Genomic DNA, 133,726 nt, shown 5'->3' on the forward strand with positions numbered 1-133,726 from the left:
TCTTGGCACTACAAAGCTACATCTCTATGATTTATGGCACCAAGTTCTATAGTGCCTTCTCATTCAAACGATGCCAAATGGTGCATCCTTTTAACAACCTTGACACGATATGGTGATAGACAGAAACCATATCATCAGGTTCTTCAGTCCCAAAGTCCAGATGGATTACATTTTGCCTCTTTCTGATTATTAGGTTTCCTCAGGAAACACCGATCATTAATCATTCTTAGTGCCAAATCACAAAAAGTAAATATTACCGCAAGAAAAACTTATTGTTTGTAGTATAAACAACTTTTTCACCAACTGGTATGAGAATGCACAAGAAAGTTCATCATGAACCGTTGGTGGTTTCTGAATTCCTCAATGAGTGAAGACGTCTCACATATTTTCCAGGAATTCGCAAGATTGAGCAATAGAGGTCATTCATTTCTGCAGAAGGAACTTTATGCACAAACTGGGCATGATTCCCAATACCAAATTAACATCAAATTCAAACCCAATACAACATTGTGGTCATCTCTAATTAACCAGATAATGCAGATTTTGTATCATAGCATTTATTTTCTAACAGACGAGTAAACATCAAACATGGCCTTTGAAAAGATATCTCATATGCAGACCAATTAACAGAAAACGATATGCCTCGTTTCAGGAAAACTTTTATGTATAGCAAATGTATATGGTGGTTGTCCACGAATATTCATAACAGTTCGTGCATAAATGACAAACAAAGGATATAATAGTCTGTATAAAACCTAGCAGGCTTCAAACATCGAAGACCAAAACTTCGCTAGTTATCCTCATAACCAACACTGGTATATAAACAGAACGTAACCACGAAATGAAGGCATGCATAAATGTCCAAGTCAATCTAAATATGAGTCTAAATGCCGCAACTATTAACGTCAGTTAGCAAAGCATTCATATAAATAAATAATATGTAGTAAGTTGTCTAATAAAGTAACCGCATGCACCACTTCAAACATGCTTTCAGAAACAAGAACAATAACAGTAGCATTCGCAAAAGATACAATACCTTTTGGATTAGACAGGACATTTGCAGTTATATAGTAGTTGCCACTTTTAAGTTATATGTCCTAACAACCTCATGCCATTTCAATTTACAAATGGACTTGCATAATCATTCATCAAGAATGTGCAGTATAAGGCAGCGGTGCTGCACTTTCAATGTCGGATTTATACATTTTTTTTTTTGGACAAACAAAGTAAATTTCATTTAAAGAGAAAGTCAATACAAGATAAGGACAACTCCAAAAGAAAGTCCAACATAGCCAAGCAAGAGCCCAACTCCTTAAACGAAAACTACAATGAGGAGGGCCCAAAGTGAGCAGACCATAGCAGCAACCAAACTAAAATACCTAGACGGCCACCTCCACCAAAACAGTTGCACCGCCACCACAGATCCGTCACCACCACCTGGAAGAAGGGCCAAAGAACCAAATGGATGAATGAAAAATAGGGGTAGGCAAGCTACCCGCGCTAGGAGCGCTCCTATAATCCTACCAAATAGTGCAAAATGCACTTTAAAAGGGTAGCTGGTAGAAGATTCACGGTGAGAAGCAATGTTTGGAGAGGAACAAGGCAAAGAAAACATATCTGAGATAAACTCAGGAAAGACTAAGACCAAACTCAGAGCAACCTAAGACACAAAATGCTCAGACAGAAAACAAACGAAAGTTAAAAGCAAATACAGATAATCTAAATCTCCAATCATGGTGGCTTGGAGAGGGAAAAACTGTGGTGGAGTTGGAGGAAAGTGAGGGAGAGAAAAGGAGAAAGTAAGGAAACAAGGGTGGAAAAAGAAGAAGAGGAAGAAGGGTGAAGATCAGGGAGAGATGGGAGATAGTGATGAAATAGGGGGTGGACAAAAGAGGAAAAGAGAGGAGGGTGAGGAGGGAAGGGTTAGGCTGCTGCCGACCTCAAGCCGCAGCAAGAGGCCAACGGCAGAGAAGGTTTCAGAGGTTTAGGTGCTGTATTTCGGGGGAAGGAACAGATTTATACATATTTAGTAATTAGACTTTTTTCCAAAATTTGTCACTGCAATTCATTTAAAAGTATAAAATTAAACAGTTTCAAAGAAAAGAAAACTGGGCACTGACATATACATGTAATAAGAAGTGACGTGAAATGGAACATATCTGTCCGATCCACTTCATAACAATGATATCCAATCCACTTTATTCTTAATTAAACATATACCACGTGATATGCAGAATTCAAGCATAAAGATATTTGTAATTCTCATTACTAAACCAATTAATCAAACATTTAGAATTTTGTCTATTCATATTTCTTATTGTTCCATTGTGTCTTTAGATTGTTGGAATAATACTAGAAAATATGGGAAAAACAATATAATTCCATTGATAATATTCATAAAGAAATTCACAACATCACATGTGTACAAAATTAATATAAACAACTAGAGAGAAAATTAGAAAAACTGACATATTTGGAGATTGAGACTTACATAAATGCAATGTCCTAAAGACAAAATTTCGCCCCTACTCTTGTGCTTGTAGTTCGGTAAACGTCTCTCTCCTAGGATTCAACAATCTATAATCTGAAGTCAAAGCACTTCAATCTTCAGACTTTGATGAACTTCATATATTCCGTACTCTCAAGACACAATTCGGATTTTTACTTTAGACATTGGAGAGAAAACTCCTCTTAATTCTATTAGATAGGTGGGATGCTTGAGTTTATATAGAACTCAAGCCACCATTTTTGAAACATTATGACTGTTGCCTAAAGTTCCAACGAATATATATAACTCATGAATTTGAATTCAACTATGACACTTGACTATTATTTTTCATTCATACAAAAATTAAATATTATAATATTAATTATAATCTATAATTTCCAACATAAGCCTTAGTCAAGTGAGGCATGGTGTTTGAAATATGTTCACCACTCTTGTGAAGTCACTTTAAGCACACTCTAATGCCATCTCCAACCGAAGGCTGGCCAAATGGCTCGTTTAAGCCCTCTGACCCTCCAAGAAATTAATATTTTAATCAACAGTGTAGGGCCATGTTTCTTACCATCTCCAACCGAGGGGCCAGAGGGCCATAGGCTAAACATAGCCTTGTGAAAAAAAGTCATCTCCAACTGAGGGCTAAAGGGCCATAGGTCCAAACATAATTTATTATTTTTATTGAACTACTATGGTTACTTAAATTAAATTACCTCAATAATTTTATGTTATGAATTGTCAATAATTTTCATGTTGTTAAATGTTTTTAAAAATGTTGTTTAAGTTTCATGTTGTTAATTTTTTTTTTATGTTGTATAATGTTACTTAATGTTATTTAATGTTGTTTAATATTGTTTAATGTTGTTTCATGTTACTTAATGTTATTTAATGTTGTTGTTTAATGACTTAGGAAGTTATAGAAAAAAAAAATAGAACTTTTAAATTTTGTAAAAAAAAAAAGAAAAATCAAATATGACATCAGCATAGGGCCCCGCTCAGGGCCGATTGGCTGGCTACTTTGGGTCAACCAATTGGCCCTTTGGCCTTTTTTTGTCCAGTAGGGCCCAAAAGCCCTTTGGTCTAGCCCTTGGTTGGAGACAGTTTTCGGACTATTTTTGGCCTTCTGGCATTTTGGACCCTTCGGTTGGAGTTGGCCTAAGCCCCTCCAGTTAGTAAAGGCGCCCCACAAGCAAAAAAATGAATTTGTTTCTTGATTTCAGATTACTCATGTGTTTACTAACTATATCCAAATAAAAGCACAAGTAGAGCTCACACAATATCAATGACACAGCACGAAGCAAGTGGGATACGAACGTAAGCCCTCAAATAACACGATTGCTGGAATCTGCCAGATTTTGGTTGAAAACCCAAAGGTTGTTTTGTTTAATTGATAACTTGATGCTTATAAATGAACAACCAAATGGATAAAATAAACATAATACATATGTTGGGACAACTCAAAGGACTATTACATAAATTCAAACGACAAACAAAAAGTCCAAAATTTTATTACGTGCTTAAAACTGTATTTTGGAGGATGAAACAACCTCGGCTGACCAAAATCCATAGTACATCATGGCAAATCGGTCTATTGGACTCGCGGCGTGATTTTCTTTTTGAAAAGGTATCATGGGCCCAAATCGAAGCTCGGACGCCAAATCTCCAAATTTCCGCTGCGTTATTTTGTCTTCCGATAGTCAATTTCTTCTTCGATCCATTCTGTCATTTACTTTACATTGATCAATTATTCAAAATTTTGATTTTGGTGGAAATAAACTCCTGAATTCTCCGAGAAACAACTCATAAGGATATTGGTTATTTACCCAATATACCATCACTTTTTCTAAACTTGACTTTATTTAAAACAAGTTTCAATTTCGATTCGTGTGAATTAGCAGATAAATTATACGAAATCAATGTCATTCTTACTCAAATTCTTGATAGTTTAGTAAGCAAAACTAAACTCATCCTCAATCAAATTCCTCTTCCTTTCAATTCATTTCCCTTTATTCATTTATGTAAGAGAAAAATTAACCAAAAAAAAGGTTCAAATATCTTTCAATTTAGGTTTAAAATCGTTGATTACATGTGTCTAAATACGAATTATAATAGATTTTTCACAGAAAAATATATTTTAAAAGACATGAATATGATAGTTTGTTGTAATGGTAAGAGAAATAAAAGAAAAAATTAACAAAAATGATTAAAATGCTTCATTTTTGTTAAACAAAAAATTTTCTTTTATTTCTCTTACCACTACAACAAAATGTCATATTCATGTTCTTCAAAATATACTTTTATGTGCGTGAAGCCTGACTTGTTTTCTGAGCACCGCCTCGTTCTGCGTGCATTGAGCCCACCTCTTCTTGTGTGTTTGGGTTGGCATCATTCTGCAAGTGAGGTGTTTGCATCATTTTACATGCCAGAAGCCCTCCATTTTTTGCATCCATGGAGCCGCATCATTTTGGCGTGCATGAAGTTAGCCTCGTTTTTCGTGCGCAGGGTTGGCCTCGATTTGTGTGACGTATGCTGCCTGTTATTTGTGCGACGTATCTCGGCTCGTTTTTCGTGCGCAAAGCTTGCCTCGTTTTGCATGCCAGAAATCTGCCTCATTTTCTGTGAGCGAAGCCCACCTTGTTTTGTGTGTCACGGTTCACCTTGTTTTGCGTGAGCTAAGTCTACCTCGTTTTGCGTGCATCTAGCCCACCTAACACCCATGTTTTTTTACAACAATGCAATTTTTTTATTTTCGCAAAATATTGAGCATTAAGTTGAACTTTTTAAGGAATTTGGAAGCAGTTTTACAGTTTATTGAGCAACAAATGTATATTTAGTAAAATATTTAAGCCGAAAACTAAAAAAATAAGTGAAAAATATAGTAGTGAGGCCCATAACATTGTCAAATGGGGTTCTACATTCAAAAATCTCTACGGAAAGTCTCACTTTAATTTTCAAAACTTCACAGTGAGGTGAAGGGGAAAATAAATAGATTGAACGGTGATTTATGTACGAATTTGCAAAACCGACTGAAAACCGTGAATGCTAATCCACGTTTTTTTGTCAAAAATGCAAATTTTTTATTTTCTCGAAATATTTTCTGTTAAGGATTAAGGAAATCTCTATAATGCATTTGGAAACGGATTTACGATTTATTGAGCAACAAGTGTATATTTAGTAGAATATTTAATCCAAAATGTAAAAAAGTAAGTGAAAAATATAGAGATGTTAAAATTTATATTTAGTGTATATATATTTTTTTAAAATTAGAAATGTTCAAATCACTTGTAGGTGATGCTTAAATAAAAAATAGCAAAACTTTGTTTTGTTAAAGAGTCTTTCACTCTCTTTTGGTTGACAAAGAGGGTTCTATTAATATGTAGTTTAGATTTAGATGAGAGAAAAATTTACAAAAAAAATGTTCAAATATCTTTAAATTTAGGTTTAAAATTGTTGATTACAAGTGTTTAAATACAAATTATAATAGATTTTGCACGGAAAAATATATTTTGAAGAAGGGAATTTTTATTTAAACTCATGTAACATCTTTTTACATTCAACTTAAATTTTAAATGTTAATTGTCTATTTTACCCTATTGCATAATTACTATTAAGTACAAAATGAAATTAATAATAAAACTCAAATTTCTCAATAAACCCAGACACTATAATCAAACCCTAGCATCACCCTTTGTTTATCTTACGTCCATTCCAGCTAAAACCCTAATAGTTCTGATAGATAAAAACAAGCTTTTTTATTGATAAATAGTGATTTTGAAGTTTTGAATCCTCCAACTAAGGTATGACTTGATTTATGGATATTTTGTTTGTTTACTTCTTCTTTGGATTAAATTTCATACTTATTATATTATATTGTGTTTGTTTTTCTCTACTGTTTGTCTGCCCCCAAAGCACCATCGCAAGGACTTTTGATTAGTAGTGCAAAGACATATAACTTGATTCTTAGTGCAAATAACGATTGCCCAACCTCATAAACCTTGACCACTCACTAGCGGGTGGCATGTCTCCATCCAAATCCAAAGCATTAAGGTCAAATGTTTTTCTGGCAAAGTGATGGACTGAACTGGAACTTGCATTGCATTCTGTAGCAAATTCAAATCTATGGAAGGATCTCTTGGATCTCAAGTCTATGGATGGGTTTGGTAGCAGAAAAAAAAAAAAACAGCCATGGAAATGCTAGTCATATGCAATTATACAGGGGCAAAGGATGCCTACTTGAAGAAAAAAACATTTAGTTAAAGATGTTATTTTATAAAGGGAATGAGTGTAAAGATAACTTTACATTTTGAATTGGGTTTGAGAGGATAGTTTAGATTATAAACTTGGGTTTAAAGAGATATTAATTCTTTAATTAAAAAAATATGGATAAAAAAAGTAAATTAAATGTAGAAATAGGTTAGATGGATTCAAATAAAATTTCCTTTTAAGAATATGAAGTTATGAACCTGAAAGTAGTTTAGATTTTAGTCTTTATTCACAATGTTGGGCCGTGGACGACATGTCGTCCATGGAATCTAACGGTCGTGTCGGCGCACTGTTTCAATTTTAAAGCAAAACAAATCATCAAAATCTTCTACCAAGAGGGAGCCCGCAGATATATTTCGAAAACCCTAAACCCCCTTTCCGCTCTGCTCCGCCTGGCTTCGCGCCACCTTCACCGCCTCCGCCACCACAGCGTTCTCTTCTCTCCATCAGGTAACTAACGTAACTTTTTCTATATCTAATTTTTCAGCAATGTTTTTTTTTTTTGTTTTTTAATTTGCGATTTGTCTCTTTTAGGTTGTTCGAATTGCTAAAATATCTTAATGCGAAGTAAATCGATGATTAATTAAAGACTGAAGCTTTTTCTAGTTAGTGTGCGATTCGGAGAGAAATTTTAACCCTTTTGTTTTTCCTTCAGGTCTTTTTTTTTTTTTTTTTTTTGGTCTTTTGGGACTTTGGATTTTACAGTTCAATCGTTATATGCACGATATGTAGCGTTTTTTTACAGCTTTTTTTTCTTTTTTCCATGAAATTTAGCGCTGTGCAGGTGGAGAATTCATCATATGATTTTGATGAATTTTTGGTTTTGGGTTATCGGTTTTTATTGTTGATTATGGCTTTGGAATTTCCAGACTAGTAATTGATTATATGTTGCGACGGATGACAGGTATAAAATGCCGAAGGTGAAGACTAACCGAGTCAATTACCCAGAAGGTTGGGAACTGATTGAGCCTACTCTACGCGAACTACAAGCTACGATGAGAGAAGGTATAAACGTCCCATGTTGTTATTACATTGTTTGTTGAAGTTTGGAACATCAATGTGTTTCAGAGCCCGAAAGGATTTTGATGTGTATTTGGTTTTAAACTTTTTGGCAGCCGAGAATGATACTCATGATGGTAAGAGAAAATGTGAGACCTTGTGGCCTATTTTCAAAGTTGCACATCAAAAGAGCCGCTACATTTTTGACCTTTACCACCGGAGAAATGAAATTTCCAAGGAGTTATATGAGTTTTGCCTGGACCAAGGCTATGCTGACCGCAATCTAATTGCAAAATGGAAAAAGGTTTGTCTTAGATCTCTTCTACCTCAATTTGCAACAAGTGTTCTAGTATTATTCACTTGGAATTGGAGCTTAATTATTCATCATGAAAAACCTGTATATAAGATTAACAGAACATAACCATGAATATTATATTAAACTGAGTAAACATAGACATCGGACATGGGTAGTTATGAACTTATGACATTGAGTTGTGATGACAAAGATCAATGTGCTAATATAATACATACGTTCCTTCAACATTGCTTGAAGCCACGTTCTCCTGCTACATGTATTGGCGTTGCATCTTTAGCTATATGACTCAGGGATTGTCAATGGGTGTCCATGGATACTCCATATATCACCATCACAGGCACAAACTCCACCACTCACCACCACAATAACACATATCTACGCTTAAACGGACCTCCATTTAACTAAATGGGCATTGACCATGTATCAGTATGATGAAGGAACTTCTGTACTATACTTGCAGGTCGTACGTAAAACTGTTGGATTACTTTAATTTGGATACTGAAAGGAAAATATTGCATACTCAAGTAGCTTGTGTCTTTTTATCTGAAGTTCTACGGTCTATTGTTTTATAACTTAACTCTAATGACATGTGATGACATATGGTTTGTGTTTGAAATGCAGCCTGGTTATGAACGGCTCTGCTGTTTAAGATGCATGCAGCCCCGGGACCATAACTTTGCCACCACATGCGTTTGCCGAGTTCCCAAGCATCTGAGGGAGGAGAAGGTTATAGAGTGTGTGCACTGCGGCTGTCGGGGCTGCGCCAGTGGAGATTGATTAGTGGTCGAGTCCGTTTTACAAAATGTAATTCTAGTTATGGTTGAACCAGGTTATCATTGGTACCATGAACTGTTAGGAATTTGTAACATGTAGCTGATCGTAATCTTCCCGAATCTCGAATGGTATTAGTATGTCTCCCTTGTTTTGAACAACTGTTGTGAGCTTCAACTTAACTGCAACTTGTAAGCTGAAAGAAGGAATACTTAGGAGTTTGCCATGGATGAGTTTTAGTGTTCCTAACTGTTTTGTTGTTTCGGAAACTTCTGCCAACGTACATTGGAGCAAATCTCTAATGGAGAGATGCAAATTTGAGATGTAAAATCACAATTAAATACGGTTTTTGCTTCAGTAGGGAGATGTAAATTTAAATTTTGGCCTACATCCTCTTGAACACATTCTTTATTCTTGGACACAAGGAGGATTGGCTCCTTCAGCAGTGTTTTGTCATGGATTTATTGTTGGATTGTGAGCATCCGATAGAGGGCCAGACTTGCGGTCAAGGATTTAACAGTCAAGAATCTCAGTGTATACTTTAACACCGGTATTCATGGTCAAGGATTTAACAGCCAAGGATCCCAATGTATGCTATAACACCGGTTAAAAGTATAACCATAGATAGTGGATTTGTTTTTGTCTTTTGTTGAATCTTTTTCATGGCTCGATAGATAATTTAATAAGCCAATGTTTTTTTTTCCGTATTTCAGAATACGGTTAACCAACATTTTAACTAATCAATAATGATAAATTGGATCATATTTTGCAGTTTTTTTCTTCTGCAGTACCTCGACGTGACATGAGCATGAAGGGTTATAACTTAATCAAAAAGCCTAAGAGTCATCCAAGAGAGTAATTGAATACCAAAGTTAGATTTGTTATGTCGCTTAAGAAAAACACATCTCCAACAAAGTTAGCAACCCAACTGACAAATTAAAGAATTAGACATTTCTTGCCCCGCACAAAGAAAAAGAGGGAACAAAGTAGCCATTGTGGACCCTACATATAGTGTCCAAGTCTCATGAAAAAGTCCTAAATCCAATAATTGTAAATCTGACGATGTGTGCAGTGGAATAAATAAACAAGACACAAAATTTACGAGATTCCTTTACAGTCAATGTGACTAGAGTACATCCTCGGGGCAGCAGTGGTGCTTTCCACTATAATCTAGAATAATAAGATTACAAAGATAACTCTTTCTGTTATCTCCTTTCTTCTCTCTTCCTCTACCAGTTGTATGTCTATCTATTTCTGTGTCTGTCTGCTATCCTTCTTCTCATTAATTTTATAGGCAAAACTTTAGACAAAGTTGCAGTGGGAGGACTGTAAAGTGGGATGAGTGGGATTGTAGTGGGTTGGGTGGCCATCCAAAATGAATGGCCTGTAAATTACAACACTCCCCCTTGGATAACCACAAGTCTTCAATTGACTCGAGAGCAATGCTAGGTAAGCAATCAAGAAAGTTTCCATGCAATCGATTCCTGAATGGAAATTTGATTTCAAGTTTCGACTGATTGCTTTCTTTCTCCTTAGTCCTCCAGGTGAGAATAAGGACAAAGAAAAAGACAGGGAGATTGCATGATATGAGATATTTTTGCTCTCGTCCCTGATGATATGAGATATTCTTGTTTTGGTGTGACTTATTTGAAGAGGTATTCTCGGGGAGGAAGAAAACTGAGTATTTCGAGATGCTTTGTTAAAGATGTATTCTCGAAGAGGAAGAAGAGTTAGATATTTTTGTAGGTCTGCCTTGTTATGGAAGATAGAGGTCGACATATATATATATATATATATATATATATATATATATAGGGATTTCCTAATAACAAGTAGTGGTGTTGTGCCTTTACTCTTGTTAGCAACTGTGGTGTAATTAGAACAGTAAAATTCACGCGTTTTCAAATTTATCAGAGATCTTTGACAAAGTTGCACGTGATATCCAAAAGTTGAGATTGCGTCTGAGAAATGTTGACGAACTTTATCCTGAAAATCTAGCTTTTGAAATTCGGAGAGCGGTGTCTCTTTGATTTTTGAACAAGTGGCCCTATTGCTTCTTTTTTTATAGAGGCATCAATTGTGCTCAAAATGTATGCTCGAAAAAACTGATGCCTGTAAAATTTTCTCTTTCTTGCACTTCTGAGATTTTATCTGACCTCATTTTTCTTCCATCATTTCTGAAAATGGCTTGCCCATCTAACCTTTGTTTAGATTTGAGTCTCGGGAAAGATATAGATGAGCTGCATCAGGATAATATATGGCACCCGTCCTTCTTCTCTTCTAATGGTCATCTTACGGTTGAGGACTCTGTGATGAAGAATAACCTAACCGCTACAGTGGTAACTAGGAATCTTCTCACTCCCAAGGATAATAGAATCTTTTCAAACCGATCTGATGAGTCGGTCGTTCAAGACTCCTTGGCTCTCAGTATTCAGTGTGCGGGCTCTGTTTCTAATATGGGCCAACGTCTACTTGCTCGAACTCACCAAGTTGAATCATTGATGACTGAGGTGGCAAGTCTTAAACAAGAGATTAGAGGGCTCAAGCACGAGAATAGAGCGTTACACATGCTTGCAAATAATTACTCGACGAACATGAAAAGAAAGCTCGATCAGCTACTGGAATCCAAAGGTCGAATTCAAAATGACAATCAAGGGTTCGAGTCTTTATTCCAAAGAGACCTATTGTCTCAGCTGTCTGGAGTTTCACCAAGTACTGAGTCTCCAAATAATCAACCTCTACTGCCTTCCCCTTTTGGGGTACTTCCGAGTACTGAGGCTTCACATGAGCAATCTTTGTGAAGGTTCCCTCCTGTTTGTTTGTTTTAACTCATGTGTATGTAATTTCTCAGATATATTAATAGATAAGCTTTATTTCATACAATGTATTGTGCCAAATACAATAAAGCATATACTTCACTAAGATGTGGTACTTCTGGACCAAATATCAATTTATCTTTACCTTCACGAAGATAAATGATCATTCTTAGTGTCTAAATAATTTGAGTATTCAACTCATAATCTTCAATCCATATGATTCTTTATAAACATCATGGATAAACTTCGTGTTAGCATATTGTTCGATTCTGCAGTTTGAGACAATATCTCTCTCAACACTTTATAAACTTTCTAGACTCTTCAGGAGTCTAAATCTAATATTATCGACTCTTGCAAGAGATTTTAGTATGTTACAACAATATCATAATGATAGTACTCATTAAGGCAATTTATATCATCCATTGGTATTTAAGTACATATTTTATGTTTTACCCTTCCAGGGCTTACTTCAAGCAATTTGAATCCTTCAGGGATTTTCCACACTTCATGACACATTTTCCTTTGGAATTTATACAGAGCAACTTGCTTCCATGTATACTTAAGGGATTTACTTGTGGAGATATGATGTGGATGACTCATAACCCTTCGTATATAATTCTCCATTCATATGAACTTGTTTATAAGAGCATAATTTCAGGTTTCAATTAGTAACCTTGTGTCATATCATGTGAGTGTAATTCACTGTATTACAAATGTCCATATGTAACCTCATTTGGTTCAACATCTTTTGGCTATTTGTATTATATATATATATATATAGGTTCATTTTTCCACATTCTTAAAAGATTGTAATGGAATTGCCTTTATCCATTTTTGGCAAATAATATTTCATTTCGTCGACGAACAAAAGAACGTGACTCAATATCAATACAACTCATTGATGAATTTAGTAGCTACTTGTAAAAACCAAAATTACCATTGGTTGTCATCAATCATTGATCCCATATTCTCATGTGCATGCACATGCATAAAAGCTTTTCATTTCTTTGGATATCCATTGCCTCTTCAAGGGCATTACACTATTTCTTCCAAGATAGTCATAATTTAGATAATGCGGATCATAACCTCCTCTAGAGCGTTATAGAGCTGGGATTTTAATCCCCACTTCCGGGAGTTGAGTCATTGGAACTTATATGTCTATCATGCTTCATGCATGAGGCATCAACATTCCCATGTCTACGGATTATCCTTTTTGGGACACGTATACGGCGACTGTCATGCTTCCAGCATGCAATAGTTATGCTTTGGGAATGCAATAGTTCAGTAGTGTCATATTCTTCTTCTTTCGAAGTACTAAACCTTTTGAATCTAAGGGTCTGCCACGCTTCAGGTGTGTAACAGATAAATCATTTGCTACCACATTATTTTGTTCAACAGGAACATCAATTCATGAAGGCACATTTGCAACAAGCATATGTGATTTTATTACTTTCGTTGCATCATTAAATGCATCTGGCATTTGATTTGCATATCATTGCATCATTCAATTATTCTCACTTCATTTTTATATTGATTGCTTCATGAATCAAAATAAGACAAATTCTCTTCGTTTTTCTGGAATGGTCTTTCCTCATCATTCTTCTGGAATGATATTTTCTCATCCTTCTTTTGGAACGATGTTATTTTCTCCCTCTAATAGCGGGAAAACTGTCTTATCAAAATCATAATCCGTAAATTATGCGGTAAATATATCCCCAGTCAAGGGTTCCAAATATTGAATCATAAATGGTGAATCAAATCCAACCTAAATTCCCAGTTTGTATTGATGCCTTATTTTAGTACGTTGTGGCAGTACAACAGGCACATAGATAACACAACCAAAAACTCGTAAGTGTGTAATGTTTGGTTGGTGCCCAAACACGAGTTGTACTGAGAAATATTGATGGTTGGCAACTGGTCTCCACCGAACTTAATAACGAATTATGTAAAATGGTATGTACCCATCTTGCAATTTCTTTTTCATGAACAGAGCATGGGTAATCAATTTCATCCGCTTACTAAATGCTTCTGCTAAACCATTTTTGGGTATGGACATGAGGAACATGGCGGTCAACATCAATGCCCAGTGATATGCAATAACATCAAGACTTTGAGATGTAAACTCTTCAGCAAATATGCATTATATCATCATTTACATATATCAAGGAACTTCTAGTCCTTATTTAATAGTTTATGGACTGAGACTCTTATGTCCTTTATTACAATTAAGTTGTGGCACTTCAGCTCTTCAAACTTAAGGTACTCATTAAGGAACTTCATGTCCGATCTTGAGAATCTAAAGACTTCATGCCTGATCTTTTTGCATGATAGAACTTCGGGTCTAATCATTTTATGTGATGAGGATCAAGAAACTTCAGGTCTAATATGCACTCATCGTAACAAAAAAAAAATACAATAAATAAATTAAAGCAGTAGGCGGTAATTCCAACCATGATAAATAAATTACTTTTAAGTAAATAAAGCTTGTGACAAGGGCTTTGATTCAGCACCATTCGCATAAATATCAAAGCTTTAAAGCAAAAGGTAATAATTCTACCCACTATAAATAAATAGAACTTATGATAGGCTTTAAACCAACATCATGCACATAAATATACCAAAACAGAAAATGCAATGATTAAGTCCTTATCTTTTGCTTTTTTCTTTTTCTTGGTTTGCCATTTTCTTTTATTTCATCCCTTTTACTTTTATTATTATTTCACAATTCGAAGTCATTTTAGTTATCCAAGAAATAATACTGACACTAATTTCCAATTGGTGTTCCTCCTCTGGTGAGTTTCGAAAAAATCGAAACAGTTCCCATAAGTTTTGGAGTCAAGAGTGTCATTGTAATTTTCTGAAAATTTGATATGTTGTAGGTACTAGGCGGATGAACAACTTTGAAGAAGAAAGTATTTCAATTCGAGGTCTGCAAGTTGGAGTTCCGAGGCTGTTTACATGGCTGTCAGATTTTTTACGAATTTTGAGTTTGTACTTTTTTGCTTCTGCAAAGGATTATATACAGTCATACAACAACATATATATATTTGCTTCAGGGAAATCAGTAGTACAAAGATTTTATGATGAAATGAAAAGATTTTCTTATCTGTGAGATTCCAGGCAACATAGGTGAACATGATTTGTGGCTTTGTGCTTTCCACTGACATGAAAGCTTCTCATGCTGATAACGTGTTGTAAAACTGACGATGTGTGCAGTGGAATAAATAAATAAGACACAAAATTTATGAGGTTCCTCTACAGTTAGTGTGACTGGAGTACGTCCTCGGGGCAGCAATGGTGTTTTCCATTATAATCTGGAATAATAAGATTACAAAGATAACTCTTTCTATTATATCCACAATGAATGGCATGTGAATTACAACAAAATCGTATAATTGTGGTATTTGGGTTGGATAAGGGACATTTGGAAATCCAAACCAAGATTTTGCACAACGATTTTTTTTTTTTAGGCAAAACGATAGGGGTTTTATTAGCATTTTAAGAAAAAATACAAACTTTAAATAGGACATCCTGAATTAAATCTGAAGAATCTTCAACAAAAAGGACTCTAAAATAAAAAATAAGGCCAACTTGGCCAATCTAATAGCCACCATATTGGTAGATCTTTTAGTGTAACAAGCACAAGAACACATCCAGCAATCCAAGGCCAAAGGAATTTTGATCCCGACAACTAGAAATTCAATCACTTCATCATCAGCTATATAAGAAATTTTACGCACAAAATCATCAACAAACTGGTAAAATAACATTTTTTAAATAAATTAATTACGCACTCGTTATTAGGAAATTCAAATTTAAGGCCTGAGATTATCACTTTAGACTTTGGAAAGAGATGTATCAACGTATTGATGACTAGTGCCCAATCCATAGTTGACGAAGAAAATAAAAGGTTAGGTCCGATCCCAAAAAGGCAACAACCATGCCGTATACTACTACTTATAATCATGGTTGGAGATGGAATTGTCAAGTTTCTAGTCCCAGTGTGTTTCTTCCTTTTACTATTTTTTATCTTTTTCTTTTGTTCAATAATGACAATCATCGTCTCATTGACCAACTTTAGCATATGGTTAACGTTCTTTCAGTTATAAAAAATAAAAAATAAAAAATAAAATCTCAGGCAGACAGCGGTTGAAACTGAATCACACATCGAGGAAAGAAGAGATCTTGTATATGCTTTTATATGGTGGTTCTATTCACACATCTCTTTCTACCTCTCACACACACTCTCAATTTTCAGTCGTTAGATTGAATGAATTGAAAAATATTAAATAACAAAAATTAACAAAGGCTCAATTTCCAAACTGTCGGATGAGATGAATTAAATAAGATCAAATGATAGAAATTAACAAGAGATGTGTGAGATGTAAAAAAAAAGGTGTATAGATAGCACTACTTTATTTTTATAGTGAAACCTCAACATTTTTCACTGTCAATTCCAATACAATCAAATAAACAATTAAACTTAATCTCAGCAAGAAGTCTTTTATTCCAAATTTGAGGATCTTGCTAGTAATGGCGTTGTTGAGAGCCTTCTCTCTCAAAGGTTTTAGCCAATGGCAATTAGAGACTGGTGAAAGTCCAAGTTGAGTGTTGGAATGCTAGGCATGCCACAATTGGTTCCTGCCAACAAACAATTAGTGATTAGTTAGGTATTTATTAATATTACTTGCACCACACACGTTATTTACCTTCTAATAAAAGGACGGTCAAGAATCGAATACCGGCTCATTCTTAATTCTTTTCTATGTGTTGTAAGCGAAGGATTATGATAAGAGGACTCTTTGAAAAGTGAAATTCTTCATAGACTTTTCGTCACTTCATATTATTGACATAATATTTTATAATATTGGTTCGGAAGTTGACGTTAAACAATGAAGTGTCAAAGAGTTCATGAAAAGTCTCACTTTTAGAAAATCCCCTTAGCATTTCTTACTTTTTGTAGTTGGTTTCACTGTTCATCTTTTGCAAAAAATACAGGCCTATAGTACAGGATCCAAATTAAAATAGAGAGGGAGGGATGGAATAAACATCTTAGTGCTTGCTAATGAGAAAGACCAAATAAAAGCAATCGAATCATACAATGAACCCTGCTGGATTGAAAAGCGGTAAACATGCGTGAGCACCCAAATAATTGGTTTTCGTGTTGTTGGGGGTTAGGTTTGGTTTGGTTTGGTTTGATTTGTCTAGACAATAATAGATTTGGATCTCATTCGGATTCAAATTGTGGGAATTCTAGGGATCCTCACATCTTAGTCATTCATCGTGCATTGTGCGGTCAGAAATCATTTGACTGCTTTTATTTAAAATTAAACACAAATAGTACTTAATGAAACTAGTCGTATGATGTACGATGAACGGCTAGGATGTGAAAATCCTTAGGATTCCCATAGAGTGAATCCAAAGAAAATCCTCTTCCGACAATAATATAGATTAATTGTTCACGCCAACTAACCAAGTGAGGAATTGAAAGGATGCCCTAGCTTAATTTCACAGACATTTACTAGAATTTCCAATCAAGTGTAGTCCAATATAGGGCAACAAAAGAAAGTTCTGCATCCAAAATTTTTACTTTCTTAAGACTAGTTTAGAAGTAGTTTTATCATGACTAAAAACATTTTTATAGAAAATGTGCTACTTCCAGGAAGCATTTTAAATACTTTTTCAAGATTTCCTTGTATTTTTACTAAAAATTCGTTCTAAAAACATTTTCAGTTGAACTCTCAACTGGACTCGATGCATGTAGTAAACCATATATACATCAAACATTACTTAAGCTAGTTTATTGATTCTTGTCATTGGATGTATTGTTTGTTATTTGATTTCTTCGTGGCTGCAATTACAAATTCAGTATTTCGTATACTGTCTAGGTTTCATAAAGGGAATTGATATTAACACTCTAAAAATCTCATTTGACACTCCAAACTTTCTATAATTAAAAAGAAAAATACATTTATAAAGAATGTAGAATGAAAATTTTGAAATTCTAATAATAGTTCGACTCTTAAATAGTCAAGACTACAATAGATGGCCATGCCAATGTATTTTCTTGGAACTTACACCTTATTTTATTGGTCATGCAAAATGTTCTCAGCTTATATTTTCAGAGTTTTTTTTTATACATACCAGTCAATGTGATCACGCTTCAGTATCTCCTGTATTTTAAAAATTAGTACCACACATCGATGCCAATTATACAGGTATATATATTTTATTTTGAGCAGCAACAATCGAGATCTGAGAGAGGATCAAGACTAGAATAGTGGAATCAAGTCACTTTCAAAATTGACAATGGCTAGCTCCAAAAATTATGGAATTTTCTTACAACAAAATGGGACCAGTTCAGATTTTATTTAAAGAACATGTACTGAAGTATTACTTTTTTTCTTTCTTTCTGAACTCTTGAAACATGACAGCAAATATGACACATCGATCAGGCTAGATTTTTGAAATGTTCACCCCACCATGTGAGCTACTTTCATGTGATCCCATCTTAATTTGGGTTGGTAACTTGGTATATTATTTAATTCTTCCCTGATTGGTATTTCTGAAACGTAAGGTCATTGTACAAAAAGTTGTATAAACGATCCAACAAGATTTCATACATTAGATCCGACAAATAGGTCGTGTTTTTTGTGTTTGTATTGTTCTCGTGTGAAAATTTGTTATCTTAGTTGATTGTGTCATTTCAAACATGTTGTCTTGACGAGTTTTAAAATTCAAAACCAAATCCAACCTGTTAGTTTTAACGAGTTACACGACTTGACCCGTTTTACCTTTGACCGACGGTTGACTTTTGGTCAATGAGTTTCAAATCATTTTAGAATGTCTTTGGGAATGTGTTTTATGTAAGTTACATGTTCTATCGATAAGAATTCTAAGACGTGATTTGATAATTGTTCTAGGCGCCGATCGTTCGAGATGCCTTGATGTTCATGTTAAGGAGTTGTAGCGCGGACTTCAGGTGAGTGGGTATTTTCCTTTTTATAGTGTGTGTGTGTGTGTGTATGATTGATAGTTTCCACAAATGCTTTTGAATTGATTCATGCACTTCATGCCATGATTAAATTATGTTATGAGAAATGTTGCACTGTTGTGAAATACCAAGATGATCCTACCAAATGTGCAGGTAAGTTCAGGTAAGTTTATTATGTTGATGGGAATTATTGCATCATTATGGCATGCTTATATTCATATAGTTAGCTCATCATTGATGCACCCCAAGCGAGTGCTCAGTTGAGGCCAAGCTAGCCTTCACGTGTATGTTCACCTCCCTGCACCGCACGCTCGCTTTGGATCCAAGTAGGTGTTAGCCTATTGTATAGACTGCAATAGGCAGTTCCGACTCGTAGGTGACTGCGCATAGCGCAAGCTTCACGTAATCGTAGCACTAGAATGTTTATTATTACACCTAGTCTGTCATACAAATTGTACTAGGCAGTTTCGACTCGTGTGTTAGCATATACTAATTAGTATAGATTACTGAACACATGATCATATCTATATTGATGTTGGGCTTTTCTGTTATGACATACTTCTGGACTTACTTTTGGCATGCATTTGATTTCATACTTATACATAGTATGATTTTCTGGAACTATACTTGTTTTACGACAAGGGGTTACAATGTTTTCAGAAAGGTTTTTATAAAACTTTATTTTTAGGCCCACTCACCCTTATTTTTCGCCCCTCCAGGTTTTAGCTACGGAACGTTTGTATCGACAAGGATTCTTGGCGAATTTCAGTATAGATGGCTACCTTTGAGGGTATAATCCTTATCTTGTCTTACTGTACTTTACTTATGTTTTGTCATCACATGTGAAATGGGTTCATTCCCGCTCACAAAGCACTCTTATGGCGTGTTTACATACCCGGAAAGGATACGGTGGAATGGTAGTCATTTCCCATTCTTGATCATTCCTCTGTTTACTAATTTAAGTGGAATGCACAGTTCTGCGGGCCCCATGTAAAATCAGGATTTCAATTCCTGATATTGCTGGAATTGGATTACGTAGACGAAGGTGGTATTTGGATTCCGGGGAGAAGGGCTCCATCCGGAATCAAATTTTCCTTCCCAAAATGCCTTTCTCCTTCAATACTCATTTCCTTCTTCCGTTGTCATCCGCCATCCTCTCCAGCAGCTCTCTGCCCTTGACAACTTCTCGGCCACTCCGCGAAACTACGGTCACCTTCATCGTTGACATCAATTGAGAGAAACCAACTTCAGCAAATTGATCAAGCAACAAACCCTTTTAATTCTTCCAGAAAAATCATGCAATTTCCATTCGAATTGCAGAGAGTGTGAATCAACCGGAAAGTGAGAGAAATGAGGATGAGAGTGAGATCCGGAAATGGGCTCTGTTAGAACCAGAAATGACAAATAAGTTTTGTAAATGCAAAGCTTAACAACGCTAGAAGTCTGGGAGAATGCTTATTCAATTAAAGAACAATCATCATGGCTATTAAATAGCCTTACATCCAAACAGAAAAGTAAACAGCAACCCACGATGTTACAAGCCCTAGAATCGTGGTCATGACTAAGTCTTTTAAAACAGAAAATGCAAACTTATCCCTCAGGTATAGGAGGGTTATTAGCACGACTCAAAACAAACCCTAAAAACAAGGATCCTAACTCTAATAGTTAGGAACAACCCAACAACTTCATCATCCTCCCTTAAACTGAATGCCATTGACATTTAGTTTATTCCAGAATATTCGCAAACGCCCATCAAACCTCGCAGCTTCTGAAATGCTTCAAGCTTCAATGGTTTTGTCATGATATCCGCAACCTGCTCCTGGGTAGAGCACTGTAATAGCTCCACTACTTCATCTTTAATAAGATCTCTAAGAAAATGAAAGCGCACATCTATGTGCTTGCTCCGTCCGTGCATAACTGGATTTTTCGAGAGCTTAATTGCTGAAACATTGTCGCAGTATACCACTGTAGGCCTGGTTTGCACCTGATTCAAACTTTCCAGAACTCTTCTTAACCAAACAGCTTGGCATGCACTTGAAGCTGCAGCAATGAACTCCGCTTCAGTGGTGGAGAGAGTAACCACAGACTGCTTCTTTGACGACCATGATACTGCACTTGAATTCATAAAAACATAGCCTGAAGTACTCTTCCTGTCGTCCTGATCACCAGCATAATCGCTGTCCGTATAGCCAATAAACTTGTCATTTCCTCCCTTCTTGTAGAACACTCCAAATCCAACTGTGCCCTTCACATACCTTAGTATTCTTTTTGCTGCCAGCAAGTGAGACTCAGTGGGATGCTCCATGTATCTGCTAATCAAACTCACACTAAACATTAGATCAGGACGCGTAGCTGTTAAATACATGAGACTGCCCACCATTTGCTTGTAAAGAGTGCCGTCAACTTTCATTCCTTCCTCGTCCCGTGTAAGTTTAAAACCAGGAACCACTGGATTATGCACTGGGTTGCATTGGTGCAAATTAAATCGCTCTAACACTTCTTGCGCATACTTCCTTTGACTTATGAAAATGCCATCTGTTTTTTGCACAACCTCAATACCAAGGAAGTACCTCATTTTTCCGAGATCCGTCATATCAAATTCATCCATCATGGACTTCTTGAATTGCTCAAACATAAACTCATCATTTCCAGTAAAAATTAGGTCATCAACGTAAAGGCAAACAATCAGAATTTTACCTCCTTCCGCTGTTTTTGTGAACAAAGTATGCTCGTAGGGACATTTTTTAAATCCCTCCTTGATGAAGTATGACTCTATGCGACTGTACCAGGCTCGTGGAGCTTGTTTGAGTCCGTATAATGCCTTTTTGAGACGATACACCTTTGTTTCCTTCCCCTTCTGTTCGTAACCAGGTGGCTGTTCAACGAAAACTTCTTCATGAATTTCTCCATGCAAAAATGCCGATTTCACGTCGAGTTGATAAATCATCCAATCCTCTTGTGCAGCAATAGAAATAACCATTCGAATTGTATCAAGACGAGCTACTGGTGCAAATACTTCAGCGTAATCCACCCCATATTGTTGGCTGTATCCCTTAGCAACTAGACGAGCCTTGTACTTGTTCACTTCCCCATTCTCATTAAGCTTCGTCTTGAAAATCCACTTCACTCCAATGGTTTTTCCCCCTGACGGTAGATCCGTTAATTCCCACGTATCATTCCTCTCTATTGCTTCAATTTCCTGGTTCATGGCCTGCCTCCATTTTTCACTTCTCACGGCATCATCATATGTTGTGGGATCACTGTCAGTTAGCAAAGCTAACTGAGCCAAAGTCGCACTTTCCTCATCTGAGAGTCCTGCACCAGTTTCGTAATCTTGCATCCAAGTTGGTGGCCTCCGTGTTCGTCCTGCACGAGGTGGGCTGTCTTCATTTGTGGTTTCTCCATTTTCGAATGAGTCACTGTCGTTTGACTCACTGTTTTCAGTGTCTTCATCAGCTTCAGGTGCTTCTTCATTTCCTTCATCTTCCGTATCTGTTTCTTCATCTGATTCCCACTCAAGATCTGCCAAAATGGCTGGCTCATGACTGTCATCCCACTTCCATTGTTGATCTTCTTCAAAAATCACATCTCGGCTTATGATAATTTTATGTGAAATAGGATCAAACAGCCTATAGGCCTTAGATTCTTCACTTACCCCCAACAATATGCACTTAAGACTTTTGGCATCCAGTTTCACTCTTTTGTGGTCAGGCACGTGCACATGGGATATACATCCAAATATTCTAAAGTGGTCGACAGACGGTTTGTACCCACTCCAAGCTTCTTCAGGTGTTTTATTCTTCACGGCAAAAGTTGGGCTTCGATTCAGCACATGCACTGTCCAGTTGACTGCTTCAGGCCAAAAGGTTTTAGGAATATGTTTCTCTGATAACATACTTCGTACCATATTCATTATTGTTCGATTTTTCCTCTCGGCAACACCATTTTGCTGAGGAGTATAGGCAGCCGTCAATTGCCTTTGGATCCCATTCTCATTACAGAAACTTGTGAACTCAGATGATGTGAATTCACCCCCACGATCTGTTCTCAGGCTCCTTATGAATGCTCCGGTTTCCTTCTCAACCTTAGCCTTGTAAGTTTTGAATGTGGCAAAAGCTTCTGATTTTTCAACTAGGAAATAAACCCAAGTTTTACGACTGAAATCATCAATAAAGGTGATTAAGTACCTTTTCTTGCTATTTGAAATTGGGTTTATCGGGCCACATATGTCAGCATGTATTAATTGAAGGATCTTGGAGGCTTTCCACAAGCTTTCCTTTGGAAAAGGATCACGGTGCTGTTTTCCCACAAGGCAGTTCTCGCACACTTTCTGAGAAACTTTGAACTTTGGTAACCCTTCAACCATATTCTTCTCTTGAATCACTTTGAGTCCATTCCAGCTGAGGTGCCCATAACGACAGTGCCAAAGATCTGCTTGATTTGTGTTCATCACGGAGAGACATTTTTGTTCCTTTGGTGGGCAGCGAGCAAGCACAGCAAACATTCTATTGTATGTCATCTCAGTTTCAATGATAAGACCTTTCTCAGGATGAAAGACCTTACATTTTCCATATCGCATAAGCACAGCAAGTCCTCTTTCTTGAAGTTGGCCTATGCTAAGCAAGTTATTCTTCAAATCTGGTACATAGTAAACTTCTGTAATCACATGTACGATCCCGTTCACCTCCATTCGAACCTTGCCCTTGCCTTGGACCGTGATACTAGAATCATTGCCCAGCCTCACTGACTCTTTGAAGTTGCTATCCAGTTCGATAAATATTTCCCTTTGGCCACACATATGGTTGCTACACCCAGAATCGAGGAACCAAATGTATTCCGTCCCAGCTTCTTGAAAGTCCACATGTGCCATCAACAACATCTCTTCCTTGGTTTCTGCGTAGTTCACCTTTGGATCTCTTGCTCTCTTAGGGCATTCCCATTGAAAATGCCCTAATTCATGACAATTATAGCATTCCAGGATAGATTTGTCGAACCCAAATCTACCTCTTCCCCTTCCTCTTCCACGATAATTACCTCGACCACCACTTCTTCCTCCCTGCTGAGCACCTGCCATCACTTGGAGTGCTTGTTCATCGACAGCATGCCGGCTGATTCTTTGTTCATGTACCAAGAGACTGCTCTGAAGCTCATCTATTGACAAAATGTCCAAGTCATTTGACTCCTCAATTGAGCAAACGACATAATCGTATTTTGAAGCCATAGACCTCAAAAATTTTTCAATAATCACCACATCCTCCATTTTCTCTCCGTGACTCCTCATCTTGTTCGCTATGATAAGCGTCCTTCCAAAATAATCGTTGACAGATTCTCCAGTCTTCATGTGCAGCATTTCAAACTCTTTACGAAGAGCTTGCAGTTGAGCACGTTTGACCCGTGCCGTCCCCTGATATTTCTGCTTCAAGGAATCCCATATATCCTTTGCAGTATCCTTCTTCAAGATTGTCTCTAGGATCGAACGATCAATGGCCTGGAATAAGTAGTTCTTGGCCTTCAAATCTTTCAGCTTCTGATCTTCCAATACCTTCTTCTACGTCTCACTGATATCACTTCCTTCTGCTGCTGCATTGATCCCCGTTTCCACCAGGTTCCAGTATTCCTTGGAACGTAAGAAGTTCTCCATTAGCATGCTCCAGTGATCATAGTGTCCATCAAGCCTTGGAATGGCAGGTTGCACGAAACTGTTCTCAGATGCCATGTCTTTTGTTCCTTCACGCTAGTGATTGTAATACACGTTTTGGTCAGGCCCCGTGATGGGGCTCTGATACCAGATGTTAGAACCAGAAATGACAAATAAGTTTTGTAAATGCAAAGCTTAACAACGCTAGAAGTCTGGGAGAATGCTTATTCAATTAAAGAACAATCATCATGGCTATTAAATAGCCTTACATCCAAACAGAAAAGTAAACAGCAACCCACGATGTTACAAGCCCTAGAATCGTGGTCATGACTAAGTCTTTTAAAACAGAAAATGCAAACTTATCCCTCAGGTATAGGAGGGTTATTAGCACGACTCAAAACAAACCCTAAAAACAAGGATCCTAACTCTAATAGTTAGGAACAACCCAACAACTTCATCAGGCTCTTTCTCCTTAATAACGACATGAAATGTTGTTTGGGTGTAAGAGTTAGTTTGGGGGATATCGGATGGATGGTATAATATTAATGGCGTGTGGTTGGGGTAGGAAATCAGGATAGCTAACTATCACCCCTCTACTGCCTCCTCACGCTCCACCACCTTAAAATCATCCATGTCCTCCTCCATAGGATTAGGCAAATCATCACAAGTGGATACAAGGGACTCGCTATCAATCACAGTGCCTTCTCTCTGCCTCCGCATGCATTGCCATGTGAACAGTTTCGATTTGGGGAACGCTTCACCTTCATCGTCTGCGCCACACCTTCCACCTCCCAGTGTAGCCATGCATTACTCCCTTGCCACTGCCTCATAAAACCCAACCACATTTCCCCCAAATCGGATTAAAGAATTTATCATCCAAACCCCAGATAATAAACCCACAGATCCGGTGAAGAGATCACTCAAAACCTAGAAAATCTTGAAATTGAAATACTTAGCAGGGAGGAGGGTTGGTGATTATGGGGGTAAGGTGAGGGGAAAGATGAAAGCGAGGGGGAAAAGGGGAGAGGGGGTAGTTTTATCTTCCGCTGGGGAAGATACAGAAGACAAGATGAAAGTTTACAATAATGACATTTTGTGAAAATGTAATATGGGCAAGAAATAAAACAAAAACAATAAGGGCATTTTAGTAATCATATTGATTTTTATTCCGATTCAGATGAATTAGTAAACTTATATGAATTTCGTTTCATTTTTACTCTGATTCCAGAACATTTAAGTAAACAGCTTTAATAGGAATCCGATTCTGACTCCTCCTTAATCCAATTCCTCCTCAATTCAATTCCTCCTTAATCCAATTCCTCTATTTTGATTACGGTCACGTAAACGTGCTCTTATGTTTAGGCACTTTTAAGTTTAAATTTATTCATATTTTCCACATCACTGTACTTTATGGATTTGTCACCTTTCAGGTATCGCCCAGCACAACTCTATTCGGAATCCTAATGGACATACCAGATCGGGATGTGACATTAATAACATAAACTGATAAACACAACTGCATGACATAAGTAAACCATAATTGACAATGACATATCAATTATATCATGTATTTAATTAGAGTAATTTTTAGTTATTTAATTTTCCATGGAAGGACTTTTATCTGTAAAGCAAGCTGCAACCGTTAATTGTAGCTGTCATCTATCATTGCAGGTTACACAGAGTACCGTGAGTAGCGACAGAGGTTCACAAATACATGACTGCAGCAAATACTCCACCGAGGAAAGATTGGAGGGAGTATGTATTTTAAGAGTTTCTAAGAATATTGTGCACAAAATGAGCACGCATCTTAGACAAATTCCTAAACCAAAATTTGACTAAAGTGGTTGAGCAGGAGACTGACGAGTTGATTCTCCGAATTTCATTGTACAAAACTCAAAAATTAAGAAATTTGAACAATTCAAGAGAGAGATTCAGGCTTTTATATTGTGTGAGGTTGACCAGTGAAATGAGTTAATAAGGATCGCGTGATTCAACTTGAGTAATCTAAATTTCTTGATCATTGAGCTCCAGACAAGTGAGATCTATAGTAAATCTCAACTCGAAACTGACTAGTGACTTACCGACTATGCCAAATAACTTAAAAAGTCCAAAGACTTGGTTTTGTTTTGCTCAATAAACAAAGTCTTGTCAAGAGAGTATTCTAATCAAACAATCCCCATCTCTATTTTGTATTCAACTGCTGCCAATTAAACTCCCGACGCTAAGGACCATTCAGAAAGGGAGAGTTTTAATTCCAAAAACCAGTCTCTGTCCGACTCTCAAAGAAGGCTAGAAGCACCAAACACTTGGCAGTGAATTGTATACGTAACCTAATAATTAAATAAGGGATTTAGGGTTTGGTTATCATTTTCTACCACGTACGTACGCCTCTATGCATTGTCAACAAATTCAATTCATCTCCAATTTATCCAAACATTCAATCTCATAAATTGTCTCACGTATTAGGGTTTAGGATCGACCTGATTAAGTTGGTAGCTTTGGTGGGTTAGGTTTCTATCGGTTTGGTTGGCAAGTGGGAAATATAAAGAAACTTCTACTTGTCGAAATCATTGAGTTAATTGGCATCCACCCACCCCCCACGGGGCGCCGGGGGAAAATTTAGTAGTAGCTAGATTAACTTTATCGATCATCCATTCGTTTCTTTTAGGAAGAAAAATGTTATTCACACTCATTTTTTATTATTAATCTTTTTCAATTTATTTAATTCGACAATCGAAAATTTAAAGATGTGTGTAAGAAGTAAATATGAGTATGTGGTAATGTGTCACACTACGAAAAATAGTGTTAAAGGTATTACGTCAACAAAGAAAGTTGCGATTTAGTCATAAAACCAATTAGTATGAGCCATGACTCAACTTTTTATAATCCATGCAAAATATAGTAAACTTCTAATCTGAGACAATTTGTATGTACTAATAGTTAATGAACGGTGTTATGCCACAACTGAAGTTGACATATTACGTCAATTATTATGAATAAATAATGAATGGCATAATTTTCTAGTGTGGTCTAAAAATATAATAATTTCATGATCGATTATGAACAAGGATCGGTGGTTTTGGGTAGAGGTAGTAAATCAACTCATAGGATTGTTAATAGGTACGCATTAAGATCTATTTAGTTTGTTTTTATTTCACACAATCAGCACTATTACCAATTTCATATCTATATTATAATAACATCAAATTAAATATTTCTTAACGAGTACTTATTTATAACAGAATAAGTTGATTTGTCAAATTGTCATCTCAAAAAATAAGTCTTTTTAATACTGATTAGGTTGACTAGAAATAGTTGGTGTTTTAATTATTTATTGCTTTCCGTTAAAGATAAGATGGGAAGGGAATGGAACTGACCACACAAATCGATCGGACATGGTATCCGTTGAAAGATGTCCATATGGTATCGTTTGGTATGCAGACGGGACGGGACAGAATGGAATGGGACGGGACAGTACGGAACAGGACGAGACAGGATGGAACGGAACGGAGCAGGAGCAAAAATGCCCTCGGATGGAAACAAGGAGGAAGAAGAAGGAGACGGAGAGGTTATAATTTTGTGTTCCACAGATGTGGAACGAGTCGTTCCAGGGGATGAGGTGGAACGAAAATTCACCCAAAACTCGTCCCATGGAACAGCTCGTTCCACCCGTTTTAGGCGCACCAAACGTGGGAATGAACGCTTTGTCCCACTCTGTTCCGTCCCGTCCCACGTACCAAACGGTACCTATGGAACAGGATCCTCTCCAATCCTCTTTATGAGGATTCCAGAAATTCTAACATTCTAATCATTCATCGTATATCATGCGATCAGTTTTTGTTAGTTATTATTTATATTTAATTTTAAATAATAAAATTCAAACGATTTCTAACTGTATGATAAATGATTAAGAATTTGAATCTGAATGGGATCCAAATCCATCCATATGCATATATGCAATCGAATAAAAACCATGATCAATCCACGTCACTTGATATGAGAGATGCAAATGAATGAAGAGTAACTCTCTGCATCTAAATATGAATGGTAATTTAAATAAATTTAATATAATTATTTTATCGGTAGTCAAACAGAGAGAAAATATAGTGATAACGTAAGGCAAGATTTTATATTTTTTAATAAACGATATTATCTATCCTACGAGAAAAAGGGGTTGGGCTTCACAATGGACTAGCAATAATGTGGTTCAAATTCACCTTCGACGAAAATCGAACATGAGACCTCTCACTTACAAGTAAAGAAAAATACTATTAAACCATAATACTAAGTGGCAATGTGAGGCAAAATTTAAAACCCATTTATAAGACCGTTCTAGTCTTTTGGTCACTACTATTCATAACGTGTAGCAACTACCAAGCATAAAACTACTAGTGATTAATAATTAATCTTAATTTGTGAACCGGGGTGAGGTTAACTAATTAAACACTAAAACAGCCATGCACAGCGCGCCAGAGACAATATACTGTCTTCAAAACGCTGGCATGCATGAAAAGGGCACACAGACACATATCTCCAGGCTCAAGCTTGGGTTAGCCAACTGAATTTAAACTTCTTTTAAAACATAAGGGGAAATAATAAATATAAAAGCAATCGACGAAATAATATTACAATAAACTTCGATTTGAAATGACAATAAAATACTCAAGTTTTGTTTGTTTGTACTTTGTAGTTTGCGGTATGAGCACGTTCTTTGCTTCTACTTTCCACAATATTGAATATTGATTTTGCTTTGGTTGCAAGTTGAGCCAAATGTCATGTGGATTCTACATTATTCTTAAGTTATACTATGATTAATATATCTATATACTTTGCTTTAAAAAATTTGAGAGACATGGACCATAGTTTGATGGACAAAAGCAAGCTATTCTACGTGCAAAAATTAAAGGAAGAAAGTCGCATATATCAAGAAAAGTCACAGAAAAATTTGTATTTTACGGGTTAATTGGTTATTTTTAGGCCAAATTTTTTTCGTGATCCTTGTGGTGATATCCTATTTTTAAATAGATCTTTGTGGTGAAAAAGCTATTAATTATAATTTTGAAGTGAAATTTGTTATCAATCATAGTCCAAATTGAATTTTTCCTCATTCTTCTGTCATTTGTAGGGGCAAAATTGTTATTTTCGTTTTTATTGATTCCATCAATCAATCATAAAAGCACCATATGGACATAAACAAATTTTATTTTTAAAACTTTTAGAACTACAATAAAAGAATAAATAAACAATAAAATTACAAAGTTCATATTATTAAACTTTCTCATTTCAAAAGAGTCAAGAGTCCAAACTCACGATTTAAAAAATCACAAAGTACCTCATCGCGTATAGGTTAAAATATAAGTTATTATGCAAACATTGAATTTAGTTTCATTTTAAGAAGAACAATGGTGGACGAGATGGCTAGGGCTATGTGAGAGAGAGTGGGGAAGGTGGTGGGTGGTTGTTGTGGTTGTGGCTGACAAGGGTAGGGATTGAGGGATTTCTTCTTCTTTTTTTCCTGCTATATTTGTTGATTATAAAAAAGTGGAATTACCAAAAAGAAAAGAAAAAAGAGAATGGAATGACCATTTTGCGCCTGCAAGTGGATGAGATTTTGACTAGGATTGATAACAAATTTCACCACAAGGTTAAGATTAACACTTTTTTCATCACATGGGTCGATTTAAAAGTAGTGTCTCATCACAGGGAAAAAAAAAATTGGCCTTATTTTTATTGTTGTAATATCTTGAAAGTTGGAGTTTATATATATATATATATATTGGGCAAATTATATAAAACTACCTCAATTATTGGGTTAGTCATAGTTTCATACCCCATCTTTTTAATGTTATACATCAACTATTAGGTCAGTCACAGTTTTATATCCCAAAAGACACTGCATTGACAGAGCTGTTGAAGGCAGGGGAAGAAGGAGGAGGAGGAGGACTGCACGGATGGGATATGGGTTTGGGGTGGGATCTGGTTTTGGATTTGGGGAAGACGGGAGCAGGGAAGAAAGGGTGAGAGGGATAAGGGGTGGGTCCCACTTAAAAAAAATTAAATGATTTTATTTTTTTAGTTTTTAATATTTAATTAATTTTTTAATAGAGACTGGGCCCAGTCTCAAGTCACGTCACTATTTAACAGAAGAATTAACAAACAAACTGATGAAAGTTGTGAAATTGTAACAAATTCGTAGATTAGGTATGACATTGAAATTTTTTTAAAATGAGAAATGAAACTGCAACTGACCTAATAATTAAGGTAATTTTATATAATTTACCTTAATATTTAATACATACCACATACGATTGGCACAAGACACAGTGCACAAGAAGTAAAAAATTATCTTCTATTAACTTTACATTTCTGACTAAATAAAAAAAGTTTCGTATGTTAAACTCGACCTGACTCGATAATTACGCTAAAGTAGTTTTCCATAAGTACGTTATTCTAGAAGGTCCAGCCATAATCCTTCACCGTATATTGTGTGCTTCTAGAAGGTAGATATATATCATGATTATCATCTAGCAGATTCGATCCAATCCAACATCACTAGCCAAGTGTCAATCCATTTCCAGATCATACGTACACACTTGAGACGTAATAAATAGTTTCTAGAATGAACAGCAAAAATGAAAAATGTAGCTACTCAATTTTGGGCCATGCACTAGATTTTGTCGACGCAGATTTATTCAAATGGCTTAAAGCTGTGTATTTTTTCTGATGTATTTAAGTTTAAATTCTTATTTCCATACGTAGTTTAACTTAATTTAATTAAATTATCGTTTATATCATAAAATTCTGGACCTGCACAATATCCCACAAAATTTCAAATTTAAATATTTGTAACACTCGTTTTCCTAGGAGTTGATAAATATATCTCTTATAGTGACCTAAGAAACAATTTTATACTGAACATCTTGTCCCATACATAAAGTATAGAGAAACACATGATTATTTTGGAGCTCTAAAAATCATTTTCTAATTGTTATTAATTTTAAAATAACAATTCCTTGAATTACCTAATATTTGTTGTGCACCACCAATTTGCCAATACCACACCAACAGGTCCTTATATCTTATCAACTTATTGGGTTGTACTATTTCTCAAAGTTTCATCAACAGGATTCTCTCATGGGGATTTGTGAACCGTGTTCGTTCATCGTACATTGTGTGGTTAGTTTTTGTTAGGTACTGTTTGTGTTTAATTTTAAATAAAAATATTTAAAATGATTTATGATCGCACGATATACGATGAACAGACATAATTCACGAATCTCTAAGATCCTCATAAAGAGGATCTGACGAAGATTTGGATTCAAAGTTTCAGAAATCTTTTAATCCAATAAAAGAACATGGTCCTACTTCCAACTTGCTGCGTGCAAGTATCAATTTGTGCTTTAATTCTAAGAAAATATTGTCTTTTGGTTTTTGCTTTGCTACACGACTTGAAGTTCGATTACCTGCCTTTTGAGCTCTTGAGGTTAGTTCAAGCGAAGAGGACAAGTGTTGTAACCAACGAACATGATTACGATAATTTCAAAATTTAGGTTCGATTTTCTCCAATATAAGTTATACAACAAAGTATAACGATAAATAAACAATGCGATACAACTTTTTAGTTTTTACACAGTTCTTAACCTAAAGATTGAATTGCAGTGCTTTTTTTTATTTTACAAAAAGGGACCAGCACGACAATCCACCTTTTCGAGGGCCAGCAAAACTCATAGAGGCATTCGGCCCCTCCTGACCACCAGTGTATGATTCACAGCGCAAGATATCACACATATAACGTGTTATGTAGAATACAAACTTAAAATTTGTTCTCAACTATAAGACCAACCCGTGATAATAATTGCACTGTTAAGTTAATTAGGTGTTGAAACTTGCTAATTGCCCAATCTACACGTCATGAAATGCACCCGAGCATACACTCTTGTTTATTTTTTGGGATACAAAAGTAACAAAACATACACTATAAATAACATATAAAACAAAACAATGGGTAGCAATTATGAAAAAAAATAAGCAGTGAGTTAAAAGTGAGTTGTAGGATCAGTGCCACAAACGCAAGCTAAAACAACCCACATACTCCAGTCAAACACTTGACCTCTAAGACACTGGAAGCTGAGTTGGCTATAAATATTTTCGTACTCAGATTTTGATTTCGAATATTCTCCTCAATAACGAGAAATTTTCGTTAAAAACATGATTATTAAGTGTTATAATATAATTGATTATAATTTTTTTTAATTTCTAATCAATTGTATTATGTTAATGGAAAGATTTTTTAATGTAACCGTCACACGAGAGGTACACAACGTGTCTCCATTTAAATGGTGGGATATGTGTTAAAAGGTTTGTAAATTAAAAATTAAAATTTTTCACTACTAACATAAAAATACGTAATGTACTATCCGTGTTTACTGAAAATTTCTCATGTCAATGGTGTTGGACGGTGTTCCCGGCAAGTAAAAAATCTCTACTCAATCTCGGTTTATATACCCAAAAAATTAAATAAATATAAACAGTCAACATCAGCACACATCAGCGCCAATTGCATGAAGCTTCCTGAATTCAAAGCTGCCGTGCGTGTGAATACCCTGCCGCTGCATATGAAATTGAGACCCTCACCAAAATCACCAAAAGCACTTTCACTTACTCTCTTTTACGGCGGCCAGAGTCAGTGCACCACCGTGGCACGCCGTTTCGCCAACGAGGATTTAGTCGCACCACCACCAACCATTTCTGTAAGCCCCCAGAGTTAATTTCGGCCAAAGATATAACCATCTGAGTTTGCTATAGTATCCGAAAGAACCCAGTTCAGTTAATACAACGACTTCACGGTTGTCGTTGCTAAAAAGTAGTGTCTGTCACACATGCTACCTTTGACACGGTTTTCCTAACAAAGGTGGCCAATACTCGATGAATACACAAAAGCAAAAGCTGTACTGAATTAGATCAAATGGCGGCGGCTTTGGCGGGGGACGATCTGGCTCGGTCGTTGAGCCAGAGGAGCTGGGGGTCGGGGAGCAAGCGGAGTTGGGCGTCCACGAGTTTCCGGGAAGTGTGGCAGGCACCACCGGATGTGTTCAACAGAAGCGGGCGGCAGGACGAGGAGGAGGAGCTGCGGTGGGCGGCGATCGAACGGCTGCCGACGTATGACAGGTTGAAAAGAGGGATGCTGAGGCAGGTGCTGGATAGCGGGAAGGTGGTGACTGGTGAGGTGGACGTGACGAGGCTCGGAATGCAGGACAAAAAGCAGTTGATGGAGAGTATACTGAAGGTTGTGGAAGATGATAACGAAAAGTTCTTGAGAAGACTTAGAGACAGAACTGATAGGTTTGAGACTCTTTCTTTCTTTTCTTTTTGAAAAAAACGATATTCTGAACTACTTTAATCTGCAGACGGGATTCAAACTCGAGTGCATGGGCGGTCGCACTGCCCTACTCAACTCTACGAAACCTTGTCTTCAAAACCCAAGTGTTTTTATTTTTTTCCTTAAAAAATGATAATCTTTTGCCTTTTTAATGATCTTTTTTATGTTTTTTTATTTGGGTTTTTGTTACTTCTGTGAATTTTGTAGAGTGGGGATTGAGATTCCGAAGATTGAAGTTCGATATGAGAATTTGTCGATCGAAGGAGATGTGTATGTTGGGAGCAGAGCACTGCCTACTCTGCTCAATGCTACCTTAAACACTGTTGAGGTTTGGTTTCTTCAGATTTTCCATTTTTTTAAGACTAGTTTATGAAGGAACTTTTTTTTTTTTCCTTAAATTTGTAACTTTCTTTCAATTTTTTATGATTTTTCAAGATGTTTGTTTTGTGGGATGCAGAGTGTTCTGGGATTAATTAAGCTTGCTCCATCAAAAAAGAGAAAGATTCAGATACTTAAAGATGTGAGTGGAATAGTCAGACCTTCCAGGTATGAGATTACAAGTCCTTTTCTTTTCCAATTACTGTAAGGAATTGGTGGTTGATTTGCAGATTTCAGAAAGAAAAAAATATGTTTCAGTTTTTTGGGTAATCTCTTGTTTTCCACATAGGTAAGTAATTTTGATTGGTCCCTCCATTTCATCAACTGTATAGTTATGTTTTGGGGATGGGAGGTCGAACTCCGGACCTCGGGTGCATGGGTGAATGCTCTCCACAGTTAACTGATATGATAATTTTCCAGGATGACCCTACTTTTGGGTCCTCCAGGTGCAGGCAAAACAACCTTCTTATTAGCACTTGCAGGAAAGCTTGATGATGATCTAAGAGTGAGATTCTCTCCTCTCTCTTTCTCTCTCTCTCTCTCTCAACAGTTTAATTAGTTTGCATAATTAGGCTTTGTTATTGATTACTTAGAATATGGTGATCAGATTTCTGGGAAAATCACATATTGTGGCCATGAACTGAATGAGTTTGTTCCTAAAAGAACATGTGCTTACATTAGTCAGCATGATCTTCACTATGGAGAAATGACAGTGAGAGAGACTTTGGATTTCTCGGGACGATGTTTGGGTGTGGGAACTAGATACCAAATGCTGGCTGAACTCTCAAGAAGAGAGAAAGAAGCCGGAATCAAGCCTGACCCCGAGATTGATGCATTCATGAAAGCCACCTCAGTCTCAGGCCAGAAGACTAGTTTGGTCACAGATTATGTTCTCAAGGTTCATAATTGCCATCATTTTTTTAAGACAAACATTTTCCGTGTGCCCCTGTTTATTTATGTCCCTTAATTCTCTTTTGGATTATGATTCTTAGAAAATCTGACTAATTAGTATAGAAATTTTGACAGATACTTGGATTGGATATCTGTGCTGATATCATGGTTGGTGATGATATGAGAAGGGGTATTTCCGGTGGCCAGAAAAAGCGCGTGACCACCGGTATATTTTTTTCACACCATGTTGTTAATTTTGTAAATCAAATCTTCTTATAATTATGGTTTAGGGACTAATTGCTTGAACAATGTGCAGGGGAGATGTTGGTAGGACCGGCAAAGGTTCTTCTGATGGATGAAATATCAACAGGGTTAGACAGTTCCACAACTTTTCAGATATGCAGCTACATGCGGCAATTGGTTCACATAATGGATGTTACCATGGTTATCTCTCTTCTGCAGCCCGCACCGGAGTCATTTGAGCTCTTCGATGACCTAATACTACTTTCGGAAGGGCAAATCGTGTACCAAGGTCCACGCGAGAGTGTCCTCGAGTTCTTCGAACACGTAGGATTCAAGTGCCCAGAGAGGAAAGGAATAGCTGATTTTTTGCAAGAGGTGACATCTAAGAAGGACCAAGAACAATATTGGTTAAAAAAAAGCCAACCCTACAGATATATCTCGGTTCCTGAATTCGTGGAGGCCTTCAGCTCTTTTCGGAGTGGCCAGCAACTTGCAGCTGATCTCAGGGTTCCTTACGACAAGTCCAGAGCTCATCCGGCTGCATTGGTCACAGAGAAGTATGGCATTTCAAATTGGGAATTGTTCAAGGCATGTTTTTCGAGGGAGTGGCTGCTAATGAAGCGCAATTCATTCGTGTACATATTCAAGACCACGCAGATTACAATCATGTCTTTGATTGCCTTCACTATGTTCCTTAGAACAGAAATGCCAGTGGGCACAGTACAAAATGGAGGAAAATTTTTAGGAGCGTTGTTCTTCAGTCTAATTAATGTGATGTTTAATGGTATGGCGGAACTGGCAATGACTATTTTCAGACTTCCTGTTTTCTATAAGCAGAGGGATTTCTTGTTTTATCCTGCGTGGGCTTTTGGGTTACCAATTTGGGTCCTCAGGATCCCACTTTCGTTCGTGGAATCAGGGATTTGGATCATTCTTACCTATTACACCATTGGATTTGCTCCATCTGCTAACAGGTAAATAGTAGTGTTCACATTTTTCATTTTCCATCTTATAAATTTATATCCTTCTGGAACACTAACTCACACGATTTTTTCTTCACTGCTCCAGATTTTTCAAACAGTTCTTGGCATTCTTTGGCATACATCAGATGGCTCTGTCCCTCTTTCGGTTCATTGCTGCACTTGGAAGAACACAAGTTGTTGCTAGCACGCTCGGTACCTTTACCTTGCTAATGGTATTTGTCCTAGGAGGATTTATTGTTGCCAAAAGTAAGTAATCGATCTTATATATGACTTTATCGTGTTAATGCAGTTAAACCAAACTAACGCATGCTTAAATTTGTTCTAAGTTTCTTGAAAGTTTCAAATTATTTATGATTGTTCACTTTCTAAGCTATCCTTCTTATGAATGCAGATGACATTGAGCCTTGGATGCTATGGGGCTACTACATTTCTCCTATGATGTACGGACAGAATGCGATTGTCATGAATGAATTCCTTGACAAAAGATGGAGCGCGGTAAGATCTCTATGTGGTCTGATTGTCTTTAGTTCATGATTTTTCGTTCCATAAAAACACGTTCATCTAATCAATTCTCATCTTCGTTTGCAGCCAAATACAGATCCAAGAATTAACGCAACTACAGTCGGGAAAGTCCTTCTCAAGTCTAGAGGATTTTTCACAGATGAATACTGGTTTTGGATATGTATTGGAGCACTATTTGGTTTTTCTCTTCTCTTCAACATCTTGTTCATTGCAGCATTGACTTTTCTGAACCGTAAGTTCATCTTACTTTGAAGCTTTACTCTCTTTTCTTAATGGAAATGAAGTTCCGGAGCTGACACACCCTCATTTTCTTTTTCGGGGAACGAACATTAGCTCTTGGGGATTCAAAAGCTGTCATAGTTGATGACAAAAGTGAAGGAAAGAGAAGGAAGTCGTTAAGCGAAGAAATGACAGTGAAAAGTTCTTCAGAAATTTCTGGTGCTTCGGATCATACACCAAAGAAAGGAATGGTTTTGCCTTTCCAACCCCTTTCGCTTGCGTTTAACCATGTGAACTACTTTGTAGATATGCCCCATGTAAGTCGTTCATTTCAAACATTTTATTCCTGATGCCTCACATACTCATTTCGATCAAGAAATATTATTGTTTTGGTGACTGATTCCAGGAAATGAAGACTCATGGAGTTGAAGAAGATCGTCTTCAATTGCTACGAGATGTCAGTGGTGCTTTTAGACCGGGAATATTGACAGCACTTGTAGGTGTTAGTGGTGCTGGAAAGACAACTCTTATGGACGTCCTGGCAGGTAGAAAGACTGGTGGATATATCGAAGGGACCATTAACATATCTGGTTACCCAAAGAACCAAGAAACATTTGCTCGTGTCAGTGGTTATTGTGAACAGAATGACATTCATTCCCCGCATGTTACTGTCTATGAATCTCTCCTGTATTCAGCCTGGCTCCGTCTTGCTTCTGATGTCAATACACAAACACGAAAGGTATGTTGCACTGGAATCTTTCTTATCTAGACTTTAAATCATATTTTCAATTTGATCTTGAAATCTTATTTTCAATGTTCTTTTTAATGGTGATACAGATGTTTGTTGAAGAAGTCATGGATTTGGTTGAGCTTAATCCAATAAGAAATTCTCTCGTTGGCCTCCCGGGACTAGATGGTCTTTCAACAGAACAACGGAAGAGACTAACCATAGCTGTGGAGCTGGTTGCTAACCCCTCTATCATTTTCATGGATGAACCGACATCTGGTCTCGATGCCAGGGCTGCTGCTATCGTCATGCGTACTGTGAGAAACACAGTGGACACAGGCAGAACTGTTGTCTGCACAATTCACCAGCCAAGCATAGATATTTTTGAATCTTTCGACGAATTACTCTTGATGAAACGTGGAGGGCAAGTGATTTATGCTGGACCCCTCGGCCGTCACTCTCACAAGCTTGTAGAATATTTTGAAGTGAGTTTTCCTTTCACTTCTTATTTCTTATACGTCTTTCGCTAGTAATTTTAGAGAAGTGATTTCCGCATGAGCCTTGTTTATTTCTCGTCTTCCATTGAATAAATCAAAGAAGAATCAAGTGACAAAATAAACGAGTTGTGTAGAAGAAGAAAATGCATGTGTGGAAGTCATTTCCTGTGATTTTAATGCAGTATGGACTCATATCTTTAACCTCTACAGGCCATCCCGGGTGTGCCCAAGATCAAGGATGGTTACAATCCTGCTACATGGATGCTTGAGGTCACTGCTCCTGCAGTTGAGACTCAACTTGATGTGGACTTTGCAGACATTTACCAAAACTCCTCACTTTACCAGTAAGTGTCGTAATATCTTTCTTGTGTAAGCTATGATTTCTAGTTTTATGATTCACACTCTTCCTCTTGATGTTCTTTTAGGAAGAACCAGGAGATGATCAAAGAGCTCAGTACACCGGCTCCCGGGTCTAAAGATCTCTACTTTCCAACCAAATACTCTCAACCTTTTCCGGTTCAGTGCAAAGCTTGTTTCTGGAAAATGCATTGGTCTTATTGGAGAAATCCTCAGTACAATGCCATACGATTCTTTATGACCATTGTCATCGGTGTCTTATTTGGTCTTATCTTCTGGCAGAAGGGACAACAGACGTAAGCTCTAGTTTTTTAACTGCAAAATTGATGAAATCATGTTATTGGCATCTCTATTTATTATGAACGAAAATTTTCTTGTAACAGAGCCCAACAGCAAGATTTGATGAACTTTTTGGGAGCTATGTATGCTGCTGTGCTTTTCCTTGGAGCCACGAATGCTTCTGCAGTCCAATCTGTTGTCGCCATTGAAAGAACAGTTTTCTACCGCGAAAAAGCTGCCGGAATGTATTCTGAACTGCCTTATGCGTTTGCTCAGGTGATGTATAAAATTGACAAATTGTTAAGAGACCTTGTGGTACACATCATATTACTTGATTGGCAAGTTATCCCTTTTTTTTTTGCAGGTGGCTATAGAGACAATCTATGTTGCAATCCAAACATTTATATATACACTTCTTCTCTATTCCATGATTGGATTCAAGTGGAAAATCGAAAAATTCCTTTGGTTTTACTACTATATCCTAATGTGCTTCATCTACTTCACAATGTACGGTATGATGGTGGTTGCACTGACTCCGGGCCACCAGATTGCTGCCATTGTCATGTCTTTCTTCCTCAGTTTCTGGAACTTGTTTTCCGGCTTCCTCATTCCAAGACCGGTACGTCATATCAAAATTACAAGCCTATTTGGGATTTGTTTCTAGAAGAGATAAAAGCGTTTCTGACTATCAAACATTGTTCTAACTGCATTTGGTAGAACAACTTAGCTTCTTGCTCACAGAAGCGTTTTCTGGATAAGCACTCCTAATAAAACTGTTTATAAGTAGAAATTCTTCTTATGAAAACAATCCCAAACTAACCCTAAATATGTGGTCGATGCACATTGCTTTCGTTTAACCTCATTATATGAAAGCCCATAGTTCAAAAATTAACATTGAATTTATATTGTGTTTGCAGCAAATACCAATCTGGTGGAGGTGGTACTACTGGGCTTCCCCTGTGGCCTGGACACTTTATGGCCTTGTGACATCCCAAGTGGGTGACAAGAATGCTGACCTTATCTTGCCTGGATATGGCACCATGCCATTGAAGAAGTTCCTGAAAGATGACTTTGGTTTTGAGTATGACTTCCTTCCGGTCGTCGCCGCCGCACACGTCGGCTGGGTTCTTCTTTTCTTCTTTGTGTTTGCCTATGGCATCAAGTTCCTCAACTTCCAAAGGAGATAGAGAAAGAACCAACTTTCAATACTACTGCAAATCATATTAGAAGGTCTTGGGAAGAGTATTAGTTTTTGTAATTTGTGTTAGTTTTCTAGTTTCTAGTGTTAGAGGAGTGTTTAATTTGGGTTTATCCAGAAATGCAATTTCTGAACGAGTTAGAATGTCATGATTATTCTGGGTGACATGATATTAATGTTATGGAGACAAGTTTCCTTTTTAGTAAACGATTAGATTTTACATATATCTTTTTTGTTATGCTATGACTGACTTGCATAACTGGCAAAGTGGATGCAAATTTCCGCCTTCTTCTTCTTGGACAAAATTGCATATACAAAACATTTGACACCTTAGGTCAATGCCAAGAGCCTCACGCGCTCACGATGAATGGGGGGGCTTTGGGCGAAGAACCTCCGATGCCAAAGTTAGAATTTAGAGAGAAAAGTGTTTGAAAAGTTTTTGAGAGTTTTGCAAGAGTGTGGACCTCCTCTTTTAGAGAAAAATAGGGTCATATATATAGGGAATGGAGGTGGCCGGTCCTTAGAGGTTTTTTGTGTGAAAATGGGTGATTTAATTAGTGATTAATTAGGACTTAATCGATTAATTAGCCAATTAATCTCCATTTATATGGAATAATTTGTAGATTATGAAGTAATTACCTTAAGATGAGGATGGATGAGATAATTTGGAATTGGTTACATATTTTGGACACTCTTGGCTTAATTAAAGAATGATTGTCCACTACTCGCGCGTAGGATAACCGGTATGTCTCAGGGATAACTTTGTCATTTTTATCAAAAATCCATATGTCGTCTTGTGATTATTTTTTACTCCACAGGCAAAGTCTATGACTCTATGACTAACAAATAACATTACATGTATCACGTTTATTCAGGACGTAATTTTATGGCTAATGTGGTCAATGAACAAATAAACTTTTAAGTGTGACAATCATTAATCAAGGAATATTATCAATTCACTTCCAATGTAATCGAATTTCAATATGACATTGCAAATTTGTAATAACATTATGTAACGTGTGACATTCAAACCAGAAAAATTACACAACCGGCAGTAAATGACAGCCACGAACACCCAACATATATAATCCCCAAGCTCTCAAGTCTCCACGTCCAACCCAACGACCGTCAACCTCAAGACTCAAACTTTCCGCACAAATCTGCACAGAGATTCAATGTCAGACCCAAAACCAAAACCCAGAGTGGTGTGCTGCATCGGCGACACCCATGGCTTCCACACCAAGCTCCAGAATTTCTGGTCCAATCTCCAATCCGCCATCGACCCATCAGATTTCTCCACCGCCGTCATCATTTTCCTCGGGGATTACTGCGACCGCGGCCCGGACACCAGGAAAATCATCGACTTTCTCATCTCCCTGCCCACCAGATACCCGAATCAGAAGCACGTCTTTCTCTCCGACAACCACGACCTGGCCTTGGCCGCCTTCGTGGGCGTCCTGCCGCCGCCTCCCGACGGGTCGGAGTTTTCCGAGGGGTGGAAGGATTATGCGGATAGCGAGGAGAGAGAAGGGTGGTTTAAGGGAGATGGGTACGAGAGAATGCACTTGCAGGGGAGGAGATGGGGTGGGAAGATCAAGGCCAAGTTTAATGCAGCAAAAGGGACGGAGTACAAAGGGTCGATTTATGATGCTGGGCCCACATTTGAATCCTATGGGGTCCCACATGGTTCAGCTGGTATGTGTTTCAATTTTGCTGGATTTGCGTGTGAGATTCATGGATTTTTTGTTTGCTGATTTGGGATTTTTGTTTTGGATTGTTTGTTGATTTGATCCATTTTGTTAAGTTCTTTTGTCTTTTGGGACTGTTTACGTAGCAAACACTTCTGATTAAAAGTGCTTCTGCTAAATGTAAAATCAAGTAGTTATGGAAAAGCACTCGGAATTGCTTCAGCATCTAGCAGCTACTTCTCAAAGCGCATCTATGAGTAAAAAATTGCTTTTAAATTTTTCTGCCAGAATGTAGACAAAAACTTTTGGTTGTAAGAATCCATATGCTTTCCGGTTCTGTGCAATAGCAATTGACAAATGCTAAACTTTGTTAAGTTATGGATGTACCATTGTGTTATTGACTTATTAGTATTCGCAACCGTGGGTTAGGGCAGTTTTCTCGGGCAATGTTCCCGCCCCTTGCACTCAAACGCAAATCCCCCTTCCCATAGTTTAGAATTGTTTAGAATATGGTCTTTGTCAAAAAAATCTTGTTAGTATTCAGTGATTTGGTCACCTAGTGTCATATATTTACAATGTCTATACTCGGACTGGTCCGTGTGCTTTATTTGTAAATTCAATGTTGTAGCTTTGTTCTGTAGTTTTCTGTGTTGAAAGAATGATTGTTATGGGTAGATTTGGTTAAGGCTGTTCCCGACAAACACAAGAAGTTTCTTGCTGATATGGTTTGGGTCCATGAAGAGGTGAGGCCTGTTCTATTTCCTATCTTCTTTATTTTTTGGATGAAAAATAGAGCCGGTGTGTTAAATTTACTAAAATGTGAGAAAAACCTTTAAATTTCAATTGGTTCACTTTCCCATTCTTTTTGTGTGTGGTGGAGTGGAATGCAGTAGTTGAGAACTGTAGGACCAAATGCCGAAGCTTAGTCAGTCTTGATGATGTGCGTTTTTTCCAGGATAATGTCTGCGTAGAGACTGCAGATGGAATCAAACACTGTAGATTGATTGCTGTGCACGCTGGTTTAGAGAAAGATAAAGATGTCAAGCAGCAGTTGGCGTTTTTGAAAGCCAGAGACACCCGGGTGCCTAAGATAGAGGCTCTGAGTGGGAGGAAAAATGTATGGGATATACCATAGGTAATGGCGTTCCACCTCTTAATATCAGCAATCCTTTCTACTGAAACGTTCGTCGTTTATTGTCCGATGGTTTTTGTATTTCTTATGTTCGTTAGTTCTCGATAAAGACTTCATCTTTTGTGGGTTAACTGAGATTTGATATACAACATACAATGAAATGCAACTGAAATCAATAGATATTTTGGTGTTGTGGTCCTGATAGGAACTGACAGAGAAACCAACTATTGTCGTAAGCGGTCATCACGCGAAACTTAACATTGAAGGCCTCAGACTGATCATTGATGAAGGTGGTGGTATGGCGGAAAGGCCAGTGGCTGCAGTTGTGCTCCCCTCTATGAAAATAGTCCGTGATACAGATGCGTTGACAAACTAGTTTCAAATCTGGGGTACATACTTACATTGTCATATACTATACTCATAATAAAGTATCTATTTGATAGCAGAATTTGGTAAAAGTGTATAATCAACCGGATCAATTAGATCCTATGAGCTAGTGTAGAACCGTAGAGCTGATAAGTCTTCGTATGTTTCTGATTTGCCGTCTTTAGCAGTTGCTGCATCGAAGAAAATTCTTGTTCCTGACAGCCAGAGTGATGGCTCTTCGTCTTTGACGCAGCAATTGGGAGCTATGAGTACAGTTGCAGAGGATCCTCAGGGTTATGATACCTGTGGAGCCAAAAATAATCGAGAGGCGACACGTGAATTTTGGATAAAAAAGGACAAAAATACTCTTGAGGCATATCGGGATTCCTACACTCGAGCAGCGGGCAATCATCCTCAACCAAGTCAAAAGTGCCCAAAATAGGTAACAATTCAAAATCTATTTCATCCATCCTTATCCAATATTCTCCACAAGGGGTAATTATTCTATTAATTAGCTAATTGATTAGGTAATTATTCCATAACTCCCAAATTAACACAAATCAAGAACCTAGCCCACAAAAATACTCTTGAGGCATATCGGGATTCCTACACTCGAGTAGCGGGCAATCATCCTCAACCAAGTCAAAAGTGCCCAAAATAGGTAACAATTCAAAATCTATTTCATCCATCCTCATCCAATATTCTCCACAAGGGGTAATTATTCTATTAATTAGCTAATTGATTAGGTAATTATTCCATAACTCCCAAATTAACACAAATCAAGAACCTAGCCCACAAACAAGGCTAGGTGGTCGATCCTCTCACCCTAGGAGGCTGGCCACTCTCCTATTTAAACCCCATTCTTTTCCTTAAAGTTCAGTTGGAATTCTCTTTCTAAAATTCTCTAGAATTTTCAAACACTCTCTCTAAATTCTAACTTTGGTATCGAAGGTCTTCGGCCAAAGCCCCCATTCATCGTGGGTGCGTGAGGCTCTTGGCCTTGACCAAAGGTGTTAATTATTTTATAGGTGCAATTTTGTCATCAAGGAGGAAGAAATTTGCATCCGCAATACCCATATATGTGCATACCAGTTATGTTTTATGCTTTCAAATTAAGGGTTTTAGAGGGTGTGCAGAACGCTGTAGCATAGTCAATTTCTGTGTGACATCTTGGAGGATAACATATTGTCGTACTGTGTCACACATGCTACCATTGACACGGTTTTCCTAACAAAGGTGGCCAATACTCGTTAAATGCAGGAGCAAAAGCTGTGCTGAATTTAGATCAAATGGCGGCGGCTTTGGCGGAGGACGATCTGGCTCGGTCGACGAGCCAGAGGAGCTGGGGGTCGGGGAGCGAGAGGAGTTGGGCGTCCACGAGTTTCAGGGAAGTGTGGCAGGCACCACCGGACGTGTTCAACAGAAGCGGGCGGCAGGACGACGATGAGGAGCTGCGGTGGGCGGCGATCCAACGGCTGCCGACATATGACAGGTTGAAAAGAGGGATGCTGAGGCAGGTGCTGGATAACGGGAAGGTGGTGACTGATGAGGTGGACGTGACGAGGCTGGGAATGCAGGACAAGAAGCAGTTGATGGAGAGTATACTCAAGGTTGTGGAAGATGATAACGAAAAGTTCTTGAGAAGACTTAGAGACAGAACCAATAGGTTTGAGACTCTTTCTTTCTTTTCTTTTTGGAAAAACTTGAACTACTCTAATCTGCAGACGGGATTCAAACTCGAGTGCATGGGCTGGTCACACTGCCCTACTCAACTCTACGAAACTTTGTCTTCAAAACCCAAGTGTTTTTTTTTCCTTAAAAGAATGATAATCTTTTGCCTTTTTAATGATCTTTTTTATTATTTGGGTTTTTGTTACTTCTGTGAATTTTGTAGAGTGGGGATTGAAATTCCGAAGATTGAAATTCGATACGAGAATTTGTCGATTGAAGGAGATGTGTATGTTGGGAGCAGAGCACTGCCTACTCTGCTCAGTGCTACCTTAAACACTATTGAGGTTTGATTTCTTCAGATTTTCCATCTTTTTACGACTAGTTTATGAAGGAACTTTTTTTTTCCCTTAAATTTGTAATTTTCTTTCAAATTTTAATGATTTTTCAAGATGTTTGTTTGTGGGATGCAGAGTGTTCTGGGATTAATTAAGCTTGCTCCATCAAAAAAGAGAAAGATCCAGATACTTAAAGATGTCAGTGGAATTGTCAGACCTTCCAGGTATGAGATTACAAGTCCTTTTCTTTTCCAATTACTGTAAGGAATTGGTGGTTGATTTGCAGATTTCAGAAACAAAAAAAATATGTTTCAGTTTTTTGGGTAATCTCTTGTTTTCTATGTAGGTAAGTAATTTTGATTTGTCCTTACTGTATACTTATGTTTTGGGGATGGGAGGTCGAACTCCGGACCTCAAGTGCATGGGTGAATGCTCTCGACAGTTAACTGATATGATAATTTTCCAGGATGACCCTACTTTTGGGTCCTCCAGGTGCAGGCAAAACAACCTTGTTACTAGCACTTGCAGGAAAGCTTGATGATGATCTAAGAGTGAGATTCTCTCTCTCTCTCTCTCTCTCTCTCTCTTTAAAAACAGTTTAATTGGTTTGCATAATTAGGCTTTGTTATTGATTACTTAAAATATGGTGATCAGGTTTCTGGGAAAATCACATATTGTGGCCATGAACTGAATGAGTTTGTTCCAAAAAGAACATGTGCTTACATTAGTCAGTATGATCTTCACTATGGAGAAATGACAGTGAGAGAGACGTTGGATTTCTCGGGACGATGTTTGGGTGTCGGAACTAGATGCCAAATGCTGGCTGAACTCTCAAGAAGAGAGAAAGAAGCCGGAATCAAGCCTGACCCCGAGATTGATGCATTCATGAAAGCCACCTCAGTCTCAGGCCAGAAGACTAATTTGGTCACAGATTATGTTCTCAAGGTTCGTAATTGCCTCATTTTTCAAGACAAATGTTTTCCGCGCGCCCCTGTTTGTTTATGTCCCTTAATTCTCTTTTCGATTATGATTCTTGGACAATCTGACTAATTAGTATAGAAATTTTGACAGATACTTGGATTGGATATCTGTGCTGATATCATGGTTGGTGATGATATGAGAAGGGGTATTTCCGGTGGCCAGAAGAAGCGCGTGACCACCGGTATATTTTTTTGCACCATGTTGTTAATTTTGTTCATCAAATCTTCTTATAATTATGGTTTAGGGACTAATTGCTTGAACAATGTGCAGGGGAGATGTTGGTAGGACCAGCAAAGGTTCTTCTGATGGATGAAATATCAACAGGGTTAGACAGTTCCACAACTTTTCAGATATGCAGATACATGCGGCAATTGGTTCACATAATGGATGTTACCATGGTCATCTCTCTTCTGCAGCCCGCGCCAGAGACATTTGAGCTCTTCGATGACCTAATCCTGCTTTCAGAAGGACAGATCATGTACCAAGGTCCACGCGAGAGTGTCCTCGAGTTCTTTGAACTCGTGGGATTCAAGTGCCCAGAGAGGAAAGGAGTAGCCGATTTTTTGCAAGAGGTGACATCCAAGAAGGACCAAGAACAATATTGGTTAAAAAAAGGCCAGCCCTACAGATATATCTCGGTTCCTGAGTTCGTGGAGGCCTTCAGCTCTTTTCGGAGTGGCCAGCAACTCGCAGCTGATCTCGGGGTTCCTTACGACAAGTCCAGAGCTCATCCGGCTGCATTGGTCACAGATAAGTATGGCATTTCAAACTGGGAATTGTTCAAGGCATGTTTTTGGAGGGAGTGGCTGCTAATGAAGCGCAATTCGTTTGTGTACATATTCAAGACCACGCAGATTGCAATCATGTCTTTGATTGCCTTCACCGTGTTCCTTAGAACAGAAATGCCTGTGGGCACAATACAAAATGGAGGAAAATTTTTCGGAGCGTTGTTCTTCAGTCTGAATAATGTGATGTTAAATGGTATGGCGGAACTGGGAATGATTGTTTTCAGACTTCCTGTTTTTTTTAAGCAGAGGGATTTCTTGTTTTATCCTGCGTGGGCTTTCGGGTTACCAATTTGGGTCCTCAGGATCCCACTTTCGTTCGTGGAATCAGGGATTTGGATCATTCTTACCTATTACACCATTGGATTTGCTCCATCCGCTAGCAGGTAAATAGTAGTGTTCACATTTTTCAGTTTCCATCTTATAAATTTATATCCTTCCGGAACACCAACTCACACGATTTTTTCTTCACTGCTCCAGATTTTTCAAACAGTTCTTGGCATTCTTTGGCATACATCAGATGGCTCTGTCCCTCTTTCGGTTCATTGCTGCACTTGGAAGAACACAAGTTGTTGCTAGCACGATCGGTACCTTTACCTTGCTAATGGCATTTGTCCTGGGAGGATTTATTGTTGCCAAAAGTAAGTAATCAATCTTATATCTGACCTTATCGTGTTAATGTAGTTAAACCAAAGTGACGCATGCTTAAATTTGTTCTAAGTTTCTTGAAAATTTCAAATTATTTATGATTGTCCACTTTCTAAGCTATCCTTCTTACCTTATGAATGCAGATGACCTTGAGCCTTGGATGCTATGGGGCTACTACATTTCTCCTATGATGTACGGACAGAATGCGATCGTCATGAATGAATTCCTTGACAAAAGATGGAGCGCGGTAAGATCTCTCTGTGGTTTGATTGTCTTCAGTTCAAGATTTTTCGTTCCATAAAAACGCGTTCATCTAATCTATTCTCATCTTTGTTTGCAGCCAAATACAGATCCAAGAATTAACGCAACTACAGTCGGGAAAGTCCTTCTCAAGTCTAGAGGATTCTTCACAGATGAATACTGGTTTTGGATATGTATTGGAGCACTATTTGGTTTTTCTCTTCTCTTCAACATCTTGTTCATTGCAGCATTGACTTTTCTGAACCGTAAGTTCATCTCACCTTGAAGCTTTACTCTCTTTTGTTAACGGAAATGAAGTTCCGGAGCTGACACACCCTCCTTTTCCTTTTCGGGGAACCAACATTAGCTCTCGGGGATGCAAAAGCTGTCATAGCTGATGATGAAAGTGAAGGAAAGAGAAGGAAATCGTTAAGTGAAGAAATGACAGCAAAAAGTTCTTCAGAAATTGCTGGTGCTTCGGATCATGCACCAAAGAAAGGAATGGTTTTGCCCTTCCAACCCCTTTCGCTTGCGTTTAACCATGTGAACTACTTTGTGGATATGCCCCCTGTAAGTCGTTCATTTCAGACATTTTATTCCTGATGCTTCACATACTCATTTCGACCAAGAAATATACTTCTTTTAGTTACTAATTCCAGGAAATGAAGACTCATGGAGTTGAAGAAGATCGCCTTCAATTGCTACGAGATGTCAGTGGTGCTTTTAGACCGGGAATATTGACAGCGCTTGTAGGTGTTAGTGGTGCTGGAAAGACAACTCTTATGGACGTCCTGGCAGGTAGAAAGACTGGTGGATACATCGAAGGGACCATTAACATATCTGGTTATCCAAAGAACCAAGAAACATTTGCTCGTGTCTGTGGTTATTGTGAACAGAATGACATCCATTCCCCCCATGTTACTGTCTATGAATCTCTCCTGTATTCAGCCTGGCTCCGTCTTGCTTCTGATGTCAATACACAAACACGAAAGGTATGCTGCACTGGAATCTTTCTTATCGAGACTTTAAATTGTATTTTCAATTTAATCTTGAAATCTTATTTTCAGTCTTCTTTTGAACGGTGATACAGATGTTTGTTGAAGAAGTCATGGGTTTGGTTGAGCTTAATCCAATAAGAAATTCTCTCGTTGGCCTTCCGGGACTAGATGGTCTTTCAACAGAACAACGGAAGAGACTAACCATAGCTGTGGAGCTGGTTGCTAACCCCTCTATCATTTTCATGGATGAACCGACATCTGGTCTTGATGCAAGGGCTGCTGCTATCACCATGCGTACTGTGAGAAACACGGTGGATACAGGCCGAACTGTTGTCTGCACAATTCACCAGCCAAGCATAGATATTTTTGAATCTTTCGACGAGTTACTCTTGATGAAACGTGGAGGGCAAGTCATTTATGCTGGACCCCTCGGCCGCCACTCTCACAAGCTTGTAGAATATTTTGAAGTGAGTTTTCCTTTCGCTTCTTATTTCTTGTACGTCCTTCACTAGTAATTTTAGAGAAGTGATTTCCGCATGAGCCTTGTTTATTTCTCGTCTTACATTGAATAAATCAAAGGAGAATCAAGTGACAAAATAAACGAGTTGTGCAGAAGAAGAAAATGCATGTGTGGAAGTCATTTCCTGTGATTTTAATGCTGTCTGGACTCATATCTTTAACCTGTACAGGCCATCCCGGGTGTGCCCAAGATCAAGGATGGTTACAATCCTGCTACATGGATGCTTGAGGTCACTGCTCCTGCAGTTGAGACTCAACTTGATGTGGACTTTGCAGACATTTACCAAAACTCCTTGCTTTACCAGTAAGTGTCGTAATATCTTTCTCGTGTAAGGTATGATTTCTAGTTTTATGATTCTCACTCTTCCTCTTGATGTTCTTTTAGGAGGAACCAGGAGCTTATCAAAGAGCTTAGTACACCGGCTCCCGGGTCCAAAGATCTCTACTTCCCAACCAAATACTCTCAACCTTTCCCGGTTCAGTGCAAAGCTTGTTTCTGGAAAATGCATTGGTCTTATTGGAGAAATCCTCAGTACAATGCCATCCGATTCTTTATGACCATTGTCATCGGTGTCTTGTTCGGTCTTATCTTCTGGCAGAAGGGACAGCAGACGTAAGCTCTGGTTTTTTAACTGCAAATTTGACTAAATCATGTTATTGGCATCTCTATTTATTAGGAACGAAAATTTTCTTGTAACAGAGCACAACAGCAAGATCTGATGAACCTTTTGGGAGCTATGTATGCTGCTGTGCTTTTCCTTGGAACCACGAATGCTTCTGTGGTCCGATTTGTTGTCGCCATTGAAAGAACAGTTTTCTACTGTGAAAGAGCTGCCGGAATGTATTCTGAACTGCCTTATGCATTTGCTCAGGTGATGTATACAATTGACAAATTGTTAGAGACCTTTTGGTACACATCGTATTACGTGATTGACAAGTTATCCCCCCTTTTTTTGCAGGTGGCTATAGAGACGGTCTATGTTGCAATCCAAACATTTATATATACACTTCTTCTCTTCTCCATGATTGGATTCACGTGGAAAGTCGAAAAATTCATTTGGTTCTACTACTATATCCTAATGTGCTTCATCTACTTCACAATGTACGGTATGATGGTGGTTGCACTGACTCCGGGCCCCCAGATTGCTGCCATTGTCATGTCCTTCTTCCTCGGTTTCTGGAACTTGTTTTCCGGCTTCCTCATTCTAAGACCGGTACGTCATATCAAAATTAAGGGCCTATTTGGGATTGTTTCTAGAAGAGATAAAAGCGGTTTCTGACTATCAAACATTGTTCTAACTGCATTTGGTAGAAAACCTTAGCTTCTAGCTCATAGAAGCGTTTTCTGGAGAAGCATTTGTAACAAAACTGTATGCAAGTAGAAATGCTTCTTACGAAAACAATCCCAAACTAGCCCTAAATATGCGGTCGATGCACATTGCTTTCATTTAACCTCACTACATGAAAGTCCACAGTTCAAAAATTAACCTTGAATTTCTGTTGTGTTTGCAGCAAATACCAATCTGGTGGAGGTGGTACTACTGGGCTTCCCCTGTGGCCTGGACAGTTTATGGCCTTGTGACATCCCAAGTGGGTGACAAGAACGCTGACCTTATCCTGCCTGGATATGGCACCATGCCATTGAAGAAGTTCCTGAAAGATGACTTTGGTTTTGAGTATGACTTCCTTCCGGCCGTCGCCGCCGCACACGTCGGCTGGGTTCTTCTTTTCTTCTTTGTGTTTGCCTATGGCATCAAGTTCCTCAACTTCCAAAGGAGATAGAGAAAGAACCAACTTTCAATACTACTGCAAATCATATTAGTAAGTCCTGGGGAGGGTATTAGTTTTTGTAGTTTGTGTTAGTTTTCTAGTATCTAGTGTTAGAGGAGTGTTTAATTAGGGTCCAAAAATGCAATTTCTGAACGAGTTGGAATGTCTTGATTATTGTGGATGGCGTGATATTGACGTTACGTAGACAAGTTTCACTTTTAGTAAACGATTAAATTTTACGTGTATCTTTTTTGTCATGCTATGACTCACTTGCATAATTGGCAAAGTCTATGACTCTATGACTAACAAATAACATTACATGTATCACATTTATTGATTTTAGAACGTAATTTTATGGGTAATGTGGTCGATGAACACACTAGTTCAACGAAACACTAAAATAGATTTCAATTTTTCAGAGATTAAACAACTACTCTTAACACACTAGTTCAACGAAACAGTCAAATATATTTCAATTTTTCAGGATTAAACGACAACTCTTAACACAATATTTCAACGAAATAGTTATCCAAAATCCTGGATAATGCACAGTACAATGATATTTTACTATAAGTAATATTTAGAGAAGAACAATTGAGAATGCCTATCGAGTAAAGGGGAGAATGCTACTACTTGAGCTACAAGTTTTTTTTTTTCCTTATCTTTCTATATTCTTGAAAGTTGAAAGTTGAAAGCTTCACACTTGATACTCTAGGGATCTAACTATCAACCGCCACATCGAGCGTCACCTTTATTTAAAAAGTTGAGGTTTTTTACATTGGGCACCACAATCTACACTTTGCCATTGACGAGACCAGAAAACCACCATGGCAGCTTGGCAATCTTCAACATTTCCAAGCTCACTCGGTAACTGTAAAGAAGGAGAATCCGAACCATTCATATCTACGTCATTTTTCTGTTAACAGAATGTATTAGTTAAATTCAATATATGACTTGAATCAAGACTCACTGCGAATGTAATCTTATAATTCGAACCATTCATCATCTACGTCTTTTTCGGTTACCAAAATGTGTCACTTGAATTCAATCAATCCAATATCAATTAGATTATAAGTATGATCCATGTTGACTGCTATCGATTTCACACAGATGACAAAAACTTGACTAATTTCCTTTGAAGTAAAACATTTCTATTTTTCTTTCAAAAACAAGTTGGTTGTATATAATTTAAGCATTGAAGGTGAGGTGGTGTTGCTGTCATTTAAATAATGCTTTAGATTTAGTGGATGACTTGCTAATGGACTTACTGCCCCGAAATCCCCGAAAGGGGTTTATGATCAGAACCCTGACGAGACCTTGAGTGCAAAAGCCTTTCGGTTTCGGCTTCGTAAGTCTCAACAAAATTGAATGCCAAAAGGGTTTATGCTCGAAAAGGGTTTTATGCTCTTATTATACACTAGAAATTTGTACCCGCGCGATGCTGCGGGATTTAAAATCATATGAAATATTTTATAGGTTCAATTTTCACAATGTTTGAGTGAAAAACAGAGAATTATGAATGACAAATGAGTAATAAGTCATTGAACCCAATCAACGAACTTTATTTAAATAGAACCAAATGAGTAATAAGTCATTAAACCCTCACTTTACCATTCTAATTTTTTGCATATCTGTCTGTGTATATATGAGGGTGGTCATTCAACCCTCACTTTTTTCTTTTTTTAGAGTTTTGCATACTAATTGGAGGAAACCAAGGAATTCGGAGCTTTTCCATACCTCGGCTTATATTTTGAGGGAATTTAATGTGTTCTTGGAAATTGGTAAAAGTGAATGTGGAGGAATAGGAGAAGATTCCATTGTCTGTCAAGCTCTTCCCTTTGAATTGCTGTAAAAGAAACTCTCACATCCACCATTCCACCATTCCTCCTATTCAAATTGAAAAAATTTAAATTAAAAATTTTAAGAAAAAACTCGACAGAAAATCACTAAATAGTTCAATAAATTTGGAATCTTTGTTATTTTCCTGAAGAATAAAAGGTGGAAACTTTACCTGAGGAACTAAAAGCCAAGCTGTGATGAGAGCAAGGCAGATGGTGCTGGAAATGTTATGGAGGGACATAATCAGAACTGATAGGATTGAATAAATCAGTTGGAAAACTCAAGATGTGATCAACTTGTTTGTTGCCGACCTGCATCCACACAAAAAACCATACAAAAAAATCGCTAATTATATTCGATAGCATACCACAATATCATGGTACAAAGTTACCTGTAATCACGAACTTAATCACCTGAAATCTGCCGGACAACTCATCAGGAAACCCAACTTTTTCTGGGTTTAAATTTTCTCCCAATCCGAAACGGATTCATCTAAAACACAAAGTCGAACGGGCTAATCCCTTCACTGGACTGTGATTTAACAGAAGTTCACAATCTCTCCACAGTGCCTTAGCAGTGCTACTTGTTTCCTAGGTTCTGAACTGGACCTGAGGTGCGAAGAGAAGCATCTCTTTTTTATGACTTCCACTTATCGATCCCGGGCCGTAAAAGTGACCGACCGGGGCCCTATTGATGGATGAAAGAAAGAATCCAAATTTTATCATTAAAACCAAAATTATAGTAAGAAAATAATAATTATAACAGCTTGTACAAACATGAGTTTTTGAAATTCACCTGCCTTAACTTGTGCACACTTTACATACAGAGAACCTTATGTTTTTTTGGTGGTTTAAAAGCCTGCAAATCAAGGGAGGCTGTCCATTCTGTTACAAAGATGCAGGACCAAAATATATATTTTATCAATTTTCGAGAGCATAAATGGACATATTAAATTGTATGTAAAGAATGTATAGCAAACTATCAATATAGCAAAAGAAATCTCGACACAACTCTACCACAACAATAAGAAATTTCAAATAGAAACAATCTACCAACTATCATACGGATGATTTTTAAAATGAATAAAAGACTACCCTATTATGGAGAGCTTATACCCTTCATTTGTTTACTGTTCTTGATGAGTTGCAAAACACAACCAAACAAAAGAAAGGTCATGTCTGATAAGAAGGTTTCATTTATAATTATTTCTATTTCTACATAAATACTAATAAATTAAGCTCCCAATAATCTACGTAAACATTTGCAGGGCGCTCTTTTCCATCGACGGAAATGACTGAAACAGATTCGCCCCATGTCTTAATGACATCAGTTATGTGTGGAACCACCTAAATTGACTCAAATCATAGAAGAAAGGCAGTCATCAGTGTTCAAGCAAGTGAAGCAAAAAAGAAAAGGTAGGACATATGAACATTGTGATTTTGTATCATGACCTGGACAGTCTTGCCAACATAAGGGCACAGGACAAAAATGAATGAACTCAATTGCAATACACTAAACGTTTAAGGTATTGGATAACTAAATTATCTGAAGTTCAAGATATTAGAGTAGCTACATACAGATTTGGAGACAAAACCAATAGATCCAGGCCTGTATAGCTTGTAGTGAATAATGTTATCAATTGTTCCAGCAGTGTCACCAATCTTAAAAGCTCCAACTTGAATTCCTCCAATAGTAGCAGGGCCAATGACAACCTGCAAAAGATACGATAATTAAAGTTAGTATGGCTAGTTCATTTTCGCAGGTTAGTGAAATTAAGTTGACTTTGCATCAATGGTGTAACCTTGTTGTTTGCCCGTGCATATGCGATCAATTGCTTAGTGTCTGACTCAGGTACACCTTCAGTAATGATTGCCACAACTCTAATGGTTGGTTGCATAAGAGCAGCCATGGAAGAAGCGGGAGCATTGCAGATATATCAACATACATTCATCGTTAGGTACAACCATAGAAGTTTCGCACTCCAGAACACTACTCATAGAATAATTACTGACCTTCTGTATGAAGCAAAGTTGATTAAGACATCAGCAGTAGGATGTGTAGCGCGTGATGCTTCAATGCTGCAACAGTTATCAAACCAAAGGTCAGACAATCTTGAAACAACAGATCAAGAATGGTAATCTGACTATGAATATGATTTGAATACATTGGATATGGAAAATTAAGATTAACCAAGTATGCATGCATATACATAACTATACAAAAAGTGGTTTGTAGCCACAAAAGTCAAAATTTAGGAAGAGGATGAGAGAATGGCAACTTACTTTGAGTGCACTGATATGGCAATTTCCTCTTAATGGAAAAATGGCTTCTAAAATCCCTCTGAACCGGGGTTAAAGATTCCAGCAAACTGATGGTGTCTCCCTCCCTATTACAAACCTCAGTTATTACATTTACATCATTTTCAAACACTAAAAACTATAAGCAAAGATCAAGTTTGAAGTCAAAATTAGGAAATGATACACACCGCAAAGGAAGTCAAAATCGAGTTAGAAGCACCTGATATACCTTGCCAGCGATAATGTTGTTATCCCTAGTAAGAGTCACATCTAGGAAGCATTCATTGTTGCCAGGGTCCAAATCAACCTACAATTACGATTAGAGTTTAAACAAACTTAACAGCGCTTAAAGTTTAAAGATAAGACTAACACTCAACGTGAGACCAAGATAGAATCCAAAAATAAATTCAAGATATGATTAAAATTATTTGTTCTAATCGAACATATTTTCTAGTTTTCTTATCCAATTATACAATTGCAGTTCCTAAAACAAAAAATAATTAAAAAATAATTTGCAGAAAGAAAATTCAAACTTGATAACAATCTACCTTAAGAAACCCCATGACCGAGTAACAGCAAAAACAACATTGAGACATAATTTGGTGAATATATATGGCAGACAAATTTAACAACTCTACTATTGTTAACAAAGCTTCAACCAATACAACAGAAATCAAATCAATATATACCTGCATATCCTGAGTCCAAATTTTACACTCGTGTCCTGCAATGTCTTGGTGAGTGACTCCTGCTACGAATTGGCACGATGCTCATTATCTTGTAAATTTGCAAGCAAAATATACATATTGTTAGGAACAAAGTGTCTATCTATCAAAATGTGTAATATGCAAGTTTTTAATTGCAGATGTATGCAAGCTACAACCTAGTGTTAAATTTTGCAGAACATCTTTGTAAACTATATTTTTTGTAAATGTATTTGGCATTTCATTGTTGTTAGTAATTAAAACTTTGAGACCCTCTCTTGATGTGACTCTAGATAATGCAACATATAATTGACCATGAGTGAACACAAGTCGTGGTAAATAGAGTCCCACTTGTTTCAATGATTGTCCTTGACTTTTGTTAATTGTCACTGCATAACATGGTCTTATTGGAAATTGACGTCTTTTAAATACAAAGGGCCATTTGTTTTCAGTTGCTGTCAAGGTTATTCTAGGAATGAAAACTTTGTAATTAATGTTGCTGCCAGCAAGTATTCTAGCTTCAATAATTTTATCAAATAATTGAGTCACAACCAATCTTGTTCCATTACACAAACCTAAAGATTGGTTTAAATTTCGAAGCAACATAATAGGCATTCCAATCTTTAAAATTAACTAGTGTGAAGGCAAGCCATTGAAATCAAGTGTGTTGAGAAATTCTCTAAGATACATTATACTAAGAGTCTCAAAATTTCCAGAAGATGAGTATAAAGAATCAAAGCTTAAATAAACGCGTTTTTGAGCAGGTAACAAATCTATTGCATAATCATTTATCTCCACTACAATATTATTTTTTGGTGTAACAATAGCTCGCTCTCGTAAATATTCAAAACTGGCAAAATTATTTTCAAAGTCTGGATAAGTTGCTGAAAAAATAGAATGAATAGGATCATAGTAGGAATGAATGAGTAAATCATTTGGAATTCAATCCAACATGTATCTTTGTCATTTGAATCAAGTGTATCCCCAATTTGGCCATCACCTATCTGTAAAATCTCAGATGCAAAATTAGCAAGTTTTTCCTTTTGATCATTGTTTAATCCCTTTTGTGAAAGCCTCATATTTTCCTTCAACTGAAATACTTTGAAAAAATGCCATAAATAAGAGTTATTTAAAGAGGCATCTATTATCTCTTCTTTTGTTCCAGCAGGAATAACTGGTAAAATTTGCCTAAAGTCACCGCCTAATAAAAAAGGTTTGCCACCAAATGGAGCACTTTTATTTGAATCGTTTGAATGTGATAAAATATCAGAAAGTGACATGTCTAATGCTTCAAAACAATGTTTATGATTCATAGGAGCTTCATCCCAAATAATAAGATCTGCTTTTTCAATTAATTTACCGAGATGAGTCCCTTTGTTAATTTGACATGTTGAGCAATCTGTAACTATGAGAGGAATTTTAAATCTGGAGTGAGCAGTTCTACCATCTGGTAAAAGTAATGAAGCTATTCCAGATGAAGCAACTGCTAAAACAAGTTTACCCTCATACCTGATTTTACTTATTATTACATGCCATAAAAATGTTTTTCCAGTTCCTCCATGGCCATAAACAAAAAAGAGACCCGACTTTTTTTTCATTCACAGTACTAATAACACAATCATAGACAAATTTTTGGGTTTCATTAAGCTCTGTTACCAAAACAGAATGTTCTCGACTTAAATCATCATAATTGTAATTTAATTCTTCCCTCAACAATTTGTTTCTAATTTCTGACATTTTTCTTTCATCAGGCATAGGCAAATTATGATCTTTTAAAGAGCTAGATGATGCATTAAATAGTTACTCTAATTCAAATAGAAGAGAATTTTTTAATTCCAATTTTGGTAAATTCAGAGTTGGCATTGCAAAAGATTTTCGAAGCTCATACAAAATGTCATCACACATATATTGCCAATGACTATTAAAAAGCTGTTGAGGATTTGTTATTTCATAAAATAAAATCATTGTAACAAATAATTGCCTCAACTCGCGAGATGTTGCAATATTAACTGCATTGTCTAAAGCTTCAATCCACTCTGTCATCCCCTAGTAAACCCAAACATCTACACACAACTTGATACGATGGTTGAATAATGCGGTTCACAGTTCTAATGTCATCAAAATTGAGAACACCTTTTTGAATATTGAGAAGCATTCTTAAATAGTATAACTCACCTGATGCATGATGCATGATGCACGTAGGCAATTCTGCCTATGGATCCTCCTTTTCTTTTCCTAGGCTTCCAAATCTTATGTCGAGATCCCCATAGAAACTTTGACGGCAATTCTACATAAGTTAGTATTCGCGCTTCAGGAAAAAATTTATTTATTTCAAACCAACTTGTCAACATTGTGTGTTCAAAAGCTTTTTGATTAACAATTGATTCAAGTGATTGATTACTATTGAAAACAATAGTTTGTTCCAAGGGAAGATGTACTGGCAATCGTTCAATAGGAGGTTCTCTCATATGAATTGGATACTCAAACAATCTCTAAACAGCTTCGTATGGAGATATATATTTACAATTTAGATAAGCAAGTATTTCATTGTTTGAATTCTCTTCAAAAACAATTCTTGCTCGATCTGAACCTTTGTTTATGTATTTGAAAAGATATTTTATAAGCATTGATTGGCAACATGACTCAACATTTATATGAGCATTGTATCTCAATAATAAATTTGAATTGTAAGGTACAACAAAACCGTTATCAATTTGCATCCCATTTTTAACCACAAATTTTGACGAATCACCACGATGCCTATACACAGGAAAAGTATTTGTTTCAAAAATTGTTTCACTTTTGTATTGCTTTGGGAAAAACTTAGAACATTTTCCCTCTCGCATGCATGGAGAATTTTGATTAAGTTGTCCGCAAGGACCATGAATCATGAATTGGTTGACAATTTCATAAAGGAGAGAATCTGAATTTTTATTTGGTATTTCAACTGAAATGATGGAATCTATGTCATCAGCAGAGTAGCATTTGTAAGGATTTTTTTAACCAAATTAAGATGTGAGCGTGAGGCAACCCTCTTTTCTGAAACTCGATTGTACAAACATTTGTTTGCAAACAAGTTAGGAAATATATAAACCACAGTCAATTGCATTGTAAAGATAAAAAGAAAGAAACTGAGAAAAAAATTTATTTTTTAAACTCACCTGCTTCAACTTCTCCAAAAGGTTCTCCTGATTTATGTAGCTAATCATATCATCAAGTTTCATCTTAAAAACCCTAGAAATGATATCTAGTCTATCCTCTGACTTGTATCCAAGTTTTATATCAAATTCTCTCACAATTTCAGGCCATTTGTTATTGCAAGTGAATGTTATGAACAAATCGGGATTACCAAATAGCTATTGCATCTTGATAGTTGTTAAGCATATATCTAGGGCTTCCTGTGTATGAGCTAGGTAATATTACTTTTTTGCCTATGTTATCAGCATCATGATCACCTTTTGATACAGCGTCATAAATACCTTTATACACCTCACTTCGTAAGTTTTTTTGGTTTTTTGTAATGTAATCCAATCGATCCTCTTCAAGTGTTGAATAAGCATCTACCAAAAATTGTTGAAAAAGTCTTCCTCCTTTTAACAATGTATCCAATTGAGACTCCCTTTCTTGAATTTGATAGGCTATAAATGCTCTCTTAGTCACTCTTCCTCTTTTACATGGACGATTGTTTGAGGGAATATTCAATTTCAAATCAGGTCTGTATCCATCTTCACCATATGGAAAAAGAATGGGATTTTGTAAAGACATAAATTTTGGATTTAATTTTGTCACACGCTTTAGTTCACCATCTTTAAACTCTATGACAATATCTCTATTTAAGTCAAATTGACCAATATCACCCATTATTAAACCAACGATTTCATCACATATAGACTGTCCATATTGTTTATCATCATTTAATTGCCTACCCAATATAGTTATTTTCAAAGAAGGAAGAGAACTCAATGTAAGCAAAAATTTTGCAAATTAGAAGTGATAAAAATCTCTGTGTCATATAGCTACACTACTGCATAGCAGTATTTGATCAAACTATAATACGTTTTTTTTACAACGGTGATGCAGAAGGGTTAGCGTTGGAGTTGGAAATAAGCAGGACTTTGTATGGATTATTCTCTCCCTTTCCTGCATTAAAAGGTAAGTATTATTCCAAAATGTTCAGTATAAGTGAAGTTCAGATTGTTGAACCATAGCTTTTTAATTTGACAAGTTCAAAAAATTTCATTGAAATTGAAGCATTTTGAGGATATCTTTTGAGTTTTATTGTTGTATTATTGTTTTATTCTCGCCTATTTTTGTTTCTACCAATTTTGCTTATATACGTTTGATTAAGAACATGGATATTGAAAGTTTTGTTAATTTTTTCTCATCCCTCTTTTACAAAATTCGGTGAAATGCATTGCAGGTCATGAGTGCCCTTTTGCCTCCAAAGTTTCCAAGCTAATTGAACTCACGTCCCTCAGGCCCGTTTCTCCTCCTTGACTCGCTGTGAAGAAGCTCAACTTCTCAGGCTTCGGTTTTTATTGTTAGAACTTTCGTTTTTTACATATGTTTGTGATTAATGGTTTTCTTTTGAAAAAATGGTAATGGAAAACTGAATTTGAGTTATGATTTGTGATTTTTATTCGTTGCTTACTAAGATTTTTGTCCATTTTCTCCAGCTCTCTCTCACAGCGGAATCACCATCACCACCCAACAAACCCAAGTGGGGGAATTTCGATTACTGTTCTTGGAGGGAGGTAAGGCTGCTATCTTTCTCTACAAAGTGTTGGATTTTTTTAAATTTGGGTTCCATATCTTTTTTCTCTATTGGTTTAGCTTATGTCAAATTTCGCTACGTCTTAAGGTTCACTTATGCCTTATAATTGGTAATATTTTCAGTGCGGCTGTGTACAACACTACGTGGTGTTCACGCACAGCCGTTTTGTTATTGGTTTTGGCTGTTTGTTATTATGTTCCATTCCACTTTGATATCCTATAATAGAAAATGCTAAAATCCTAACTCATTCCCATTCAATGACATCTTAAGTTGTTGTAGAAGCAAATGATCCAATAATTACATATTTAATCAGAACTCCATGAGTGTTTTTTTCAATGATTTGTTGATTTTGTGTGATTTCGGTTGGATGGCTATCATAAAGCGAATCCTCAACTTTGTTCATGTATATTGAGAGTAAATTATAGAGCTAAAAGGTAGTAAAGTTTGAATATTTATGTTTAATGTTGTTTTGAGTTTGGATTCATTTTGTTTGTTTGATATTACAAATTCAGTGATAGGGATTTGGCACTTTTCTCCATTTTGAACAGCGTTTTAACTCATTTCTAATTTTCTGTTTGGTTTCCAAGAAAATCGAGGGAAAAAAGGATAGAAGATTAATGAATTCACTGAATTGAGTGCTTTAAGTCCATTTTTTATTGAAGTTATTCCCTTTGCTTTCATTTCCGTTTTTTTTTCTTTTGGGTTTCCAGCACGTTGAGGATGGTAAAATAAATTATTTTGATTTTGGAAGTCTACTTTGTTTTTCAGCTTTAGTTCTTGGGAGAACCGAAAATGTGATTTCATGTATTTTATTATGTTCAAAATTGAAATTAGAATCATGCTATTCTTTGATATGAATGAAGTACATGGTGTTCTCCTTCAAAATTGAAATTAGATTTCTCCATCCCCTTAATAAAATGAAATATCAGAAAATTACTTTCCATTTGCTTTGTTTGTCAAATATTATGCTTATATCTGTTTAATTTCATTTTCTATCAGCAAAAGAACTGTGATACCATTGTAATAATGAGTATTGTTTCAATTTCTATGTTTACTCATCTTTTCTTTTCCCAGGGAAATACTGCATTTAAAGAAAAGCCTGAAATAATGTTGTCGAGTGCTATATTGAAATAATGTTGGATGATATACATGTTTCCCTTTTTTCTTTGTTTAAAGAATCTCCTTAAGCCAATTGTAAATTGTAACTATATCTTTGTTTTTTTTGAAATTCCAGTGGGCCCTCATGACACTGTTAAATCCAAACCGAAGTTTGGCGAATTTGATATACGTTGGATACAATGGCAGTTCTGCTTCAGCTATCCATGTAGGTGCAGGCATGGCAGGAAGAAGTGGACCGTGCACGCCAAGGTCAGAGGGATGCAGAGGGCAAGCTTTCTTCTTTGGAGGTAAGTGTCCTTTGTTTATTGCCCAACGTTGTTGTTATTATCAATTTGTAGCTTTGCGTTCTGAATTTTTTGCTTTGTCAAACAACCTTCTTGAAATGCTCGATTTCAGGCCGAAGTCCAAAAAAAGAGAGTTGAGATGGCTTCCATGAAGAGGGATGCAGAGCATTACTCGCGCCAGGTGATATCTGCTTCCTCTCTTTTCGTATATCTTCATAGGAAGAGTTTTACTAAGTTATATTGAGCACTATGTTATTTATAGGTTATATTTTCCATTTTGCAGGAACACATGGAGCTAGGGAAGCGCTATCGTGAACTCACTGATCTACTGGTAATGTCACTAAAGAACACTTATTTACATGGTCAAATATCGCATCTTTATGACACTTCTTATTCCATCTGTTTTCATGTTTCCGTTTCCTTTTTCTGTTTATCATACTTAAACTGCTTTATTTGTGCGAGCTGCTACTACTCGCTTGAATGCATTTTATTACTGACAGGATGCGAAGAAAGCTAGATATATGTGCAGGATCGCTTGATTAGTGTTAGGGTTTTAACAACTAATTGTTAGCAGCTAGAAGCTCTCGTTAGATGAATGCTAATCTGATTTTCCTTACAGAACTTGAGTGCCAGTTTCATAGTGTTTGTTCCCTGCTGGATACCTGCTGTACAGTTTCATTTCTGTTTCTTCATAACTTTCTTGGTCCTGGGATATATGCATATTGAGTACAACAAATGTCCATTGTTCTCTAACTGTTGGGCTTTACTATCTTTGTAGCAGCCTGCCTAACATTTTTTAAGCTCTACACTCTGCCATCCAATTTAATGAAAAATTCAAAGATTGGACGGTATTGATTGCAGAAATGAAAAAAATACCCTGATATTAGAAAGGTGAATGTAATTGTGTTAGAAGAAGCGTCTAGCATGATGGGTTATATTTTAAGTTTCTATTTCTAAAATTTTTTCGTTCTGGAGTATGATCTACCTCAATTGTTTTGTACTTTAATCTTTACAAATTTTCATTGTGGAGTATAATTTACCTCAACTAACAACTTTTCATTGTTTAACTTTTTCCTCCCTTAGATAGTTGCATATGTTTGATTTGTTAATCTGCTTCTTACACATGTTGTTTCCTAATGGTGTAGGTGGGTTGCCGGATGCATGTGCAGATTACTCGAATAGACGAAGCTAAAAATGACTTGGTATTGAGTGAGAAAGAAGCTTGGGTCAGTTGGATTTCGACATTTCATTTATTCATGTTTTTTGTTGCTTGCAATGTTCTCTCAATGTTTGTTCTGAGATTCTATGTTCGTATTTTTCATAAGAACTGACATTGGTTTGCCATATAATGTTTCAGGAACTTATACAACAACTAATCACATTGCTTAGCTCTCACGAGACATACTTAACAGGTTAACAAACACTAACCTATAAACTGATCTGCTAAGCGGGACCATTAACCTCTGTTTATATCCCCGCCACTCATCTTTTGGCACTTATCAATAGCAAAATCTAGAATTGCAGAAATCCCAATTTTAATGAATATTATTTTTAGTTGATAATTAAAATTAATTGATGATTAATCTATTCCATTGTGCCTTATTTTATCGCCAAATACTTTGAATATTCATTAGCAAAAGATATAGGGTTCACTATTTAATGAATACAATTTTGATCGTGGATTGCATTTCTTGAGTTATAAATGTGGTCAATCCATTATTTACTAGCTGAATAATCATAATGTTTTGGCCACTTATCTTGAATTTTGTTCAAATTGAAGAAGTCACATGTTTCTTTCCGTTGTTGAGGTAATCTCTCTGTTGAAAACTTCTGTTTCTTTTTTCTTTTTCTTTTTCTTTTTTTCATTTGGGTAGATTTTTTTTATTTTTATGGATTTATGTATTTTTTTCTTCAGAGAATTCGAAGTGAAATAGGAATAGCGGATTGAGCATAAACAAATTGATGAAATTTTTATTTGAGTGTTTGTGTTGGTCCTTTTTTGATTTGTTGAGGTTTGGAATTATTTGAGTTTTTTTGCTGTTACTACTGTGAAGGATGCTCAGCAATCGCGAAATGGGGGCTACCTCTTTGGAAAGACAAGTCTCGTTGTCCAACCTCCCATGAATTACAAACAAGGTGCTTTCTTGCTGGAAAAACCACTGAACCAGTAGAACTTTCCTCGGTTCTTCAATTCGATTCGAATAATTTTTTTACCTAGAAAAGCCAGCGTTTCCTGTTGAGTTTTACAGCTTTCTCAATGTTTTTGTGATTTTGCATTTCCTTTTGTGATTTTGAGGGTTTTGTTTATCGATTCTCTCACTCATCTCTCAGCTCTCTCTCACTTTTGAGGTACATGCAGTTGGATTCCGTTTGCTACTGCTGATTTGCAGGTAAAGCTTCAATTACCATATAAAGTTTACGTTTTTCATGATTTCTTGAATTACGGTTTTAAACAATGGAAATACTGCTAGATTCTTATCATTATGTGCAAATTACTGGCGATTTGGATTGGTGCCTGAGATTTAGAGAATGGCTCGCAGCTTTAATTTCTTTTTCCTTCATTATTACTATTTTAAATTTTTTTTTATTGCTGGTTATTGATAATTTGTAGTCTGTGAGGGCTTCAATCTGTTGGAATTTTGAATGGTTATTGCTTCATCGGAAATTGGGTGGTCCAAATTTTGAATTAGAAGAAACCCATTTGATTAATATTTTTGGTGGATTGGTTCTCTGTGTTTTCTCTGTTATTTCCCCCCCAGTTGGAAAGTGGAAGCCCCAACTTTGAGCTCAGAGCTTGGATTTCTCAATTGTTCGTTTCTCTGCACTCTCATCAGTCACTCTTGATCCTCTCTCCGAAGAACTGGGTAATTTTCCAGCTCTATCAAGTATTACTCCATTTAATTGCTTAATTGAGGTTTTTTGTTTCTCTTATTCTCAAAAAAGTTCATTGGCTTTGATGTTGGGCTTAAGTAAATGGGAAATCATTAATTGGCATTGTTCAAGATATAATTCTGTGTTTTTGGATTTGTGAAACGATTCGGCCAATGAAGATAGTGGTTAAAATAAATTTTTCGTTATGAAAGAGAATATTGTTCTTCATTTGCCTACGGTTTTGTTTAATTGACTGCAACCCATGCTGCACTTTGCTTCACAAACCTCTATGGTTAGCTTCTATACAGTATGTTGCAAGTTTGAGGATATCTCTACATCTTAATTCCCACTGTTTCTGGTTGCTTCAAGTTTGTAATTTTCCGTGCTACACTACCACTTGATTTGATTATAAAAATGTAAAACAAATTCCGTCCATGATTTACAAATTTGTATTCGATTTTTGATGTTGTTCCAGTGTAAGACATATGTTGCACAAGTGAGGTATATAGGCTGCAGGGTATATATTTTGTCGTCTTAACTGCAAGGGCAAAATATGTGTAAATTGCAGCCTGCTTCTGTTTCTTCAGTTTCGTATGGAAACAAACCTTCTGCTTATTTTTGCCTTTGTGGTTACAAAATTAGCTAATTGAACAAGTTCTCAACACTTTCTATTTTTAATTACCTATTCAAATGGCTGCCTACACTGCAGGACACATTATATGTGTGAACTAAATGTTTCTTCGGTTAGAACTTTTTTGGAAACCATCTCTTTCTAATCAAAGATGTTCAGTTTCTTCCCACTCATTGTACAATATGTTTATATGCCAACTCACTTGAATGTATATAAAAGCAAAATTGTTTATCTTATCGATCTCATTCACTCATGTATCTCTTTGTTTGTTCATAATTGTGTTGAATTTATTCAATTTAAATGTGTTTTATTCATCCGATTACGTTTCTCATGTATCTCTTTGTTTGTTCATAATTGTGTTGAATTTATTCAACTTAAATGTGTTTTATTCATCCGATTACGTTTGAAACAGCTGGTCCCGCAACAGCACGCGGACCTAATTTCTACTATATACTAAAACCCAGTTGGGTTCCAGCACTGTTCACTAATAGTGTCCGGACGGATGTGCCCTTCGGCTTCTTCTTTGTTCTTTGTTTTTATCCTCCTTTGCACAGCGAAAGGACGACTTTGCCCTCGATGGCCACCCGTTCTTCATCGGCGGCATTTCCTGATCGATTTCTCTGCTGTTTCATTCGCTGCTTTTCATTTTGATTCTCTCTCTCACACCATTTCCTGCAATCAGTTTTTTTCTTTTTCTGCCCCACATCTACACGTGTTGGTCATCGCGAAAGGGAAAGCGGTGGAAAGGCGAGGAAAGCAGTGGAAAAGCCCATTTGCTTCCATTCCATGTTCTCAGAAGGGGCATCCCTTCCCATCACCGTTCTTGAGTTCCCTCGATGGCGTCTTCTCTCTCACTTGCTAAAAACGACGGAACCAGTCAAAATTTGTGCAGATCTTTTTTTGGAAAAAATAGAAACGATGGTCTGTTCTTCCCTCATTCTCCAGGTTCCTCCCTCCTTCCTCCTCCTCATCCGTTGGACAGCATCCCCTCCATTTGGACCTCTCTTAGAAACTTAGTGCAGATCTCTTCAATTTTCTCTCCAGTTTTCTCTGTCAGAATCTCTAGAGAAAAAGAAGTTGATTTTTTCTTTTAGTTTTTGGTTTGTGGGTTTTTAATTTTTTGATTTTTTGTGCTGGTAAAGGAAGAACCCAGAAGTGATATGTTCACTGAAGGACTTGATAGGAGCGTCCTTCATTGGGTTAGAAAGGTTTGTGAAGAAAAATCATTACCCTCTTCCTTGTTTCGAATTAAAAAAATAAATAAAGTAGGGTTTAATTTTTACTGTTGTTTGATTTAGTTCTCAGCAGCATGTGTGGTATTATACTGATTCACTACCTGATTAATAAAACCCATATTTTAATTCTTTTAATTTTATGGATTTTTGGCCTTTGATTTTGGTTTTTAATGTTTTCTCAGTGATTAACTTCTTTGATGTTTAATCTTTTATGTTTTGTCAGTGGTTGAATTCCAAGATTTCTCAACGTTTTGTCAAAGCCCTCAAATCGGGTTTCGACCGTTTTATCTCGATCTCACAATCGGCGGTGCAAGACCTTAAGAATATTGGTCTTTGTCTTCATCTCCGACCCCGGAGTCCGGACCGGCTTTCCGACGAATTTTCAGTCCAATCCGGGCACGCCATGCCTTGAAATCACGACCAGGTACATGGTATAGCAATTATACATATAAGTTTTTGTTTTGAATTTGTGTTGATTCGAACGAAATCTCAAGGACTTCCGTTTCAGGCGTATTGAATCGCTCTGTCTCCTCTTTGTATGTGTGTTAATTTGCATTTTGCAGTAATTGAATTCTTCAATTGGATTCTTCTATTTCGGAGGCTCCCTAACTCATATTAATAAAATCGCCCACCTGGTCTTTGTCAAACACTACAATTAATTTCAATTTGTGATTAATCCTTTTATTAAATTTAAGTTTGATTCTATCAAAAAATATTTATACTTTATGTGCAAATACATATATGATACTGTCTATGTACTTTGTATAATGTTGGTAAGAATATTGAGTGTTTTTTGTGTGCGTACAGAATGGACAATGTGTTGTTCACGAATACGAAACATGAGACGTGGTTTACTTCATATGGCAAAGACAGGTTAGTTTAATTGTAATTGCTTTTTTCGTTTGGTTGAATTGAAAGTTGGTCAGCTTGAATTTTTGTCGACCCAGAAAAGATTAGCAAGGGGAGTTTGCCCCTGTTTGCTTTCCTTTTCTCAACCTTTGTTTTCTCTGCCTTTATTTTCTGTGTTTGCTTTTGTTGCCCATTCTATTTCTTTTCTTTCTTTGTTTACTTATACTGGTCTGCCTCCATTGCAGATTTCTTTGGCTATTTTCACAAACACGCCATCTGTTCTGTTCTGAGTTGTAGAAATTTTTTGAAGGTGAGTTAGTTTAAAGCAATTTGAAAGTTTGGGATTTGAATTTTTTTTCTAATGCCTGCAAAAACGATGGATAACAGCAAATTGATTGTGTTTTTATTTATTTATATTTTTTTGAATTCAGATAATCATGTGCAGTCTTTTGGTTTGATTTAAAGGAATTTCTTACACAGAAAAATGAGGTTTTCTGATTAGATTTTTGGGTTGTATATCTGAGTGTTTCTTAGACAGAAAAGCTAGGCTTTTCTTATTATGTTTGGAAAGCTTTTAGAAATTTTGAATTTTTGATGATAGGGTTTTCAAAATTCTGATTATACTTGGTCGCAGCCTGTCATCAGATCGCTGCTGAACAGATGTTATTTAGCTATTGTGTATTTTATAATGGTTGTCTTTCAATTTTTTTTTTTTTTGGATTTTTGCTAATTTGGATGAAACCCCAAATGATTTTGTTTTGCTGTCAGTTGTGGTGCTCTGTTGGGGCTTTCCCGGCTAAAATATTATTTTGCATTTTGGTTGCTCAGTTAATAAATCTGAGATTTTCTATCACCTGTGATGCTGCTCTTATATTTTGGGTAAGTTTTATGTCCTTCTACTTTTTTCCAGTTTCGAAATGCATTGATAATTGTTTAAAATGGATTTATAATTTTTGGGAAGAAATGAGATGAGAGGATTCGTTGGAATTTTGGAAGGCTTTATCTTTTTGTCTTACGAACAGGGAGAGGAAGAGGGAAAACATTAGTTTAGATTGTAATTTTAAAACTTTGTATGCTGTTAGTGCTGGAACCTGTCTGTTTTGTTGGGAAATTGATATTATGTAGAGTTATTAGAATTTTGGAAAGCTTTGTCTTCATTGCTTTTATCCGGCAGAGGGAACACAAACATGGAAAGGAGGACAATCAACATTAGTTTTAATTGTGGTTTTAAATTGTTTTATGCTGTTGGTGGTGGAAGTTTTCGTTTTGGATTTATATGCTGGTTGTTAGATTTTGCCTGTTTGAAGTTTATGTTTTTAGTTTTAATTTTTGATGAAAGTAACTCATGTTGCTTACCCGGCGGTGGTTATTTTTATGTGCATTGTACGGGGTTTAGTGTTTGAAGCCCTAGCCACATAGGTTGGCCAAGTAGCTGTGCATCCCTCATTGCCCCTTTCGGAGCTGCCACTACTGGTATGGTTTTCGCTTCTTAATCTTTGAAATAAACTACATTATGAAATTAATACGCACATTTAACTGGTGAATTTACATTTTGTTCTGGTAATGCAGATTAAACAGCGAGGAGTTCCATAAGCGCACCTCAGTGGGTTTTCCGGACCTCTCTAGCTGATTTCAAGGCTTTCCGACCACTTGGTGCGAATATAACATAGAACACAGCATTTATTCCATATTAGAAAAAGCCTTAAATCAGCTTCAATCCAACTCCTTTGTTTACTTTGCTTACATAACAGATTAACCAATTTTGTTTTGTTTGGATAACCTTTTGAAACATTTGGTGTCCGCAGAGAACAATTTTTCAAATTTTGGTTTCTTTTATTTTTTGCCTGCTCTGTCTACGCTCACAATTTGGTTTTCTTATTGTTTTCAGCATGCGATGCTCTTTGTCTTCTGCAGCTTCAATGTACAGCCTCTAAAACCATTTACTTCAGGTACGTAATATGACCCTTTCATTTTAGGATTTTATTCAAACAAGTTTTTATTTTCCATGTACTGCAAAAATTATCTTTGGTATTCTTTTAAACAGTTTTTCTATTTGTTATTGCATGAGCCAATGAATTTCTTCCTAGATAACATTGTAAAACAAAAAGATCACCTTAGGAGAGGATTTGTTGTACGTGTATTAGTTTATAGAACATATACATGAAAACATTGTGTTTCCTCAAAAAAGCATATTAATATCAATTTCTTTCTTGGTAAAAATCAGTCAGGTAAACAGCACTGACCTGACTACAAGTATGCCACAAATTACATCACTTTCTACCAACACTCTGCTTATTTTTCTTATTATATTTTCTGTGTTTAAATGGCATGAACATGCCAAAAACCTGTTAATTACAAACTATCCATTACAAGTTTACACTGGCTGTTTTCTTCTTTTATGTCCAGTAGTTTTATGACCCGTAGCAACGCGCGGGCACTATTGCTAGGATATATCATGTTCTAGTGTGGTCTAGTTTTTGCATAATTACGTTTAAAGAATGACCTAGAATATATACGATGGTTTTGATTATCAAATCACTTGGTAAGATGAAATTGATATCTACGATGGTTTTTTAAACATGTCCGTTATTTTCTTTTAATTGTTCTTTTTTATTTGATTTATTCAATATGACTGTAAACGTACATTTACGTTAATATAAATATACTTTGTATACGTGTTCTCTTATTATTTGCTACAGGAAATTCTCGTTTACACCATCTTGAAATGTTTAACTTCTAAATCCATGCCCCGATCAATAGAAAAGTCCAGGGATGGCTCCCCTGTCCTGTCATTGCCCTCTCTCGTGTCTATTTCTTCTTGATTATTAGCTCCTATGGGCTGTGGCAATGACTTGTCACTAGCTAGTACGTATCATCTCCTCAGTCTCTTCCATCGCTTGTTTTTTTTTTTTTTTGGGGAAAAATGGTTTTATTAAACCAACAAGAAGCTTGCATAAACAGAGGTCCAAACACACATAAAACACAAGATAAAAGATGGGCCCCCAAAACAACAACCACAAAAGCCCAACAAACATTCCCCGACGACCACAAACCAGTCTCTTCCATCGCTTTATGTTTCATGCTCTGTTAAAGAGGGGAGGGCTGCTTGTGTTTTCTTGGATTCTTTTAATAAATTTCTACACCATACAAACAAAATACTTCAATTGAAAGTGTCATTAAACTTGGTGGGTGAACTTACCAAAAAAGAGAGAATCCAATAAATTTATACACCATACAAATAAAATGCTTCAATGGTGGCTGGACTTACCAAAAAAGAGAGAATCCAATAAATTTATACACCATACAAATAAAATGCTTCAATGGTGGCTGGACTTACCAAAAAAGAGAGAATCCAATAAATTTATACACCATACAAATAAAATGCTTCAATGGTGGCTGGACTTACCAAAAAAGAGAGAATCCAATAAATTTATACACCATACAAATAAAATGCTTCAATGGTGGCTGGACTTACCAAAAAAGAGAGAATCCAATAAATTTATACACAATACAAATAAAATGCTTCAATGGTGGCTGGACTTACCAAAAAAGAGAGAATCCAATAAATTTATACACCATACAAATAAAATGCTTCAATGGTGGCTGGACTTACCAAAAAAGAGAGAATCCAATAAATTTATACACAATACAAATAAAATGCTTCAATGGTGGCTGGACTTACCAAAAAAGAGAGAATCCAATAAATTTATACACCATACAAATAAAATGCTTCAATGGTGGGTGAACTTACCAAAAAAGAGAGAATCCAATAAATTTATACACCATACAAATAAAATGCTTCAATGGTGGCTGGACTTACCAAAAAAGAGAGAATCCAATAAATTTATACACCATACAAATAAAATGCTTCAATGGTGGCTGGACTTACCAAAAAAGAGAGAATCCAATAAATTTATACACCATACAAATAAAATGCTTCAATGGTGGGTGAACTTACCAAAAAAGAGAGAATCCAATAAATTTATACACCATACAAATAAAATGCTTCAATGGTGGCTGGACTTACCAAAAAAGAGAGAATCCAATAAATTTATACACCATACAAATAAAATGCTTCAATGGTGGCTGGACTTACCAAAAAAGAGAGAATCCAATAAATTTATACACCATACAAATAAAATGCTTCAATGGTGGCTGGACTTACCAAAAAAGAGAGAATCCAATAAATTTATACACCATACAAATAAAATGCTTCAATGGTGGCTGGACTTACCAAAAAAGAGAGAATCCAATAAATTTATACACCATACAAATAAAATGCTTCAATGGTGGGTGAACTTACCAAAAAAGAGAGAATCCAATAAATTTATACACCATACAAATAAAATGCTTCAATGGTGGCTGGACTTACCAAAAAAGAGAGAATCCAATAAATTTATACACCATACAAACCAAAAACTTCAATTGAAAGTGAATCGTGGGAAATGATCATTAAACTTGGTGGGTGGAGTTACCAAAAAAAGGAGAATCCAATAAATTTCCACATCGTACAAACCAAAAACTTCAATTGAAAGTGAATCGTGGGAAATGATCATTAAACTTGGTGGGTGGACTTGCCCAAAAAAAGAGGGGAGGGCCGCTTGTTGAAGTGATCATGAAATGACATACATATGCAAGTTCCTCTATAAATGTTGAAGTCACTTGCTCTTGTTCGAACCATAAGATCTAAGTTCTCAAGTTTTCATGCTTTCAATTTCAGTCCTAATGGCATTTCATCTCCCACTCTTCTTCTCTCTTCTCAATGGAAGCTCTGAGATTTGAGTTTTTACAATGAATCAGTGATTTTAATACTCATATTTTACCCGTGAGTCTAGAAAAAATTATAAAATATTCGATTTATAGTGCCTATAGTTAAAAATGGAGCGTCAAAGTATCTACTCTTTCTATTTTATATATATGTACACACACACACACACACACACACACACAGTTTGTTGTTGTGTTGGTTTAATTATCCCTGCTTTAACTAATTAAATTTAGTTTTCGACTAATTAATCACATTGTTCTGATCTCATTCGTACTTTCTAATTAATCGCTAGAGTGAAAATGTTGCAGATGGCAGTGGTGGTGGCACTGGCAAGCCAAGATGCTTATCCACAGTTATCTCACGAACTCTACTGGAACTCGGTCCTGCCAAACGCACATATGCCAAAAGCTATCAGCCAACTTCTCCAACCTGGTTTGTATTAAAAGACTCTTCGTTTTAGAGAGCTTTTCTCTATCTACAATAATATCGATTATAGAATTTCATTTTAAAAGTTGTCTGATCTTTTGGCAAATGTAAATTTTTCCAGTAAACATAGAAGTAATTTGTAAATTTTTTCAAATGCAAGAACCAACGTGATCAATCAACGGTTGAAATTTATATATGTTCCTCCCAGTTTCTTCACTTTGATTAAATCATTTGACATGGTGTTGAATTAATCACTCTTAAATAGTTTAATAATGCGTTGCTAAACTAATTCGCAGACTTCAAGATTAACGAAGATATGAGAATTGCTGTCGAACTAGGTAAGGGTACCAGTTTCGACCTCATTGCAGGAGAAGAAAACCCTAGACTTGCTGGAGGCACAAATGTCGATCTTGTTGAAAAAGATGGGACGAAACCTACATATGTTGGAGTAGCACAAGAACGATCCCTCTTTCTTTACCGTAGTAATCGTGCACTTGAAGGATCCGCCTTTGCTTACGGTAGTAATCATGCACATGAACGATCCGCCTTTGCTTACGGTAGTAATCATGCACATGCCACTCATGAGAATCATCAACTCCATAAAGATGACAACCCACAGGCAACTCTGTTCTTCTTGGACAAGGACATGCATCCTGGCACAACAATGAACTTGAACATCACTAGAAATTCGAATACGGCGAATTTCCTGCTGCGCAAAACCCCAGAGTTGATCCCTTTCTCGTCAAATGAATTACCTGAAATTTTCAACCAATTTTCAGTGAAATCGGAATCTGTGGAAGCCAATATAATTAAGCAAACAATTGAAGAGTGCGAAGCTCCAGGAATAGGAGGAGAGGAAAAATATTGTGCCACCTCGTTAGAGTCAATGATTGATTTCACCACTTCGAAGCTCGGAAGAAACATTCAGGCATTCTCGACGGAGGTGTTGGAGAAAGGAGGAACCATGTCCATAATTTCTGTGAAGAAGCTTGCAGGTGACAAAGCCGTTGTGTGCCATAAGCAGAACTATCCGTACGCAGTGTTTTACTGCCATGCAACAAAACCTACAAGAGCTTACGTGGTGCCCCTGAGAGGTTCTGATGGGGTGAAGGCTAAAGCAGTAGCAATCTGCCATGTGGACACATCAGAATGACATGTGGACACATCAGAATGGGACCCACAACATTTGGCCTTCAAAGTGCTCAAGGTTAAGCCCGGGACCATTCCCATCTACCACTTCCTTCCCAGTGATGATGTTGTTTGGGTTCCAACCCGCAAATGTACATTAGTAGTTGAACCCATCAGTTCTACTTGATCATCCCTGACTGACGTCTGAGAAGGCTTTAACTTGGAGGTAATTGGTTGTCTAAATAAAGAGGCTCTCAGTTCGATTCTCGATTCCCGCTTCTTTGTTTGTTAGTTGTGTTTTTAAGTCGAGTTGCGCTTATGTATTTGTCTTTTCACTACAAGAATTGCAAGTATATGAGGCAATTTTACTTTCATTCAAATCTCAGCAAACTCACTAATGCAGAAACCCCAACCGTCCAAAGCACACACAAACGCCACATTCCCTTTCTGGGGTTAAAACGTATCTTCCTCATCATCCTCCACATCCAAAAAGCTCAGATTTTCATCACTACCCCCACATCCCCCGCCGGCCCAGAAAGTGTAGCATCCATGTCGGACAAGTATTTCTCGCTCTTATACGCACTCACAATCCAAATAACCTCATGAACAATACGCACTAACCTCGTGTAAGCAAAATACTTCAATTGAAAGTGATTAAGCGACAAATTGTGGGAAATGGTCATTAAACTTGGTGGGTGGACTTACCAAAAAAAAGAGAATCCAATAAATTTCTACACCATACAAACAAAATAATTCAATTGAAAGTGATTGAGCGACGAATCGTGGGAAATAATCATTAAACTTGGTGGGTGGATTTACCAAAAAAAAAGAGGGGAGGGCCGCTTGTTGAAGTGATCATGAAATGCCATACATATACAAGTTCCTCTATAAATGTTGAAGTCGCTTGCTCTTGTTCGAACCATTTGTGGGAAATGATCATAAAAAAAGAGGGGTGGACTGAAAGAGATCATGTATGTGCTGTACTTTGCGTTCCGTGAAATTACTTTATTACCGGAGCGACCCACTAATGGAAAAAAATAGGAGTTATTTGGTAAAGCATGTCATGTGATGTACTGAGAGCAAAATAGATTGGTGATGACGTTAAGCATGTGAGAACAAAATCTCATATCATATATTGGACAGGAAGTCTAATACTCCATAATTACAAAAGCAAAAGCTGTGCTAAATTTAGATCAAATGGTGGCGGCTTTGGCGGAGGACGATCTGGCTCCGTCGACGAGCCAGAGGAGCTGGGGGTCGGGGAGCGAGCGGAGTTGGGCGTCCACGAGTTTCCGGGAAGTGTGGCAGGCACCACCGGATGTGCTCAACAGAAGCGGGCAGCAGGACGACGAGGAGGAGCTGCGGTGGGCGGCGATCAGACGACTGCCGACGTATGACAGGTTGAAAAGAGGGATGCTGAGGCAGGTGCTGGATAACGGGAAGGTGGTGACTGATGAGGTGGACGTGAGGAGGCAGGGAATGTAGGACAAGAAGCAGTTGATGGAGACAGGGCGGGCCCTGGGCTAGCCCAAGTAGGTGCCCGTCTAGGCCCCATTTCAGAAGGGTTCAAAAAAAATTTATATCTTGTAATTAACATATAAATATAAAATAAAAAAAAAGTAAAAAATAAAATATCATAATTCATTTGCTAGTGCATGAAAATGTTGGTTTCATTTTTCTTTTGGGGGTGTTGAGTTTGAAACATGAAGCTGCCTTTCAGTCATTATATTTTTCTTAAGTTTTCTTATTTTTCAAATTTACTGCCATCTGTCATACTTTCAATCCATTTGTCCAAATGCATATAAAGTTATAAAACTCAAGTCTCTTTGTAATCTTTTTTCTTTCAAGTTCTCATTCTCTCCATTTCTATCGAATGTTTAAACCAACTTCACATTCTCTCCATTTCTATTGAATGTTTAAACTAACTATCATATGATCTTAAATATTGTACTTTAAGGTAATCAAAACTTTGAATTTTATATTTTTCTTTTCAATAACTTTTTATTCAATGGATTATTTTAATATTCAATTCTTAAATATTGTACTTTAAGGTAATCAAAACTTTGAATTTTATATTTTTCTTTTCAATAACTTTTTATTCAATAGATTATTTTAATATTCAATTCGTTAGTGTGATGTTGATTTTTGAAGAAAAAAAAAACACAAGAGAAACAATTGACGTTGAATTTATTATACTAGTCAATCAAGTTGTATTGTTAAAGCTCTCTTGATCATCAAGTTTTATTGTTCTTCACTCTCAATCTTAAACAATTGACGTTTAAGAAATAATTTGTTTGAAGTTTTTGCCTGAACGATTCGTGTTGTGTCTGTCTTTTCTACACATGTCAAGCTTGTAAACTATAAACTTTGTTGCTTAAATAGCACTGAAATTCCTGAAAATTTTGGTAGTTGCATCAAGCTATTGTCTTGTATATTAGAAATTATAGAGCGGTTGGAAGTCAGCTCAAGAATTCAGAAAATTTAACGGGTGAACGTGATTCACTCAAAAGGCTATGTACATGTGAGGACCGTTCCTTTCCTAACATGAACATATGAACATTCCGTAATATTTATGAGAAGCCACCACGACACAACTGATCAGAGTTGCAGTCCATTTTTGTAGTTGAACTGAAAACGGGAGTAGAATTATCTCCCTTCTTCTCACACTTTGTTTTTTGTCTTATTGTCTCTATAAAAAATTGAATATAAGATATTGATGTGGTTTAACCATTCAAGTAGGAGGGAAATGAAGGATAAATAAATTAGCTCCTACGGGCCAGTACGTACGGGCTGTGGTAATGACTTGTCACCGGCTAGTACGTATCATCTCCTCAGTCTCTTCCATCGCCCTTTTTTTTTTTTTTTTTTTGGGAAAATGGTTTTATTAAACCAACAAGAAGCTTACATAAACAGAGGCCTAAATACACATAAAACACAAGATAAAAGATGGGCCTCCAAAACAACCACAAAGCCCAACCCGTGGGTTGAGCCGACAACAGAAAACACTGAACAAACTCTAACTGCCAAGTTCTCTTGCCGCCCGCCGAAGCACTCCCCGACAACCACAAACCAGTCTCTTCCATCGCTTTATGTTTCATGCTTTGTTAAAAAGGGGAGGGCCGCTTGTGTTTTCTTGGATTCTTTTAATAAATTTCTACACCATACAAACAAAATACTTCAATTGAAAGTGATTGAGTGACTAATTGTGGAAAATGATCATTAAACTAGTGGGTGGACTTACCAAAAAAAGGAGAATCCAATAAATTTCTACACCATACAAACAAAATACTTTAATTGAAAGTGATTGAGCGACGAATCGTGGAAAATGATCATTAAACTTGGTGGGTGGACTAACCAAAAAAAAGAGAATCCAATAAATTTCTACACCATACAAACAAAATACTTCAATTGAAAGTGATTGAGCGACGAATCGTGGGAAATGATCATTAAACTTGGTGGATGGACTTACCAAAAAAAAGAGAATCCAATAATTTTCTACACCATACAAACAAAAAACTTCAATTGAAAGTGATTCAGCGACGAATCGTGGGAAATGATCATTAAACTTGGTGGGTGGACTTACCGAAAAACAGAGGGGAGGGCCGCTTGTTGAAGTGATCATGAAATGACATACATATGCAAGTTCCTCTATAAATGTTGAAGTCACTTGCTCTTGTTCGAACCATAAGATCTAAGTTCTCAAGTTTTCATACTTTCAATTTCAGTCCTAATGGCATTTCATCTCCCACTCTTCTTCTCTCTTCTCAATGTAAGCTCTGAGATTTGAGTTTTTACAATGAATCAGTGATTTTAATACTCATATTTTACCCGTGAGTGTTGAAAAAATTATAAAATATTTGATTTATAGTGCCTATAGTTAAAAATGGAGCGTCAAAGTATCTACTCTTTCTATTTTATATATATGTATACACACACACACACACAGAGTTTGTTGTTGTGTTGTTTTAATTATCCCTGCTTTAACTAAATAAATTTAGTTTTCGACTAATTAATCACATTGTTCTGATGTCATTCGTACTTGCTAATTAATCACTAGAGTGAAAATGTTGCAGATGGCAGTGGTGGTGGCATTGGCAAGCCAAGATGCTCATCCACAGTTACCTCACGAACTCTACTGGAACTCGGTCCTGCCAAACGCACATATGCCAAAAGCTATCAGCCAACTTCTCCAACCTGGTTTGTATTAAAAACTTTTCGTTTTAGAGAGCTTTTCTCTATCTACAATAATATCGATTACAGAATTTCATTTTAAAAGTTGTCTGATCTTTTGGCAAATGTAAATTTTTCCAGTAAACATAGAAGTAATCAATAACGAGAATCAAATGGATAAATGATATCCGATCTGCCTTACTTTGGTGTATATGAGGAATTCTTCACTCGGGATCTGAAACAAATCATATCTCGAGTGGCCAAGCAACCAATTTGAAACAAATCATATCTTAAGAACCTCCACATATATATTGCAACACAAATTCTTATATGCAATACATGCAAGAATCAACGTGATCAATCAACGGTTGAAATTTATATATGTTCCTCCCAGTTTCTTCACTTTGATTAAATCATTTGACATGGTGTTGAATTAATCACTCTTAAATAGTTTAATAATACGTTGCTAAACTAATTCGCAGACTTCATGATTAACGAAGATATGAGAATCGCTGTCAAACTAGTGAAGGGTACCGGTTTCGACCTCATTGCAGGAGAAGAAAACCCTAGACCTGCTGGAGGCACAAATGTCGATCTTGTTGGAAAAGATGGGACAAAACCTGCTTATGTTGGAGTAGCACAAGGGACAGCAGACGTAAGCTCTGGTTTTTTAACTGCAAATTTGACTAAATCATGTTATTGGCATCTCTATTTATTAGGAACGAAAATTTTCTTGTAACAGAGCACAACAGCAAGATCTGATGAACCTTTTGGGAGCTATGTATGCTGCTGTGCTTTTCCTTGGAACCACGAATGCTTCTGTGGTCCGATTTGTTGTCGCCATTGAAAGAACAGTTATCTACCGCGAAAGAGCTGCCGGAATGTATTCTGAACTGCCTTATGCATTTGCTCAGGTGATGTATAAAATTGACAAATTGTTAAGACCTTTTGGTACACATCGTATTACATGATTGACAAGTTATCCCCCCTTTTTTTGCAGGTGGCTATAGAGACAGTCTATTTTGCAATCCAAACATTTATATATACACTTCTTCTCTTCTCCATGATTGGATTCAAGTGGAAAGTCGAAAAATTCATTTGGTTCTACTACTATATCCTAATGTGCTTAATCTACTTCACGATGTACGGTATGATGGTGGTTGCACTGACTCCGGGCCCCCAGATTGTTGTCATTGTCATGTCCTTCTTCCTCTGTTTCTGGAACTTGTTTTCCGGCTTCCTCATTCCAAGACCGGTACGTCATATCAAAATTAAGGGCCTATTTGGGATTGTTTCTAGAAGAGATAAAAGCGGTTTCTGACTATCAAACATTGTTCTAACTGCATTTGGTAGAAAACCTTAGCTTCTAGCTCATAGAAGCGTTTTCTGGAAAAGCACTTCTAAAAAACTGTATGCAAGTAGAAATGCTTCTTACGAAAACATTCCCAAACTAGCCCTAAATATGCGGTCGATGCACATTGCTTTCATTTAACCTCACTACATGAAAGTCCATAGTTCAAAAATTAACCTTGAATTTCTATTGTGTTTGCAGCAAATACCAATCTGGTGGAGGTGGTACTACTGGGCTTCCCCTGTGGCCTGGACAGTTTATGGCCTTGTGACATCCCAAGTGGGTGACAAGAATGCTGACCTTATCCTGCCTGGATATGGCACCATGCCATTGAAGAAGTTCCTGAAAGATGACTTTGGTTTTGAGTATGACTTCCTTCCGGCCGTCGCCGCCGCACACGTCGGCTGGGTTCTTCTTTTCTTCTTTGTGTTTGCCTATGGCATCAAGTTCCTCAACTTCCAAAGGAGATAGAGAAAGAACCAACTTTCAATACTACTGCGGCTGTGCTCCCCTCTATGAAAATAGTCCGCGATACAGATGCGTTGACAAACTAGTTTCAAATCTGGGGTACGTACTTACATTGTCATACACTATACTCATAATAAAGTATCTATTTGACAGCAAAATTTGGTATAAGCGTATAATCAACGGATGAATTGGACCCTATGAGCTGGTGTAGAACTGTAGAGCTGATAGATTGTTCAGGTGCATCAATTGTAATGATATAATTTGTTTGAAGTTTTTGCCTGAACGATTCGTGTTGTGTCTGTTTTTTCTACACATGTCAACCTTGTAAACTATAAACTTCGTTGCTTAAATAGCACTGAAATTCCTGAAAATTTTGGTTGTTGCATCAAGCTATTGTCTTGTATATTAGAAATTATAGAGCGGTTGGAAGTCCGCTCAAGAATTCAGGGAATTTAACGGGTAAACGTGATTCAGTCAAAAGGCTATGTACATGTGAGGATAGTTCCTTTCATAACATGAACATGTGAACATCACGTAATATTTATGAGAAGCCACCATGACACAACTGAACAAAGTTGCAGTCCATTTTTGTAGTTGAACTGAAAATGGGAGTAGAATTCTCCCCTTTCTTCTCACACTTTGTTCTTTGTCTCATTGTTTTTATAAAAAAATGAATATAAAATATTGATGTAATTTAACCATTTAAGTAAAAGGGGAATGAAGGAAAAATAAATTAGGAGATGAGAGAATCTTCCTCGTTGAAAACGAAGGCCAAGAAAGTGACTTTCGTTAGAGAGAGAGAGAGAGAGAGAGAGAGAGAGAGAGAGAGAGGGGAGAGAGAGGAGACAAAGAGTCACATAAAGGCTATAAAAGGGCCGGACGGAATGAGATCATGTATGTGCTGTACTTCGCGTGCTTTATTACCAGACCCACCGATGGAAAAAAACAGGAGTTATTTGGTAAAGCATGCCATGTGATGTACTGAGAGCAAAGTAGATTGGTGATGACGTCGCGTTAAGCAAGTGAGGACAAACTTTCAAATTATATATTGAACAGGAAGTTTAATGTCTATAGATCGCTCGCATCATTTAGTCACTGCCACGGTTTTGGAACACTAAGTAATGTAGATCCAGCAAATTTAACAGCTCCATCTTTCATCCATAGATCCAAAAGAGGTAACACACCAAAACAAAAATTAAAATAAAGTAACTCTTCCCTAGAGAGCAATCAAACTAGCAAACTTGCCTAAAGAGAGAAATCAAAACCAAATTCCAAGCAATTCATGGAAATTATTAAACATAAACAAAATACAAGGTCTAATTAATGTTACATCCTCTAGACATCTGAGAGCGATATACCCTCTAAACCCATAGTAGGAACACATACAAGATTCATCACTACAAAAGGATATCACACCCCCTTTTTACTTTTCTCACACATTTTTAATTTTCGGACGTCAGATCAGATGAATTGAAGAATATCAAATGACATAAATTAACAAAGGGTGTGAGAGAAGTAAAAAAGGGTGTGGATAGCACACCCCAAAGGATAATGGTAACTCCACCACCGTTCAGGCTAAACCCAATCCTGTCACAATCCGACATCTTACATGGCTTCCGGCTTCAATCCTAAATCGAGAGTGATAAATGTATTCAACTTACTGTGTGCATGAGCCAAAAGATTATGACTATGTTACGATAATTACAGCATTTTACGACCACAATTTAACTAAGAATTGAATTATTAGATACCAATAAAAATGTAACCTAGGTGAAAATAACAAAAATATTCACCTAAAAGTGGCATCACAAAAGGAACCTTTTATTTGGGTTCAATGACTATAGAAAGGTGATTTATTTGATTGGATTTGGATGTAAAGAATCACTAAAGTATATCCCCTTCACCCCCGACAGCCTTTCGTTTCTCATCCTCCTCCAACAGTCCAACGTTCATCCCCTAATTATTTTATTATTTTAATTTTTAATTCCCAAAAATGTCAAAAATATCAAAAAAGTTGCAACAACGATGGACGATCGAAAATACGAGAGGAGAAGCAGACTGGGTCCACCCACCCATCCCCATGTAACTCGCAACGGCACACGTGGCATGGAGCGCCAAGATAATGAACCCACACAAAAAACTCCAGTCACTCTCGCACTCCGATATCTGTGTTGCTTCACTCAACTCACGTTTCTCCCGGGAGACGAGCTTCGGGACTCCGCAAAACGAAACGTCCTTGGAGATCGATCGATCGATCGATCCTTCTCGCGCGCTTCCAGCGATCTGATAACGAAAGGAGGAAGGAGAAATGGTCTCGACTCTCTCGGGGATTCGCTTCCCTCTTCTGCCTTCTGCCCACACCTCGCATGCCACTTTTAATGGCGATCGGAGGACCTCCGGCAGCCTCTCTCTCTTCCTCTCCAACACCTCCTTCTCTCGTATTCCCTCTCCCTCTCTCTCTCTCTTTCTCTCTTCTTTTGTTCGTTTTTCGCTTTGGTTTCGAAAAATGGATAGTCGAGTTCTATTTCTGTGTTTCAATCGAGTTCTATTTCTGTGTTTCAATCGGCTGCTTCGATTTTCTGTTAATTTTTTCATAATTAATTATTATTTTTAATTATTATGATTTTTTTTTTTTTTTTTTTAGTAAATTTGAAGTTATGCGTAGTAGATAAGATTGGTTGTTAGTGGTCAGTGACTTGGAAATGGAGCTTACGTAGATATGCCGTGAGCTTTTTTGGAAGCTTGGAACAGTAATGTTGTGCTTGCTTGCTATGGCTGCTAGTTTTGAATTTAATTTTTGTTGGAAAGAATTGAAATTTTTGAAAAAAGGTCATTGTTTTATCATGATTGCGTACTTGTTATTCGATGTTTTGTTGTGTGGGTGTTTAGCTAAATTGATGCTTGTTTGTAGGGAAGATCTTTGCTGGAAAGTCTTCGTATGATTCTGATTTGCCGTCTTTAGCAGTTGCTGCATCGAAGAAAATTCTTGTTCCGGACAGCCAGAGTGATGGCTCTTCGTCTTTGACGGAGCAATTGGGAGCTACGAGTACAGTTTCAGAGGATCTTCAGGTTTATGATACCCATCTATGTGCATACCACTTATGTTTTATGCTTTCAATTTAAGGGTTTTAGAGGGTGTGCAGAATGCTGTAGCATAGTCAATTTATGTGTGACATCTTGGAGGATCCCGCATAACATATTGTCATACTGTGTATGTATAATTTTTGTTTAGGTGATTGAGGATGTAGAAAATGTAGCAATGGAAGATGAAGAGAAGCTTGAGGATGCCCCTTCATTAGTTGTGGACAATGTTGATGATGCTGAAGCCAAGGTTGAGGACGTAGATAATGTAGAAATGGAAGATGAAGAGAAGCTTAAGGATGCCCCTTCATTAGTTGTGGACAATGTTGATGATGCTGAAGCCAAGGTTGAGGACGTACCTCGTCCCTTAGAAGTTACAGCAAGTACTGCTACAAGCAAAGCTAAGGGAAAGATAATTCCACCGCCTGGCAATGGGCAAAAGATATATGAAATAGATCCACGTTTGGTGCGTCACCGTGATCATCTTGATTACCGGTATGATGCACTTCCATATTTTATTTATAATAATAATACATATACAACTTGTATGGAATATGGATGATTGCCTAAAATTGAAAAAAGATCAAATAAATTGATTAACGTCGCTACCTCTTTTGAGTAAAAGGGTTCATGGCTGCTAGCTGGTTAGTGTTGCAAGTGCGAGATTCTTTTTGCTCCTTTAGTGCATTGAATTATGTTTCTTTTTCCTTTTTCCAGTTACAAATCCTTCATGCTTGCTTATATCCAAATTAGGTTAATAAGGCTTTAAGTGATTTCGTTGTGCTATGGTCAGTTATGGACAATACAAAAGGCTGCGTGAGGAGATTGACAAGTACGAAGGCAGTTTAGAGGTGTTTTCTCGTGGCTATGAGAAGTTTGGTTTCACACGCAGGTATTACTTTTTGCTTTTATCTGCTGGAGTCGAATCATTTTCCGTGTTTTTTTTACTAGTTTACAACATTGAATACGTATTTTAGTTGCTTTTTTTTTTACTCTTGAACAGAAATTAATAGGTAAATATGCTAATAGGGCGGTGTATAAGGTCAGGTAGAGGAGATGAGAGAAAAGTTTTGCAATTTGACTGTTTTGAACTGCATCTACTGGTATTATACTAAATATTGTGTTACCATTGGCGATTTCACTTGGTATAATTCTTCTAATATAGTCAAAATATGCTCTCGTCTACGTTTCTCTGGCCATGCCCTTTACTACCTTGTTTGCTAATTATTGTCCTTGTTTATGTCTTTGTTTTTATTCCGTGGGTAATAGCTTCCATTGTTTTTGCTTTTAGGGTTCCTTTCAAATTTTCATAATAATTTCTGTATTTTTTGGTTTAAAATCCCTATATTATTATTGGCAATCTTTAATGCTCATTATTATCTCTACTGGTTTTTCAGTGCGGAAGGTATCACTTATAGGGAGTGGGCTCCTGGGGCAAAGGTTCGTTTGCCTTGATTGGTGTTTTAAGAATTTTACTTTTAACCGTTAGTTATTCTCTGTATAAGGGTGACTTATTAAGATCAACAATTCTAGACACAGTGTGCCTACTAAGATCCTTTCCCGCTTATTTTGTTGTACTCAGTATCTTGTTATTTGATGGAAGGTTTTATTTGACTAGTTTAGGTACCTTATTAAGTTTGGTCTCATGGTTGCCTTTTTTTTCGTTGGCTTTTTCAGTCAGCATCACTGATTGGAGATTTCAACAATTGGAACACAAATGCTGATGTGATGACTCGGGTATGTTTTTGGAACTTTAGCAGTGGTAATGCCAAGATATGAATAAACGAATTACATCAAGCCACATGATTACTGTTTTTTACAACAACATTTCTCATGTACCATATCTGAACAGAATGAATTTGGAGTCTGGGAGATCTTTTTGCCAAACAATGCAGATGGCTCACCTTCGATTCCACATGGTTCTCGAGTGAAGGTAATATTTATTGTGGATAATTGTAAGTGATTTTTCTGTCTCTTTCTCTATTATTGTAATACTTCATAATCCAGCAAAGAAAAAGAAGACTTTTTTTCTCCTAAGTAATCCTTTACTAATTTGACCATTTACTTGTCCCTAGTGAAAATCTCAAAAGGGAGTTTGGTTATACACATTCTCTTCTAATTTGTTCTCTTCTAGAAATTTGTGTGGAGAATGAGACAATAGTTACAAGGCATGCTACAATTACAAGTTTTGCCATGCGATAAATTTGTCTAATTCATTCAGTATGTTATGTGAAATTGCAGATCCGTATGGATACTCCTTCAGGCATCAAAGACTCGATTTCTGCTTGGATCAAGTTTTCTGTGCAGGCTCCAGGTGAAATCCCATATAATGGCATATACTATGATCCACCAGAAGAGGTATGTTCTTCGGAAAAATTAAATTATGCTTTATACTGGTAGGGATGCCAAGGGCTCTGGGTAAAAGAAAGGTTGCAGTAAGATAGAACTTAAACCATAGGATTGAATCAAAGTTGGGCAAACCTTTGGGATGCCCAAGTCATTAATGATTCCTAGGATTCTTATACTGATTCATTGATTTATGCATAGGTTACAGTTGCATTAAAATTATGAAGTAGTTAAGAGAGATCTGCTTCATTTACGTGTTCATTTTTCGGATTACTGTTCCACTCTTCAACGGGCTAATTATACTCGCATACACTTCTTTTCAGGAAAAGTACGTATTTCAACATTCTCAGCCGACAAGACCAAAATCACTTCGCGTTTATGAGGCACATGTTGGAATGAGTAGCACGGTGTGCATTGTTAACCTTCTAGCTTATGTTGCAAATTATTATGATCTTGCACTTTTTAAAATTCTTCTTTTTAATAAGCCTCACCTTAGGCCAGCACTTGGAGATGTGCTGTAGATCAGTAGGATCTTAGTTTTAAAATCTTCTTTTTAAACTTTTATATTTCAGCATCAAGTGTTTTTTTCTTTTTTGCACTTTACAATTATCCACTTGGAATGATCCAGAGTTCAACGAGATTACTGTGCCACAGAGCTGTCATAGACTCTTCTTCCTTTTGATTTCTTATCATTTATTAAAATTCTACCCTCACAGTACTATTGACTTGGAGTTGCAGGAGCCCAAAATTAACACATATGCTGAATTCAGAGATGATGTGCTTCCACGCATTAAGAAGCTTGGTTACAATGCTGTTCAGCTCATGGCCATTCAAGAGCACTCCTACTATGCTAGCTTTGGGTATTGTTCTATTAACTTATACTCCAACTGTATGTATACAGTTTTATCTTTCAGGAAGATGTATTTGTGTTGAAACAAATGGATTGGTAGGCAGTGCTACTTGTGGTACTTGTTCGTGAGCCGTTGACGTTCTTTAAAAATACTGAAATTTTCTGTTTCTGTGGTGCAGGTACCATGTCACCAATTTTTTTGCACCTAGCAGCCGCTGTGGAACCCCTGACGATCTGAAGTCTCTGATAGATAAGGCTCACGAGCTTGGTCTGCTTGTACTTATGGATATTGTTCACAGGTAATAACTAATTGTTGAGAGCAGATAAGACATTAGTTTATGGACGCGTCTATCGGTTAGTCAAATTCAACATTTGACATGCCTTTTTCTTTTAGTTGGTGATAGATTTGTACATGTCAACAATATGACAGATTTGTTTTTGTTTTCTTTTTATTCATTTTGCATGTATTTGTTGTGGTCAGGTCTCCTTTCTTTCTGTAACTAAATACTGATAGGACAAACAGCTTATCTGCAGTTGAGGTTACACCATTACAGTGATGGCTATATAAGCTTATCCCAACCTCCCTGTGGCTGACTATGAAAGTCATGGGGCTTAACGGAAAATACTGATTATCTTTCCATAAATTACTTCTTATATTCATCATACTAAATTTAATCTGCTTATTTTTATTGGACTTGATGATATCAAATTCTTCTTTAACTCTCTATGTTATTCAAATATTTTGCATGAATCATACTATTGCACATAATATTACATGTTAATTACCCTGAACTTATTCTAAATGTCTGACTGCTAATATGTAACACTACAGCCATGCATCAAATAACACGTTGGATGGGTTGAACATGTTTGATGGAACTGATAGTCATTATTTCCACTCTGGATCTCGAGGATATCATTGGATGTGGGATTCCCGCTTGTTTAATTATGGAAGCTGGGAGGTATGTGCTTTCGTGCATTCTTTCTTTAAATAATAGCGCACTGTGAGAAATTTGGCCTTAATCTTTTGTTTATCCTATGTTTATGAGGTACTGAATTTAACTTTCCACGTAGGTTTTGAGGTATCTTCTTTCCAATGCAAGGTGGTGGCTGGAAGAATACAAGTTCGATGGGTTCAGATTTGATGGTGTGACTTCAATGATGTACACTCACCATGGATTGGAGGTACCATTTTAGTTTTCACTGAAGTTTTAAGTTTCAATGGAATAGTAATTATTCCTACAAATTTTGATGGAAAACTTCCATGATTATTTATAACCGAAAAATAAAATCTATTGTCAGCATAATTTTATATTGATTTTGATGTCCAATATCAGTCTCGGTATTCCTATTGGTACCTCTGTTGCTGCTACTACTATTCGAGTTTGGTTTTATTTTTTCCATTGACAGGTTCGTATATTTATGTGTTTGTTGGTTGAGCTTGCTGTAGGTAGCATTTACTGGAAATTACAGTGAGTACTTTGGATTAGCAACAGATGTAGATGCTGTGACTTACCTGATGCTGGTTAACGATCTGATTCACGGGCTTTACCCTGAAGCTGTTACCGTTGGTGAAGATGTATGTTATCTATTCCCTTTCATAAGTAATGTTGAGCATCCTTTGTTGCAATTATCTCCTGAGTATTAGATTTAGATTTCATAGTGCACTGAACTGAATAACCTGTTTGCTAGGTTGGGTAGCTTGAAATAAGAAAATTAAAATATTTCCAATATTTCCACTAAGTTATATAAGTTCTTAAAACTTTTTGTATGTTTTTCTATTTCTCTCATCCTCTTTTCCCCTGGTCATTAAGACATGGAAGTTCATGTAGTTTTACCACTATTTCTATTCAAACAAGCATTTAATTCAGCGTGTATTGAGTTGATGACATTTAATATTTCTCATTAGAAAAGAAAAATACACCCAGATTTGAATTTCAAACGAAATTTACCTTGCTTGAGGAAGGTTTTGTAGAGGAGTTTATTGTTATATATAAAAAAAATAGCCATAAACATTTCCAGTTTTGTATCGTCACTCGTTAGCTGATTAACAAGTCAAATTTATCCTAATTCTATTCAATTCGTTTAAAATATTAATGATGGAAATGTCACTTTTATAGATTGTTACATTGATTATGAATATTTCTATTATTTCAGGTTAGTGGAATGCCAACTTTCTGTGTTGCTGTTAACGATGGTGGTGTTGGATTTGATTATCGCCTGCAAATGGCTATTGCTGATAAATGGATTGAGCTCCTTCAGTAAGTTGTGACGAAAATCTCTCTGATCCATTTTTGAAGTTAGACGGGTCCTGCATCTCTGATGGAGGTGGCATTTGTGAATAAAACCAATCAGCTTTTGCTGACTTATTATCGCACAAAATTTGATGTAGGAAAAGGGATGAAGAGTGGAAAATGGGTGATATTGTTTTCACACTCACCAACAGAAGGTGGCGGGAGAACTGTGTTGCTTATGCCGAAAGTCATGACCAAGCTCTTGTTGGTGACAAAACAATTGCATTTTGGCTGATGGACAAGGTTATATAAGTTTTCCTTGCATATTACGTAACTTGAAGGATATGTATACTTTTGTTTCTTGTATTAGAATTATCTATCTAAGTATATTTTTCTCTCAGGATATGTATGATTTCATGGCTTTGGACAGACCATCGACTCCCCGTATAGATCGTGGAATAGCATTACATAAAATGATTAGGCTTATTACTATGGGATTAGGCGGAGAAGGATATCTGAATTTCATGGGAAATGAATTTGGCCATCCTGGTAAACTTAGTCCAAAACGTTATACTGTCTATCATCATTCTGTCAAGCTGGCACTCATTTTGAGTTTTTTTTTCCTGTTCAGAGTGGATTGATTTTCCAAGAGGTGTTCAACATCTTCCAAGCGGTAAAATAGTTCCTGGGAACAATAACAGTTTTGACAAATGCCGACGTAGATTTGATCTTGTAAGTTCTTTTAAATCCACATGTTCATTGCTATATTTATAAGAGCATGCCTATTAGTGTAACAAGAATTTATGTTTAGTTTGGGTGGTGGTAATTGATGCAATGCATGATATGTGGAGGCAAGTTAATATATAGGCTAGTTAAGGATGAACTTGGAATCAGAGGGCACTTTAAACTATTCCTAAGAGACTTTTTAGTTGCATCGAAAATTGAACAGGCTAACATAATACAAGCAAAAGCTACTTGTAGAGGAAGTACAAAATTACTGACCAAGGTCAAGTTGATTAGTAACCTAATAGTATAGATATGTTTGATCTTGACTTTGCTATCAGCCTATCACTTTCAAATTTCTAACCTAATAGCATCTCTCCGTTGAGTTATCCCTGAACATTTATGTTGCACGCGAAGTTCTTGAACTACTATTTTCTTATTACAGAACTTTGCATATCCATTTTCGTATTCCGGGTTCTTTGTTTAAGGGTAATTGACCTTGCAGCAGATAATTGTGCATAACTTTCGTGGCCTCTGATTGTATCGTGTGTTTTATGAAATTTGTTGGTTATGCATTGCCAGGGGGATGCTGAGTATCTAAGATATCACGGGATGCAAGAATTTGATCGAGCAATGCAACATCTCGAAGAAACCTATGGTGTAAGTTTACATAACGTCTACGTGTGCCAGTTACTTAGGGCATAGGTTATGCCACTTGTTATCTGTTAAATTATAGTATGAAAAATTGGTCAACTGTTGATGCAGTTCATGACTTCTGAGCACCAATATATATCACGGAAGGATGAAGGAGACAAAATTATTGTCTTTGAAAGGGGAGACCTGGTTTTTGTCTTCAATTTTCATTGGAGTAAAAGCTATTCAGACTACCGAATTGGCTGCTTAAAGCCAGGAAAGTACAAGGTGTTTCCTCTACAAAGTTCTATGAAACCCTCGTAGTTAGCTTGCCAAATACACTAGTTTCTTTCCACGCTCTCACATTTTCCGTCTAGAATTGATCTTTATTGGCCAAGCGCATGTCAAAGAACTCATTTTTTCTTTTTCGTTTCATATAATAATGCCGCGTTGCTCCTTCCAGATTGTCTTGGATTCAGATGAAAAGTTATTTGGGGGCTTCGATAGGCTTGATCACAGTGCTGAGTACTTCACGACTGTAAGATATTCTTCCTTTGAACATCTTTTAGTGCTATCATATGCAGACTTTGCGTGAGTATTTCACAGCTGTTAAATATTACTAAACCTCGTTGTGATCTGCAGGATGGGTGGTTCGATGACCGGCCTCATTCTTTCCTCCTCTATGCACCTTGTAGAACAGCTGTGGTCTACGCTCTCGTAGAGGGACCTAAAAAAGGCTGAAAACGTCTACATCTTGCTGCGATCCTAAAACAGACGCAATGTACATTAGCTAATAAAGCGCCGTCCCTGTGGAATTACGCTGCCACCTTCGGCAGTTCTGCTACGCCAAAGTCGGATGAACGAGATTCACAAAGTAAAGGCAGAAGTTAAACTGCTAAGGTGAGAGAGTTTAGGCAGAGTTTAGGAGACCAGTCTCTACTATAAGCCTATAAAAAAGTAGACTAATATATGGCAGTTTGAGACAATTACTTCTGTAATTATTTTTCCAAGCTAGGGATTTTCTAATGTATATATAGCATGTAGCAGAATATGGTGTTGCATTTTAGGCTTATTTGTTGATTTGCCACCTAAAATTGTTATTTAGTCTCGTTTTACCCCCTTGAAACTTGTTTTGACTCACTTTGGCACCCCTTGTCTTAGTTCACCCAATTTTCATCAATTCCGCCAAATAGGCCTTAAGTTAATGGATAATATTGAAATTAACTGTCAACTGAACTCAACGACTGGATTTGCAAGCCTAAATTCCTTACTTCTCTTTCACTTAATCTTAATTTGTTTTCTCAATTTTTCTCGCCACAGTTCACATGTGGCCTGGTAATACGTGGTGATCAACCAAAATTCTCATGTAAGCAGTGACGGATCTAGGATTCTTCGGGGATCCTCAAAAGGATTTTAGACGAAAAATAGAAATGAGCGACGCTAGATGAGCAGCTGAAGGCAACGGGCATGAGTGGTGACGACACGACAACAGGTGGTGGGGTTTTGGGGTAAGGTACTAAGGGTTGGGACTTGAAGTGTGCAAGTTTATAATGCATGACAGCCTCTGCTTGTGTAAGTTCTATATTCTACAGGGTAAAAAGAGTTCTTTCTTTTATAACCAAAAAAAAAAAAAAATCTTTCTGAATTTTTCTCTATTAGATTTAGGTTATTTAAATAAATAAAAATGCCCACTTAGTGGGATTAATCCTTTTGGATTTTTATAGGGTAAATGAGTACACGTAATTTAAAAAATCCCAACATCCAAAATGCTAGTTTCATTTAACATTAGTAAAAGCAAGAAACAATGACATATAGGGGGAAATAGAAAGGATTCAAACGTTTTTTCATTGTGATCACACAACTGCACGCCTCCCCCATGGATGTACTAAAATTTCAACTAGGCTAAAACTGCTCCGAAAAGGAACCTTTGCACAAATCGCCTACACTCAACGACTCCCAACCACCACCGCAACCTACCTAGACGATCGGAGGGTCCCAAATATCCTCACACGTGTTTCCCCCGGACTCTGAAGGGTCTCAGGTCCGTATGTGGATCCACCTATGAATATAAGTGCCACGTCGCTAAGCATGGGCTTATCTATGCCTGCTTAAAAAAAAGAAATGTTCATACCACATCTATTTAAAGGAAATGACGAAAATGAGATGAACTGCGACTAAATGAGACTAAATGGCAGTTTCGGGGGCAAATTAATTAATGATCCTTTAATTTATGTAAGCTAGCAAACATCTAGGACTCGCCAAATTTTGTAATCGCAATACGATGGATCGTTCGTGGTTCGATGGATAATTTTTTTCTTTAAAATGATATTCTAAACACATTTAATTTTACCTAGAAATGGAATTAAACTTTTGAGTGCATGAGAGCGGGCGAACAATGTCTTTACAAACTGGTCTAATTCACAGTTGCATGAGAGCGGGAACAATGTCTTTGCAAACTGGTCTAATTAACATCATCTGTCATACTGATTATTCGGCAAAGGAAAAGCACCTTAACCTGAAAATCACTTTCCGGTAGTTAATAAGCAACTCGATGCCAGTCGAACTCGTCGAAACCTACTGGACTTAGGATACAACACAAAGATACTTGAATATCGGCGATCGGCAACTCGAAAATCACCTTATTTTCAAGGTCAGAAGACTCAACCGAGACAAGTAAATTGCAACTACACTTCTACAAGATATGAGCAACAAATTTGTTTTGGTTAAACATGCACAGAACTCGTAAGGTTGAAGTGTAAAAGAACGAGAGCGATTTATACAAGCAACTAAAAGCAGCTCGCTGGAACTGTCTGATACGGAGGATAATCAAGTGCTGATGAAGCTAGTTTCGGAGGCAGAGCTACGGGGCAACCGATGTAAGACGCTGGTTGGTGAGGAATTGGAGTTGGAAGAGGACCGCAGGGCCTCTGCAAGTGGTCCTCCCATGGACGCCATTTGGTTTGTTGCCCACCCAGCGGGCCAATTCAACTGTGGCTGCCCACGCTCGGCATGGTTGTCCTGGTGGCCTGGCTCGACCCCATTGCCAGTAGACAATTTCAACGACACATCCGATGAGGTATTTCCACGTATCGAAATGGAGAGGCTGGTGGCCGAGTTCATTGAGCTAGGTCTGCCTCCTGCATTGTCGAGGTCTTGGAGCTTCCCCGGCCAGTCATCAAAAAAAGGCCTCAATACATGGCTGTCGGATTTCGCACTCGCAGAGAACTCACCGTGGGACTCTAAGAGGATCCTGTTCTCAGGTTTGGATTCTGAAGAACTACAAGTTGACATGAAACAGTAGCAATTAAGAGCAAGAAATCAAAGTTGAAAAAAAAAAAAAAAAAAAAGGTATAAAAAGCATATGAATAGAGCATCATGTACTTTTAGGGCCCATGAGATTCCATCAATTCAAAGTTTGTCTCCAATAATAACACCAACAACAACAAAAGAAAAAGTGGTTTGGTGTGGGGGGGGAGGGGGGGGAGGGGGGGGTTGGGGGGAGCGGGGTGGTGCGGCATCCTATAATTAAACTACCTGCTTACCTCGACAATGTTAGCGACAAACACTTATAAGAAAGACACTAAAAGAAACAAAACCCGCCACACAATAAAAATTAGGTATTTTTTCTTATGAGTGTTTGATTCGAGAAGTATTTCACACTAAGTACTGTTTTGGTATTGAATTGATTTTATAAAAAGTAGATATCAAAAAAGTTGAGCTCAAAAAAAATATTTTGTAAACACTTAAAAACAGCTTATTTTCACAATTTTGAGTGAAAAAAAAAAAAACTGACAACGTAAAGCAGCAAAAATGAGCTTATTCTCAAACCATTGCAGAAGCAGTTTTTTTTCAAACCATAGCAATACCAAACCAGCCTTAACATTAGCCGTTGTCACTCGTCGGGACTACATTAATTGAAATTGACAAGTGATAACGGATAGTTTTAGTAGCATTCTTTAGTTTAAATTAAATTAAACCCAAAAAATAGCATTGGTGGTGTTGTCTACTACCTTTGGTTGAGATGAAGCAGATCAACTGAAGGGGATAATGAGGATCCAGAGAGAGCGAAATGAGCACCACTAGCTGATGTATTGGTGGTGGTGGTGGTAGCAATATTAAGATTACTGCCACTCCCTCCGCCACAACCGGTGGTCATCGTGGTGGTTGTGGTGGTGACTTCCACAGGCTTTCTTGAACGGTTTCTGCCACGGTGCACATGGCGCTCACAGTACTTCTGACCCGCCACCACATCTCTCGAGCACCGCCATTTCTTACCATCTGTCCTCCTGCACCTCGTCGGTTCCGGATCCATGGCAGCTCTTCCCCAATACCCTGATTGCAACACTGATAGATAATACACATTATGATTCAAGTCTCAAAAAACCTGGCCGTAGCCAAGTTGACTGGAGCAGGAGCAGGTTATGTACCCAAGTTCAAATCGCCCTCCTCTCGGTTTAGATTAAATTAGAATATAACTCCACTAAAATTAAAAAATAAAAACTCACACAAGTCTAAAATTTTCTTTTTTTGGTTCTTCCAAATCTAACCAAATGGCCATTGTTTTCTTAAAAATAAAAATAAAAAATAAAAAATAAAAAAATAAAAAAATAAAAAAGGGTTCGAAGTGGAAAGAGACGAACACACTAACCTAACCAAGGTCTGCAAATCAAATTGGCGTTTTAAATAGATTCTAATTTGTGAAAAATCTTAATAACGAAATTTGGTTTGATTAAATTTTTGAGTTTAAGTTATACTTACAAGCAGGTTGAAAGTGAGGGAACTGTTGGAGAGGGTGGTGGAGGAAATAAGGAGCAGAACGGAGGAGGCTTTTCCTGATTGGCTGAAGAAGCTCAGAAGGAACAGCCGCACCGGCCGCCATGTACCTGAATATCAAAGCCTGCAGCTCCAGCTCCTGCCACTGTGACAAGCTGAAATAGCTTCCCATTTCTACAGAAAAACAAAAAACAAGAGTTCAAATTAAAAGAAGAGCTTTTTAAAAGTTAAATATAAAACTTGGAAAATTAGAAGAAAAGACCAGTCAAGAACATCAACTTTTCAATCCAAAGAATCAAACTTTTTCTTGTGTGTTGGATGTATGTGTGTGTGTGACAGAAGAAAGAAAAGGGAAAGAAGAGGAAAAAATCTTACTGGGAAATCTGGAGGTGGCAGGTGAGGAATCAGAAAATGCTGACAGGATTTTGGTGTTGGGTTCAGATACAAACAGAGGGAGAGCATACCCAGCAGATGGATGCTCTGAGTTTTGATGGGGATCTAGGTCAAGTTTTGGTATCTTTGCAGAATGTTGTTCCTCTGACTGCTCCTGCTGCTGGGTTTTCCATTGCTTAAGGTGGAAGTCCATCTAGAGAGAGAGAGAGAGATGGGGTGGGGTTTAAGTTAAGTTTGTTTTTCTCCTATGATTTAGTTGTTGTTGGGTTTAAAACTTTAATGTGTTGGTTTGTTGGGTGTGGAAATTGGGTTTTTTTGAAGTGAGAGAAAGCTTTTGGCAGAGGTTCTGACAGCAAAAGCCTGCAAAGTTTGTTTAAAGGGCTGTGAAGAAGCCTGCGGCACTTGAGGAAAGACAGACAAGACAATGGAGAGGTAAAATAACTAAAATAATCCAAAAAAGAGTTTTAAAATTAATTAAAAATTGGAAGAAAATAGATAGCTAGAGCCAGTGAGTAGTGACTAGAGAGAGAGAGAGAGAGAGAGGAAGAACACCTGCAGTCTTTTTGTCCCACTGCAAATGCTTTGGAAATAGCAGAAGGGTGTTTTATTAGGCTTGATTTCATTTCCATTAATCTAATTAAGCTACGTAATACATAACATAAGACCCAAGATCCATTTGCATGGTATAATTAGAGAGAGAGAGAGAGAGAGAGAGAGTTGCATTGGCATTTGCTGCCGACCTCCTTTATCACTCGCCCTTCAAAGTTCACATTCTTTTCTTTACAGTGCAAGTATGGTAGAAAGCATTCTTCTAATTTTTCTTCAATAGTTGGAAATTACGAGGACTTTTTAAGCAAGTTGAACTATCAATGAATTTACTTAAGTATATATTCTCAAAATATTTATACATTTGGAATGTTGTTGTCATCACCACCATCATCGTTGCCGTTGTACCCTCTAATAACAATGCAATAGTCACCATTACCGCTGCAACTACTGCTCCCTTACACCCTAACCACCACATCCACACCATTATTGTTGCCATCATGTACCACTACACCTGCCACTGATGTCGTAGCCACTACTCATGCTATCTTGTTCATTTTTAGCATTGTATACAAGTATATCATTTTCTTATTAAGAATATTATCAAAAGTTTTTACACTGTTTTTATGCTCACAACACTTTTAAAAATACAGTTTATTAAAACTTTCAATTCTTTATTTTACAATTGATTATTCGTAAATTACAATAGAAGCAATTTGATAAAAAAAAACACACACAATAATTCCAAACTGGGTCTACGTAAGTTGACCTATCGGTGAATTTATCAAGTATTGTCAAAACATTTAAATGTGTTTAAGTTTATCTAAGAAATATAACTTCTTTTTTTTCAAAAAAATAAATAAATACAAATATTACTTATGAATGGTATTACAGTCGACTGATATTTGTCTTATTTTCATTTTATAAGTAAAAATTTGCATTTTATATGTTTGTAAGTGGTATGATCTATATTTAATTATAGTTTACTTATTATGTAAATTAGTTACCAACTCATAGTCCTTTTAGGGTAATGCTAGAGAGACCAAATTTTAAAAACTAAATCTACAAACTAAATAACGTGTCACCAATAAAAATAAGCAAGTTTATCAACATGTAAATAACAAATCAATCATCAACTTTTATGTTATTTAGTTTTCAAAATTTTTCCTATAAATTTAGTCTCTCTAACATTACTCATCATTTTATAAACTCTTTTTTAACTAATGAAATTAAATACTCATACATTTCCTTTTGTGGTTACAATTGGACCAAGCGGGAAGGGAAATTGAAAACTCCGCAGGTACTCATTTTATACTATTCTCTTATAACATTTGTCCTTTTTCTGTAAATTTTAGATTCTATATTTATTGCTTTTAACACATGAAGAGATCTCAATTATTCAAAAGGAAGAACTACTACAATTTTGTCCTTTCGTTTGAGATCATTTGAACAAATTTAATAGCGTGCATGCATGTACAAATCTCTGTGAAAAAAAATTTAAATAAAAGAGGTATCTCACTACACAAGCAGACTATCTTCTTACACATATAGCTACGATAACGCATGAAGGGGTATCGTATCTCTGACTTCCGAGTCAAATAGTATGCCAAAGAAAAGCATGTGACGTCAAAAAATCGCTTCCATAAAAGTTTGAAGTCATTTATCAGTATGAAAACATGAAACAGTAGCGTATTTCTGGCTTCTGAGTCACCTAGGCTCAATCCGTAAAGCATTTTATGTAAGTAAGACAATCAGTTAAAAGTTGAAAGAAGTAAACAAGAGGGAGCAAGCAAGCAAAAGAAGTAGAACTAGAAAGTGCTGGGTAGGGGTGCATTCGCTTTCCCTTTTACCCAACCAAGCAGGAAGCAGCTGTCTTCCTCCTTCTCGTCCTTTCATTTTGTTCTTTTTTCTGTGTTCGTTGTGATGCGTTGGACTGACTTGACCAACTTACTATTTACAACAGTGTCGACATGACAACTCAATTCCAACACAACACAATTGACACCTACTCTCCCACACCTAGCGTACTAGTAATCCTTTGACAAAACTTTCCACCTTGCCCAATGCATGCTGGAATTATGTTCCAGCCTACCGACTCGGTCTTCTTTTTGACAGATTCTCTCTTGGAGATGAGAAATATCGGAAAGACTTTCTCAAAAAGTAGGAATTTCTTTATGCTCTCAGTTATTTTACAATTTATTGTCAATTTTTATATTAATATTATAAATATTTTACAAAAAATATGAGATATCATGATGGAAAGTTATACTTTTGAAAAAGTATATTTAACATTTATCTTTAGTGACATTATCTTTCTAATAAAACATTTATCACGTGTTTAAAGGCACATTACTTATTTAACTTGTTACATATAATGTATTTAGTTAGTTATAAGTTAATCTTCGGTTATGTAAGGTCAAACATAGCCCTTAGCTATGTGGCTATGTTTTAGCCTCTCAAACATTACTATCTTAAGAAAATGTCATAGTTTATTTCGTTTGGGATGCACGTATTGGGGCTTGTCAAGGGGTTTAAGGGATTGCTATGTACCCAATCCTTAGCTAAGTTTATTCATTAATTTTTTTTAGTAGATTCATCTTGGTTCTTGTCTGAAAACGAATTTCGCCCAAATTCAAGCTAAAAGTGACATATAGCCCTTGACTATAGATAACATAAGCGAGTTATTTCTTTCATTTCCTCCACCAAATTTTACATCTATGCTCCTAGAAATTTAGACGTTGTATTTTGATCTCTGAACTTTCAATTTCTTTTTGGACTTCCACAAACTTAAAATTTTGGTACATTACATTTTAAGTGGGAGAAAAAATCATGATCCCATGTCTTTTTTCTGTTTTCTGTTATTCAAACTTCATAGAGCTCAGAGGCTTTGCCTGCTCTACAGTATCTTTACAACTTCTACAACTAAACCAAACTCGTATATAGTTAACTATGTATATACTTGCACGGCGATTTTCTTCTTTCTTTTTTTTCTCTGCTCCCTCCACTCTCACAAATTTTTTTTCTTCTTTTTTTTCTCTACACAAATAAAATCGTGAGCGTTTAAACAGAAAAAAAAAAAAAAAAAAAAAAAAAAGGAAAGAGAAAAAAAAAGAATCTTTCTATTTTCAGACTTATTATCGAATCAAAGCACGCTTTTTGTTCATAATTTAAACTAGGTTAATCATGGTTAATGATGAGCCTCAAGACCCGCAGATTTATAGGTAATTTGGTTGTTGTGGTGCCAGTCAACTCAATGAAAGCCATTGCTGAATGAATGGTGATGATGAACATCATATGTCTCCTGCAAAAACTCCGTAAAACGGATGAACAAAACCAAACTACGAATATTATTTATTTTAAGACATAATTACAATGATACCCATAAATAATAAAACAAAAGGAAAATAACTTTTCTATTCCTTTTTTGCTTCATACAAGCAATTTTTTTTCCCACAACATGTTGAAAAAAATTGTATTCAATTTTCTCATGTAATTTTCACGTAAGAAGAGTGACTATGATTAAGGCTAGCCTGAGAATTTGGAGGTCGGCAAGTCTTCGAAGTGAGGCTCTACAGTTATTTAACCTCCGACTCTTTGTACATTGATATGTATAAAAAAATTCCAAAATACATGAAAATGTCTATTTTTACATTAAATATCATTAAAATTAATATTAAAAGAAAAAAATACACAAACATTACTTAAATATTACACGTCTTGCATTTTAAGACACAAATGTACTAATTAAGTTTACATAATCTAAATTTTCAACCAATTTTTTTTACAATTGCTTATGATTTTATTTTTTGATATTGTTATTGAATTTAAATTGTAAAAATTTATACATATATAAAATTTGGGGCCTTTCCAAAATGAGGGTCCTAGGCGGACGCCTAGTTCAGCTACCTTCAGAGACAGCCTTGACAATGATAATGTTTTATGCAGACAACATGTTGTAAGAAAGTTTTGCTAGATTGCATGTCATATTGTCGCAACAAAGAGAGAGAACTTAATTACAACGGAGTATCTCAAAGATTAAATTAAGTAAATTATGCATTTAAATTTTTTTCAAGTAAAACATGCATTAATGACAAGTCAATAGGTAAAGCATTTCTTCTTATACTTCCCTAATCCCATATTCTTAAATTGTGTTACATTTTAGGCCATGATCAAACCAACAATGTTCTAAAAATGTTTTTGTTTTATATTTTCTTAAAATAAATCAATAAGTCTTTTAGATTGTAGGAAAAACATGGATAACGAAAATTGACGTGGAGTGTTTGCCTTTATGTGTGTTTGAGGTAGAACATTCTCCTTCTGCTACAAATTTAGTAGCCGCTTCTCCTTCTACCCAATCACTAATAGACACGCATTTAAATTATAAAATTGTAGATAAACATTAAATACGTGTCTATTTGTAATTAAATAAAAGTGAAAATTACTACTAAATTTGCAATAGCTGAGTAGCGTTTTATTCCACTCCATAAACCCCAAAACCAGTTTTGTTTGGGAATTTTGAAAGTTTCAGAGGGGCACATTTGTCAACCCACACCACACTTAACACCCACAGCCCACTTGCCAAAAAGGCATCTGGGATCCACTGCACGTACGGATCTGGGCGGGGCCCACATAAGCTATCCACGTCATCTAGTTCGTCTTCGTCCGGGATATTATACAAAAATTCAAATTAATTAAAATAAAAATGTAAAAAAATAAGTGTGGTCACATGTCTGAGGAGGAACGCGTTACTGACACAAAATATCAAAAAAAAAAGCTTCAGAGACAGCTGCTCACGTGGGTTTGAGACTTTTTCAATATTTTCTGTAGGTTAAAGCAGGGCACGTCGGCACGCGAGGCCTCACGTGCCTTCACGTGACTTTCTTTCTCGAGACTCTGTTTTTTTCTTTTGTTTTTCGAAAGGTTTTGAGTGTATACACGTACCTCTATTTATATACGATAATTTAAGGATAAATTACATAATGTGTTTGTTGATAATTATATTATTAATTAATATTAATTAACATGTTTATTTTTTATTGATGAAAGAAAAGTATTTGAAAATGTACGTAATTAATTGGATGAGAGAATTAGCAGATGGGCGAAACAATTTATGTTGGTTGCTGAGAAGGAGGTACTAATTAACAGTGTGGCTTCAGCTCTACCTATCTGTACAATGTCATGTTTCCAGTTACTGATTCAATTGGCAAAAGAAATCGAACAAGTGATTGCAAGGTTTTGGTGGAGAGACCTAAAAACAAAGAATCAACAAGAGGGCTTCGTTTCAAGGAAATTATTTCTTTTAACTTAGCTATGCTTGCGAAGGTTGGGTGGTGCATTATTTGTAACTCGGACTCTCTCCTAGCTAAAGTTCTTCACGCTAAATACTTTCCTTCATCGTCTTTTCTAGATGCACCGGTGGGACGAAGCACTACGTGGGGATGGAAAGGGATTTTGCAGGAGAGGAAAATCTTGAAAGCTGGAATCCAGTGGAAGGTTGGGGATAGGATGAGCATTCAGATTGCGAATGACCCATGGTTGCCTACTCCGCATACATTTCTTCCCCTTTCGAGGCACTTGGAGATGCTGGGAAGGGTTAAGGATTTAGTGGCGCCTGGGGGTATATGGAAAAAGGATATTATTGAACGGTGTTTTAATGACGAGGAAGCCCGTATTATTTTGAGTATGCCTCTTAACAAACTCGGATTTACTAATAGAATTATTTGGCATTACACAAAGAATGGAGTGAATTCTGTTAAATCGGGGTACATGGTTGCTCAAGAGATGAATCGAAATAGGGAGCTCGGTCGTAAAGGTGTGGGACAATCGAGTGGGGAACAAAATAAGGATATGTTGTGGTCGGCAATTTGGCACTTGAAGGTCCCTCCAAAGCTGCGGCATTTTATATGGAAGGGATGCAAAAACATTCTTGCAGTGCGTGCTAATTTGCAATGCTGTGGTGTTCGTTTAGAGACGATGTGTCTGCATTGTGAGGAAGTTATGGAAACGCATGTACATTTATTTTTCCATTGTTCGTTTGCCCATGTTTTTTGGTTCGGATCTCCAATCCAATTGGATTCGATAATGGTGAAGGGTGGTGACTTCTTAAAGTGTTGGAAGTGGCTTTGTCGTAAATATGATGATACTGAGGATGCCGAAAAACTAATGTGTTGGATTGTATGTGGTCTTTGGTGAATATGGAAGTGTTGAAATAGTGTGATTTTTGAAAAGCTTGTCGTGGAGGCTTATGTTGCTTTGGAGCTCTTGCATCGACGATTGTGTGAGATTGAGGACTGTGGTGGGGACAAAGTGAAGCAGCCATGCCGACAGGTTTAAGGAGGTGGGGAGATCGGGGGTGGGTGGACTAAGCCTCCGTTTCGAACAACTAAATTTAATTGTGATGAGGCTTGGTGTAAGCAAACTGGGCAGGGTGGCTTTGGGTGGGTTGCCTGAGATTTTGCTGGTATATTCAAAGCAGCTGGAGGGGCGAGAAATATTCTATGTGAGTCTAGTTTGAGGGCAAAGGCAGAAATGATGAGGGCGGCTTTGTTGGCTTGTGTGGAAAAAGGCTTTGGGATAGTTCAATTGGAAACAGATTCGAAGGTTATGGTGGACATGTTAAATGGAGTATTGCAACCAGATGCAGTCATTGAAGGTATTATTTGGGACATTCAACATCTAAAGCAGCAATTAAGTTCAGTTGAGTTTCTTTTCACTCCCCATGCTTGTAATGGGGATGCGCATCAGGTGGCATCTTATGTCATGCGTGTGGGGGGTTATCATATGTGGAATTGCTTTGAACCAGAGTGATTGTTTAACTCTATGGCTTCTAATGTAAACATTTCAATTCGTATCTAATAATATTTTTTGTTTGACAAAAAAGAAGTTAATAATTTTAGTCTGAAAAATTAATCTACCTAATATTACATTTTTTTTTTTTTTTGTTGAGGTAGAAACTTCATTAAACAATAGCATCAGATACATCATTGGTCAGAAATAAAATCCCAAATTACAAACACAACAAAAAGACAAAACAAAACCTAACCCACATAATCACATTGAACCGGGCATAAGATATGCTCACAAGGGAAAAACCTTTGCAACACTTCCTGATAAACTTGCACACAATGATGTGCCTTGCAAAGAAGCCCTGCTATAAGACAACACGGAGAAGTCGATATGGTCATTGGCCAGGCACAGACAACAAAACTACAACATAAACAAAATAAACAAAAATACTAAATCACAAACACAACTAGAGAGGCTCTCCGCAATAAAGTGACCCGGACACAGTTGCTCTCCTCGAGAGTGACCCAAACGCAAAGTCTCCCATCAACAAAGCGAGAGAGCACCCAAACGCAAATGTAACCAGAATGCCTTAATCCAAGACCCCCAACATCCGCCATAAAACCATCCAGCCGCCAATGATTTGGACAAGGAAGGCGCCGCTGCCACGAATCCATCAAGAGGAGTCACGATGCCTTGAAAAACAAACCAAAAAATGGGGGATCCGACCCACTAACAACCAAAATTCACCCAACCCCGCAAATCTTGCCATTAAACCAGTTGATCTCGGAAATTGGGGATATGAAGCTACAACGCCGAGAAAATTGGTTGCCCACACAGTAGTGGGGAAGAAAAGATGCTTCACAAATCCAAGAACTAGAAAGAAAGGGGGGAAAAATGGAGACTAAAGGGGAAGGGAAGAGGCACCAGAAGGAATTGGGGGGAGAGGTTGCCGCGGCCCAAGTCAAAGTGAGGGACTGACAACTAAAGCTTTTCCAGACTTCGGGGGTTTTTTTTTTTTTTTTTTTTTTAAGAGAAAGAGTTAGGGTTTTTCCTGAGATAGAGCAAATGACAGAGTAACGAATATGTCCTAACATTACTCTTTGATATATATTAGTAATTGGAAATTATCCATATAATCTATCCTCTTCTCCGTACCAGAAAGACTTTCACGAAGCGTATGTATCGGAAACGTGACACCTTGAGTTAATATTGTGATCGGCTATGACAGTTTACTCGTTCTTACAAATGTGTTCCTCCGTACATAATCAATGGCAAATATATCCTAAAAAATGATTAAGTACCTAAAACCCTCCAAACTTTTAGTGTCATTCCAAATTGGTCTCAATGTTTTTAAACATTTCAAATAAGTACCTAACCTATTGAAACTGTTACATTTGTGAAGCCCCAATTAAATTTCTGTTAAATTAAATAGGCTTACTTTGTTTCCAACATCAATAGAAGGTCATGGAAGTCTGGCTTCCACCAAGTAACGGTCACCATTACCCTATTCAGGCCATTACCTCCAAACCCAACGCATAACCACAAACTCCATCCTACACCTCAAGCCACCAACATCGAGAAGAATATCATGAAGGTTGCTGAAATAATATGGACTGTCATGATGCGACCACCACCATCTTCACCGCCCATAAAGATAAACTGAGCGCTTTACTAGCCGAAAATTGGTGAATGAAGCTAGAAATCACCCAAGCATAAACAATCTCCTTAAAACCCTATCTGAATTCTTAACTCTCTTCTTTGTTGGGAGATTTCTTGATCTTCATTTTTGTTTTCAATTTTATTTATTTTTTTTTTCTTCTTTATATCTTTTTCTGAAGTTATTTTTATTATATTTTAGTGTCTAAGTAAGCAAATAAGTGAGACTCATTATCGCCACATATATATTTAAGAAAAAATTAACTGAGACTTAATGAATGTGACATTTCAATAGGTTGAGTACTTATTTGAAATGTTTAAGGTTGAGACCAATTTGAAATAGTACTAAAAATTTAAGGCGTTTTAGGTACTTAATCAAAAAAAAATATACAATTAACCCGCAGTGTTATTACATGTGTATATTTATTCACTGTTTACTTGAAAGTATATATTTGTTACTTGTTACTATAACAAGCGAATTATTTAGTAATCCTATCTAGCAACGTCTTACATACTCTCATTTCCCTTTACATTTTACAAACTCTCATTAATTTGTTACTCGTTACCTTTTTTTTCTTTTTTTTTTTAATATGTTTTACACTCTTTTTTTTTTTTTTTTCAGTTGTTTGATTGAGCAAATAAAATAACATTCGGTAAGAACCTCATCGAATCATTTCTTAAAAGTAATCATTTCTCCTCTGAGATGCTATTCATTAAAAAAACTCATTGAATCATGCAATAACAAAATCGTTAATTGTTATTAAACAAGTTTTCATCTCTCTTTGTAATCTATAGTCACTATTTAAATCCAAGATACGATGAGATATCATAATTTTAGTTGAGCATTGCTTAAAAAAATAATTCTCTAAACAGACAGCTGTCATTAGAGTTATTTACAAGTTGATTATTTTTCTTCCTAACTAGCAGGTCTTAAATGAACATAAGAACAAGCAAAAGAATTCATATGCAAAGGATGTGTAAGAGTCAGTCACATAGAGGCGTAGGATTATAGTATCATTAATCATCTTGATTTGGGCAAAATAATACTTCTTCAATTCAATTATGATTTTTCATTTTTTAAATTATTGATTGAGAAATTCTAATAGAATTTTCTTAAAATGAGACTCTTTATGGATTTTATGTATCTCAAAGTTTAACGTTATTTTTGTGCTAAAAACATGAGATAACAATAGCATAGTTTATGTAGAATCTCATTTTTGAGACAGTTTCGTTAACATTTCTTTTATTGAGTAGTCTGTATTATTATAAAATAAAAAATAAAAAAAAAGGGCTTGGTTTGAAGCAAAGAAACGAGAAAAAGAAAACTAGTTTTATATGTTTGCTGTTTCCATGGACCGACAGCATATCTCGTCATCAAAGTGGGACTACATGTTCTATTTTTCTAATTTTTGGATGGTTTTTGTTTTGGCAGTAAGTTTTTTTTTTTTTTTTTTTTCTTTTCAAGGGTTTCATTGATTTTCATATAGAATAGTATGCTCTCGTTCCATAAAACTTTTTTTGAAGCTCCATTGTGAAACTAATTATGTCTCACACATAACGTGACTTATCTTAAAGGAAATGATTTTAATGATTTTCATATTATCACAATTGTATCGTAAAATGTGTTGCTTAACAATGTTTAAGTTAAAATTTCAACCCAAATGGAAAGTCTGATTTTCGTTTCAAAAATTTAAATGCGTTTTTGGACTAGTAAACAACCTCGGATGGCTAAAATCCATCGTGCACCATGGCAAAGCAATGGCTATTGCTCGTGGCGTCGTTTCCTTTTCGAAAAGGTATCATGGGATTGATTCTCAACTCGGCCGACAAAGTAAAAAATTTTAGTTACGTCCTTTTTCTTCATTAAAACGTGGATTTGTAGTTCTTTAGGCATATGCTCCACCAGGATTCAACTATCTATGATCAAAGTTTCAGCACTGAAACTTTGATTCTAGCGAACTTTTGTGTGTTTCTCTCTCATGAAGGATGTATGAATGAGTATGCAAATTGACGTAATTGATACAAGTGTACGTTAGATATATATAAGCAGTAAGATGTCGTTTCACAACAGGTGTAACTGTTTGATTCAAATTCAAATAGTCATAATTGTTTGAAATAATCTGAAAGCTTAAAAATTAATTAATTAATCCCTTACAAAACGTTTCGAATTTGAACAAGGATAGTCAACCCAAGGGTTTTGAACCAAATAAGTTTGGACAATTAACTATGGGCTTTTTCAAATTTCTAGTTGCTTGCTCTGGGAAGTCTGGTGAGTAAGTTGCTTGGATGGATGGATAGATGGACAGATTGGATAAGTCTTGATATCGATAAAGTAACTTGATATAGGTCTTAAACCCAACACTTGTTGGGTTGTGCAAGTGTGGTAATGTTAGGACAATATTATTATGACTCGTAGTGAATAGTAAGTTTAGACTTTGAAATCCTGATATGGTGTTAGAGCTGTTCCCTCGGCTTGGCCCAATTGTGAGCAAGATCCTGATTGTACTCTACTTTGGGTTGAGTCCACTTTCTTTTGCTTTTTGATCTAAAATCCATTGACTAGTATATATCATTTATTTCATGATTCTAAAAAACACTAGGCGTTAGTTGAGTGGCAGGCTGGAGCCTAGCGCCTAGAGAGGGCCTAGGCAGACTTGTATTTTTTACAAGCAATAGACAAACCCCATGTGATTACCTCTTCATCATAAAGAACAAGGTACTGATCAATATTTCGTGGGAGCGATAATTTCCAGCTGAGAAGCGAGTTCCCCCTCTGCAGCCTCTTCTGCTTTCACCCTCAGCTTGTTCAACCATTTCTTCCTCTCGTAGTAAGCTGAGCCCTCTCCTTCCTCTTCGCCTCAAGCTCCTGCACAGACACGTTCATTACCCAATATCAGCAAGCATAACAAACCAACAACAAAACAAATGAACAAGAACACATTACAAACTGGCAACAAGTACATTCATATGTGCATCGATCTTCGACAATAAGGCCAGCACATATGCACAAAAGGCAATTCATCAAATTAATCATCATTACTTTGATGCTAACATTCTTTTATGTGGACCTACATATTGGCCTAGTCAGCTTCAACTGATCAAGCAGTCTAAATTTGAATTATTTACCACCGAAATTTCGATGGCTACACAAACACTAGAGATGTTTCATTATAGATATACCGCATCTAGGTATGCAACTTCTGGCCTTGAACATTCTGCATTGAATCATTATTAGATTTACTTGGCTTATACATGAACGTAGTGTCTTGAAATGTTCAGCTGTTTGTGTAAACTAGGGATGGGCAATAGCTATGACGGATGGGTAACCGCGGTTATTTACCCATAACTGTTTAAGCTTTTACCCATATAACCGTTTACCCGTTGGGTATTTACATAAATGGGTATACCCATACCCATAACCGTTTATAAACAGTTAACCATACCCATAACCGCATACCCATTTACCCATAACCGCATACCCATTTACCCATAACCGCGTACCCGTTTACTTTTTCTTTTTTTTTACCCGTGTACCTATTTTTTTAACAACTTGAAAATTAAAAAGAAATTTGTCATTCTAACTATTAAATACCGTTAGAAGTACATTTAACATGTATTTTTACATTAAAGGCAATATTATTTATGAATATATACGATGTCTCCCAATTATTTGATGGTCAATCTATTACAAGAATCATGCATGGTTGTAGGTTAATTAATATTCTTGTATACATACATACATATATGTAAGTACGCATCAGTCTACTAATAGGCTAATTTGATAAATATTTGGATTTTTATTTAGAAACATATGTTACATCGATCCAAGCCATTTAATCGATTTCTAATTTTGGGGTCAAATATTTATTGAAAACTCGAGGCCAATTAAATATATATATATATATATATATATGTACACATCATCTAATAATAACATGTTTTTAAATGCTCAAGGTAATCATTATCTTGAATTGGTCAAAGCTCCAAAAGACTCCAAAACAAAACTGTCGAACACTAATGCTTTAGCACATTCAATCACATATATTAAATATTAGCCCGTTCTATCAACTATATTTTTCTCTAAAGTGAGGCATAAAAAAAAATATATATATATATATATATATAAAATATGTATTATATGGCCCTTTATAACCAAATATATCTTGGGATATTAAACTTAGTTAGAAAATAATTTTTTTTTTTTTAGTTTTACATATATTAAAATAAATGGTTAAATGGGTACCCATTTATAATCATGGGTAATACCCATAACCGTCCATTTAAATTTCATGGATAAACGGTTATGCCCATAACGATTTATTTATCTAAACGGTTACCCATAGCTGTAACCGTCAAATTTAAATGGGCAGCTAACCGCGGTTACCTATAACCAATGGGTATTTGCCCATCTCTAGTGAGGATCCTCCTGACCAAACCCATCGGACCGTTGAAATTTTATCCAACGGCTACAATTATTATAACTTTTAGAGGGCCCCCCTGTTTGTAGTCGTTGGATACAATTTCAATGGTCCGATGAGCTTGGTCAGGAGGATCCTCACCCTTTGCTTAGGAGAGGATCATGATCTGCATGTTTTGATATGGGTCTAATGTATTGCACAGTCATAGGTAGGGTCTAATAAGTAGAGCAATTAAAGTGTCCATAATTTGAAAATAAAATTGCACCGACTGTCGTTGAATGTTTTATTATGACTCTTCCAAAATTAACATGGAACTTTAAGTTACACATCAAATCTCATCATTTCATAAAAAACTCTCATCTTTTTTAGTGTAAAATATATCGTTGTATTAAAAAAAAAAAAAAAAAAGTACTCATCAAATCTCGTCGTTTCATCAAAAACTCTATTCGACTCCTGTTTTGAATTTTCCTCGCGATTCCTGCAAATTAGTATCCAAATTTGAATTTGAATTCGCATGAAGTTATGAGAACTACAAGTAATTTTACATGTTTTCGTTGAGTCGTTTACAACAGTAAGCTTCATTTTTGCTGGTATTTGTTACATGATTCGAGAGCATTATACAATGATTGTCTTATGTAAGTAATTGCTCAATAGGCTTTTGACATTGATTGTGTTAGCTTTGGGGGCCTTTAACATTACCAAGATAGAGGACTACATCTTACTGTTAGAATCATGTAAAATTACTTATTCCACCATGATAGGTAGTTACAATATGATAGGTAGTTTAGCTTGTACAAGTACTTATATGGCAAGTAGTTCAGCCTGTAAAAGTACTTATATAATAGGTAGTTTAGATTATAAAAGATCAATTGAAATCTAAGTTTATGCCGACTAATATTATAATATGATAGGTAGTTTAGATTGTACAAGTACTTATATGACATGTAGTTTAGACTGTAAAAATACTTATATGATATGTAGTTTAAATTGTAAAAATCAGCTAAAATATGGGTTTATGTCGACTAATAGGGTACCTGAGTTGAAAAAAAATAGAAAAATAATATAACTAACAGTGAGGCCCCCAAGAGATTTATAGGTGTCCGAAATTTTGGAAATGTCCTAAATTAATTTTAGGAAATATGTGGTGTGAATAGAATGACTCTAACTTTGGCTTATAGCACACAATTTTTTGTGAAAAAAAAAATTGAAATTTTTAGCTTTAAGAAATATTTTGCGCTAGAGTTAAGAAAAATATTGCAAAACCTTTGGATGTGATCCTACCGATTATTTGGTCCTGAAACTATTTTTTTATTGATTCTTAAAGTGAGAAAATAGAAAACTATATTTAAATTTAGGTTTTAAATCATTGATTACAAGTGTTTTAAAATGAATTATAATATATTTTTCACGGAAAAAATATATTTTGAAAAACACGAATATAATAGTTTGTTGTATGTTGAGAGAAATAAAAGAAACATTAACAAAATAAAAAAAAAATAAAAAAAAAGAAAAAAAATTGAAAAGGGAGGGATCGGTATTAAGATAGCGACTTTTAATCATATTAATCGCTATTTTTATAGCGATCATTTTTGAGACGAATCGCTAGTAAAGTACCGATCTTATCATTTTTTTTTTTTTTTTTTTTTCCCATTGAATAGCTATAGTAGAGTAAAATAGTAATCACAATGCAAAGTATCAACCTAACAACAAAAGTGCTGACACATGAAGTCCTATTCATGGACCTAAATAAAAAAATAACTAAAAATTGGACTAATCTAATTGTTAGGCCATAAAATTGGGAAAGAGATCTCTTCCACCAAATCCACCCAATCACCTAATTTGGACCTTTGAAATTTAGTCCAACGGCTAAAGTAGTTATAACTTTTAAAGGGGCCCTTTGTTTGTAGCTGTTGGATCAAATTTCAAGAGCCTGTATTGATTGATTGGGTGGATTTGGTGGAAGGGATCCGTAGAGGATCTCTTTCCATAAAATTAGACCTATTTCAAGTTATTTTATTTACACATAACAGATTTGTAAGGAAGAAGTTAATTTAAACCACATATTAATGAAACTCTTTTTGTCAACTATAAGAGGGTGAAAAAACATTTTTGTCTTCTATCACAAAATAAAATTATGGACAATAAAATAATTTGCACAAACTAAATTTTACAGTTGTTTTTAAAAGCATCATCTACATGTAATCTTAACAAATCACCTACAAGAACTCCGGATTTTTATGGGTGGATTGTTTTATGAAACTTCGAATTTCTATGACACTTATTTTCAAAACTTCAAGTTCGAGTTTAAGTACGAACTCTAGGTTCATGATACCTGCAAACAAACACAATATACATATGTAATGAACATGAATAGATTCGGAACCTATGTGTGAAAAGAATGAGTGACGACCCAAAATATGGGGTTACTGTGGCTTGCAGGCCCAAAAGAATCATATACCTAATTATTGGGCTGTTGGGCAACAAGGGAGAAGTAAATGGGTTAACAGATTATATACCCAATTATTGGGCTAAGAAGCAAAAGTGAAAACACATGGGCTTGTTATTTCATGCGAGCCAAAAATAAAACAAGGCTTAAAAGAAAAAAAAAACAAGTGGGACGGTTTGGTGCATATGCCCAATTGGGTTGCGGGTCGACTGCAGGCAGCCCAGGTCCGTAAGAAAGGTGATGCAAAACGGCTTTGTTTTGGACTTTAGAGTTTTGGAGCAGAAACGACTTGGTGGCTTGAGCAGCGCGGCTTCAGGCTGCGGCTCCCATGCGTGTGGGGTTTGAAAAATCCAATTTTTTTTCTTTTCTTATTCATGCATATTCAATTCACCACAATTATAAGAATAATAAATTTAAGCTGAATCTATAATTTGAAAAAAAAAAATCGTAAAATTAGAGTTCATGCTTTATGGTGAATGTTTCATGCAATCATTGCTGAAAAAATATTGAAATTGAAACCATGTTTTATAGATTACTTGGATTGCTTGATGAATATTGTGAACAACTTTGTAGTAAACAAGCATTCAATCCCTTAGCTCAGTGTCAGGAACGTGTTTAACAATGCGTTGTAGCCTAAATTTAACTGAAGGAGAGAGAGAGAGGGGTGCAGCTGCATAAAGAGAAAATATAGGCTTGGGAATTACTGTGATGATATTTCTCCGTACCTTGTGCCTTTTTAAGAAAAATAATGGGGTTACTTGCCCTACAAGTAATACAAAGTTGTGCCTTTTTGTTTTTTGTAATTAATTCTTGAATTGTTTCTCACTAACATTAGTAGTTGTTGAGACTATAAATACTCAAGTAATGATTTTTGTTCTGAAATTGGTGTGAATGCCCACATAAAGAAAACAACCACATATATGGCTAAGGGTGGAAAGTGGAAGAATAGAAGTCAAAATTATATTGCTAAAATGGTAGAAGTTTGGTTTTTATTGTTTTGGTGTGTAAGCCTTTTACATGCATTAAAAGAGACGTATGTTTGTATCGTATGGGCAATACAAAAAGATGAAAACCAGAAAGTAATAATTATGTTTTCCTCATTTGTCCCTCTCTACGTTCATTTCTCTTATCTAATACTAGTGAAGAAAATAAACAGAAAAATACATGGCTCCTGTTTCACTTCAATCTCTAACAACTCTGATAATATATATAGGTACGCATCATCTGATAATAACATGTTTCTAAATGTTCAAGGTAATCATTATCTTGAATTGGTCAAGGCTCCAAAAGACTCCAAAACAAAACTGTTGAACACTCTAATGCTTTAGCACATTCAATTACATATATTAAACATTAGCCCATTCTATGAACTATATATTTCTCTCAAGTGAGGCATAAATATATATATATATATATATATATATTATGGCCCTTTATAACCAAATATACCTTGGGATACTAAACCTAGTTAGAAATTAATTAATTATTTATTTTAGTTTTACATATATTAAAATAAACGTTTAAATGGGTACTCGTTTATAACTGTGGGGTAATACCCATAACCGCCCATTTAAATTTCACGGGTAAACAGTTATACCCATAACCATTTCTTTATCTAAACGGTTACCCATAACCGTAACCGTCAAATTTAAATAGGTAGATAACCGCGGTTACCCATAACCAATGGGTATTTGCCCATCCCTAATGGAAACCAATACAAAAGTAAATTAGTATTCACACAATCCTTTCAAACACTCGTTGATTTTACATTATGTTCATTCAGACTTGACCAATTCTCAATTTCTCGTGATTGATTTAGATATGTTGCTTTTGGCCTTGAACATTCTGTATTGAAATTTCTCATAAGTTAAGCTGAGTTTTTATTATGACGACTCTTAAGATATATAAGCTTATAACTCATTATCCTTGATGATACAACTAATTCTCTCGTCAAACTCTTAATATTGGACTCATTATATTGACTCTTCATAATATATGACCATCATATATCTTATCCATGCATAGGGATGATGATATAATCATAATTGCATACATTTTCTGTTGGCGTGAGTCAACAATAATACAATAGGAATGTAATTGTGTTTCCTAGTTTGGGTATAACCTCCTTTTATGTCTTTAATATTCCTTGTAGAACAAGGATTGAGTATGTATGTATATGTGTTGCCTCCTATAAGAGAAGAATAGAGAAATATATTGAAACCCTAAAATTAGTTTTATCTTGGTATCAGAGCAGGTTTTGACCTGTCTCTTCCCTTAAATCCTAATTCCAGGTATTGTCAGCGTGAGAATTTCTTGGTTGTCTGCCTAAACCACCTACTGCAGAAAGCCGTGAGACTCCTTTGATATACTGCCGACTGCATCTAGAACGTCTCGAGACAAGAGACTTCCACAGACAACCCAACCCCAGAAAACGTACAAAACAAAACCACAAAACCGCTGCCTTAAATGGCTGAAAACCACAAAACCGCTGCTGCTGGGCCACGGTTCCAGACGCTGGCCTTGTGTTTTTTGCGCTGACCACCAGCAAACCCGCTAGTGGGCTGGTCACGCCGACTACCAAGGACTCCACAAATGGGCTGACAATTGAAGCCCAAACAGTCACTAGCAATCCAGCAGGTCCAGCACGTGCTGGCATCGACAGCAGGGCTGCAGCAGGCTCACTTGGCCCAGCAGCAGCAACAACCCGTGAGCATACTCATCCAGATAATTTGGGCCCGCAAAGTTCACTTTTAAATTTGATTGCTTCAAGCGAGCAATCCGATGACCTAGGTAACACATGCATGGTTTTAATTGCGTTTGTTGAGCATGATGTAGGTTGAATTATTGACTCCAGTCACTGATTATATAATTTATAATCGTACTTTATTTAACTCTACAACACTACCACTTCGGGATAGTATTGTCACTGCTAATGGAGATGTTGCCCCAGTTATAAGGGCGGGTTTGATTGCACTCGCTCCTACTCTTTTCTTACACAATTGCTTACGTGTTCCCACACTCTCTAGCCATTTGTTATCTGTGGGACAGGTCACTGAGCAATTAGACTGTATTGTGCAAATGTTTCCATGTTTCTGTTTACTTCAAGATATCCGAAAGAGGAGGGGGTTGTACTATGTTGATGATGTTACACAAGGCCGTGTTCATCAAGTTCAAGGTCATGATAGTGGAAAGTTGAAGACTATTCAGTTGTGGCATCGTTGACTTGGTCATGTCTTATTCGCTTATTTGCGAAAATTACTTCCGTCATTATTTGGTAATATTTCAGATTCTTCGTTAAAGTGTAATGTTTGCACATTAGCCAAAAGTCATCGAGCTTCTTATTCCCCGAGTTTGCATAAAAGAACAATTTTGTTTGAGTTAATTCATTCTGATGTGCGGGGGTCATCTTCGGTTACTACTCAGCATGGTGTGTGTTGGTTTCTAACATTTGTTGATGATTGCACTAGGATAACTTGGTTGTACCTCATGAAGAATAAAAGTGATGTGTGTGACATCTTCAAAACATTTTATCACATGGTCTATACTCAGTATTCATTCCCTATTACAGTGTTTAGGTCAGACAACAGTGGTGAGTATCTTAATTAGGACATTTCTTAGTTTTTTACGGAAAAAGGGCATTCTTTATGAAACTACGTGTCCTTAGCCCCACAACAAAATGGAGTTTCCGAACGAAAAAATCGACATATCCTTGACATTACTCGTGCCCTTCTTATTGGTAGCTGTGCATCCAAGACATATTAGGTTGATGCAGTCACGTATGCTATTTATATCATGAACCGAATGCCATCGTGTGTTCTCTCTTTTAGAACCCCCTTAGCTGTGCTTGTTGATCATGTTTTGCTCTCTCCTATTCTTCATCTCAAACCCTGAGTTTTTGGTTGTGTGGCATATGTTCATCTTCACAAAAATCAAAGAAGCAAGCTTGATCCATGTTCGGTGCGGTTTGTGTTCTTTGGCTTTAATCCTCAACAAAAAGGCTATAAATGTTATCATCCATCCATTAGACATACGCACGTCACTATGGATGTTACTTTCTCTGAAGACAAATTATTTTTTCCTCCCAGCCATACTCCTCAGAGGGAAACAACCTCAGGCGAAGATTATGGCTGGTTTGATATTATGCCTCATGTTTCTGTAAATAGCCCAAACAGACCTTTAGACCAATTGGTCCAAATGCTACTAACCAAACTGGCCCAGATGAAGCTAACCGTGACTGCTCTGATGGGCGTGCTAACCATGGTAGATGGAATGAGCCAAGATCGTGTGATGCTTGCCCAAACGGGTCGCATGTTGTACCTAGCGAGAATAATGATGGGTCGCATGTTGATGTTGCTATCTGCAGCCCAAATTATGACGTTGTTGCTCCTATCTGCCCATCTGCAACTGCCAGCCCAAGTGGGCCAAATAGAAATTATGGTGTTGGTCCGAGTAGGCCTTCAAGGGTGATAATTGTCCTAAATTCTAATAGTTTTAGTGAGTTAGAAGACAGTAACAAACTCCCTCATACTCCAATGGATATTCCCGAGGTAAGTACTCGCTCGAAAATTATTGAACCATCTTATATGTTGCCTCCTCGACAAAATCAAGGAAAACCACCGGACAAGTACTCTCCAGAAGGAAAGGTGCGGTATTCCATTTCAAACTATGTCATTATTCATCGACTTTCACCAAAATACTGTGCATTTGTTCAACAAATGGAAACCATCAAAATACCCACCAAAGTGGAGGAAGCTTTGAAAGATTCGAAATGAACAGAAGCCATGCAAGTTGAAATGGAAGCACTGCAAAAGAATAATACATGGAGTGTGGTCCCACTTCCTAAAGGAAAGAAATCAGGGGGGTACAAGTGGATTTTCACTATTAAACATAAGGCAGATGGAACAATTGATAGATACAAGGCAAGGCTAGTGGCCAAAGGTTTTACCCAAACCTTTGGGGTGGATTATCAGGAGACTTTTGCTCCTGTTGCAAAGATGAATACCATTAGAGTTTTATCATATCTTGCTGCGAACCATGACTGGCCTCTGAGACAATTTGATGTTAAAAATGCTTTTCTACATGGTGATTTAGAGGAAGAGGTGTACATGGATATTCCACCAGGTTATGGTGCTGCAAACTCCAGTGGGAAAATGTCTAGACTTCGAAAGGCACTGTATAGCCTTAAATAGTCACCCAGAGCATGGTTTAGGCGGTTCACCTAGGCAATGAAGAAGTATGGGTATCGACATGGAAACGCAGACCATACATTGTTCATCAAATGTAAGGATGGAAAGGTAACTCTGCTTATCATATATGTAGATGATATGATTGTCACAGGTAATGATACAATGGAAATTGAGCGTTTGCAAGGGCATTTGTCTTCTAAATTTGAGATGAAATATCTTGGAAGACTTAAATACTTCTTGGGAATTGAAGTGGTTATGTCTTAGGAAGGAATATACTTATCTCAGAGAAAGTATGTATTAGATCTTTTGTCTGAAACTGGTATGTTAAGGTGTAAACCAATGGATACACCTATTGTGTAGAATCATCATCTAGCAATTTATCATGATCAAGTCCCAGTGAATAGGGAAATGTATCAAGGATTGGTAGGGTGGTTGATTTATTTGTCGTTTACAAGGCCAGATATTGTTTACACAGTAAGTGTGGTGAGTCAATTTATGCATGCTCCTAGTGAGGATCATATGACAGCAGTAATGCGGATTCTAAGTTACTTAAAATGAGCTCCAGGAAAAGGGTTGATGTATAGAAAGCATGGGCATATGGAGGTGAAATGATATACTGATGCAGATTGGACTGGAAATATCCCTGATCAGTGGTCTTCGTTGAGATACTTCACATTTGTAGTTGGTAATCTTGTGACATGGAGAAGTAAGAAGCAAAATGTTGTGGCAAAGTCTTCGGACGAGGCTGAGTACAGAGGAATGACATATGGTATTTCCGAGCTTCTATGGCTTCGGATTCTACTCACTGAGATAGGGTTTAAACCAAAAGGTTCTATGCTGTTGTATTATGATAATCAAGCAGCACGGGAGATAGCTAACAATCCGTTGCAACATGATAGACCCAAACATGTTAAGGTGGATAGACATTTTATCAAAGAAAAGTTGAATGTTAAGTTGGTTGACATTTTTTTCGTGAAGACAAAAGAACAGTTGGCAGATATTCTAACTCATGCAGTTTCTGCAAGAAGGTTTTAAGACTCACTTGTTAGGTGATATCTATGCACCAACTTGAGGGGGATTGTTGGTGTGAGTCAACAATAATACAATAAGAATGTAATTGTGTTTCCTAGTTTGGGTATAACCTCCTTTTATGTCTTTAATATTCCTTGTAGAATAAGGATTGAGTATGTATATATATGTGTTGCCTCCTATGAGAGAAGAATATAGAAATATATTGAAACCCTAAAATTAGTTTTATCTTTTTCATGCCCTTAGTTTAAATTCTTGTTATGTTTTTGAGTGAATTTAGTTTGTTTCACTTAGTTTTATGTTTTTCTTAGATTTGAAGAGTGAAGATGAAGAAAGAAAAAAAAGGAGCACTTTGGCAATTGAAATGAGTTTGGCGTGCTGGAAGCAGAGGCCGTTTATGCGGATAAGTCAACTTTACGAATTAAACTGTACTTCCTCAGAATGAACCAGCTGTTGAGCCTTATACCATTGGCAAGATATGGAAGTTAGCTTTCAGAGGAATTTTACGGTTTGTGATTTCGAGTTTCCTAGGGGATGTTACAGTGATTCTTGTACCGGATGTCTGCCAGCAAGGTTTATGCGGGATTTACAAAGAGATTTCAGATTTTCAAAGTTTAATAGAAGGAAACGTGCAGAGCAAAGGAGAAGCTTTTAGAAGAGTTCAAGACTATCCTAAACGGTGCATAGTTAATATATTTAACAGTTTGGTATGCCACATCATCAATATACTAATCCAAGTCAGAAGAAAAATTCAAGAGTCCTGTTCAAGTAAGGATTTCAGCATTTTATTGAGGAATAAAGGAGGGGAGACGGAGGGACTTTCAGGGGACAGAGTTTTTTGGGAACGTGCTTTTGGGAGTCTAAGGAGCAGGTTGCATTGAGGAGTAAAAAAGAAAGCAGCAGCCCCCGATCATCTGTGCAATCCTCCATCATCGTGTGGAAGTATTTCATGTTTTTTAGAAATTTAATGATGTTTTCGTATTTTAGGAGTAACTAAACTTTTTTTCTACGGTTAGGATGATACCCTAGCATGGATGTTTATGGTTTTTAATGTTATTCATTGGATTCCTAGTTTCTTTCAGATGAACGTTTAATCATTGTTTGAATTGTTACTTTTTGTTTGAGTTTTTTGATTGATCACTTTAGGACTTTGCATCTAGTAAGATTGGCAGATGAATTTGAGGCTGAACTAATTAGCTTCTTGTGGTTAAGTGTGGTAAATTACATTATTACTTGATAAAGAATAATGGTTTGCTTGGTTCCCTTGTTTTCTAGAGCATAAAGAGTCCTACTTGTTAAATTTATGCCTTAACCAAGATAGACTGCATGTTAAGATATACGACATCTACCTGAACTAGAAGAGAATCATTCACTTAAAGAAAACTATGGTCTAATGTGCCTGACAATGACTTAGATACGGGAATTATCATCTAAAGAATTGAAAAATCCGTTGAATGCATTGAAACCTAAACTATATTGCTTTTGGTTGATTTTGAATCCCTAGACTTTTCATCACTTGCTTTAAAACACAACGTTTTCTTCTCTTTAATTTCAGTTTTTACTTGAGGTTCTGTTTTTGTTCGTTTATAAAATTATCACAACAAACTCTTCACATCTTTGATTGATTTATTAATTAAGATTGAGTCTAGTTCGTTGTTTGGGTTTGTGTGTCGTTAATATTATTAGATTTGGTTTAGTTTATCAAATTGGAGATTGAATTAGAAACTTCGTGGGAGCGATACTTGAACTTGCTGAACGCTATATTACGATTATCTTGTGCACTTGCAAGTTTACACTAGATGACAATTCTAACCGTTAAACCCGATAACCGTCCGAATGGAACGGATTTGGATATGGAAGTTTGGGTATATTCTGGATATGGGGAAAAACCGTTTATATTATTCGGTTATGGTTATAGAGGTCCCAAAACCGTAACCATAACTGAATCCGACCCGATTCGTAAATAATATAATTTACACACACACACACATATGTTTGTATTTGTATATCCATTATTCACCGAACCATTACCTTGAGAATACAAAAGTTGCATTTTGTAGGAAAGTAAAGTTTTGAATCAAAATTAATGTAAACTCAATGGTGCTTATGAGAGATATCAAAGACAAGCTAACTTCATCAATGTTTTAATTTTTATACTCAAATCAACAAGATCCATTCATTGGATCATTTTATACATCAAATGTTTAATGACGAAATTAATATCTACTAACTTATAATGTCCCAATTGAACGAATATATTTTTTGTATTGACGAAGATGGATATATCGGTTAACCAATAGGGAATCTGTTACCCAGTGGGTATGATTATGGATAATACCCGATAGTTAATTTGCGGTTATGAATATGGTTAATTTTCATGGTTATAAGGATGGACATAACATTTTTATCCCTAAACCAAACCGTTGTCATCCCTATCCATACATGCAAACAGATCACCAAAAATAACGTATATGTGTCGATAGTAATTTATTATATAATTAATGAATTCATAGGTTTTAACGTGATTTTGCCACAAGCTAGGCCAAACTCTTTTTAAATTGGGCCAGATGAATTTGGGAGCCTGTTTATAAAAATAAACAAGTGATTCTTTGTACACCTAATTTTTATTTTTGAACACCCTATTTCTTTGGACACCCATAATTAAATTTAGGGTTAATTTCAGTTTACTACTTTGAAGTTTCTTGGTTTTCAACATTTGATGCATCACGTTTTTTTCATCCTAGAGCGGTATCTAAAGTCATAATTCTGGGACACTTTCATACATCGGTTAAATTTTATGTTAAAATGATTAGGCGCCACGTGGATATTAAAAATTTTAAAAATTAAGAATTAAAATTATTTTTCTTTTTTAAATCTAGGGCCTATTCTACCCAACCCCGCTCTCACCCAGCTCTCCATCCCTTCACAACTCCCAGATCTGCAACTCCCTCTTAAAACCACCAGCCCTTATCAAAGGCAACCATACATTCGCCTGATTCTGTTCCCACTAAACCAAAATCCCAATACGATTTCTTTAATTTTATACAAATTCAATTTTGATTCCTAAAACAGATGGAAAAAGATTTGCTTCTTCCCCAATTTTATTTTATTTTATTTTATTTTATTTTATTTTTTTTGTACTTTGTAGAGATGAACCCTAGGGTTTGTGGTGGGTCACAAGTACGGGATGACCGATACAGATTGTGCTGGTGTGTGTATGGAAGCCAGAATGGAACAAACTACCGGCGATGGAGCATGCAAGGCTGAAAGTGAGGAAAAGAGTGATGACGATGGCAAAGGCGGATGTGGTGAATTCGGATACAGGTTTGGGTGTGAATTAGGATGGTTGGAAATTGAGGAGATAGTTTTGAGAAGTAGGTGGGTGATGTTCGGGTAGGGTGGGCAGCGGCCATGGAAAGAGAAATGAGGAAGGGTTAGGTGGGTGGGCGCAGATCTGGGAGTTGTAAGGGGAGGGAGAGCTGGGTGAGAGTTCTTAATTTTTCAAATTTTAATTTTTTTTAATTTTTTAATATCCACGTGGCACCTAGTCATTGTCCATGTGGGCGTCGCGTCATTAGTTAACGGAGATTTTAACAGAAAATTTAACGGATGTATGAAAATATCCCAGAATTATGACTTTAGGTACCACTCTAGGACGAAAAAAAACATGATGTACTAAATGTTGAAAACCAAGAAACTTCAAGATAGTAAACTGAGATTAACCCTTAAATTTACATTTTTTTGGTACTCATGTAAAATTATAATATTTCTAAATCATCCCCTCATTCACTTGTAAGTACTATGGCCTAATGATATTCTTTTTCACTTGTAAGTGAGAGGTTAGGTTCGATTCTCGCTAAAGGCAAATTTGAACCACATTATTGCTAATCTATTGTGAGGCTAAGTCCACCTCCTACCTCTTAGTGTAGATAATATTGTTTGTTAAAAAAAAAAAAAAATCAACCCCTTCAAAATAGAGAAAAAAGAACTGGCACAACCACTTACCCCTTCTTGAAAACCCTTTCTTTTTCTTCTTCTGCCCCTCCTCATTCTTCTCCAAAAAACAGCAAATCCCAGTCCCTACCAAACCTAGAGCCCATCTCCATCCTAGATGAGTGCTATTGGGTGCTCCACTGCATATGAGATTGACAAGTCCACTGCAACTGCGACTAAAAAAAGAACGATGCCATTTTCCAGATTTTCATTCAAGCACCCTCTGAAAACCACCAAGAAGAGGTGGTGGGTTCACCTACAATAAGATGGATCTTGACGACGCCATCCCTTTTTCCCTTTAAAGAGTAGGACGAGGAGGAGCGCCAGGGTGCAACCACGGCGTTGGACGGTCAAAGCAGGAACTGAGTTTTGAAGATTTTGAACGTGAGGTCTTTCTACCCATGAGAGAGGAACATCAAGGGCAAAAGTGGCGGCGTTGTAGAGCTTCACGGGAAGATGGAAAAATCGTGGTGGATGATGAAAGAAATGGAAAGGCTGACTCTAAGAGAGAGTTGGGTGGTGGCTGCTACACTCTTTGTCAATTCATTTTGGGAGATTATATTCACACACCCTAAATTACTTCCCTCACACCTTTTTAATTTTTTAATATTTTTCTATCAAGTGTTAGTGGTGTGTAGAAACTATTAAAAAATTAAAGGGGTGTGGGAGAAGTGATTTACTACCTTAAGTTTTGTGGTTTTCAACATTTGGTACATGAAGTTTTTTTCATCCCAGAGTCATACCTCAAGTCTTAATTTTAGGATAGTTTCATACATCCGTTAAGTTTTCCATTAGAACTTCTGTTTTAGATGACATGATGCCCACGTAGACAATAACTGAGCGCCACGTGTCAATATGGGCCACTTCAATATTAAAAAATTAAAAAAAATACAAAAAAAAATGGAAAAAAAATAAAAAAACCTCACCTGTCTTCTACCACCTCCAACCCCCTCTGCAACCTGTATGCATCTGCCCAATTCGTCCTTCTGGGAAGCTTTATCGCCAATTTGTCAAAAACCCATCATGAAAAACCGATTGTTTGCGTAGTTTCGAGCATCGAAATGCCTGGTTTTCTCGAGAAAGCTCGAGTCTTGAGAAATTTTCACTAAAGAAGAAGTGGCAGAACCCAAGTGAACCTGCGAGGAAAGATTTGCCTTTCTGAAAGCAACCTTTTTGGCGATGTTTCTCCACATAATTCCCAGTAAATACTGCAAACCAATCAATCAAAGTCTTGAGAAATCTTCAACTATCAAACGAAAAATCTTCAACCATCTACATGGCGGTCGCCCGTCCATGTTGGAGGAACTTTAGACAAGCCGTGATTTCTTTGTAAATTTGGATCAAAACCCTACCACAATTTCTTCCCCATTCCCCTTTCTCTCTAAAATCCCTCTCTGCGACCTGCAATCTGCCGTTTCCTCTAACATACTCAAATTATAATTTATAAAACCCTAATTTCTACCCATCTCTCTCTCTCTCCGCTGCTCTAGAAGAAAGAAAAAAAACATAATTTCCATTGGCGAAGAGACGAGAAGAATTAGGGTTGCAGAGGAATCGAAGATCGAAGATGGGGAGGCGTAGATGCATGTCGCAAGAGTAAAGGAAGGAAGGTAGGGTTCATGCACTTCATATTGCAAGTTGCCCAGAGAGAGAGAGAGGAGAAAGAGAGATAGTGGTGAAGGAAGGTTAGGGGGGGCCTCACGATGGGGGTTTTGGTTTTCTGCTTCTTGTTGCGGGGTTTGCCGGCGACTGAAACGACAGCGTAAAAGACGGAAGGGAGGGGGTTGAGGGAAGTAGAAGACGGGTGAGGTTTTTTTTTTTTTTTTTTTTTTTTTGTTAATTGTGTATTTTTAAAATTTTTAATATTGAAGTGGGCCCATATTGACACGTGGCGCTTAGTTATTGTCCACTTGGGCGCCACATCATCAGTTAACAGAAGTTCTAACGGAAAACTTAACGGATATATGAAACTGTCTCAAAATTAAGACTTGAGATATGACTATGGGATGAAAAAAACTTAATGTACCAAATGTTGAAAACCACGAAACTTCAGGATAGTAAACTGAGATTAACCCTTTATATTTTTATTTATTTATCAAATGATAGTGTTATGGAAATGGCTAAAGGTTCAAAAGCCAAAAATTCATCTTATTTGTCCAAAAATCAATCTTCAATCGATGTCTGGGCTATAATAGTATGAAGCTTACCAGGTCATTATATAACCAAAAGGGCATAAGGTTGGCCAAGTGTAGCCCTTCTTAACCTTTTTTTGGGGGCTTAGCTTCTCAGTTAGATTTTAAAACATCCAATAGTATTTTAATTAAATTAACTAATAAATTTAAGTATAAACTTAAATCTGATAAATTATTGAGGTGATTATATTTAGCCCCTTCAGTTGGAGATGGTATATGAGTATGACCTGACATTGCTTATTGAAAAATATTTTTTTGCAGGGCTATAATTCTACACGGGGATATGTTTAGCTCTTTGTTTAGCTCTTTCGGTTGAAGATGTTCTAAGGGGGTGGAGGAATGAGCTAAGTCTTACAATGGACTTACCATGATAAATGTGGTTCAACTTTGTTTTTGACGACAATCGAACCTAAGACCTCTCAATTACAAATGATTAGAAATACTATTAAACTGTAGTACTGAGTAGTATTTTTTATATTATTTTTAAAATGCTAAGAAATTTTCACTGAAATATAGCAACTTTAATAATGGATACAAATACGATGGTCAATAGGATAACTAAAATTTGTTGGTGTAAAGATATAAAAAATGGGTCTACAACCACAAAAAACATAAGTTTTATTCCGGACGGCCCATATCCAAAGTCTCCGTTCTTCAAAACACCATTACTCCGTCTGACACAAAACCCTAGCCTGCCCGCCGGATCCTGCGCGTCGGAGCCAATTTCTGATCCGATGGGTATCTCTCTCTCTCTCTCTCTCTACATTCAGTTCATATTTTGTATGGAATTCCGGTCCTTATTTTGTTTTCGTGTCTCACATTTCTGAGCAACAAAATGCATGCCAAGGTGTAATCTTTTTTCTATCGTCTGTTAATATTTGGTTTGTATGATATCCACGAAATTCGTTACAAATGATGTTTTGAATCTTCTACAGTTGCTGATAATGTTCTTTTGTTTAATCGGCAATTCAATTTTATCGAAAACGATGAGTTTGGGGAGTCCAACGTTGGAAAAGATTCTGTAGAAATCGAAGCACATTTGTGTTGTCGTTTGAAATTGTGAGGAGATGTTTGATTGAACAAATGAACTGTTATTAAACATCCGGTTTTGTTTCGGTTTTGGTGATACTAGGGTTTTACAAGTACCAGTCGGAGATATGGAGGAAGAAGCAATCCGATTTGATGAGGTTCGTGCAGAGGGTGCGCTGTTGGGAGTATCGCCAGCATCCTTCAATTGTCCGAGTCACAAGGCCTACACGCCCTGACAAGGCCCGTCGCTTGGGGTACAAGGCTAAGCAGGTAACGAGAATTTCATGAATCGCATTCTTTATGCATCTCATCGTTGAATTATGACTAAGGTTAATCGGCATCCCAATCTGTTTACTTTCACATGCATACATTGGCCATGAATTGATTATTATAGTCGTATTGCAACGCAATACAGAGTTACGCGATGTATAATTACTGTTGTGGATTGTATTCTTTTGTTACTGACCCGTAGGCACAATCCAGTGTATTTGCTAGTTAAACAGCATTCTGATGCTTAGGCATTTTTCCCGAAAAGGGTGCTTGTCTAAAATCATCGAGTGCTTCCTGAGACTAGCTAAACTAAACCAAGCAATCGGTCTTCTACCGAGCAAGATCTTTTGGTGGTTCTTGCTTTGTCTTGGTCCGATACAGTGCACTTTTTTAATTCCTTTGCCCCTTGTGCTTCTTTTGTTTCCTTTTGTTATGCACCAGTAGGCCCAACCAGTGTATGAGCTGGTTAAGCAGCATTCTGATGCTTAAGCATATTCCTCTTGATTGGTGCTTGCCTTCAATCACCAAATACTTATTGTGACCAGCTCTACTAAACCAAACAATCGATCATCGATCATATACCGAGTGAGATCTCTTGGTTGTTCTTGCTTTTGTCCCGATCTTATACAGTGCACTTTTTAATCTGTACCTTACATTTTGTTTTTTACATGTTATATAATGTCTGTCCTTGCGCATCATTTGTTCCCCAGCACTGTTTAAATTAATTAGTCGATGATTTTCTGGCTGATGATTTAAGTAAAATATATTCCAGGGTTATGTTGTTTATCGAGTCCGTGTGAGGCGTGGTGGTCGCAAGAGGCCTGTTTCCAAGGGTATTGTATATGGGAAGCCCACAAACCAAGGTGTGACTCAACTGAAGTTTCAGCGCAGCAAGAGATCTGTTGCTGAGGAGCGTGCTGGCCGTAGACTAGGCGGTCTTAGGGTTCTCAACTCTTACTGGATCAATGAGGTTTGTGACTCAGTTTTAACTTCAATTCATATATTTGGGTTACAAAACCTGTTTTGTTTCTGTACCATTATTTTTTCAGGTGTGTCTTGGACCTTGGTGTTGGTTTTGTTTATTTCATGGCACCTTGCTTACGTATTCTGCTTTGAAATCCTTGTACGCAGGATTCAACTTACAAGTACTTTGAGGTAATCCTGGTTGATGTTGCTCATAATGCCATCCGAAATGACCCAAGAATCAACTGGCTCTGCAATCCCGTTCATAAGCACAGGGAGCTTCGCGGGCTCACTTCTGCCGGGAAGAAATACAGGGGATTGCGTGGAAAGGGACACCTTTACCACAAGGCACGACCTTCTCGCAGGGCAACTTGGAAGAGGAACACCACCCTCTCCCTCCGTCGCTACCGTTGAGTCCGGTCATATTTTACCGTTTATGTCTAGATGCTATTTTTGGGTAATGTCAGGAAGATTTTTTTGTTACGAAGAGAAGGGCTACCTAAACCCAGGTTTTTTGCCTTGAGGTTTGAACTTTCGGTACTGAAATCTTAAGATTTCTTCAGCCTTCTATAGACTAGGCATAAAAAATCTCAAATGAGCCAAGGGAGACCACGATGTGGCGGCGAGCTTAGTGATTGTGGATGAGTTATTCACCGGAGCACGCCGCCACATAATGTTCTCTCTCGTTGTCTTATCACTCAATTTACATTGGAACTGTTTGGTCGTTTGATTATTCGAGTTTTCATTTCAATTTTGTCTAGCGAATTATTATTATTATTATTATTTGCACGTGTTAGAAATATGAACATAACTAGGGACTAACATATAGACAATTTCGATAGTTGAAATTTATCATGAGGTTTCATTGGGAAGTAGCATACATATATCGTATAAGGAATGTGTGTATGTATATATTTATACTATTGGCCAAGGAAATTGTACCAGACGAACGTACTCCAAACTTTTAATCGTTGTATATTTGTTTAAAAATACGAAAATCAAGATTTGACGGTTAAAAAGCTAAACGTATAATTTTGTGTGCATTAATAGGCTGAAGGTTAGAGATTACAATAAACCTCAAATGATTGGAAACTGACAGGCTCCAAAATAATAATGTATATTTTTGATAGTGATGGAATAGATTAATACAGATTCAGCAGAGATACTTGTATTGCCAAGCACGAAATCTTTGTCCCCACAATTTACGGAATAATGTTTTCATTATTTTCTGTTCTTTTTAGGGTTTGACAAAGGATAAAATATTGCACTAAACTCATTTATACTATTAGGAGGATGATTAGAATTTGGACATAGAAGATGAAGTACGCTGCTGGAATCAACTTGTTTAAACTTATGTTTTTATAATTTTGTGTTTTATGAGTCGAATATATAATATATATATATATATATATATATATGGTGAAGCCTACATTTTTTTTCTTCTAACATATGATAGGATATTCTACAATATAAGAGGGGAGATGCGGATTAGACTACAGAAAGGGAAGCGCATTGCTTTAGTCAACTAAATTAAAGTTTAGGAAAAATGCTATGGTGAAGCCTTATGATTTTTACAAAATTTTAAAGATTTTTTAAGCTACAATAATTTGCTTCCTATGCCTATATATAAGTGATAACAATTGTAGGTGTTTGATATATGGAATAGATGGCTTCACGACCTTATTCGAGGAAGGAGAAGAAGCTGTGATGGCTTCACGACCTTGCTCGAGGTAAGGTTTGTAGGTAACCTAGAAATTCGGAGAATTTAGATAAAAGGAAGCCGGAGAGGATCCTTTCCCTTGAATATGACATAGTGGATTAATACATATATTAATAATACTGAGATTCATACATTCAACAAATTGATAAGATTCTTATAGAACAAAAGCAGTAGGAAAGAAGACACACGAATATCTTTTGTCATTGTTGTGATATGGGCAATGCCTACTTGCATCTCCTTGTTGGTTGCGGTCCTCCCACTCCAACGTTCCTCATATACAAATACAAAAGGGCTTTTCATGCCTACGTACATCCATTTGGTTTGTATATAACTAACGTATTGATTTGGAGCATGTTTGAGATTGCTTTGGATCACAAGCGCTTCCATTAGAAGCGATATTGCCAGAGACATCAAAATTTTGTTAAAAAATTCAAGTGCTTGAGATTGCCTCTTATCATAAGCATTTTTTTGAAAGTTTTTTGTGAAACGTAATAAAAGTTTGCTTACAAAACGGTTCTTACCCATTCCAGGCCAATCCCAAACATATCCCTAGTTTTTTCTGTATATGGTTCATGTAATCCAAAGACGATATGAATGACTTAATTGTAAATATGGGACCTCAGAACGTCCACAAACTGTTTGATGAAATGCCTATTAGACAGAATTCAGCATGAGTAGGCCTTGGGACAAGCCCTGGCAGGACACCTTGGCAGGTGATGCTTGGCCTTAGCCTTTGAAGCTGTTAGAAAGATAACAACATGCCCACTAAGAGCTCGACTATATACCTCAACGAAAAAACTGAAAATTTTGGGCGTTGTGCGCACTTGGATCTATTACACTAAGCCCCAGTTTGGGGTTGAGGTGCTTTTTAAAAAAGCTACCATGAAAAAAAGCTGGTAAGAATTTTGGTGTTTGGTAAACATCCCAAAACAGCTTAATTTTAAAGTTTCACATGAAAAAAAGCCAAAAAGTGCCAAAAAGTGGAAGCTGCATTTTGCAGCTTCCAGAAGCCGCTTATTTTTTCCAAAACGCGGAGCTACAGTACCCATTAATGAATTTTTTCAATTTACCAAAACTGCCCCCTCCTTTCTCCTTTCTCCTTCTCCCGATCCTACACTCTGCACTCTCTCTTTCTCTATCACAAAAAACCCTCTTCCCTCCCGCCGCTGCACCTCTTCCTCCTCCTCTTTTTCGTTTCTCTCCGCACAACCGCCGTCGCTGCACCTCTTTCTCCAACGCCACACCACAGCTTTAAGCCTAAGCACTTCTGTGCCCTCTCCTAGAAAGTCCTCGAGCCCTCAATTCCAAAATAAATACAAAGTTTTAGCTCGCTCCAATTACCCGCAGCTCCAGCACCCGCTCCATGCCGTTTTCTTTGAGGCAAAACAAAATAAATACAAAGTTTCAAACTTTAAAAAATAAGAAGGAGGCCAGAGTAATTTGAGGTGGATCGGAAGAAAAAAGGAAGATGGGAGAAGACAGAGGTACAGAGAAAAGAGAGGTAAACAGTGGGCGGAGAAAAAGAGAGGTTTAGATAGAGAGAAGATGTCGAACAAAGAAAAAAAAGTTGAAAGAAGATGATTCTAGAAAGAAGAAAAAAGGTAAAATATTAGTATTTGATTAAATTTAATAATAAAATTTGATGAATGTATCTAATTAGACTTTTAAGTACATTAACAATATTGTACTAATGAATTCTAACTATTCAGTCTAAAATATTTCAATTGAAGTAGTTTGTCATACTAATTAATATTTAAGATAAAGTTTATAAATATGTTTGTTTTACAAATAAAGTATATTTAGTAATTCACCTTTATTGGTTAAGAAAATTAAATTAATGGCACATCTAGTATTATACCCTTTTTGGTCATTTTACAGTCACAGCTGTTTTACATAAAAGTTTACCAAACACTATCATACTGCTTTTTTTTCCAAAAGCACTTTCATAAAAAAGTTTACCAAACACTCTGCTGGCTTTTTTTCACAGCCGTTTTTTTTCACAGCACAACAGAAGCAGCTTTTTTTCAAAGCACAGCAATACCAAACCAGCCCTAAGACCCTACAAGGTTAAATTCCTGGATCCGCCACTGATGACATCTAATTGTAGAAAAATGAGAATGAGATTGAAATATGTTATATTATTCGGGTGGAAACTAGTGGTACCATTATCATTTAAGGTTAGCTCAAGTTACGAGGGAAGGTGAGTTACTGTGTTAGGATTATGATAGTTCGGTGTTTGATCCCTCTAATGAGTAACCAACCGTACGGTTTAGGGTTTTAGTCCGAGACTAAAACCCTAATGTTCAGATACATGTCGTGCATGAGGTTCAACTTTTTTAAATTCCAGAGTTTGATTTCTGGAGATTTGATTCGAGGTCTTGAGGTTGATATCATAATCCAACTATGGGACTCGAGATTCTTAGGCACACATCATAGTCGGTGCCCAAGTATTAAAGTCATGTAGGATATCTTAGCAACATTAGAATAAGATGAATGCTTCTTCTTCTATTCTAACATCCATTCCACTTGACCAAATGTCACTTTAGAGAATAACGGAGTATGGACTTGGTCTTCTTCTTCTAGAGAGAATGGAAGAATTTTGAATATTTCCACACCAAAAATAGCGTCAAATGTTTGGTCAACTTATACAAGTTGGTCCAACCGTCGAATGAGGCATTCTCTCTTAGAGTGTCACGTAATCAGATTTTCATCATTCATCCAATAAGAAGCTATCGTGTTATTACAAACGAAGTCAAATTAATCAAATTACATAAAGTGCGTATTCGTGAGAATGAATGGAGTCAAAAAAGAAACTTGCTGTCCTACCGAAATTTTCCGCTACGTGCCTTCTTAATTTCGTTAAGCCAAGATTCCAAACTGAACCGCCAATCAACCCATAAAAAGCTACAAGAAACCAAAAGCCAAACACAATAGGAAGAAAATTAACGAATACTTAATACCTCTTTGTCTAAATTAAGAACCAATTTAACTGACAGTGCAAATAGTCACAGCCTGAGAGAAAAAAAACAGAAAGAGTGGGAATCTACCTCAAAAAACAGTTGGCAAATAACTGCCAACCCAACAGAAGATTCTCAGATTAGTGACAGAAACACAAGACAAACAACTAAATGTTGTAAAATACTGCAACATTTTATAGTTTGAGAAAACCAACAAAACATAACAGCCGCTCTGCAAAAATATGAAAAACTCAGACACCCAAATCATTGAAAATGCTTAATGAAGCTTGTTTATGCTGGCATTTGGTAAAAGTTGCCGTCTTTTCTTAATATTTGATTAATCAAACACTAATCATGATTAAGAATTCGACAACTAGGCATGCTTGGTAAGCTAATGGGTGCACTGATCACCCACCCATTTGGATTGGGACCCCACCAATGAGATTCCACAGCCTCATCATGGATTCAGTCTAATGATCTCGACCGTTGAACTCAGATATCATGTTTTTTTGTAATGAGATTAGTTTCTAGGGTTTTGAAATTGTCAAATGTTGAATTAGGGAGTTGGTCGGTCCCCTCCACAAAGAGAGAAAAAGGAAAGCAGAAAAATAAAGGAGAAAATCCATTAGCAATAGATTAGGTCATTTTGGAATATTTAAAGGACGTCTTGACTCAATCATACAAAGTAAAATAAGAGTTAGAAAACTAAATATGACCAAATATATTTTCGGTGACCAATCTCAAAAAAAAGAGCTAACATAATCCGGAAAGAATAACGCACAACCAACTATAGATTAAATTTCCGATACACTACTAATATGACAATAACCGTAAGTATAGATTAGCCACAAATCGACATAACACGATATATCTGTAAAGAAATCACACTTAAGAACTCATATCGTCTGTAACTAGAACATTAAACTCTCCTAGCTATATCAAAACTACAAAACTCACCTAAAGCGAGACTACATAACCCAAAGGAAAAAGAACAAATGTTTATTTATTGAATTAAAAGAAAGAGAAAAGGGCGAAAATAGGGGGAGATTCTAGGGTTTGAGGGGCCATATCCCACAACGGAAAGGAGGTGAGATTGTCAAAAGGAGGGGGTAGGGAAGCTGCCGTCAATGTGGCTTGGTTGTCCAAACTTTTTTGCCTTGGCTCATACGCCTCTCTGTCAGCCTCGCTGGTTTTTTTATCGGTTGCAGTCAGTGTGTGTGTGTTTGTAGGTGACCCTTTCTGTCCACTCCACACCAAACTTTAGTCTTAAGCACCCTGGCTCTGGCTGTCCTCAAGGGAAAGGGACGGGCTTAAATTCCCCATTTACTTCTCTCACCACTTTTGGAATTCTTATATATGTATCCACTCTTTGTTGTTGAGATTTGCTTCTCAATAGTACATAAAATGGTTTCTTTAGTTTAACAAGTCTTGTCGCTATGCAAACATAGGTTAAGCCACTTAGTTGTGACAGAGTGTCAGTCATCTTCTCGTAAATTTGATTAGTTTAGCATTTGGGGTATTAGCGACCATATTTCTCATGATTATAACATATATATGGTACAAATAACGTCACTCTTCTGAAAAGTAAAGAAACACTCAACATATTAAAAGTATTGAATCTCGAGTTTGCATGTGAACACTCATAACCAACTAAGCTATATGGATTGCTGTTGCAATGAAGGATGAATGGTTAGCTTGAAGTTGCCAAAAAAGATGGTCGATGGAAATAGAATGACCAACCTAAATATATTTTGACACTCAAACGCATGCACGTATGATGATGTTCTCTTTTTACCAACGCATTATGCGCCTTGCGTGCAGCCCATGTGAATGAGTTAACCCTAAAAGGTTAGGTTGAAGTTGTCCGTCTACCAACATTTGCAACATCGATTGGAAAGTAACAACTTCATCTTGCTATGTTTCATACGAAGCAAAATGATTTTCACACTGTTTTTTTTTATGCACGTTTTGATTTATTTTGGACTTTTCGATCGAACAAAATAAAGAAGAATTAATCAACAAAAATAAACAGTGATGTACATAAAGAGAAAAATGATGTGCATAAATAATTTTCTGATACAAATAAGTAAAAGAAAATTGTAAATAAAAGGCCTGAAACTTGTATTTGTACTCCCATGGCTGTACTTTTGGATACAAGCGTTTTTGGCCGTGCACATGAATTTGAGACAACGACAGAGACCTTACATGCGTTATATGGGGTTAGGTTTTAGCTCCATAGACATTGGTACAACTTAAAATATGTGCTCATCCATCTTAGACAATTACATGTACAATGATGAACAATAATAAATCGTTTCACTGTGAATTCCACATATGAGATATTAAGAAACTTTACGTGAACCACTTTGTTTTATGTTACGAAGACTAAACAACACCAGACTTTTACATTAAGAGTGTATATAACATGGCTATTATAATGCATTTCAAGTTTGAACGGTCATAACATAGTATATTTTCATTTTTTTGATCGCAGGGATATTACTACAAGAGACAGTGAGGGGGAGGGGGGAGGATTTTAACCCCGGGCACAGAGCTTTGAAGATGGGTGCGCCATTCACCAGAGCAATTCACTACTCATAAGTTCATAACCATTTCTTAGATAAAGCAGAAATAAAAATACAGACAATCAAATAATTACAGATAATCCGATTTGTGATACAAATAATCAGAGAATGTCTACACCTCAGATATAAAATCCAAAACTCTAGAATCTTTATTAATGTACAAAACTACAACATAAGAAAATATCATAGTGTAAGAGTCTAAGAGATGGGACAATTTGTACTTCTTTTAGAAATTACTACAACTTGTGAGTAAGGTAAAAAAAAATCTTTTTTTTTTAATCAATGAGATTATCTACGTTTAAAAAGTGGAGAAGTGGACTAAGCCTCATAATATACTAGGAATAACGTGGTTCAAATTCATCATTAACGAGAATCGAATATAAAATCTTTTACTTATAAGTGTGGAGAAATACTATTCGACAGAATTTTGAAATTTCAAGAGGGATTCAGGGCAGGTGGGTTGGGTGTGGGGGCTTACACAAACGGGCAGAGATAAGTTCATTTTTAAAAAATATTTCAGCCAACACCCCATTTCTTTCAGTAAAGCAAGAATTCCACACACACACACACACACCCCCGTCTTTATCAGTTGTTGGCGGTTTTGGGTCATTTCAACTAAAAGCATTTTTCTCCAAATTCTTTTCCTAATTTTTTCATTCTCTTTTTCTTTTTTCTTTTTTAATCTTTATTAATAATTGTACACATATTATGAATGTATTAAAAATTAAAAAATAATTTTATATAGGAAAAAATACATAAAATGTTACTACATCTCTTTTGTGACAAGTGACGACTTTTAAATGATTTTATGTCGTTGAAGAGGTTATTCATATATTTAGTGATTATTTCTGAATAATTATTTCTTCACTAAAAGTTTATTTTATTTGAGAAAGAAACATA

The 133,726-nt window shown here is 36.6% G+C and overlaps 9 protein-coding genes, 1 long non-coding RNA gene and 1 pseudogene across 28 annotated transcripts; 10 read left to right on the top strand and 1 right to left on the bottom strand.

The window, feature by feature from the left end:
- Positions 1-7,056: 7,056 nt before the first annotated feature.
- On the top strand, positions 7,057-9,010 carry LOC137713581 (protein BUD31 homolog 1). 2 transcript variants are annotated; one of them, XM_068452896.2, is made up of 4 exons: positions 7,057-7,213; positions 7,668-7,768; positions 7,879-8,066; positions 8,700-9,010. In XM_068452896.2, exons 2-4 carry the CDS (start codon positions 7,675-7,677, stop codon positions 8,853-8,855), a joined length of 438 nt encoding a protein of 145 aa, XP_068308997.2. In that variant the 5' UTR covers positions 7,057-7,213; positions 7,668-7,674; the 3' UTR covers positions 8,856-9,010. The 2 variants fall into 2 exon arrangements, with proteins under 2 accessions (XP_068308997.2, XP_088539929.1); XM_088683803.1 differs by having other exon boundaries at positions 7,091-7,222.
- A 23,816-nt stretch (positions 9,011-32,826) lies between these two features.
- On the top strand, positions 32,827-40,194 carry LOC137712640 (ABC transporter G family member 39). 3 transcript variants are annotated; one of them, XM_068451752.2, is made up of 18 exons: positions 32,827-33,639; positions 33,884-34,004; positions 34,134-34,222; positions 34,475-34,559; positions 34,662-34,952; positions 35,081-35,171; positions 35,262-36,162; positions 36,257-36,417; positions 36,563-36,666; positions 36,760-36,925; positions 37,027-37,229; positions 37,319-37,651; positions 37,750-38,124; positions 38,347-38,480; positions 38,562-38,789; positions 38,877-39,048; positions 39,137-39,391; positions 39,690-40,194. In XM_068451752.2, the coding sequence occupies exons 1-18, from the start codon at positions 33,263-33,265 to the stop codon at positions 39,957-39,959; spliced, it is 4,356 nt and encodes a 1,451-aa protein (XP_068307853.2). In that variant the 5' UTR covers positions 32,827-33,262; the 3' UTR covers positions 39,960-40,194. The 3 variants fall into 3 exon arrangements, with proteins under 3 accessions (XP_068307853.2, XP_088540273.1, XP_088540274.1); XM_088684147.1 differs by having other exon boundaries at positions 32,903-33,639; positions 33,705-34,004; XM_088684148.1 differs by having other exon boundaries at positions 32,903-33,639; positions 34,387-34,559.
- Positions 40,195-41,095: 901 nt separating this feature from the next.
- LOC137712641 (tyrosine-protein phosphatase RLPH2-like) lies at positions 41,096-43,480 on the top strand (annotated as a pseudogene). The gene is made up of 5 exons (XR_015955713.1): positions 41,096-41,665; positions 42,334-42,401; positions 42,614-42,793; positions 42,996-43,179; positions 43,342-43,480. The product of XR_015955713.1 is annotated as a tyrosine-protein phosphatase RLPH2-like (transcript).
- On the top strand, positions 43,460-51,348 carry LOC137712639 (ABC transporter G family member 34). 4 transcript variants are annotated; one of them, XM_088684145.1, is made up of 19 exons: positions 43,460-43,598; positions 44,417-44,822; positions 45,051-45,171; positions 45,298-45,386; positions 45,629-45,713; positions 45,817-46,107; positions 46,234-46,324; positions 46,414-47,314; positions 47,409-47,569; positions 47,720-47,823; positions 47,917-48,082; positions 48,184-48,386; positions 48,476-48,808; positions 48,907-49,281; positions 49,504-49,637; positions 49,719-49,946; positions 50,034-50,205; positions 50,293-50,547; positions 50,846-51,348. In XM_088684145.1, exons 2-19 carry the CDS (start codon positions 44,446-44,448, stop codon positions 51,113-51,115), a joined length of 4,356 nt encoding a protein of 1,451 aa, XP_088540271.1. In that variant the 5' UTR covers positions 43,460-43,598; positions 44,417-44,445; the 3' UTR covers positions 51,116-51,348. The 4 variants fall into 4 exon arrangements, with proteins under 4 accessions (XP_088540271.1, XP_068307852.2, XP_088540269.1 ...); XM_068451751.2 differs by lacking the exon at positions 43,460-43,598 and adding an exon at positions 43,684-43,817; XM_088684143.1 differs by lacking the exon at positions 43,460-43,598 and adding an exon at positions 43,684-43,817 and having other exon boundaries at positions 50,034-50,547.
- Positions 51,349-60,006: 8,658 nt separating this feature from the next.
- Positions 60,007-61,847, top strand: LOC148691476 (uncharacterized). The gene is made up of 3 exons (XR_015955498.1): positions 60,007-60,095; positions 60,364-60,697; positions 61,792-61,847. It is a non-coding gene; the product is annotated as an uncharacterized LOC148691476 (long non-coding RNA).
- A 41-nt stretch (positions 61,848-61,888) lies between these two features.
- Positions 61,889-64,377, top strand: LOC148691477 (uncharacterized). Of its 3 annotated transcripts, none has more exons than XM_088683757.1 (6): positions 61,889-62,123; positions 62,240-62,301; positions 62,404-62,451; positions 63,266-63,346; positions 63,478-63,532; positions 64,175-64,376. In XM_088683757.1, exons 1-6 carry the CDS (start codon positions 61,961-61,963, stop codon positions 64,336-64,338), a joined length of 573 nt encoding a protein of 190 aa, XP_088539883.1. In that variant the 5' UTR covers positions 61,889-61,960; the 3' UTR covers positions 64,339-64,376. The 3 variants fall into 3 exon arrangements, 2 of the variants coding, with proteins under 2 accessions (XP_088539883.1, XP_088539884.1); XM_088683758.1 differs by having other exon boundaries at positions 61,890-62,123; positions 62,233-62,301; positions 64,175-64,377; XR_015955499.1 differs by lacking the exons at positions 62,240-62,301; positions 62,404-62,451 and having other exon boundaries at positions 61,931-62,123; positions 64,175-64,375.
- A 1,872-nt stretch (positions 64,378-66,249) lies between these two features.
- On the top strand, positions 66,250-74,402 carry LOC137712755 (BURP domain-containing protein 6-like). 6 transcript variants are annotated; one of them, XM_088683910.1, is made up of 10 exons: positions 66,250-66,830; positions 67,081-67,281; positions 67,665-67,730; positions 67,952-68,016; positions 68,475-68,585; positions 69,103-69,184; positions 69,276-69,359; positions 69,595-69,655; positions 72,783-72,906; positions 73,197-74,402. In XM_088683910.1, the coding sequence occupies exons 9-10, from the start codon at positions 72,783-72,785 to the stop codon at positions 74,051-74,053; spliced, it is 981 nt and encodes a 326-aa protein (XP_088540036.1). In that variant the 5' UTR covers positions 66,250-66,830; positions 67,081-67,281; positions 67,665-67,730; positions 67,952-68,016; positions 68,475-68,585; positions 69,103-69,184; positions 69,276-69,359; positions 69,595-69,655; the 3' UTR covers positions 74,054-74,402. The 6 variants fall into 6 exon arrangements, with proteins under 6 accessions (XP_088540036.1, XP_088540037.1, XP_088540038.1 ...); XM_088683911.1 differs by lacking the exon at positions 69,103-69,184; XM_088683912.1 differs by lacking the exon at positions 68,475-68,585.
- A 3,322-nt stretch (positions 74,403-77,724) lies between these two features.
- Positions 77,725-80,577, top strand: LOC137712754 (pleiotropic drug resistance protein 2-like). The gene is made up of 6 exons (XM_088683916.1): positions 77,725-77,797; positions 78,102-78,225; positions 78,681-78,853; positions 78,941-79,112; positions 79,199-79,453; positions 79,751-80,577. Exons 4-6 carry the CDS (start codon positions 78,960-78,962, stop codon positions 80,018-80,020), a joined length of 678 nt encoding a protein of 225 aa, XP_088540042.1. The 5' UTR covers positions 77,725-77,797; positions 78,102-78,225; positions 78,681-78,853; positions 78,941-78,959; the 3' UTR covers positions 80,021-80,577.
- Positions 80,578-82,120: 1,543 nt separating this feature from the next.
- On the top strand, positions 82,121-91,010 carry LOC137713061 (1,4-alpha-glucan-branching enzyme 1, chloroplastic/amyloplastic). 5 transcript variants are annotated; one of them, XM_088683918.1, is made up of 23 exons: positions 82,166-82,455; positions 82,929-83,086; positions 83,250-83,348; positions 83,445-83,593; positions 83,892-83,990; positions 84,496-84,538; positions 84,776-84,835; positions 84,951-85,031; positions 85,340-85,456; positions 85,768-85,851; positions 86,183-86,304; positions 86,474-86,593; positions 87,127-87,256; positions 87,369-87,479; positions 87,745-87,873; positions 88,452-88,555; positions 88,687-88,831; positions 88,930-89,077; positions 89,160-89,260; positions 89,834-89,911; positions 90,017-90,172; positions 90,348-90,422; positions 90,527-91,010. In XM_088683918.1, the coding sequence occupies exons 1-23, from the start codon at positions 82,326-82,328 to the stop codon at positions 90,623-90,625; spliced, it is 2,538 nt and encodes an 845-aa protein (XP_088540044.1). In that variant the 5' UTR covers positions 82,166-82,325; the 3' UTR covers positions 90,626-91,010. The 5 variants fall into 5 exon arrangements, with proteins under 5 accessions (XP_088540045.1, XP_088540046.1, XP_068308402.2 ...); XM_088683919.1 differs by lacking the exon at positions 83,250-83,348 and having other exon boundaries at positions 82,121-82,455; positions 83,349-83,593; XM_088683920.1 differs by lacking the exon at positions 83,250-83,348 and having other exon boundaries at positions 82,126-82,455; positions 82,934-83,086; positions 83,349-83,593.
- A 1,306-nt stretch (positions 91,011-92,316) lies between these two features.
- LOC137713732 (growth-regulating factor 3) lies at positions 92,317-95,808 on the bottom strand. The gene is made up of 4 exons (XM_068453074.2): positions 95,033-95,808; positions 94,643-94,831; positions 93,895-94,228; positions 92,317-93,161 (listed from the first exon to the last, which is right to left on the bottom strand). Exons 1-4 carry the CDS (start codon positions 95,241-95,243, stop codon positions 92,711-92,713), a joined length of 1,185 nt encoding a protein of 394 aa, XP_068309175.2. The 5' UTR covers positions 95,244-95,808; the 3' UTR covers positions 92,317-92,710.
- A 28,078-nt stretch (positions 95,809-123,886) lies between these two features.
- Positions 123,887-126,315, top strand: LOC137713744 (large ribosomal subunit protein eL15). Its single transcript, XM_068453091.2, has 4 exons — positions 123,887-124,040; positions 124,435-124,601; positions 125,374-125,571; positions 125,733-126,315. Exons 1-4 carry the CDS (start codon positions 124,037-124,039, stop codon positions 125,976-125,978), a joined length of 615 nt encoding a protein of 204 aa, XP_068309192.1. The 5' UTR covers positions 123,887-124,036; the 3' UTR covers positions 125,979-126,315.
- The last annotated feature ends 7,411 nt before the right edge of the window (positions 126,316-133,726 follow it).

Source organism: Pyrus communis, chromosome 14 (genome assembly GCF_041283825.1).
Source record: "Pyrus communis isolate YQ-2024b chromosome 14, ASM4128382v1, whole genome shotgun sequence".
Taxonomy (NCBI): domain Eukaryota; kingdom Viridiplantae; phylum Streptophyta; class Magnoliopsida; order Rosales; family Rosaceae; genus Pyrus; species Pyrus communis.

Excerpts from the sequence above, each read along its gene's own strand:
- LOC137713581 (XM_068452896.2), top strand. The coding sequence starts at position 7,675 with ATGCCGAAGGTGAAGACTAACCGAGTCAATTACCCAGAAGGTTGGGAA. Across the intron at positions 7,769-7,878 it reads ACAAGCTACGATGAGAGAAG|CCGAGAATGATACTCATGAT; the intron begins GTATAAACGTCC and ends ACTTTTTGGCAG. Across the intron at positions 8,067-8,699 it reads TAATTGCAAAATGGAAAAAG|CCTGGTTATGAACGGCTCTG; the intron begins GTTTGTCTTAGA and ends TTTGAAATGCAG.
- LOC137712640 (XM_068451752.2), top strand. The coding sequence starts at position 33,263 with ATGGCGGCGGCTTTGGCGGGGGACGATCTGGCTCGGTCGTTGAGCCAG. Across the intron at positions 39,049-39,136 it reads TGCCTTATGCGTTTGCTCAG|GTGGCTATAGAGACAATCTA; the intron begins GTGATGTATAAA and ends TTTTTTTTGCAG. Across the intron at positions 39,392-39,689 it reads GCTTCCTCATTCCAAGACCG|CAAATACCAATCTGGTGGAG; the intron begins GTACGTCATATC and ends TTGTGTTTGCAG.
- LOC137712639 (XM_088684143.1), top strand. The coding sequence starts at position 44,446 with ATGGCGGCGGCTTTGGCGGAGGACGATCTGGCTCGGTCGACGAGCCAG. Across the intron at positions 48,387-48,475 it reads ACTTTGTGGATATGCCCCCT|GAAATGAAGACTCATGGAGT; the intron begins GTAAGTCGTTCA and ends TACTAATTCCAG. Across the intron at positions 49,638-49,718 it reads CAAAACTCCTTGCTTTACCA|GAGGAACCAGGAGCTTATCA; the intron begins GTAAGTGTCGTA and ends ATGTTCTTTTAG.
- LOC148691477 (XM_088683757.1), top strand. The coding sequence starts at position 61,961 with ATGACACTGTTAAATCCAAACCGAAGTTTGGCGAATTTGATATACGTT. Across the intron at positions 63,347-63,477 it reads TGAGTGAGAAAGAAGCTTGG|GAACTTATACAACAACTAAT; the intron begins GTCAGTTGGATT and ends ATAATGTTTCAG. Across the intron at positions 63,533-64,174 it reads TCACGAGACATACTTAACAG|GATGCTCAGCAATCGCGAAA; the intron begins GTTAACAAACAC and ends ACTACTGTGAAG.
- LOC137712755 (XM_088683915.1), top strand. The coding sequence starts at position 72,774 with ATGTTGCAGATGGCAGTGGTGGTGGCACTGGCAAGCCAAGATGCTTAT. Across the intron at positions 72,907-73,196 it reads CAGCCAACTTCTCCAACCTG|ACTTCAAGATTAACGAAGAT; the intron begins GTTTGTATTAAA and ends ACTAATTCGCAG.
- LOC137712754 (XM_088683916.1), top strand. The coding sequence starts at position 78,960 with ATGAACCTTTTGGGAGCTATGTATGCTGCTGTGCTTTTCCTTGGAACC. Across the intron at positions 79,113-79,198 it reads TGCCTTATGCATTTGCTCAG|GTGGCTATAGAGACAGTCTA; the intron begins GTGATGTATAAA and ends CTTTTTTTGCAG. Across the intron at positions 79,454-79,750 it reads GCTTCCTCATTCCAAGACCG|CAAATACCAATCTGGTGGAG; the intron begins GTACGTCATATC and ends TTGTGTTTGCAG.
- LOC137713061 (XM_068452302.2), top strand. The coding sequence starts at position 82,326 with ATGGTCTCGACTCTCTCGGGGATTCGCTTCCCTCTTCTGCCTTCTGCC. Across the intron at positions 82,456-82,928 it reads CTCCAACACCTCCTTCTCTC|GGAAGATCTTTGCTGGAAAG; the intron begins GTATTCCCTCTC and ends GCTTGTTTGTAG. Across the intron at positions 84,836-84,950 it reads ATGCTGATGTGATGACTCGG|AATGAATTTGGAGTCTGGGA; the intron begins GTATGTTTTTGG and ends ATATCTGAACAG.
- LOC137713732 (XM_068453074.2), bottom strand. The coding sequence starts at position 95,243 with ATGGACTTCCACCTTAAGCAATGGAAAACCCAGCAGCAGGAGCAGTCA. Across the intron at positions 94,832-95,032 it reads TGCCACCTCCAGATTTCCCA|AAATGGGAAGCTATTTCAGC; the intron begins GTAAGATTTTTT and ends GTTTTTCTGTAG. Across the intron at positions 93,162-93,894 it reads CTGCTTCATCTCAACCAAAG|TTCTTCAGAATCCAAACCTG; the intron begins GTAGTAGACAAC and ends GTCAACTTGTAG.
- LOC137713744 (XM_068453091.2), top strand. Across the intron at positions 124,602-125,373 it reads TGGGGTACAAGGCTAAGCAG|GGTTATGTTGTTTATCGAGT; the intron begins GTAACGAGAATT and ends AATATATTCCAG. Across the intron at positions 125,572-125,732 it reads ACTCTTACTGGATCAATGAG|GATTCAACTTACAAGTACTT; the intron begins GTTTGTGACTCA and ends CCTTGTACGCAG.